Raw genomic sequence first — 107,413 nt, 5'->3', positions numbered from 1 at the left:
ACATGCCTCTGAAAGAGTGGCTCAGCTGCAAGCACTGATGGGTGGTGTGGTCCCTGAAATAGTGTGATCAGTAAAGGCTGAACCTCTCCCTTCAGCAAGAGATAAGAAAGAAGGTGATTTAATGAGACTCTTTCCATGCCAGGGGGCAGAGTGGCCTCCTCCTGGGGTACTGGGGAAGAGGTGAAGCCTCTGATGGGGCTGGAAACTTCCCTAGGGCAGGGAAGCCCAGCTCAGCAGGGATGCTCAGCTTTCCCTGGAGGGTGCTGTTATGGGTACAATACAGTCTGTGGGAACAGGAAGCCTGAACTTCCAGAAATGCTGCTGAGGACCATCTCCTGGTGCTGCGGCTTTGCCTGCTGACATGGTAACAGCCATTGAAATCTTCACAATCACAATCTCCTGTGCATCAGATTCTCATCTTTACCTTAAAAAAGTAATATAATTAAAGACCTCTACATCAGGTATGCAGTAATGTATTTCCATGGAGGATTTCTTCCTAGGAAAAAGAAGAGATCCAGCAGCACTTTGAATGCAGAGCAGAAGCCATGGCTGAAGGAGGAAATGTCTGAGCTCTCACACCAGGACCACGCATGCCATCACCTGTATATCTGCCTGGCAGCTCAGGGCAGACCCTCCAAGCAGGTAAGTCTCCACTCCCTCATGCTGGCTGACAGCTGTGTGTGAATGGTCTCCAAACCCTTCTTGGCCAAGAGAGAAGAGCTGATGTGTCACTGCAGTTGGGCAAAACTAGGTCCAACAATAGCCACTGGGCAGCAGCCTCATCCTACCCTTCCCTGCAGGAAGATCAGTGCCAGCCCTGGCTCTGGGGCTCACAGTGCTCCCTTCCCTCATGCTTGGGTACTCTACACATCCTTCTCCCAAAAAGGGGGATGGAGAGTGACCACTTTGAAAAGCCCCGCCATTGCAGGCCAGACGGAGCTGTTGTGAGGCACAGACATTAAACCAAGGAAAAGCTGGGTTGTGTAATGCACTGTACTGGTGTGACAGCTCAGGCCATGTCCCAGCAGGCAGGTCCTGGGGGCAGCCAGCATGTGAACCTTGTGGGGACAAGGAGCGCTCAGGGAAGGTTTTGCATCTACAGCAAGGCTGTGGGGGAGTGCATCTTCTCACCTGCTGCTGAGCCTGGTGGAAAACGATCTCTGCTTGGTTTAGAGCCTGGACCACTCCTTCTCCTCCAGACCCCTGTGAGTTAAGCTCAGAGCAGTGACCCCCTGCTGTGTTTTCTCCTAGGCCAAGCAGATAAGTGGCACTTGCCACATGCCAGCAAATGTGTCTGTGGGTGCTGGGATGAAGCATGGCTTTGACTGCAGACACTCACTGGGGCTTCCCAGGCTGCAGCTAGATGTAGGGACTCAACCATGACATCCAACTATGTCTGGTGGTCTTTAGCTGCTTCATAGCCCCAAGCAATCACTGCCTGTCTGCCTAGGCTTTTGGTGCTGGACTGACTGTTGTGCCAAGGGTGCATGCCCTCAGATGTGCCCTAGCTTTGACATGCCCTGGTCCCATGAGTAATACATGCTTTGCTAACTCCCCCAGAAGCTTGTGAGTCCCTGATTCCTGTAGCTGAGGGGTTCATCTTTGCAAGGGGCTGTGGGAAATCGAGCCAAAGCAATAGAGTTTCCTTTTGTGCCTGTTGAAGAAGAGGAACCAGCCCAGCAGCCATGGACTGTGCTTGGTCAGGCTCAACCCCAACCGTTTCCACAGGGCAGTTTGTCTCCTGTGTGGTCACTTGTGCCTCACCTGGTGTGCCTGGCTCTGCAGCACAAGGCGCAGCCAGCCATGGCACAGATATGCCAGAGTCCTGCAAGATCTCCCCACGTACATGGGTACAACTGGGAGCCCTGAGCCTGGGATGAGCTGCCTCAGTGCCTCTCGGGTGCCAGTGATTGTACAGGTACAGTATTTACCTCATCTGCTGCTGCCAGCACACAGGTCTCCTGGCAGCAGAGTGTTTCTGAAGCGTTTATTCTGAATTAAGCTGCTGGGTACCAGGGAGAAGCTCTTGGAGAAACGAGAAGCATTTGCCTCTGCAATGGCTCTGGGCACCAGAGACCCCATTTAGCCCCTCCTGGGTCCTTCTAGTCCTCCCTTTTCTGGCCCCTTAGCACTGCTGTCTCCCACCAGCTATGATTGCATGTTACTGGCTAAAAGGTAAGGGGAAAGCAAATGTCAGAGGCATACATGAAGAGGAAAAATTACGCTCACAAATGGTGACATTTGTGCTTGCAACTTCACCCAGTCGGGAGCAGAAACCATGTCACATGAATTATCTGACCACTCAGCCACAACGGGAAACTTTGGAAAGCCCGTTGCTTAACAGTGAATGCATTCAAAGCAGCTGTGGTGTGATCTTGAATAATCTACCTGAAGCCATGTTCATAAATAAAGCACTGCTTTGGAATTAGTCACCCATCTCTGCTGAGTCTCATCAAAGCTGATGCACATTGACACATGATGATGCTTGCTGAGGTGTTTGTTTCTTGCCTCTGGAAGATGGTCATCCTTGAGCTCCTCCAGGAATCCCAACGCTGGGCATCCCTCCTGGGACTGTCTGCTCTCTAACAAGAGACCAGCAAAGGGTTTTTCTGAGGTTCATATTCTGAGCCTAAAAAGAGCTCAAGAAACTGCTGGGGATGATGTGCTGTGGCTGTAATCACCCTGAAGAGGCCAAGGAGGATTGTGTTCATAGCCATTTGCTGTTCTCCACTATTAAATCATTTGTTTTCACTCCTCTCTTACTTGTTGCTGTGCTGCAAGCTTCACACCCTGACCTCCCTTCTTATCCTGTGCCCCCCCACTGACTCCAAATTGGAGTCATTGTGACAGTGTTGTGCCAAAAGCCTCATGGCTAATGGTCTATAGCCACCAGAGATAGTGCAATTTACCTTTTTTCTTTATTTTTCCCCTTTTTCTTTTTCTTTTTTTTTCTTTTCTTCTTTCCTCCACGGTGTCTAGCAGTTGAGCACTTGCTGGGTCTTCATCTATGTGCTACCTCCACCTTTGGGCTCATGGCATGGGAGAGAAGAATCAGTGCTGTCCTGAGGGCTTTGCATGCATAAAGCAGTGAGGCAGTGAATCAGATTGTCTCTGCCTTTTATGAAAAATGGGGAAAGAGGAAGGCTGAGTTTACCAGCACCAAAGGATGCTTTAGACCTCCTCTCCAAGCATTCCGATGCACTCAGTAAATAGATTTCAGTAGAAAGTATTTAACATTAGGAAATACCATAATTAGAACTAGTGCTAGGGATCACCCAAAACACAGGTGTACCAGTACCACTTAGCTGTGTTGCTTCCTGCCCCAGGAGGTTTCATGTGTTCCTCTTGCTGAAGGAGGGAATGAGGAGCTCTTTCCCTTGCCATCACAATTGTAACGAAGTGCTACTTTTCCCAAGGGCTTACCATCAAGGTGGAAAATCTTTCTGGTCACCTCTCCCTGCTGCAGGGTGGCTCCTCTGCCAAGCCAACAACTCACAGCAGAAGATGGTTTTTCTTTTAAAGCAGAAAAAGAATGAGAGAAGAGAAAGCAAAACAAACCAGGCACTGAAGTTTAATAGCAGCCCAGCAGGAAGGGAGAACATATTCAGTCTTGGAGCCAGCACTTCTGGTGGAAGGTGGAAAACACCCTGAAAGTAAACGAAGTGTACCTTCATGAAGTGGGAAGAGAGGTGGAATAGAAGTTTTCCCACCTGGAGTAGCAAACTGCTGCTGTCTCATGCTGCAACTGCATCCAGGACTGAACTCAGCAAACCAGAGAGCCTTCACATTTCCAACTCTAGGTTCCAGCAGGAAAAGTTTTCCCTCAAGCTATCCCATAGGACAAATGCTCCATCAGCAATTACAGGGCCACCTAATCACCTTTGGGTGCTGGCAGGAGAAGACCACAAGTTGCCATCCCCATGTACTTGTGGGGTGACAGCCACCTTGGACAGCAGCTCCTTGAACAGACAGTACCAGCATTTCAGCAACTCCGTGTCTTCTAACTCACTCCTAATGTGTTAGACTGGAAGCCCTCCCTGCTTCAGCACACTATATGCTAAATGTTGTATGTTCCAGAGGAAATATCCCAAAGACATAGTGGATATACAGAGTTGCTCATCTTTTCTCAGTTAAGATCCTTCATCATGTTATAGGATAGCGCAGACTTCTTCAGAGGAAGTGGAAATACTGACCATTCTTAGGAACCATGAATGGGTGATCTGGCCAGCAGAGCTTTGCATGCAGTCATGTACCTCCTCTGTGCCCAAATCTCTTTAACTAGGGGATGGAATGTGTGGAGGGAAGGGAGAAAGGATTGTCTTTGGAGGTGGGTTCATGCACTAGCTCCCATTCTAACCTGTCTTTTAGCTCGTGAGGCTGCAGACACAGTCTAAGTTTGGGCTTCCATCACTTGAAAAATGGTATGGCCAACTGAAGGTCCTTTGATTATGAGGCTGTGGCAGCTGTGGTTGTTGAGAAGATTTAAGTCCCACTTCTCCAATGCGAGAACAGCTTCCCATGCCACAGTCTTCTCCTGCCATGCACAGACAAGCAGCTGAGCTTGTGGCACAGGGACAATCTCCTCCAGCCGTACCTGAAGGCTAGTGATGAGTAAGGCAGGTGAGTTGGGTCTGCAGGGCAGCCTTAAGGCTGACATGCATCCACAGAGGAGCTGTGGTACCCCGGGAGGTGTGAATTTGTTCCTGCATGCATGTTGAGGGATGTAGAGCATTAGTCATACTTGCATGTTTGGCTGTATGTACCCTGGTCACAGACTGACATGGAGATGGGGGTCAACTCCTCCATGGTGTCATCCTGCTGTAATGGTGTGTCATCTACTTACCTGCTTGCACATCTTACCTCAGGGCTGTAAACACAAACTCTTGAGCTGTGGCAAAGGCCTGCTCAGGTTTGAGCTTAGCACATGAAAAGCCCCAAGTTTCTGTTCTGTTCTCATTTCCACAGTGGTGGTTAGGAGCAGCAGTGATGCCCTCTGGGACTGGCATTTCTGATCTATTATGACTGGCGGAGTGAAGGGCACAAGGGAAGGAAAAGGCTCTTCAGCCCCTGCAGACAGTTCTGAAGTGCCAAAAAGCGCCTCCCTGTTCATTATGGCTAACGATGGAGATCTGCACTGACACAGTGTGTCTGTTGAGTCCATGTCTCTTACGAGGCATCCCCATTTCAGAGGGTGTAGCAACTTTTGCTCTTATGGATGCTCCTTCCCTTTATGCCAGCAGAGAAGTACCCTTCTAAGGCAAAGCTCCTTGTTTGCCCAGCTCCAAGGAGATCCAACAAAAAACTGCTCGAAGCAGCAGTGAAATGGATTGCAAGGTCCTAGGTAAAAAATTCCACCACATGGAGGTGAGGATGGTTTCAGCTCCTCTTTCCCCTCTCTCCCTGCAACTTTTCTGCTCTGAGGACGGTCAGGGCTCAACACTGTCACCCAGTTGCTGGCTCCTGCTGGCCATGGGCACAGTGTGTTCCCACAGCAAGTGCCACCTGGGGCTGTGTCCTCCCAAGCACTGCAGCACACAACACCTGCACTGAGGGGCCACAGCCAATGTGACAGAAGAGATTGTTCCTGCACACCCTGGGGCACCTGCACTCTACTGCCCCATCAGCCACAGGGAGGTCAAGCCCACATCTCCTGTGTCCCAGGCACATAGGAGAGGGTGAGTCCTTGTCTGTATTTTATCCCATGGCAAAGCTCATTGTGGTGTCCTCCATGTCTCCCCCTTGGTGGTTGGAGACAGCTGAGGTTCTCTCCCATGACTTTCCTGCTCAGCAGGGCTGGTTGGGTCACCAGTTTGGGTTTGCCATGCCTGGGTCCTGGGAAAGGCTCTGGTTTTGTTCTGAGCTAGAGACCAGTAATGAGTGGTTATTTATGTGGGACTGAAAAACTGGGTGGAAACACTCCCTTGGCATCACCAATCCCAAAGACCGTTTCCTTCAAAGGGACTTACATGGCAGTTGCCCCTCTTGAGGGAAGGCACTTGGGTTCCTGTGTCCCAGTGTCTGCAGAGCATTTAGCACAGTACAGCCCTGTAGGCAGGTCCATGGACACTCCAACAGCAGAAAGTCTTGCACGGCAGCGCTATCAACCTACAGCTTTCCAGTGTCACACCATGCCAGGAAGCCACACTGCTCAGTTCCTGAGCAGCCCAGGACCCTCTAATTATGTGCCGGACCAAGAGGTCCCCACTGGTAGTGCTAGTGCCACATTCCCGGTTAGGATGTCTCTGACTTCCCAGATTTGGTCTCTCTTAGTTTTGACTGGACACATAAGCCTTGTTTCCATGATGGAGCTAGCATACTGAGTCCAGTTTTTAGTGTGGAAGTGTGCTTTCTGAAGGCACATGCTGCTTTGGGAAAGGCAAACGTTTCCTCTAGGACTCTTCCTGCCTGGGACAGGGTATTTGCAGTACGTTCTCGCTGGGAACAGGATGTGTGCTCCTTAACTCAGGATTTTATGTGAGATAATTCGTGTGTGCTTTCCCATGGTGTTTAACCACTGCAGTGTCTGACAGCTCTAAAACAGGTGACTGAGAGCTGAGTGACTTTTACGACCTGAAAAAGGTGATAATTGTGCTGAAATTTGCTCTCAGGAGTGTTATATGGCTGTCATGAAATGCAATTTGTACATTATAAGATGGAAGACAGTGAGATGTGTGTCTTGCTCCTGAAATAGGTCTGACAGTCCATCAGGCTGCTGACAACAAGCAAGCGCAGGTCATGCCTCGTCTTCTGAAGTCATTTTAGTGTTCACTCTTTAGATGTGAAAATCGAACGCCTGTGCAAGTGTGCAGAGTACCAAATGAAAGTCAGCAGACTGCAAGTCCTGTGCAGGCTGAAGGCAGGGTACTTGTTAAACAAATCCTCTTGGGAAACAACGATCATTCCAGTGTTTCCTACTGCTCCCAAATGTCCAGCTTCCAGCCTGTGGGGCTGTGCCCAGAGGAAGCTGCTGCCTTAAAACAAAACTCAGTGTGGGACTTCCCAGGCGCAGAACTGGGAAGGTAAAGGCAGGAGATGTGTGCTAGCTCTGCCTCTGCCTTGGAAGAGAAACCAACTGAGATGACCTCTGTGTTCCCGCTTACACTGGTAAGAAACTGCCTTCAGCATTACAGAAAACACAGTGCTGGTCCTACAGGTTGGCTCAAGTCTTGTTGTCCATCCCCTGTGACTGCAGTGTGGGAGGTAGATGTCAAGAGTGAGCAAGCTGCACAGGAGGGACAAGGAAATCATGGTTGGTCTCAGCTGGCCTTACAGGTTTCTCCTTTCTGCCTTCACCACCCCACTCTGTCCCAACTTTCCTGCTCCAGGCAGAGCAGCACCACAGCAAAGCCAGTAGGGACTGCTGGAGACCCCTCAGCCCTGCCAGTCCCCATGTCTGTGAGGTCCCTCTTTGGAGGAAAAGAAGGAAAATCCCCTGTATATACAGTTTATTTTAGAGCTTAGGAGTGAAATCTATGTGATGCTGTGTTGCCTGGCAACAGGCCGGGAGTGATGGAGCACAGGGCAAGTCTTCTCCAGGGCTGAGCTGGAGAGGATCATCTCCATCCAGAGCCTCTGTGTGTGTGCACTTAGCAGAGAGAAGGGGAGCGTGATCCAGCAGAGAGGGAAGTTTCTTGGAGCAAAGGCACAGGCACTAAAATGTGAGAATAACCAAGAGGGAGATGAAAGACTGAAGGTAGGAGGAGAGAAGTCAGAGACAGAGAGAGGAAAGGAGAGCCCTGGGAAGACATCTGAGCAGCCACTGAGCTGCAAAGGCTCATGGCTCTCATCTCCCAGGGAGAGATGCTGTCTTTCTTCAGATATGTCCAAGCTTTGACCCAAATTGCTGCAGGAAAATGCAGTTTTCCCCTAAGCGCTAGCAGCATTTCTTCACCTGTGAGGGATTCACATGGTCCTGCTGCCCTCACAACCCCTGGAGACCTCAGACAAGTTTTGAAACTAATTACAGTGATTTGGCCTAAGGGAGTTTTTCTGCAAAAGGAGCATCCACAGAAGACTGCAGAGTGAATAACACCACTTGAAAGGATAGCACTCCCAGTTCATCTGTCCCAGGTGGACCACACTCAAGCTGAGGGGTCAGGCATGGTCAGTACAGAGGGAGTCAGTCTAATGTCATTTCCTCTACCTGTAAATATCCCTGCATGTTGTCAGAAGGACATCATCCATCTCTTTGCCCATCTCTGCCTTCCCCTTTTGCTTTTTTAGAGTAACCACACTATCTTGCAGTGTCCTCAGGAGGAGGCATTCATCCATGCTGCCTCTGGGACACATAAAACAAGGTATCTTGTTCACACTCGCACAGTGATGGAGTAGTAGGATTGCGATAGACTGTGGTTTCCCCGTGCTCAGCTCTAGAGTCTTAATTATTAAGGTAAACCTTTTAGCTCAGTTCTTTCCATCTTGATGCTTTTCCACCCAGCCTGACTGAAGACAGTGCTGTAACAGGAATTCTACCTGGCAGAAAACCTCAACTCCAGCAATAGATTTATCCTGATCTGGAAAGATGAGCAAAATTCTTTTCCTAAGTAAGCTGTTACTGAGATGCTGGGATAAAGTTTTGTTTTAGCTGTACCTTTCTTTCCATTTCCAATATGAGGCGATACTAAATTTAAACTGGTAAGGACTGCAGCACTTATGAGAACGAAGTCTATTACAATCTTTTATTGTGAATATTGAGGGAAAAAAACACCCCTCACAGAACATGTCCATTTTGTACTGTGTTTTCTGAGAAAATTAATCTATTGCTTTCTCTTTAAAAATTAAGGTTCAGCACAGCACCTGAGGGCACAAGCAGAGGCAGTGTTCCCTGGGGCTGGTGCAGCTGCGAGACCAGGACTTGCCCTGGTTGCACTGAGTTTGCCTGTGTCAGCTATGCTGATAACCATGGCTGTCCTTGCCATAGCCTGAGCTTTGTAAGGAAAAGAATGTGGGTTTTTTTAAGAGCAATACCCAGCAATCTTTACAGAGAAGAGGGTTACAAGTGTGTTCCCTGTGCAGGATGGAGAGGAGCTCTGAAGTCTCTGAAGCCTTCCTCATCTGTCCTTATGCTGGGCTGCTGTCCCTCTCACTCCACCGCCTTTGTCTTGGGCAGAAGAGTCTTTTCTCAGGAAGAGCTATCTATAATTGAAGCAATAGCGGAAACATCTGATTTTCCACCAGCCAACACCTCCTGCTGCAGCTAGCACCAGCCTAAAGTGACTACAAAGACATAACACTTTGTTAGCACGTTACATTTGCTTTATGCTGGTGCCAGCTGTTGCAGGAGGTAGTAGAAAGTGAGTTGAAGCTAGCACAAGAGCTTCTGCAAAGCTATGGACATAAATTTAGGCTGTATCTCATGTCTACTGTGAACTGAGGCACCGATATAGGGGTGCAAGCTTTCTCAGTTGTCCTGGGTTCAGCAGGATTTAAACCACAACATCAGTGCATGCCCAGTTTTCCTTCACCAAGATGCTTCAACTTGTTTCCATTCAGGTTCCAAACTGATGTTTTCTGTGCTTACCAAATTCATTGAGGGGAAATGTTTCCATCTAAAGTCCACAGGGAAAATTAGCTTTTCCAAGGAAACTGCAGGGAGGCAAGAGAACAAAATGACTGGAAGGGGAAGTATAAAGCATTCCTGCAATGCTGCTCAGAACAAACCTCCTCCAAGAGGGGAAGGCAGTTTCCTTTATGAATGGGAATTTGGATTTTCCAAAGTCAGAGCCTAGGCATGTGGGGCTTGAAGATATCAGTGATGCATTTTGTTTTCTTCTTTAATTGAATAAAACCAAATCCAACTGCTGCATTTCCCTGGGGGACCTGGTGGAAGTTCACAGCAAAGTCTAAATAACCCTCAGCTCAAGCTAAATCCTGACCTTCATATCTTCTTGGGTCTTCTAAAAAGGAGGACATAACGCACCGCTACTCACACTGAAGTGAGGTGACCTGTATTTCTGTTATCACCTTCCTCCAGTCTCTGTTTCCCAGAGCAGGGACCACTTTTCTTCCACAGCTGGAAAGGACAAAGCACTTTGTAGACATAACCATAAGGGACAAGATAAGACATAACCGGGGCAAACCCAGGAGTAGAGACAGAGCTGGATGCCTGTGTCCCTGGGGAACCTGCACCTCAGCCTCAGTCCCTCAGCCAGCAACCTCACAGGAGAAGCAGCAGCTTCTCAGCCTGCTTCCCAGCCTCCTGTCCCAGCTTCTGCCTGTGAGGCTGTTTTCCAGACCACCAGTTTAACAAATCTTTCAGCAACATCTGCTCAGTTCTGCAGAGAAAACGGAACCAACATGTTGGTGATACCCAGAGATTCAAGCATAGAAACACTGCTTGCAAGAGAGCTCTGGACATCACCTGGTCCAACCTTCCCTCACACTGCAAGCCATTTACCCCTTGCAACCAGCAGGCAAAGCAGGGGGCACTCTTGATCCAAGGGGAGTCTTGTTTTCCCAGTCTTAAGTAAGTGTTGGTTGGCACGCCATTGCTTTCTCTCCCAGCACAAGCCCTGTACCCCTTCCCACCACTATAATGACCCCAGGGACAGAAGAGAGTGTCCTCATGTGAGCTTTGGACCAGGCAACAGATCCACTGCTTCCCTGTCCTTGGAGTCAGCCAGCATCCTGGGGGAGGCAGTTATCTCCTGGTGGTGTCACTCACATTTACACCCACAACTCTGACACAAGCATCTTCATCCTGGCAGAAAGAAGCAACGCCCATCAGACTTTCTCTTCTTTGCTTCCTGACCAACCCTGCAGGACATCTCCCTGGGAAGCTGGGGCTTTAAATACACTCTAAAAGAGGCCATGCTGGCATGGGGCTCCTCTGCTGGGCTTTAGCTTCCATAGAGGAAATAAGTGGGCAACATCCCTACAGCCCAGCCTGATCTACGAGCTCCCTCCTGCCCTGCCTGCTCCCCTGCAGCGGCAGCGAGAGCAGCAAGGCAGCCAGGCATCGCAGGGAGTGGAAAAGCTGTTTGCTTTATTATACCTAATTCACAGTGGAAGAGCAGGGGTCAGGAGGCTGTTTTTCATGCCAAGATGTCCTGATTAAGTCAAGCACTGATGATGACATCTTAAAGGGGCTGATGAGGGGTAAATCATCTCCCAGCACTGGAAGCTCTGGGGGAAAATTACCCCAAGCAGTCCTGGGTAGGGGTCAGCATCAGCCAGGCACATGCACATCCCTCCATCGCCAGCCCCCAGGAGAGCGGAGCGCTCCTTGCCAGTACAGTGATGACAGCCGCTGTTGACATGGCAACGCGGGATGCTGCGGCGGGGACGGCCGGGCAGGAGTTTGCAATCGGCAGAATGGGAAACGTTTGATAGATTAAAAAACACCAACAGCACGCACCCTCCCTCTCGCACTCACTCACTCCACCTTGTGCTGCCAAGTTGAATAACGATGTTATTGTGGTGGGAGAAAAACAGTGTAATCTGTGCCTCGGCTGCCAGAGACAAGGGTTACAGAGGGTTTAACCGCTTTGCTTCTTGATATCCCCTCATTTTTTTCCCAACATCTCTCCCTGGGGACGCAAAGACAGGCGGTGAATAGGGATCTGGGGTGCAAACAGGAGACTCAGGCTCTGTGCCATGATATCCCATGAATCTCATCATCATTCTGGACTGCTTCTACCCTCCTCAATACAGGACAGAGAGGATGACTCTGATACAGTTTTTAATGGCTTAAGATCCTGGGCTTGTCAAGTATTAGGTAATTCTTGTTTATTATTAGAAACCTGGCAAAGTGTTCCCTAAGGAGCAAAGGGGAGTGAAGAGATAGAGGGGTTAAAAAAAGCAAACCACAAACAGCACAAAGCAACGTGATGAGAAGCAGAGCCACCTGTGACACCTAAAACCACCCAACCATCAGGACAACCACACTGGAAAGTTCTGCCTTATTATGCTGCAGCTGTGTCAGGCCCCTGAGAGAACCACCAGACCCCAATTGCCCCTACCAGCTCCACCCTGGTCTCCCTACCGACAGCCACACAACCATTGGGCTGTGATTCTATTTAAGCTCAGTCCCACAGTGGTTTGGACTGGCCTGTTCCTAGATCTGTTTCTGAGAGCCTCCTCACACCTGGTTTGGATCTGGACTGCCTGGATCTGGTCTGTTGCTTTGCTTTGTGTGGAAGACTGCTCTACCATGCCCAGGTATAGTGGGGCTGCATCCAGGTTGGTAAGGACACTCTGTGTGCTGTGATTCCTTTTGGCTCCTGGCTTGCTCCCTATCATGGAGCAGCTCTGCTCTTACTTCTTCCCCAGCACTCAACAGGAGCAGCTTTCTGAGGACCCTTCTGTAGCTGATACCCAAGCAGGAAGGCAGATAGCAGTTTTACTCCTGGAAAGAAGGTACTAGCTGAGCTCTCTACGCTGTAGTTTCTATTGCAGTACTTCCTAGCTCGGCAGAGCCTTCTATGGGATTGTGCAGAGCAGGAGCCAGCTCCTGCTCCTAAGCATCTGTTGAAGCAATAGGTGAAGGCCTTTCCTTCGGCAAAAGGAGTGTCCTAAGGTGATTTAGGAGATTTATGTCAGATCAATGCTTTGTCACTAAAATTTACCTTTAACTTAAGGTAGAATTTTAGGCTATAATATCTTGCATTCAGACATGGTTGGGCATGCTCCTAAATAGGTGGGTAGGCAGTTTTGTCCCTTTTTTGCAAATGGCAAAAGAAGATTGTAAGAATGGTCAGTGGGAAGCATCAGCCCAGGTCCCACATCCAGGCTCCCTTGCTTGCCCTTTCTGCACATGTAGGAGCACAACAGCTTTGCAACACCAGGTTGTGTCTGTATCTGTGAGGACAGACAGGACCCCAGCATGGCTTTTGGGGTGCCAGCATCGGATGATGTGTTGCCTCTCACCAGGGACTGAGCTTTTTTGAATCCCTTCTCCAGTGCCCTGCTACTACAACAGCCTTTCCCCCTGGATAGTTGAGCACACCATCCCCTGTGGATAGGTTGAGCACAAACCCAAGGCCTTCCTTGAAGACAGGTTGTGTGGCTTTGTGTGAGTGCTCAGCCCTGGTGCAGAACATCCAGCAATGGCAGAGGAAGGAATCCTGCTGCTCTGAAGGGGGATGGGGCTGCTGTTTTCTTGTATCCCTACCATGTATGCAGGGATGAGACATCCACTCCAGCAGCTCGTCACTGTGCCAGGACCAATAGCGGGTGGTAGAGGGAATCCCTTTGCAGGGGTAAGCACTGCTGAGCCTAGCCAGCTCCTGACAGGGATCCTTTATAGAGCCCCTGTGAGCAGCACCCTACCTCCTCCCTCATCCTCCCCAGAGGAGCCTTTGGAGTTTCCACTCTCCTCTGTTCTTTGTCTCCCCCAGCACAGCCACCTCCCTCTCCTGCATCTCTTCTGCCTCACTCCACACTGCTCTGCAGCTTTCTCTGCTCAAAATAATTTCTGCTAAGGGAATTCCTCTCCCTCCCTCACCACTCTCCTGCAGTATTTCTCCCTGGCCTTTGCCCTAGGAAATGTAGTTGAACATTAGCCCGAGCATCATCTCTCACTGGTGATCTGTAGCAGACTAGATGACTTTAAAACGCTCCTGCAAAAACATCTTGTTGCAAAACTAGGGCATTAGAGAGGAAGACTTTGCTCTCCAGGTGGGATGTTTGCTGAGGAATCATTCTAAGCACTGATTATCTTAGCAGAGTGCTGTGTTCACCAAGGGCACTCCCAGCCTGAGCAGGAGCAAAACCTGAGCCAAGGAGCAGCAGCCTTGGCACTGCTGCCAGCATGCCTCTTCTATCCAGCCACAGGGAGGTGCCAGCCTCCAGCAGCAAACCATTCCCCCTGTGGTGCTGCAGGGAGACCCTGCATCCACCCCACAGACTGCAGGGGAATCCGCAACTCGTCCCCTGCAGATCCCAATATACCGATTGCTGGGGGCTGTGTTCCTGTGGTTGGACTTGGTTCATCCATAGGGCAGAGTGCTCTGGACCTGGTGTCAGCAATGGAACCAGATGTCCTGAGAGAGAGGGGTCTAAGGCACTGCAGAGCTTCCTCTGGTATTTGGTTAGTCCCTGCCCTGTTTAGGTACTGTTTCTTGCTTCTGCCTTTTGTTTTCGCCACCTTCCTTCTGCCCTGAGCTGCTGAGTGTTGTGATTCCTCTGCAAAGCATTGAAGGGACTTGGGCAATTACTGCCCCATAGCAAATGTGTTAGGTTTTGCCTGTTGAGCTGGACCTAATACCTGATGAGCCCTAAAGGCAGAATGATTGCCAGGGTGTTGTACATGCTGTATTGAGTGCTGCAGCTGCTGAGCAGGAATTTAGTGAGGTGAGAGAAAGCTGCATGTACAACCTTTCTTTAAAAATACTATAGCAGTCTAACACAAGCCTGTGATGGGGATAGAGTAGCTATTTTTAGCAAAATGCTTCAGGTGAGTTGAAACATCCCCCTTTGTTGCCTGTGTCTTCAAAGCACTTCTTTCAGCCTGAAGAAACAAGGCTAATAAGTCTTGCTTTTCAGCTTTCCTGGCAGTGAGTCTACAAGTCTTAAATGCTGCTGCAAACTTGGGCATGGTGTTCCAGCTGCAGCCTGCACTGTTCTGTGTTATTGTGCCTAGGTAATAAAATGAAGGGATATAAAATTATCCCAGATATGAGAAAGCTGGCAAACCCTGTGTGTGGGCTTCCCTTGAAAATGGGCTGGGAGGTATCAGCAGCTTCAGAGTTTCTATGGACAATGACCTGGATTAGCTTAACATACTGCAAAGGTGATGCTAAAGCTGTGGCTGCCATGAAGATGCGGGCTGTGGCAAGGGAGTTAGCAGGGTGGTAGCTTTATACCTTTTGTAGTGGTACACCCTCACCCAGCTAGGATAATGTACAGAGGGGGCTGATGGTGCCATCCACCCAGCTCCCAGCTGAGGAGGAAAACTGGGTTGGTAAGGGAAGTAATCTCAAGTGCATTGGGTAATACTGAAGATTGTCTGGTTTTCCCTCTAAAAGATACTCCCCCCCAGGGTGACTGGCAAAGCCAGCTCCCTCAGGAAAGCAGTCCTGTCTAACCCAGTTTTATGCTGTGCACTTAATGCAATGAATCTCTTCACTTTCCTCAAAGATCTTCACTTACAAGAAGGTCCCTTGGCACCCATTTCAAAAAAAGAAGCCTTGCTCACATGCCTTTGTTGGGCTGCTTTTAAACCTAGCACAGACAAGCAGCACAGATAAGAGCTGTTATGTAGTTTGCATTCAGTTAATAAATATTAATGCTGACTTTAAGGTGGGTGGTGTGTTCTTATGTTTCTGGCAGTTAGCTAGTTTGGTGTAAGAAATGGTTTATGGTGCATCAACTTTTGATGAGGGTTTGAGCTCTTGGAGTTTGAGGCCAGAAGGGTTATTTGGTTAGTTGTTCTATCTGGGTTGTCCTGAAGTTTCAGCTGGTTAACACCCCTCAGCCGATGAGCCCAGTAACTTCAGCTGGATGAAGGCAGAGTAGGTGTTTGGCAAGGCCAGCTTCTTGGAAAGTTGGTATTTTGACTTGTAGACCTCCTGTAAATAGAAGCTCCTATGCAACCTAACAGACAAGGAATACAGTTGCAGGGAATGCAATACTTAATTACCCTTGCCATTAAAAGTGTTTGGTTTAACTTCTGGTTAATTTCAAACTCTGAAGGTCATTTTAGAAGCAAGTAGAAGCAAGTCTTATTTCTCACCTACTTCCCCATGGCTAAACTAGGCTCACTGCTGAATTTGGAAGGCTTTGCATTTGAAGCTTCATTTTTGATGATGGTGGGTACCTGCAATCTCCTAATGTGGGTGCAAGGTGTGGGAGCTGCTTAGCTGGGAAAGCAGGTCTATAACTCATGGGAGTGTTTATTTGGCATTTAAGCTCTCCTCAGTGGTAGCTGATAAGGATGTCCTGTGTTGGACTCGAGTCCAGTGGATTACAAATGATCCTGTGGAAGACCGAGAGTGAATGCCAAGTAGTCTGTGCTGTCAGTGTGATGGTGTATTATAAATGCAGCTTATCCTTACTGCAAGACTGCCTGGGACCTAATGGGTCAGGTAAGCACAAAGAGGAGAGGAAATCTGTGGTTAAAGCTCTAAGCGGAGGGCAGATGCTGACTGTTAGCAACCTTGTGTCCTGTTTACTGTGTCTCAGCTTGAGGTTGCCAGGAAGGCTTGCTGACCCCCCTTTGCAGCATACTTCTTTAATTAAGTGATGCATTTGCAGAAACCAGTGTCACTAGGGCCTAATAAAGCTTCATGGAACAAAAAAGCTGGGCTTGGCTGGTGAGACATCGTGTTGTGACACTTCCCATGGAAATATATGTAACAAGGGCAATTTATGTACCTCTCTCATACCTGGTAATGTATATACACATTTAATGCAAGAGAAATCCCCTGCTCCATGGGGACTGAGGGCTGTTTGGCAAAGCAAGCACTCTGTCATCAAATGAAGAGATCAGCTATGTTTCCCGGAGCCAGCAAGCCTCTGTTATATTTAACCCAGCAGTTTTCACACTGGGAGAGTGAGTACACTTTTTATATCTCATTTCTGTGCTGGGTGCCATGCTGCATTGCAATTGTGACAGAGGTGATACGTTCCCCAATAACACCTTTACAGGCTGCTTAGCACATCTGAGGCTCCTGGAGGGTGTGGGAGAGGAGAGGGAGGCAAAGCCAAGTGCAGAGCTTGGAGCCTCTGGTCCTGGTGTCTAATGAAGCTCTCCTCCCTTCCCTGGCTCACTTTCTGACCTCTTTTCAAGCCCCACAGGTAGTAAAGCAAGCAAAGACTTGAGTTAACTCTTGAATGTTAGGAGTGGGTGAAGAGGTGAAGCAAATGGAGGAAGAGGTGGAACATCCCCATCTAAGAAGTCTGGCATAGCTCTGGAGGCTGAGGAAGGGCTGTCCTGCTCCTTTGTAGGGCTCGTTTTGGACCAGGGTGATCCCCACTTTCTCTCAAGGCATCTATTCAGACTAAGACTGAACCAGAGCAAGCTTAGCAAGAAGCTTTAAGCTCTGTGATTGTTCTCATGCCCTCCCTCTCCTCCACCAGCAGTAAGTGCTGCTCCACTGCTGTGGTGCGCTGTGCTTAGAAGGATTGGGGATAGCACTGATTGTCTGGAAACTGTTTGGGCTGTACTCAAAGGCTTTCTCAGGAGCAGGAAGACATAAGGGATGTGATACCTCAGTCTGAAGGAGTTTTCCGTGCCTGGGGCTGAGTGATGGAGCAGGAAAGGGAGAGCAGTTAAGGCATGTGGATGCTGAACCCCTTCTTTCCCCAGGGGTGAGTTGTTGCTTCAAGCAGGGTTGAGGCACACTGCTGTATCTGCATAGGCAAAGGGGATCTCAAATGCTGTGCTGCTTGTTATGTCTGTGAGCCCTGGGGGAAGGTGTAGCACCTGAAGTTTCTAATTAATATTAATCAATATCCCTTCTCATGGGGAGCCAGGAGTGGAAGTTGACAGGGGAGCAGAGCCTCTGATGGAAGCTGCTGTGGCTGCAGGATGGGCACTGAGCTTTGCAGCCCACTCCTGCATCCCTGGGGGAGGAAGACCTGACTTGCAAGATTACTGATGAGCTGTGGACTCTGCTTTTCAGCCCTGGCAGAGTGAAGAGGGTGAAGGCTTCCCTGTCTCTCTTGTCTGTCCAATGGCATGAGCAGCTCAGTTTACAAGTATCCATGGAGAACTAAAAATGCTTTACAGGAGCAGGCTTAGAGCACCAGCCCTTTTTAAAAAGTAGGGGAAACTGAGGCATGCTACTGTACCATCATGAGCAATATGTTAGCATGACAGTCAGGAACATGGACCTTGCAGGCTTTCCCCATCCTAAGCAGAGCTAGGAGGTTACCTGGATCAGGGTTAGGGGAGTACAAGAGGGTTAAAAGTACCACATGTATAGCAAAAGCAGTATGTGTGCCTGCTAAGGGGTGCATATGCAGATGTGGAAAAGAGGCAAGACAGCAGGATCTAGAAATTGCTGTACATAGGCAGCTGGCCAGATGCATGTTGCAGAGGACAGCATGTGTCCTGCCTGACAGAGGATCACCATCTGAGAAATGGGACTTGGGGCATGGGGTAGAAATAAGGGGGATGCTGGCAGTTTCATTTCAGGTTAATGAAAATATGATTAACAGTTGTAATTAACTGATGAAATGGTGGCTAATTCTCTGCCCCCTCCAGATGATGTATGAGATGCAGAGACTGCCTGTGTCCATGGTTTCTGCTTATGGCAGCACTCTGCAGCGCCTCAAACTTTCTGCCTCCAACTCAGGCCCCAGTGGGTATTGCCATGGCTCCTGCTGCTGAGGCTGGTGTGTGGAGCTCCTCTGTACCCCAGGCTTGCTGACCCCAATCCCAAACCTGCCTGGCTGGGAGACTTAATAGCAGCAAAAGGAATGCTGGGAGTGCTGAGGCAGGAATTGAGAAGGAAAGTGCTCAAAGCAAGGCTGAGAGATGAAGCCTTGGCCATGGCTCACCAAGGACTGGGGGCCAAGCTGATCAGGCAGCTGAATGAGATCGCGTTTCCTGATGTGCAGAGCTGCCTATGGGTCTTGAGTGCACCCTAAAACTGAAACGCTTACCAAGCCTCAGAGACCAGAGGGGCTTGGGGTGTGATCACAGTTTGGAGCTGATGTCCCAGGTTCACACTGTGGGGTGGGCTGGCTGAGCTGCTGTGATTGCCTTCTCAGTAGGTATTCCAGTTCTAATTCCTCATTCCCTCAGTTCCAATGTTATATTGTTGGGGGAGGTAAGGGGGGGTGTGTGATCCAGCTTATGCGGGTGGCATCTCACCAGCCATGAAGTGCTGAACTGATGCTGCATCATCTACTGAATTAGTGCCTCTCTTTTTTAGTAGCACATTCATGGCAATGTCAGTACTGCAAAGTACCTTCTCCCTGCCTCTGTCTTGTCTGGGCAATCATTAATAGGCTGTATAAAACAGGAATTGAAGTACTCATGGAGTTGAATTTCCCAATTTAAAAGTCTAGGTAAGCTTGTACAAATGTGTGAGCAATGCTAAAGGAAGGTACAGTATGTACGGAGTCCTAACATGAGTAGGGCAACTGCACGGGTGACAAGGAAACAACTTTCTTTGGTTTATTCCACTATAAGGGTAACATTTGTCCCTGCGATGAAGACAGATGGCACTTCTGGTGCATGTGCCCAGGGCAGATCAGAAACTGGTGCTTTGTCCCATCTAACTAACTATTGCTTTCACTGGAGCAATTGTGAAGGTTGTGCTTTTTGCTCTAAAGGGGAAGAACAAGGCAGGTGAGCTATATTTTGTTTGATTGCATATGCATGATCTAAAAAAAAGTGAGTATCAATTCCTCTAAGGATACCTGATGAGCATTAAAAATACAATTGCAAGAATAATCAGGTCAGACTTCAAACAAATGCAGGGAAGCAGATTTGTTGAAGAAACAGATACGCTGTTATGTCACACTTTGTCTGAACAGTGTCTTAAAAGCTGATCTTCCTCTCAGAGATCAAGCCAAGGTTCTTCAACCTGCTTGCCCACAAGCTGTAACTAGCCAAGAAGTTCTAATCGGAAAGGAAAGCAAACCTCATGGTTTTATGGGGCTTTTCCAGAGCTTATAGCATTGCATGGCAGAGAGGGCTTGTGCCTCTGTGGCTTATGGTGGATGCAAACAGGACCACAGGGGGTTGATGGGGGACTACCCCAAGGGCTGTGAACTGACCTGTCTTGTGATGGGTCTTGCTGGCTGCTTGGCAAGAGGAGTTTGAAGGAGAAGCATGAGCCTGTTGCAGTGAGTCCATTGTATGTCTGCAGTAGCATAAGATGGCAAATGCTTGGTTCCAGGCTATGGCTGGGAGCTGCAGGGATGAAGCTTGTTTGTGCTGAGCCAGGGTGAGAGGTGCTGCCAGCTTGTCCATGGGATGTTAACAGAGATGCAGGGATCCTGAACTCCCAATCCCTCTAAACCAAACCCAGTGATTCCTCATATGTCCAACTGGGACAGTTGTGTAGGCAGGGAGCTCCTGCAGATTGGCACCTGCTGGGTAGCAGTTTAGCCCCATGGCTTTGCTCCTTACCTTGTTGGGTAGGTTTACAGGCTGGGGCTTGTCTGGTGCAGTAAAGCTGTAAATGCAAACCCAAGCTCTACTGAAAAGCAGTGACTCAGTTACTAGCCATAGCTCAACTTAGAAAAAAGCCCTGATACACTAAAATGCCATCTTACAGTCACTTACCTGCAGAAGGGCACTTTTATGCTTCACTGGAATGCAAATGCTTGAATAAGCTTCAGTTTAAAATGGAAATTCATCTGGGAAAGCAGAGGTCTCCCATGGACATGTCCACTTATCAGAAATGCACCGGTTGACTTGAAAGGTTGTGGCACATGTCTGCTAGTGACACTATTGTTGCTTTACAGCTTTTCTTAGCATGTGAGCAGCTTAGCCTAGTGAAGACACTGCGGGAACAATGCATTAAGGGCTGCTACAAGGCTGTGTAAAAGGAGGGAGGGAAGCCTCTGAGAAGGCAGGACTGTGTCCATCTAACTAGAGAGCTGCTTGGATTTTGCTGGGGTCCAGAGAGTGACTTTTGAACCAGTCTCCTTAGGAACCAGGTGCTGGCATACACAGAAATTCCCAGGGAGCTAGCTCCCTGCCTGCTGTTTGATCACTCTTTGCAGGAATAAATATGCATAAACAAAGCAAGCCGTACCTCTGCACCCAGACCGCTGCTGCTTCTGCTCTGCAGTGCTCATCCGGCAACCCGCTACCGCCAGTGGAGGTGCAGAGGTTTCTATCTGAAAACCACATGAGTGCTTGTGGCCGGGCTGAGGTTGGTTCTCTCCAAGCTCCAGCACTGGCAGGAGGGGTGGGAACATGGGTGTCTCCCTGCAGGTGCTGCCCTGAGGGTCCGCTCTGGTTTAGCGGAGGGATGCGTTCCGTGCCCGGTGCCTGAATCCCCAGGGCCCCGGTCCCGGTCCGGCAGCAGCGGCGCTTCCCTGCCGTGGCTGGCAGAGGGCAGCAGAAGCCGCGGAACAGGCTGCGAGCCCGGGTTAGGTGCGGAGGCAGTTGTGCAGCGGCGCTGGGGACAGGGTCAGGCTGGTGCCTTAGCCCGGGCTGGCTCATCCACTGGGCACGTCCAGGCTCCTTCCCTGGGCAAGCCTGCAGGCAGATGTTGCTGCTGCCAGCAATGCCTCTTGCCTTCATCTCTGTGCCTGCTGAACGGGTCTGTGCTGTCTGCAGTGAGCCTTCTGCTGGTATGTAGCCATAGAAAACAGCAGGGTATCAGCTGGATCAAATGCATTTCTGTCCCATGTTGGCAATCAGCAGCATCCATCAGCAGAGGGCTTGGAACTAGATGGACTTGGAAAGTCCCTTCCAACCCAACCATTCTGTGATTCTATAATGGCAGGACTGGCTAACCCTCCTAGCATGGTTTCTGATACAGCTTTCCCTGCACTACAAGTAATCACCCCTTCCAGCTTTTTCCAGGCATGGGAGGGAAGTGGTTGGTTCTGGTAAAACAAATCTCCCAGCCCTTGGTCATTCTGTGCACTGATGCCCAGGAGGAGTTCTGCTGTATCCTTGCTGGCGGCACTGCAGGTTGCTGGCCACAGGCATAGGGATGGGAGTGTGACCAGCACAGGCTGTGGGCAGAGACAGAAAATAAAGTGCAGAAGGGATGTAAACTGAAGGCGGGGGGGCTCAGTGCTGTGGTGAAAAAGAAGGTCTGGGTGCAAGCCTCTGGGCTGCCCTTGGTATGCTGTTCCCTCACCACCAGCCTAGGACCCTGCTTACATCCGGGGATGCTGCCTCTTGGTCGCAGGGCAGTGCAAAGGGCCTGGCCTGGGCTTGGCTCTGGATTGAGCTTTTTCTCTCCAGAGTAGTTGACTCCAGCCTCTCATTGATTTCCATTTGAGTCAGACACTTCTTAAAAGCCCCAGAGGGAGCTTGCACAGCATCTGTATCTCTGCAGTTTCCAGAGCGAGGGTTGTGCCAAATATCTCCATGTGTGAATAGCTGAGGGAATCCCTCTGTAACCTCCTTTTTATGGATGCCTCTTTCTAGGTCTCCCAAACCAGGCTATTTGGGTGCTAGTCATTGCTGAAGAACAACAGTCCCTTTTAGAAACAGTTCCTGATCTGCACAGCCAGCATCACCCCTGTTGTGTCTTTCTTTCCCTCGGTGTTCTAGGAAAAGGTGCAGTTCTTCTCATGCAGGTTATAATCTCCTAATACCTGAGTAACCTTCACGGGTGTTTAATCCCACTGCAAAAGACCTCTTGCACATTGTGGTGGTGTCCCTTGGCCCTGTCCTCATGGCCAGGACCAGGTCTGGGTCTGTTCCTTGCAGCAAGGCAATCAGTGCACAGCACTGCCTGGCTCTGGAGGGTCTGAGGTTGATTTGTGAAGGGTTGAAGGCATCTTTACTGTTTCTCTTTCCTATCTCCTCACAGGGCTTTGTTTTGCAAAATCTCCACTTTGAGAAGTGTTTTAGCACAAGAGTTGAATCTGGTTCAAATGGGTGGTTCCTTGGTGAAGGCCTTCTCTTTCTTTGAATGTTCTCATCCATTTTCATCTAACAAAGCTTTTTTGTTCTGGTTTAATTTTTTTATTTCCTACTGGGAAGACTTATCAGGCCTTTCCACCTCCCTCAAAGTGATGGAAACCCCTCATCGCTTTTCTTGTGGGTAAAATGGAAGTGAAAAAAGGGACTAAGGCATTAGCTACTTGCTCAAATATTCTGATTTCTCTTTCACTCGGGTGAAGATAGAAGGATAAAGAGGAGAAAAGAACTGAGATTGTTCCGTTTCCTCTGAAAAATTCATTTGTCTTGCTGCTGTTCTGGCTGGTAGAGAGCTTAAAGTGGAAATGTAAGACCTTGAATAAAAATGTAGTTTTCCAAAGTTTCATTTTGCATTTTTAAAGTTGGGGTTTTTTTGTTGTTTTTTTTTTTCAAAAAGATAGAAAATTCAGCAGGAGTCACTTTAAAATTAAAAGGCTGCCAACACCATATCCTTGTAACTCTGGTTTTTACTAGCAGAGCAGTGCTGAAGCCTGATGCAGCTGATGTGCAGTGAGGTATGTTTGGTTCTTGGCAGCAGCTCCTCATCTCCATTGTGCCTTTGTACCATGTCTCCTGCTCCCAATTCCCTTCCTCTCCACTTCAAAGGGATTTGGAGCATCCTTACCTGTTGGCCTTGCCTGCATGCCCCAAAAGCATCGGGAGAGCTGCTTCAGTGCCATGCCCCATGGAGGTGCTTTGGAGTGAAGGCAAGATGCAACTTAGACCATCCAAGCTTTGGTGTGGAAACTCAGATTGAGGAGGGGAAACACAAGACAGTTGTACCTCCCCTCTAGCCAGGCAGAAAAAGGCTCTTGTGTGTGCCTTCCCACTGAGAGATGCAGACTTTTCTACCTGCCCACATTCCCTTTCCTGTGACCTCTACAATATAGGTAATTCTTTGTAGCTATGGTTTATGTAGAGTGAATGAAGCACTGGCTCTTGGATCAGCCTTTTCAAGAAGCTGCATTTCCTTGTAAGCAGCCAAGCATTTTTGCAGCCCTGGTATTCTCCACCTTGATTTCATTAGTCTTTTAAGCCAAACTTTTTTCTTCTTTTCTTAGCCTCATTTTAACCTTCTGCTCTGAACCAAGCTTTTATGTGTGCTCATGGTGCTGAAATGTGCTGTCAGTGAAGCCTGATGTTGAGGAGTTGGGATATTGAAACTGAATCTGTCTATTTTTACCTTACCTCACCCCATGCTGTGCGTATGCATCAGTACAGCCCAATTACCTGACCCCCCCGGATCTTCTCTTGAAGCACCTCTGCCTCATTGAGTGCATAGGACACCCAGTGCTTGCGTTCCATGTGGCCTTTAGGTTTTCTCTTTTGCCTATTGTAGGATCTGCTGCTTTGCTGCACAGTAGTACTCATCCCTATTGTATCAGACTGCTTCACACATGGTAATGAATTTAATTTCACACCACCACTACTGGAAGACAGGTTATTTTTATCCTCTCTTTAAATCTGTGAGAATTCACATGCAGAGCTTCAAGCAGAAAAGCAGTGAATGCTTTTGGCTGTCAAACTGAAGATATCTAGGGTCGTGATTTTGGAATGCTTAACCCCAGGGGGCTCTCTGCAGTGCAGCTGCTCCTGACTAACAGTAGTGGGTGCCTGGCACATCTGTAAGGCAGACCCAGGAGATCTCATGTTACTGGGAACCAAAGTGGCTCCCTATGGAAACTTGGGCTTCAGTGGTTCTGTTGGTACTCTGTAAGAGCCAGAGGCAGCACCTGCTCCCACAATGTGCCCTGACAAGATGAGCATCCTCTATCTCTCTGCAGCTTTATTTGTCCCTCATTATGGGCAACAAATAGCAGTTCCCCGTAAACAGGAACTGCTGCTACTTCATTGTGCTAATTCAGTCTGGGATAGATGCATCTGGCTGGCTGAAAGAGCTGGAAGTCCTGTAGTGAAGTAATAGGATTATAAAATTAAACACGGTCATAATTTGCTGCCCTTTCATCTGTATGTAAGGGCATCAGGGCTGCTCTGAATTCTGGTGTTCCTGATTGAGTGCTTGACTATACAACCTTGTGGGTATTGCTTCTGAAGAGGCTTCACAGACTGTTGGCAGCAGACACCTGGGGATACAGCGCTGTTTATGGGCTATGGTTCCCTCCTCACATGCTTTGGCTTCTGGTTATGGTCCAGGGTCTTCTGTCTTCAGTCCAGCATTTGACCAATGTGGCCTTATCTCAGCTGCTCCTACCTGCCCAGCCAGACCCAACATCCCTGACTAGACAGACAGACCTGTCAGCCACTGAATGCTCACTCTTGTCCCTCTTAGTTTGGAATTCCTATTGTACATGTTCAATTTGTGCTCATGCCCTTGCTTTTCAAAGGGCATTAAGAAAGGTTGCTTGGGGGCTGAGTGGAGTCCAGCTCTATGCTGGAGTATGGGAAATATGTATTTCTTTGTCCTTTGCATTTCTGCTTTTGTTAATACTGATGTTGGCCAACATCCTCTCAGGGGTAATGATGGGCAAGGCAAATACAGACTTCAAGAAATGCCATGTTATTATTTTCCTTGTGGATGGATGCTTGGGTTGGCTCAGCAACTCAACTACAGAGCATGTGTGCAAGCCAGAAATGGGAGAGGGAATGCAAGAGAAAAGGAAGGTGGCATTTCCTGCTGGAATACATGACTGATTGCTGTGCTTTGAATTCAGGGGACTTGGGAAGTGCCAAGGACCAGAAGCTGCTGATCCATTAGTGGTGATGTCATCCTGTTAGCTGATGGAGTTGTAATCTTCATTAAAGTTTATAATGTGCAGCAACTTTAAGACAGCCATAGCAGAGCTGGACATGTTGCCACTGTCGGGGCCCTTTTGTTTCGCAACTTGATAGAGGAGTGCGCGTCTGTGCCTCTCTGAGTGCAGTCACTTGGGCTTTCTGAGTGCATCTCTGTCCTGCAGAGGTTGAAGAGTCATCCATATATGCTGCCGCTCAGTACTGAAGCCTTGCCCTGGCTTCCTTGGCACCTGAAAACTGTTTTGCTAAAAGCTTTTTGTAGCTTCTGAACTTCCTGAAGAACCCCCCCCACACAAACACAAAAACCCCAAACCTCCCCATTTTTATCCTTACAAAGGGGTGAAGTTTTGCAAGTACCTTGTGTTGATCTGTGTTTGAGCCTGGATGCTGTGCTTTGTTGCCATGCCCTGCTGCAAGAGACTTGAATTTGGGTGAATCTTTTCAGGTTTCCATAATGGTCTTCTGCTAAAAGTGGGTATGAGTTTCCCATCTTACCTGGGGACAAAGCTTCCATCATTCTCTCCTAATAGTACATGAGAGGACTTGTCTGCTATAGTGATGCACCAAAGCCCTTTCTGCCTGGGGGCTGCTTTGCCTTTGTGGAAAAAGGTAGAGATAAGCAAGGGACTTACGGGGTTATTGGGGTGTGAGGTAGGGCTGGACCTCCCCTTGCCCAGCCTTTCTTTGGTGTCTTTTCCTTATCTGATGGGTTCTTCTGTCTTCACACCTGATTTTTCATCCCTCCTCTTTATATGCTTTTTTCAATTTTGTTATTGGCAGCTCCTGTTTCAGATCCTCTTCAATCTTAATTAATGTGATGCTTATTCCCAGTTCCAGATCAGTAATTATTACATCTAATAAGATCTAGTCCTGACGTGTGTATTACCTCCTGCTCTCTCAACATGTTGTGGCTTCCCGTGATGTTACAGCAACGCAGTAGCACGTCACTTCACGCAAGAAGGTCCCTACCAATCTGGTTTTCAAGCAAAGAACAAAAGTATCAGACCTAGAAAGAGATCTCTGTACGCTGTTGAACAGAAGGAGAAGCTGCTGTAGTGGTACTTTTCCTGCCACAGCTCCTGGCACCTTGGATGGCTCCAGATCTGCAATCCATAGAGAAAGGTTCCCTCTGCTGCTGCTGAGCCTGCTCCCTCTGTGGAAGCTGATTGTGGGCCCTTGGAATTTAGCAAAGCTTTTTTCTCTCTGCCTTCCTAATTATGATCTCTAGGACTGCAAATTGTCAGGTTTCCATCAAAATCCTGGGGGCTTGCACATGGAGAAATTTCCACTTAGGAAAGAAACAAATGTCCTATTGAAAACCTCTGGCTGCGGCCCTTTCAGAACTGCTCCAGAGCATGTGCTCCCCTAAACACTACCTAAACACATTCTAAACACCACCTCCACAGCCTCCCTCCAGACAAGGGAAGCTATCTGGGGGTTGCATATCTGATGCTTCCCACTGATCACTTACCCTTTTGTATAAGAAATATAACAAAGTAGCCTGATTAACTGGGATTGAAGGAATTAATCCTGTGTTTGTGGAGATAATGATCAATGAGGTCTCTTTTACCACACTTGTTACTCTGGGCTTCCTTTGATTGGCATATCAGCAGCTACACACCATAAATTACCTTGATGGATTCCCCTGTGCATCTGAATGTAAAAGAGATGAGGCAGAAGGTTATTTTAGTTAATATTCCAGTGTGTGATTTGCCAGGTGCTGTGCAGCTTCAGTCTTGAGCAGTAATCACTGTTCTTTCACTTCTAACGCCCATGGAAATAGCACTGCAGCTGTCCTTGAACCTGGCTCTGAGCTTTCCATAGCTCCCCTATTCCTTGACCTTTTTGCCTGAACTATTCCTTTAAGCAGTATATGCCTTGAGGAGGGAGCAAATGCTATGAGACTGAGGCAGTTTAATTACTCACACAAGCTCTTGGCAAGACCTAGCAGGTTCTCCCAGGTGGCTGGCATGCATCCTGGTGGGAATGAGCTAAGGAAGTGTTCCTGGGTGCATGTGGGTCCACAGCAGAAACTTTGGTGCTCCCCTTTGCAGCCCATTAGCTGCAATGAGAGTGAGAGGCTGCCTTCCTCAGATTAGAAAGCACTTGAGGATGTCATTTACTCAGACAGATTTCCCAGCTGACTGAGCAGTCTTATTCCACTAATTATAAATCAAGAGGTGGCATGTGCAGTGGCTCCCAGACAGGAGAAGCCCCCCTCCCTAATGGTGGGGCTGGCTGGACTAGGAAAAGAGGAATGGATCCTGCTAATTATTATCCTCTCCCTTCCAATCAGTTGAAATAAAGTAAAGCTTTTTATGGTAAATCTTGTAAAGTTTGGTGCTTGGGTGCTGCAGCTGCTGCCCTCTAACTGGGGCCCAAGTCCAGCCCTACACACGAAGTTTACCAGCACTGGGGGTAACTCACAGTAACAGGGGTTAACACCGGCTCTGACTGGCTACTGCCCAGGACCTGGGACTATGGAGGTATATGAAAGAAATAACTAACCTGAATCTTTGGTGGGTGTTTGACCAAGCCATTGTAGGACTGTCTTGTTCTGCCTGTTTTCAGCTGGCGTGGGAGGGAGAATACTTAGGAAGAGTTGCTCTTTCAAATTTCCCAATTACAGCATCTCTTTTCTCATCTTGAGTGTCCTTTAATTCCCTTGTCTTGTGTTTTCCTATTTGGCTGAGGCTGACTGCATTTCCAGAGGCTCCATGTCCCATTGCCAGACAGCTGATAACAGCAGCAGAACATCTGCCTGTCTCTGCCCTGTGGCTCTTCCTCCTGTGCCTAGCTGCTTTGTTCCGCTGTGTGCCTTTCTATCATCAAATGCACAACTCCTCTTGCTGCTTGTCTCTCAGCTGTTTACACTAAAAACCCCTCCTGAAGCAGACAGGCCCTGGGAGAGCATTGGTGATTGGTGGTGTGTTTGTAGGCACAGCTACAGCTGGATTCTCCAAAGCACTGTGACAGGAAGGAGTCCCAGATGCCTGCCTTGAGTCCCATAGGCTAATGCTTGTTTCAGTGTTGGCTCAGTTCTGGCAGACAGCTGGTGTAGTGGTTTCCAACGCGTGTGTTGGAAGGTGTCTCTGAGAGTGGGGGTCACTGTCAATCCTAATGAAGTTAGGGATGGGCAGGACCTGGACCGATGGATAAGCATGCTTCCATCCCTGGCACTACCTGTGCAGATGCTGTGTGTGTAAGAAGCTGTGTGAGTGACAGGGAGACAGCCCTTGGGCTTTGAACTGCCCCTTTTTTCTGTGCCCAGCCACATGCCAGGACAACACGAACATATGAACCTTTTCTGGGCAGTTCCTCCTTTTATTGACTACTGAGCTTCTGTCTCAGCCTCAGCTTCCCATGAGGCTGCCTCCAGGAGCCAGCGGTTGGAGTGTCCTGTCTCCTGCAGCCACCACTCACCTTAATATCATGAAGAGCTCTTATTACCTGGGTCTCTGCTGTTTTGTTTCAGCTAATTAGAGCTGATGAGATCCACTCAGTGTTAGACACTTGCTTGTCCCTCAGCTTCCTGTGGTCCTTGTAAAGTTTACCAAACATGACACGGTATTAATCCTTTCAGGGACCATAGCACAGTCAACGTGGTGACATTTAAAGCTCCTGTTAAAGTAGCAGGTTCAGCTGAAGCCTATAGGAACTTTCTGCTTTCATGCCGACAGGCTCTATCCACATCCATACTATGTGGCCAACCACCCATCTCGGTCCTAAAATTGCTATTTTGAAGAACGGTCTCTACAGTTAGTCTCCAGCTATGGTAGGTCCCTGAGTGCACCAGGGTTCATACTTCCCTTGGGATTTATTCTCCTCATCACTTTTGCACCTGAAACCATCAACATCTTTGTACCAGGATGCTCGCTGTCATTTGGTGTGCAGATATAAACTGAGCCCAGTTATCAAGGCATGATAAGACCAGGGACATCTTTGGGATGACAAAGAAAGCTGAGGAAGGTATCTAGAGGGGAGGGAAGACCTGGAATAGTATACTCCATGTAATATGAACATGGGGCATTTTCCAAACACTTCAGCAAGTGTTATGAACTCCTGCAACTTCTAATGTGAAACTCATTATATTTGGCCCTGTTTCAAGTTCCAGATTTTGTCTTCATGCCACTGTCCACTTCCTTCTGAAACAAAAAATGAGCTCACAGTTTTGTGGGTGCAGAGGCAAGCTGAGAAGGACCCTGCATCAGAAAATGAATCAAGCAGGACTCTTAAAGCCAGCCTTCCTAAGCACTTGATTTAGATGAGTGTTAGGTACCTAAATTGCTTAAGCATATCTGGACTTGACAAGCATGCGCAATGCTAGAAATAGAAATGCTGAGGCATCCAAAACCTTATGGCTCCACAGGGGCATTTTTGAACTGATGCTGCTATTGTAACTGCAGAAGAGAAAAGAAAGAGTATGTGAACAGGTCTTTCTCTCCAGGTTTATTTCTGCTCTTGCCAAGGGACTGCAGGACAAGTACAGTCTCTTTCAGGCCTATTAGCTTTTATGAATTTGTTCCTCTGCCAGCATATAGTTTTTGAAATTCAAACAGCCATCTCTGCTAAGAGAGCTCTGGTACTTCTCCATGTAGTTGGACGTGGCTTCTGGAGATCCAGATGGACATTTGTCATAGAAGCAAGGCTCCAGCTCTTTGCTTTGTCAGGATGTGCTGACATGCAGACCTTGAGCTCTGCAGTGTCCTGCAGAAAGGGTGATTTAGCTCTTTGAGTTGTTGTGTGAGTATACGTGCTGAACATCTGTGTAAAATGAAGCTATATAGCTATGCCAGTGCCCACTTCTGAATTCCCTTGGGCACGTCCAAGCCACAGGTAAAACCCCAGATACGCTGGAGCCTTTATCTAAAGTGCCAAGCATTACGTGATCTTGTACAGAAACACCACGTTGTGCCTCAAGCATCCCTTGGAGTTATATGCGTATATCAGTACTGCTCAGGGAACGTGGAAAGGTGTGGAAAAAATATCATCTTTTCCACTAGTGCACAATAGGGACATGGTTTAGTTGTGGCTTGACAGCGATGGGTTAACAGTTGGAATCAATGATCTTGAAGGTCTTTTCCAACCTAAGTGGTTCTAGATGGGATACAAAGAAAAAGCTGCCCCTATTTTTTTTAAGTGTTTGAGGTGGGCAGTTTCAGCAGCAAGAACACCTTTTTGCTGTGTATTGGAGAGGGTGAAAAGAACACCATGTCCTGCAGCCCCTTCCCAATGCCACAGGGGAAAAAACATGTGGGGGAAGTCTGCTCTTGTGGGCACCAGCAGATTGTTACCAATCACGTACCTTTAATTCACCAGCACATGGGCAATAGCAGTGGGTTTACTGGTGAGGTGGTGCCCAAACAGCTGTCCTGATAAGAGAACACGTTGAAGGGTAGCCTTGCATTTAAACTGAGCTAGGGGAAAGGTTGCTCTTGAGCTGTTTCTCGATGGCAGGGACAGCACAGCTTTGGAGGTGGCTCTTTGCTCCCTTCTGGCAGGCTTTGAGGGCTTCACCATGGACAAGGATGGGAGGAGGATGCCTTACCACGGGGGAAGGAGGTGTCTGTCTGCCTCAGCTCAGTGCTACCTACCTGCTGGGGGCTGGCCCAGGGCTCTGCTCCCTGCCCAATGAATTAAGAACACAAGCTCACTGCTTCAGGGATGCAAACATGGTGCTGCAGAGGGCAAACAGCAGCTCTCTATGTATATGGGAGGATAGGATGGTGGCAGCAGGGTTCCCAGCATCACGCACCGTGAGCGGTGACCCCCATCTCCAACCCAGGATGCAGGCGGGTGGCTGATTTATGGCCAAGGCGAGATAGGGGTCTCTGAGTTGAGCTGTAGGCGAGTTGCCATGGAGATGGGTTAATAAAGTACCAGGCAGCAGCCAGCTCTGACGCTGCTACGGTTGCAAGGAGCTGATGGGGAGAAGGGGCAGCTGGCCTGGTGGGGATGGAGAGTGAGAACAGGGTAGCACCAGGAAACTGGGACAGGACTTGGGTCTGTAGGGCTGTTGAGGGTGCTTTGAGAAAGGAAGAGATGACGGGAGAAGAGAGTCCCTTCTCTCAGCTCTTTGGAAGGAGGGTGTCAACATGGCGCTCCTTGGTGGTGAGTGGGACCAGCAGCTTTCAGTGAAGTGGTTGGAATCCTGTGCAATCAAAGTGTCTTTTGTCCTGGTCTACTGCCTGTGTCAGCCACCTGTCTGCTTAGTGACTGTAGGCTTGCTGCTTCCCACAGCAGCATGAGAGGGAAAGCAATGTGGATGCCAGCTTCCAGAGGACACTGCTGTGCTTAGTGTTGTCTTATGTGTAGGGAAAACTAGACCTGCTCCCTGCCAAGGCAGGTGCCTGAACACAAGCACTCAGACCCTTTCTAACTGCAAGCCGTGCGCTTACGTGCCTTCAGCCTCAGAGCACGTCTGCACCAGCCCGTGAAGCAGTGTGTTACTGGAGCATGTCTCCCTTGACATACTTCCCTTCTGCCTTTCAGCCCTGGGGAAGGTCACCTCTTCCCTTACTTGGTCCTCCACCCCAGCCATTGCAATGTAACTACAGCCAGCTCTTTTAAATGTATGGGTACTGGGTGGGATGAATGGGAATGGCATGGACTTGCCTCCAAAGAGGTGGTTGTACTGGAGCTATTCTGCACATCCCTAAATTCTTGCTCCAGCTTGCATATTCAGAATGGACCTGCTCTGCTTTGCTAGCAGAGCTTTAATCTGCAATCCCATTCAGTTCAAGGGCACTGTAGCATGGACCTAATACTAAGCCTGCTTTTACTCTGGCTAGTTGGGTAAGGTGATGGGAGGGGAAGACTTAGCTAATTATTAGTGAGATATTCCCAAACTGCTGTACTTTCATTTTGAGAGATTACTCTTCTGTAATATGATGACAGCCATATTTTAACCTTGATCTCCATAAGAAAGGTTTTGCCTGAAAGCCATCAGCTCCTGGAGTGAGAAAGAGTTCAGGCAGGTGTTCCAGCAGGTTAAGGGAGGTGAAAGCTTATGTGTTTTAACAAAGAAATAAAAAGCCTTATGCTGGAGTGATGCATTAAAAGATAATTGCTTACAAGGTTCTCAAGATGTTTTTATGCCTCCTGAATTGATGGATGTATCCACAGAGACTGATGCTCATATTGCAGGGTTCCCTTTCCTCCTGGACAGAGCAGATACCAAAACAGCTCCAGCTAGCTAATGCCAGCTATAGATAACTCTACCCTCCATAGAAAAGGTCGTCTAAAGCTGGACTACTTGAGCTGCCTTCTTCCCTGGCCAAAGCTTCCCCAGCATGACAGCATCCCATGTTGAAAACCATCCTGTGCTGCTGGTGAATAGTCCTTGTGTCTTTAACTCTGTCATCATGCACTATCCAGATGGTAGGTGTACTCTCCTCCCTTATGGGTCAGCTGGCTTTAGGCACTGGCTGGGATGAAGGAGGACTTCCACTGCCTCCCTTGATATCTCTGCAGGGCTATCTGGTGAGGTGAGCCAGCCAGCCCTTACTGCTGCAGCCTAACCATAAGGAGCACAGATCATGCAAGGCTTTGGGGTCTGTCTGGTGTAGCAGCCTCTATAATCCAGGAAGGATTTGACTGGTGGAGATCTTGGTTGTTGCTGTTTGGTAGCTAGAAGCAGGTCCTGCTATGGTGCACAGGTGCCCTGCTCTGCCCAGGATTTGTATGAGCTGATATGGTGTGGATCAGCACATCTATAGGGGTGGGAAGCGTTGCAATGTAAATGTCCACAGACCTCTGCATTTAGGGTGCCTTTTAGGTTCTACACCTCTTGCTCTGCTCTTAACAACACACTGCTCATGTGGCTACATCCTTTTAATTCCTTACCTTGTGCTTTCTTTCCTGTCTGACCCCAATTATGGCCACTTCCCATACTTTTGTAAGGAGAACTTGTGGTGTGGCTAAAAGGGAAGGGATTTCATTTGATATGTATATTCCTGGGAAAGCTTCTCCAATAAAGGGCCTCCTGCCCAAGCCTCTTTCAGACTGCTACCAGTGTCAGAGGAGACCTCTGAGTGGAGGAGGCAGTCTTTTGAGAAGGCATCTCAGAGTAGAGTGAGATGCTCCTGGGGAAGTCTGTATCGCTGTTGCTCATGGATGAACAAGCCTCAGGCAAAGCATGGTTTCCATTGCCTGTGACTATTGTTAGCACTACTTAAATCCGTAAATGTTGGAATGTTCTTCGACATGAACCATTTAAAAATCCTGAGTAATTTCTGTCTCCGGATATGCTTGTGTCTCTGATTCTGTTTCATGCCTCTTATATCCAAGGCAGTTCGTGCCAGAAAGCTGAGTCAGTTTGGAAAGGAGGAAGAGCAAGTATTAGGGCTTCTTCTGCTCTCAGCCTCCAGGCAACCAATGTTCTTCAGTTAGCCAGGTCCTGTATCTCATCCCACGTCTTGGCATGGTCATCTTGGTGATATTCTCCAATGGAGTATTGGCCTCCAGTGAGAAGATGTTGGACCAGATCCTTGGGGCTTTTAGTTAAGTGAATGGCTGTGCCTTGGGACTCCCTGATCTCTTCCCCATTCCCTTGCCAACACTCCTGTGTTCGCAAGCATGTAAAGCAGGAATGGAAGATGTGCTTTGGAGGAACCTTAGGTGTAAGCAGAAATTCAGTGTGAGTATCATAGAATCACAGCATGGTTTTATTGGAAGGAACCTTAAAGCTCATCTAGTTCCAACCCCCTGCCACAGGCAGGGACACCTTCCACTAGACTACGTTGTTTCAAGCCCCATCCAGCTTGGTCTTGAACACTTCCATGGGACATCCACAGTGTCTCTGGGCAGTCTGTGCCAGTGTCTCACCATGGCCAACATGTGTTGCTCATGGCACTTTTCCTTAGCTGACCATGCTTTGTGTAGGAGTTTGGACTCGATGATGTCCTGAAATGTCTTTCAATGTGAATTTTCCAAAGATACTATGATTTTCCCCAGCTGTGGAGACCAGCAAAAGCCCTCCTCTGCTGGCACCCTCCCCCCCCCCACCTTGTCTCGTGTGATGCTTTTGATTACAGCAGAAAGAACTTATACTTCTTAAAGCAGGAACAGCCCAACACCATGTACTGGTTGCTGTTATTCATGTACGAGCAGTCTAAGGGCAACTAAAATTCTAGCTATCCATGTGGGAGCTCAGAAGTAAGGTCCCTGCAGTACAAACAAAAATAGCTTTTGGAGATCAGAAAGTAGTAACTTGAAGACTCAGCTGATGATTTAAAACTATCCTGTGAGTACTTCATCTCCATCAAGTAGGCTTGGATGTGGTCTTGAGGGCTAGAGGGACTTACTTTGATTATTCATGGTTTGTGGTAGTCACAAAGTTCCTGTAAGAGAGCCAAGTCTTGCAGTAACACTAAGGGGTCTTCCTCCTCTGGTCTAAGAGATATCAGGTTTGAGAGAGGGGGCACTGTGTTGGACAAAGCTCAAGTTTTGCTCAAGACATTGGCCTTCAGATCATGTGAGGTCTTGACTATGACCCCTGTCCAGCAGAGGAAAGAAGAACTCTACTGGCATTTGAACAGATACAAGTCTTGATGCCTGTATTAGAGACCACGCTTGGATCATATGGAGCTGAAATTTTGCTCTGGAAGAGAGCTTAAGTTCTCTTCCTATTGTCCAGAAGCAAGTCATGGTGAATACTTCTATCTCACCAAAACTGGGATGAGCTGTGGTCTGTAGGAATAAGGTAGAACAGCGATTACCCTAAACTTCCTCCTGGAAACAAGAACTGGATCATTTTCTGATATCAAAGTGCAGAGAACTTATAGTTAAACTGAATTTAACCACTCATGCCTTGAGGACATTTGCCCTGAAGTATGTTAGCATGTTATGGTAAGTATGCAGGAACAAAAGTATTTTGAAGGGATTTGGGGGTGGTCAATAATGCCTGCAGTTATGATCTTTTATGTCCTCCCGCATCCTCAGGGATGGAGGAATGGTTATGTACCTTGGAGTCAGAGCTGCGGCTGAGTCTTGCAGTGCGTGTGTAATAGGGAGAGCTCTGCAGGGACAATATATTTTGAGTGCGCCTCACTGTCAGCTTTCGCCTTCCCAGCTTCACTGGTGTGTGGCTCTGCAAAGCACCCAAAGCCCAGCCAGCTCTGTCCAGTGCATCTTGCATCACGCTTCCTTGGGATCCCTACACTGCCACGCTGAATCTGTCCTTGTGTTCACTGCCTACTCCTTGCTGCGTTTTAACCTCTCTTCCTTCCACCCCACCCCCCCCCCCTTCTCTGCATTTATTTTCCTCTGTGTGCCATTTTATTGTGATATAAATCTTGGCAATTCCAAGTTGCAGGCCAAACTTCCCTGCCCCGCTGGCAGATCTGGGATTTGGCCAGGCTTTGCAGCAAGGAGGTTGGCAGGAGTTGGGGCATAGGGTACCCCTCGGGCTGCTTGGCATCTCCCTTCAGAGCACCAGCGCCGTGGAGAGCTCCCCCTCCACCCCCTTTCAACAGGTAGACTCTGGAGCAGCCAGCCGTGCTCATCCTCCTGCTCGGAAAGGATGCTGCGTGGCCGGGGGTTTGGCGAAGAGCCGCGGGGCATCGCCTGGGGTGGTGGCCCCAACCTGGGGAGGGGAGGGCGGCAGCGAGCCGCTCTGCGGGGAGGGCAGCTCCGCACAAAGCGGGTGGGTAAACCCTCCTCCGGCGCGCGGGGAGGAGGAGGAAGGCGGGGGGATGCTGCTTCCCTCCCTCCATCGCGCTCTCGCTCTCTCCCTCCCTCGCCGCGGCCGCAGGAGCGCAGGCAGCGGCAGCCCCGCACGGTGGCTTGGGGCACCCAGCCCCGAGGAGCGCAGCGGGCTCCGGCCGGGCCCCGCTGGGGCAGCCGAGGCGGCGGTGAGTGCGGGCGGGGCGGCGGTTCGCGTCCTGGCTTCCCCGGAGTCTCCCCGCGCCGCCTGGGCGGCTGCACCGAGAGGAGGGTACCCGCCCTGCCCGGGGGTAATGGGGAGCGGGGGGCAGCGAGGACCACCCGGCCGGGGATGGGGCTCCCGGGCGCTGCGCTGCCCGCCGGTTATTGTCAAAGGGCCGGTGATCAGTGCGGGGAGCAGCGGCTCGTCCCTGCTCGCATCCCCCAGGGGTGGGGGTTCGGAAGGGTCGGAGCATCTCTGCTCCCGCAGTAACTCCTGACCGTGCCGCTCCGAAGCAAAGCGGCCGCCCGAGCAGGGCAGGGGTCCCCGTGCGCTGGGGACTCTCAGGGCTGCAGCCCACCTGCCTGGTACTGCCGGCTGGAGAGTGGGGATAGGTGTAAGCGGCTGTGATAGAAAATGTCTGTATGAGGATAATACTAGAGCCGGACAGTGAATGCAGGGAAAGGGCTGAGTGGAGAGAGCGGTATAGTAAAGTCAAGTCAAGTTTCCCCCTGAATCCTGCAGCCAGGCCTAATGGGCACTGATGCTGTGTCAGGGGGGCAGGAGAGGGAATAAGGCTCCAGATCTTTCCTCCTCCCCCCAGACTTACTAGGACTGAGGAGTAGCATAATATAAAATTAAGCATTAGAGAGTCCACGCTGCAACATTTAATCCATTGTTCCTCACACTGCCTTCTGCCAGAACAATTCTCATCTGGACAAGAGAAGTATAATTGAACAAATAGTTCATTTCCCTAGCCAATTGCATCCATAGTCTATCCCCTGTATCTGCTGCTGTCTGGCTGCAAACACAGCGGCGTCCTCAGGCAGAAAGGGAGAGCTGGGACCCTCTGGTAAGGCTCTGAACAGCCACCCAGACCCAGCAAGAGCAAGCTCACCTGAGTTGTTCTGAAAGCAGCAGCAGATTTGTTCCCTCATCTGTGGTCCTCTTAGCTTCCTTGTGGGGAGTGTGAAGAAGATAAATAACAGGTGGCAAGACAGGTCCAGCCTACAACTAGAAGATGCTACGTGTGGTTCAGGCAAGTCCTCTCCTTTCTGTAGTGTGTTAACTTTCTCTTTACCCTGGAGGATAAAGGATTTGGGGCTGTTTTGAGGTGGTGATGCTGTTGTGTTTGCCAGCCTGCCCTTCAGCCTGTGCCTGTGGTGGCAGGGTGCCCTGCAGTGCGCTCGCATGCATGCACAGATGGAGGAGTGCATGAGCCGATGCTCCTGCTCTTTTCCAAGAGAGCTTTGGGCAGCTGGCAGGGTTGTGGCTGCACCATGACCTCCTTGGCACATGCTTGGCCGAAGGCTGCATCCTTTCCTCTGGAATCTCCTGTTGGTTTGCAGAGCACAGCAGAGCTCAGTGCATGGGGATACACAGATGTATTGCCCGCACTGCTGCGAGATGGGCTTAGCACTGGGAGGCTACTGCTTTTCCTTGCTTCTGGAGCTTCTCTTTGCAGGTGTGCATCATACAGCTTTCCTCCTTCTATTCTTTCTTGTTTCCTCTTTCTTCTTTGTCTGTAGATTGTCACCTTCCCACTTCACTCTTCAGCTTCTACTTCATCTTTTCCTGCTTAATCCATTCTTTCACCTCAGTTTCTTTCTCCCTAAGTAGACCGTGTCCTCTTCAGCCTGCTCCTCTCAGCACTGGAGAAGCAGCCCAGCCCCTCATCTCAGTAGGAGTATTCCTGCCAACTGTTTACAAAAAGTAGCACAATACTCAGACTGAACACTGACATCATTACATACCCAGCCAGAGAGTAGTAAATAATACTGCCTTTCAAGCTTTTGCCCAGTGGTGAGTCTTTTGAGATCTCTTTTGCCCATGGGCTAAATGTATTATACTTGGCTTGTATTTACTTATATTCTGGAAACACTAAGTCAGTGCACAGATATATGGTATCAAAGGGGATGTATATTGATGTCTTGCACCATGTACACTTACTGTGCCTGTATGCATTCTGTGCCTGAATATGCATCATACAGCTCTGCTCCTGCATTCAGGCTTTGACAGTCATGCTTGGCAAGTGTCAGCGCTGTCAGGGAAGGCACAGTTGCTGAGGTGTGGATATTGTTCCATCAGTGAAGGAAAGATGGCTGTGAGGTGAAGGTCAAGAGCACCAGCAGAAGGCACAGAGCTTGGCTAGCCGTGTCTGGCCTGGTTAGGATGCTAGCTAGTTTTCCAAAGATGAGTGTGATTGATCGCAGACTGTGGGTACTGTCAGCACGGTTGTATTTCCAGTTGTGCTTGTGAGCCTGAGTCTGTCTGCAGTTGCTTTGATTGTGAGTCAGTCTGTCTGCAGTTGCAGTAGCTGTGAATCAGTGTCTGCCTGTAATTACGTGGGTGAATCAGTGTTGGCTTGTTACACTTTGAGTGCAAATGGTTTCCCATAGCAGTTGTGGGTGTGAATCACTCTACAATCCCTCTGGATGTGTTTTTTGAGTAGAGAGATGCAACACTGGGATTAATTTTGTTTTGATGAGGAAAAACTGTCAAGCAGCTTCTCGTTTTGAAAAACTAAAGCTGAGTTGGGAGCTGGGCACAGAGCTTGTTCCTCTGTTACCAGCTTTCTACTGAAGAGATCTGCTTTAAGGCTTGCTCCCAAGGTTTCCATGTTGATCTGAACCTTTAATTCCTTTAACTTGTGCTGCTGGTCCTGGGTGTCCTCTTCTGCTGGCATCTCTTGCAGAGCTGCAGACAATGCATTTGGTAACCATCATGTGTGCCTCATACCTTATGTGCGTGGCACATTCATGGGAAGGTTGTTTATGGCTTGTGCAGTGTGTGTTTATGGGGACAAGCTAGTGTGTGCCCTCGGGTAGGTAAGCAGAAACATTTTCAAGCTTGTGAGTTGAAGACGATGTGGTTCCCTTGCCATATGCCTCTTGCCGTGAGCCAGGGCTATTTCTCTAAGTAGATTGTAAACAGCAAGTTTGATTCAGGTAGGTGGAGGAATTGCTGCCTGTCTCTTGTTCGTGCAAAACACTGTAGTAGCTTCTGGCTTTCAGCAGCATCTGTATGGCATAAAGCAGTGCTAAACTGAGAGGCAAGTCAGGGAAATTTAGGCTACATCAGATGATGGAAGCAGAACACTTGCCTTGGTCCAGGCTAACAAACTAAGCATCCCCTGTGCTGACTAGTGCAGGTGGAGTGTGATGCTGGCACGGCTGGACTGCTTCCAGGAGATGCTGACTTGGGTGTCTCTGCCTGTGTTGTGCAGTGTATGCCTGTACCCCATTTAGCTCATTTCAGAACAAAAGGATGCAAACAACCAGTAGGACAAGGGTCTTGTGAAATACCATTGTAACTTATGCCATTATTTTCAGGCTTCCAGGTGGATCTTGGCTGCCCATTGTCACCCCTGCCCTCTAATAAAAAGAGTTTTATTCTAAAGGACCCTTCTTTAAGCTGAAGAAGTTGAGAACCAAAGCAAAACCTCCTCAATGGAGACACAGGGTAGCATGCACATTGCCTGCATTTACTGCTGCTGCACTGAGGGCTTGCTGGCTGCCTGTATCTGCAGAGAGAGCTTGGAGCTTTACCCAAAGACGTGCTAGAAGAGGCATAGCTGCGATCACCACAAGGCTGGTGTGCTCATGGAGGACTGGTGATGGCTGGGCAGAGCACAGTCTGTGCAGTCTGGATGATTTTGGAATCCCTGAAAGGTGTCAGAGGACCTCTCCTGATGCCTGGGACCTGTTTTACAGAGGCTGTAGTGCAATGAGGAAGGGCTTTAAGGAGCTTCTTGTGCTGTGCAAGTGCGCCTGACTTTGGGAGTAAATATGCAGGTGTTGTGAGGTCACCTACAGTGCTGTGCTCAGATGTGTTCCCGTGCAGGTGGATGGATGTGCTTGTCATCCACAGGGTCAAGATCACCCTCTTATCCCTGCATGGAAGTGCTTGTAGCTGGGCTCTTGCACTGAGGCTGCCTCTAATTTCCAGTTTGTTTTCCAGCTGCTTCCCAGCATCAGCTCCTCATTGCACAGCCCTCTCTGAGATACCTCGCTTGGCAAAGAACTGGAGCAGCTGCAGGGGCTGGGGGCTGAGTGAGAGCTCCGAGAGCTCAGCACTCCTTCAGCTGATGCCACTGGTGTTGGTTCATGGTGTGCGGGCATGCTGACCAACTGACACTGCAGGTACACAGCATCTCTGGGTGCAGTGATGGGGTAAAAATGTCCTTTGGGCTGTTTCACCAATGCTGCCTGCATTATTACACTACTGCTAAGTGAATCAGGTTGTTCCCTTGGCTGTGCATGTTCCAAGGAGGCAATAATTAGAGAGAGGTACTGATGTGGCTCTCACAAGTGAACACGGGTGGGTTTATGTGTCTTTTCTTTCTTCATTCCCTCTCTGATGCTTGCTGTTCTCCCAGGCTTTATTGCAAACTTTACTTTTCTCCACCTCCAGAGCGCTGTCTTTCCCTTGTCAGAAGAAGCTTGTGTTAATCACTCATTCCTAAGAAGGCATTTCAGAATATTTAATCCTTATAGAATAAGGTTTTATGAACATATCAAGCTCATTATGACAAGTCAGGAGGTACCCTAGTAACTGTTAACTTTGGGTACCAGGCTGACCTGGAAGGTGTCATCTCTTTCTTGGTTCCCAAACCCACCTCAGTAGGAGCAGGGGTTGGAGCATGTTAATGTCTTGAGGACAATAAAGGTTTTCCAAGTCCTTGTTCCAAAACTGCAAATGCAACAGGAAGGCTGTATTTCTGGAGAGTGTTGTTATGCTATGATGCTCTGGAGATTGGACAGACTGAATGCGCTGGAGAGGAGTGGGTATGTTTATGATACCTTTAGTATGTGGTTATAAAGACACCTGCCAAATCCAGAGTGCACAGAATTGTAAACCTCAAGTATTGCTGTATTCCAGCTGCAAAGTGTTAGCTGGGCTCCGTAGAAAATCTGCATTGGATTCAGCTGTGGAGGTTACCAGCAACTGCAGAATTAGTGATGAATGCATTCACTAACTGTGCCATTAAGAAATGAGCAATGGACAGATGGAGGAAGGAAGTGCAGAGCTCTTTTGAACACATACAATCCCTATAGGCTCCATCTTGCATAGGCATAGATGAGCACCAGAAGCTAGAAGAGTGATTTTCTTTACCTTATGTGAAAGATGGGTCAGTCCGAGTTGTATCTCTCTTTTCTGAGCATATAAATCTTTGTATTCTGCTTTTTTCTTAACGGATACTGTGGTTGCTTCCTTTCCGCAAGACCTAGTAAGAAATCTTGGATTTTTTTTCTCTTCGAGACTATTGCCATCCAACTAACATTCCTAAACCCTCACTCGTTTACATGCAGTTACATGCATGTTGCCTGCATCCTCCCTCCCCTTCCAAGAGGATCAGGGATCCCTGGAAGTATTCAGATCAAGACATTGTCTGTTTCAGTGCCTTCCTGAGTGGTGGCAGCTGAATAGCATAGAAAGCACTTTCTGCGAGGGCAGCACCAGTTCGTAGTTCAGGCTGGAGTAGCCCCAGTTTTCCTTTCCCTGGCTGTTTCCATTCCTTTCCTTTGCTCAAGATGGTGTTGCACATCAAGGGTCTCCTTTCTCCCTGCAGTAACTGCTGTGGGGCAGACAGACCTCTGCAAGGGTGACTCTTGTGCCGCAATCTAAGGAGCTCCATTACTGGGCTGTTGAAACCAGGACTGGTTTTACAAACCTGGCAGCCCAGAAACCTAACCTTTTTTGTTAGAGAGGCTGTGAGGCCAGTAGCTATTAGGCTTATAAAGCCCTTGCTCTGGCTGGTATTCTGCATGTCCTGTGGCTGGTGCTTGGCCTGGATGAGCAAAAGCCCCAGGAAAGGGGAGAGGTGATGCTGAGAGCTGTTGTGCTATGGGGACGACACTAGGCTCTGGCTATGGGGAGCTTTGGAAGATCCCTTGAACCATATGAAAGGTGAAGCCACTTCCTTTACAAAAGCTTCCTTACATCCTTCTGAGAAATGCTTTCTGCCTGGCAATAGGGTAATGAGCATCAGTGCTGGAAAGGGGTTGTTCCTTCTGGTGCTGCCCCAGCACCCTCTAGCCAGCCCTGGTTCAACGTCACAAGGCTACCTGGGTTCATCACCAACAGTTTAAGCCCCTGTGTTAATCAGGAATGTCAATCACAGTCCTCAGGACCAGGTCTGCTTCTCAAATCAAAGGAGGCAAAACCCACAGAAAATGCTGTGCATTCTCTTGTATCCAGCTCCCTGGGAAAAATACAAGAACCAAAGGAAAATGGTAGGAAACAGTGCCAAGTTATTTTCCATGCTGTATTGTCCTTCCTGAGTCCCTAAATGCAGCCATAGCAAACCAGCCATGCATGTACTCTCACACCCCATTTGGGGGGCATTCTGTGCACCAGTAAACTGAGCCATTGCTGGCAAAGTAATCACTTGGGCAAGTAGTGAAACAAGATGTTTCCTCCCAGTGCAGGTGTACAGAACTGGTTCTGATGCTTGAAATGAGACTTAAGCATGTATTTAACTTTATTCAACCAGCCCTGTTTTCCTTGGCTAGCACCTTCCTCAATAGAACTATCCAAGTAGAAAATTAGCTCTTCATCTCCATATAATATTGAAGGAATTAAAAAAGGGTTTGGCAAGAATGTGGTTGTTTAGAGCTTCTTGGCACAGACAGGCCTATCTTACAAACACTTACATGGAAAGTGTGCTTCTGGCCTTTGTTGCTGTTCCTGACCCTATCTCTTTCTGAATTACCTTGCTGTTCCTTTTTCTGGTCCTCTTTTCTTCAGCTCCTCTGTGCCCCTTTGGTGTGTAATCTCCCCAGTCCCTTGTCTCACCAAATCTAATAAAGATGCTCCAGCACGTTCTAGAGGAGTCAGAAGGGTTCCTGCAGAGCCAGGAGGCACCCGCTGCAAACCCAAAGGGTTCTTATTTGTGTGGGTATCTCTGTTCAAAAGCTGCTGGCAGGGCAAATTCTGCCAAAACAAACTATTTATTGAATTCAGCAATTGAATGGGAAAGTGTTGATTTCAGTGAGGTTTTTCAGTGGTGGTGTGGGCAGGGGAGAGGGAAACAGCAATGGTGGGATTTTGGCTTTTGGCTCATGTTTGAAATTGCCTTAATAAAAAAAAATCAAATCCTATTGTATAATTTGCAAGTATAAGTGAAATGAAAGGGAAATGTTGAAAGGAAATCTGTTGAGGAGCTTCTAATTGAAGGAGGTTTGAATTTGCCTTGTAGAAAACATCAACATTTTAGCTGTCCTTGTTGTGATTTGGAATGAGTCTCCCCAAACTGTTGGAATTTCCCACAGAACAGATGTTCAGCCTCTTAATTTGTGCTTCATCAGCAAATACATGAATTTCCAAGACTGTGTGTCCCTTCTCAGCTGGAGAGTGGCAGGAACCAGAGGAGCCACCCCAAATCAGGGCTTGTCTCACCAGAGGTGTAGGTGAGTCTATGCCAGAAGGCTCCTGCAGCCTCTGGTAAGTGTGTTCTCCTTTGGTGTGAAGGCTGCGCTTCCCTAGATAGCATCCTGATTAAATAAGGCCTGAGAACACCTACAAATGATCTCATGCACAAAATTAATCCATGCACTGATCGTTGCAAGGATTTTCAGTAATGGGGAGGAAGATCAAGGTAACACGTCTGAAGTATAAATGTGCTTTATGCAAGGCAATGTTATTTTTTCCTTCTGTGCTTGCCATAAGTGAGCATATTTCCAGAACAAAAGCTGAGGTGGATAGATAAGGACTTGTAGTGTCTGGCTCTTTCCTGCTGCTTTTGTGGGAGCTTATGTCCTATTAGAGCTGTACTGAGCTAAAAAACAAGGATCAGACACAGCATCCAGAAGACCGTAGGGCCAAAATGATGTGGGTGACCAGGGTTAGCTAGATGCAGAGTCCTGCTTGGGGCTGAGCTCCCAGCAATCTGCATGGGATTTATGCTGCAGGTTCCTGCCTCCAAGTCTATGTGAAGAAGCCCCTGCTCACTGAGAGCACTTGCACTGGGAGCTCAGCTGCCCTCTTCATCCTGAGCACCCTCTAGGAAATGCCTTTCACGTGATGGGGTTTGGCTTTCAACCCAGCATCTCCTTCCTTCATGCTGGAAGTTGCTGCCTGGGGCTCTGCAATATTGGTGCCTATTGAGTAGGGAAATCCAGAAGTCAGCTTTGGCTGGCAGCAACATCATGGCCTTTCTGCAGGCTGTAATCAAAGTGAGCCTTCATTTATGGCTTTGGAGCCTCACACTGGCCATTGGTGCCTGGCTACCAAGGTGCTGAGCTGCTGCTGTGCTAAATCTCCTGTGTGCCAGACATGGTGCTGTGCTGGGGAGACGTCACGACAAGCTGTATTTATACAGGCTGTTGCTTGGCAGTGCTGTTCCAAGGTGCATCAACATAATGAGATACATAAAAGGGGAAGGCAGTTAAATGTGCAGTAACATCACAATAAAAGTAAAACTGAGCATTAATGAAAAATCTGAACACACTAAGTGCAGCACAGCCGAGCACTCCCACTACCTTGGGCCTCAGTGCCCAAACTTAATAATAATTTCTGGCAGTGCCATTACCAGAATTAAATGAGGGCCTAACTGTTCAGAAAAAGATGTTTTGGGAAAAAATGGGTCTTGAGGCTTTGCAAGTGGTTCTGCTGTGTGGGTGTCCCCAAGGCAGCGCAGGTAGCAGGGAGCTGGGAACTGCTGCGAGGTGAGGGCAGTGACTGAGGATATGTGTTGAGAAGGAAGCGATGGGTGGAAGAACCAACAGTGCTGTCGTTTTGGAAGCGGAGCTCTGCGCTTGCTGAAGCAGCTGGGAAGCTGCTGGATCGTGATGAAAATGGGATGACGGTTTGTATGTGTATATACATGCGTGGCTCTGACCCCATGCTCGGACTTCCCCAGGGCCAGCAGCATTGCAGCGGATGCTGCTGCCTTCAGTCCTAGTGGGGTCTCTGGGATTTCATATACAGCACCCCAGCAATACAGACTGCTGGTTAACACGGATAAGCTGCTGGGCAAAAGTCAACTGAGCAGATTGCTTTTCTCCTAATAAATAAAACCTATTTTCTCTTCTCTCCTTCCCGCTGTGCCCACCCTGGCAGGTCTTGGAGGCTTGTGTGACGGTCACTGCGTGCTGATACCATGGCGCTGAAGCTCCTGGGAACGGGCTCACTCTCCTTTGTTAGCCTTGGAGTCCTAGTCCTGGTTTTGGCTCTCCCTGCTGATGCTGGGTAAGGTGGTGAACACTGAGGCTGTTGGGCAAAGCTGAGTCCTCTTGCTATGCTTAAATATCCCAGGTCCAGTACCTATGTGAAGTAGTCCAGGGCAAAGTGCTAAGAAGTGTCTCTGCTGTGTTTGACCCTCCACCACTTGTCCCCATCCCCATGCTTTTCACCCTAGGGACTGTACAGTCCCTCATGGCTGAGCTGACTGATTACATTAGCATTATTTGAGGTCCTCTCACTAAGGACAGTTGTCAGCATTTTTTGCAGCAAAACCAGTTTTCAGATTTGTCCTCTTCACAATTCACTCTGGGCAAGGACTTGGAAGGGAGATTCCCCCCCCCCCCCCCCCCCCCTTTAATTTCTGAATACTTTTAAAGAAAAGAAAATGAAACTGCTTCAGTTGTTGGGCTTTTTGTAGTATAAAGACCTGTGAGCCACACACTTGATGTGCTGCAGCATAGGGCAGGACTCTGGCCAGCCCTGGCTGGGCACTCTGCACTGTGTTGAGGCTATCCTGGTGTAGGGAATACTGCTGCCAGCCTCTGGGAGCTGTCAGGAGAAGACAAAAGCCTGTTAGCCTTTGACAGGTTCTTCAGCTCTCCTCTGCATCCCACTGGAGCCTTGGGGAGCTCAGAGAGCCCTTCAAGGAAGGGAAGCAAAGACACCACCAATGCAGCCACAGGGAGGGATGAGCTTTGCACAGAGGGAGAGAAATGCAAATAACACATGACTCCTATGAAAAACTTAGGAAAACCTTTAGAGCACCAGGTATGGACGTTGAGGTGCTGCTGCTGAGTTACAAGTCCAGCAGCAGCCAGGGATTTCTATGCACGAAATAACATCATTGCTGTCACTTGTACTTCACCCCTCTGCGTGGAGCTGTTTGCTCACATGCATGCTCCTGCCTTGTCCTGCCCACCCCACTTCACCTGCTTGGATCTAACTCTGCATAAGCAAATGTGTCCTGAGCATGCCTTGACATGCCTCTGCCTTCCCCAGTGCTGCCCTTTTGCTTCCCATCACATAGTCGCTGCTGCTGCTGCTCCCTCACTGCCTGCCATGTGGGTATTGCTCTGGTCCACAGGAAGATTTGCTTCCTAAATTCCCTACAAGGGGACCCTTGTTTGGAGCTGGTGTGCTGATGTGGCAGCCAGCTCTCCAGAGAGCCTGTGCACAGGGACGGGTGGTGAGGGAATGACTTTTCCTCAAGCCTATCCTAATTAAATTTGCTGTAAACCTCTGCCTTCCCTGCCTAAAGGCTTTTAATTATCTTAAAACCATGATCCCCATATGTCTTTGGAATTCCTTTACACCTTGCTACAGGGCAGCTTTAGCTTGATGTTACAGTTACAGGTGAGCCAGCCCAGAGCTTGGCTGGACTGGGGAATTAGCTGCAATCAGTGCCAGTCAGAGGTGCTGCCTGCACCCTTACCTCACCCTGCCCTTGCTGCTCTTTCCTGCTCAGTGAATCCCATGCTGCTCACACTGAAGTTGAAACCTCAAATGTCAGGCTAAGTAAAACGACTTTCAAATTTGTAAACTCATTTTTCCCATCACCGCTGAGCCTCCGCCAGGAATTCCTTCACAAAAATCTGTCCTCCCGCTCTTTATATGGCGGGTGATTTTTAAAGATAGCTTATAAAACATTAATGAATGAGCTTTCATGAGCACGGTAGCTATTCATAAGTTATAGATGGTTATATACCCATTAGCAGACACCGGTACAGATTGCTTTTAAGCATGACATCTATTGAAAGCTGTTACAATTGAAAGTCACTAATTACAGCAGGCATTTGTTAAATTCTTCAAAATTCTACTTTTCTGCAGGGAGTTCAGCTCTTTCAAATATTTCAAGTCCAGATGAAAACCAAAACCAGTGTTTTGATTGGAATGCAAAGGCCTGAAGGCTGTGATGCAGTTTGTAATATCAATGGTGGTTTGATGGTTTTGATCTGGCAGGTGGCATTAGGGTTGGAAAGGGTGTTTTCCCTACCATACCTCACTCCCCATCCCCTATGGGAACTGCAGTTTAGGCACTTTATTACCCTCTTAGGCTCTTATAAAGCCAAACTTACCGGCTTGACCTCTTCTCCCATGCTACCAGGGATTGGTTTGCTAAAACCACAGGCTAAGGAGCCTTGTGAGAGATGGGATCCAATCCCTGGAGAAGGAAACCTCAAGCACTTGAAATGCAATTTCCCAGAGTGTTTGGTTATTGATGCCAACGCAAATTAATGTCAAAATTGCCCAAAATGGAATATTTCAATTAGCTGCCACATGCTGTATAGTATTGATTCTGCCTGGCTCTAAAAATACTCATACCCTGCTCTCGATTTTTCCTCTTTTGCTAGAAAACACTTTTTTGCTCTAATTTATTTTAGACAAGTGGGGGTTTCTGCTGTGAGAACATTCTGATAGAGGACTCCAAGCCAGCTCTGCTACTTGTCATGCTACTGACCCTTCACAGGGTATTTACAAATAGACCCATAGTGTCATGGGCGATGAGTCTAACCAGATAGGATGCAGCAGGATTAAGCTTTAAACTCTATAAATGATATTCCTCTTTCTGTTTGGTTTTGTTTGGTTGGTTTTTTTTGTGGGGATTTTTTGCTTTGGGTTGGTTCTTTTTGCCCAATCAATTACTTTCTGGGCATGTTTAAACCAGTGGCTGCACACATCAACTGGAGCAAGAGAAAGGGGCAAGAGAAGGTAAGGGGTAGAAGTGTTAGAAACCAACAATTTATGGGCTTCTCTTGCCCCAGCTGTGGGGACTGTTCCTTCAGTGCATCGTAGGTGCCTTCCCTGGCAATTGCATCTACATCTCACACCACCAGAGTGTCTTTAGTTTGCTGTGTCTGTGGTCTTCATATGGGCAGTGCTCCCCCATCACACATCTGTTTAGTGGCACAGGGCTTATTTGTCAGTCAGGCTACCTGGTGCCATTGCTGAGGATCCCTCTGCTCTGTCAGCCTTTCCTGCCTTGCCTGGCTGGGCTTCCTTAGCCATCCTGCTGCCTGTTTGTGCCTCTTAATCTCTCTTTGGCCTTATTGGTGTCTTTTTTATTTCCTCTTCCATCTTCCTTGCAATCTCCGCATCTCTATAGATTTTTCTTTTGTTTTTCTTTCACTTAATCTCCTGTTTTTCCATTTGTTTTGGTCCTAACAGCTATTTCTGCTGGGGAAAGCTGTGCTTAGAGCCACAGCACTGGTACTCTGTGTAGTCTGAAATTTCTTTCTGAGGAAAGCCAGTTTCGGAAGCATTCTCAGGCTCCTTCTCTGTTGATTGAAAGGGAGATGCAAAATGCAAATTATTTGCAAATATCAAATCAAATGTATTATTTGCGCCCCTTGGGCTTGCAAAACTGCACTGAGGATTTTGCTTAGGAAGATCAGCTTTTCTTGAGAAATTTACTACTTATTTCAGTCCACCTGGGGCAGCAAATGCCCCGAGGAAATCATTTTCCTTGGAGGATTCCAGGCTTCTTGCATTGAGCAGAGTTAGGAACATGAGAATTCATCTGGTTTCATTGCCTTATGAACATGCACGCCCCACTGCAGCACAGGCTGGAGCATGAGCTGACATCCCTTCGTTTCCAGTAACTGCTCAGAGCATGGAAAGAGTAGGTTTCTCTTCTGATGATGTTTTTATCTCCTTTTTTCCCCCCTTTATATGGCAGGCTTTCTCAGAAACATGTTTCAGACGTCGTCGATGACAGCAAAGACAACATCACCATTTTCACCCGCATCCTGGACAGGCTGTTGGATGGATACGACAACCGCCTCAGACCCGGGCTCGGAGGTCAGTTGGGATGGACAGATGATGTTTTCCACAGCTGTGTAGCTTTAGAAATGAGAGCTTGCACAGAAGACTTCTTATGAAAGCTGCTGCGGTCAGGGGAGGTTGGTTCAGTGCCAGAGTCAGTCTGTTGCCAGTTTCCCTATTTTGAGTCTGCGCTACCTTGTTTGATGGTTTATGAGATGAGAGGTACAAGTCTGACTGCTGTGGTCTTCTATGACATTACATTGATAGGCCTGTAGATGGAGCAAATATAATTAAACTTATTTCTGCTTTCATAGGCATTACCACTTCAGAAATGACGAAACTACCAGTTTGCAGGACCTTCAACTCGTGCTGTTGGTTGTTAGTCAGTGGGCTTTGCTGCAGAGCTTCTGTCTTGACGTCTTCTCCGTTATTTCCCATGTAGCTGTCACCTGGCAAGCTCTTCTGTGTGTGCTGGTCTGGACACCAGGTAGTCAGCCAGGCTTTGTTGTCCCCTGAGCTGCTTTTAATACTGCTCCTATCAGAGCTTCTGCTGCTGACTTTGTCTCCAAGCACCTACAGTTGTTTAAGGTGCTTTAGAAAGCAAAATCACAGTAGTCCCCTCCCTTCCCAATGCTTATGGCATACATGTAGTGGGATGTAAGGGGGCAGAAGCAATTGGGAGATGTGTGGGGAAGACAGACATGAGCTTTCTTAGCGAGATGAAGGAGACATGAGCTGAGTGGTTTCTTGGTGTGCTGTTGTCAAGGGGTGTTGCTGTGGCAGAGATGATGACCCCTCTCAGGTGCTGGCAGCCGTGTGCCATGGGGGCTCCTGGTGTGATGTCCCTACCCTGATGTCCCAATCCTGCTCAGCTGCAAAGGTGTGCTGCTGGACCATGATTCCCACCCAAAGCTGCAGTCACTGCATGCTCCACTGTTCTGGAAGGTCCTGCTGCCAAGGGAAGTTGGGAACGAGCTTTCCTGACCTCTTGCATGCTGATGGGGGCTCCGGTGATAGAGTGCTAGCCTGGAATTGCCCCACCATTCCTCTTGATGTCTCTTCCCAGGCCCATGTTCACCTCTGTGCTATGGCCCTCTGCCCTTCCAAAGTCTAGGAGCATTTTGATCCCAAGCAGAAACCATGCAAAATATGGGAAGGAGGGCTTTTCCAGTGAGCACCTCACCGCTGGTGGGCTGCTAGGACCCAAGCAGTAAAGGGTTACTGTGTCTGCATAAGCCACCCATCAGTTTTATTGCTTTTGTTGCTTGTTTCTTTCCCCCAGAATTAACTGCAGTCCTGCTAATAGCTTTGCTTCCTCAAGTCTCCCCAATAGCTGTATTGATTTAACTGAAATGAGTTCTGAAAGGGGACTGAGGGGGCATTTATGTTCACCATAGGCTCGGTTGCAGACAACCCCATGCAAAGTATTAACAAGAGGACTCCCAGGAGCCCCTTGCTGGAGGAGTTAAAACCTTTGTTGGAATATCTCTACTCTGCTGCTTTAGATCCTTTAATAACATGTTTAACATAATAAATTGCCTTTGTCTGAGCCAGACATTGCATGTCTAAAGACTGCTTTCACCTCTGATTCCCCCTCATGGAGCACTCCTCTGGACCCAGGTGGGAAGTTTTAACAAGGGCTACGGGTTTTGGGGGCTCTTGGCTGGTAATGAGTTGTCCTCAGTGTATGTGTATGGGGCAGCCTCGTGAGCCAGGCTTTCCCACCTATAGCTGGACCTGTTTACTGCAAGCCTTTCATTCCTTGGAATAGAAGGGCCATCAGGGCTGCTGTCAGGAAGAACATTAGAGGGAAAGACTTTTCCCCATGCTGCTGGTGGCCAAAGAAGCAGAAATGGTCCTGCTGCAGGCTCCAGACTTAGGGGTTGATCAAATGGCCTGGAGTGATAGACAGCAATTGATGGGTTACATGAGATCTGTGAGAGGGATCACTTTGCTTCAAATCAGCAGCTATGCTGCTGTGTGATTCAGGGTGTATTGGTTTTCCTGAGAGAGCACTTGGCCGTCCCTGTAGATCCAGAGCTGGCTTTCCCCATTTCCATCAAGAATATCTTTCCTTTGCTTTTCTGAAGGTATCAGATGAGAGCATCCATTAGCACCACACAGTCCTACATTGGTGTCTGTGGAAAGGACAGACGTGATGGTATTGCACACACACACACAACAGGGGTCTAAATTATGGATCACCAGGACACGTAGCCCCCCTTCTTGGCCTCACTTTCCTTGCTCTGTATGAGACAGGTCCCCCTAAAACACTGGGTTGGGGTATGGAGGGCTGCACCACCTCTCAGGCTGTGTGTGCCCGGGTGCCTGTCCCCAGCACTTGGCAGAGCCATTTCCTTGTGTACTGGGAACAGAGCAGTGTTTGTTTAGGCTTTGAGAAAAGAGACTGTGTACGCAACAGAGTGTTGATGTGGTGACTTCTCCCCTCAAGATAGCCTCTTTGTATTTATTTTCTTATCCCCTCTGCTTTCACCATCTGCTGCCACCCACTCTAATAGCTCCCATGCCAGAGCTCCTCTTCTTACAAGGATGCTGCAGACACAAACTGAAGCAAACCGGTGACGAGGCTGCTCAGGAGCGCCCAGTGCTGCAGAGCCAGGTCCCAGGCAAGGGTATTCCTGTGCCTTGCTGCTGCTTCTGCCTCCCAGGGCTCTCCAGCAAGGAGTCCTTGTAGTCTTGATGGCAAGTAGAGGTTTGTGAGCATACTCCATAGCTTAGAAAAGGAAAGGTGGGGGGAATGGGGAAGGTGGCTGTCAGACCCCTCATTCTGCGGGTGTGCCACATAGTACAATACCATTGGTGCCATAGAAGTCTTCCGTGGTTGGCAGGAGGCTTCTCCCTGTCTCTGCCAGGTGAGCTAGGAATGGCTTGGGTTTACGGACAGAAGTTAGTCTTTTGTTTGGCCCATACCACTAAAATAGAGTCTGGCCTTAGGGAAGGGGTAGCTGCATAAACATGTTATAGAACTCAGAGAACCATCAGCAGATAACCCATGTTTCCCTTAGGGAAACACAAGACAGATTGGTTATTAAGTCAGAAGAGGAACAGAAATGGACCCCGAGGGGATGGAGACATCTGTTGTCGTGGCCAACTTTGTAAGATAAGAAAATCTCCTATTGAGAGAGCTTTTACGGACAGCACTGGCCTCCACTCCTGATCTGGAGCTCTGCAATTGCACAGATCCTCTGCCCAGCCCTGCAGGGGCTGTGATTAGGGGCATCTATTTATAGCTCTCAAATTCTCTTTGCTGGGGCTTCCTACAGAGCTGGTGTGCGGAGAGGCCTCACTCAGTTTTGAACCTGGAGCTTGTCTTGCTTGCAGAAGTAGGAGAGAGGGGAGATATGGCCAGGAGAAAGAGAGAAAACTGGCTGACAGAGAGAGAGACATCGTATACCCAAAAAGAAGGGATGTTCAAGGAGTGGGATGTGAGTGATGGAGCTGAGTGATCCTCCAAGAACGACTGATGCACAAAAATACCTTGTGTATCCTTGTGCTGCTTACTCTGAAGAGTGAGTGGAGTTCTGCAATCCTCACACAGGCACAGTGATGCCCAGCACACAAGAGGGGTGGGTGGCTGGGTTGTCTGAGGTTCAGTGATGGTCCCTGTGCAGCTGTACCTCCCGCAGCCTTATTTCCTATCTGATGAAGTCTGGGTCCATTGGGCTGCAACCCAAACATAACCACCTCGTGAGTGCCTGGGGAGGGAAAAGCAAGGAGGTTTCCAGGCTTGCCCCAGCCTTTTCATTCCTTACAGCCTCGAGAATCCATTTAACACACTTTGGCAATACAAAGCAACTGGGAGCACCTTGCTGCTCAGGGAGGAGGCACACAGGGCCTTTCTGTAGCTGTTTGAAGAATAGGATAGGGATTTCTTCCTGTTCAGCCAGAGACTGTCTGCATCTTGGGAGATAGGGTGTGTCTGAGGTGCTTTTTAGCTTAAGAATGAGGAACCCAGAAGGCATCTGGAGCAGTGATGGACAAGGTGTCTGTGTTGGGTGTTTGGAGAGACCTGTGCTCCAGAAAGCTGTTGGCCTTTTCCAGGGGGATGCTGAGGAGGAAAAGATTGTTCACCAGGGAAGAGGAGGAGAAAGGAGGCAGCTCAGTTTTCTAAAAGATGGGTTGTGAACTTTCTAGATAAGCCAGTTTCTCTGACTCCAATTAAAAAGCAATTTGTACCATGTTAAGCTGCTAGGCGAGGATCAATCGGTGTTATCCCTCCTGGATGCAGCATCGCTTTGCTTACTATTCACAGTATTTCCTTGAAGCTTCTACCACATGTCTCTGGAGTCCCTAAAAGGCTGACTCGACCCCACTTAGGGCTGGTGAGCATCCTGCTGGTCTGACTGCATGATGTGCTTCTGGACAATTGTGGGTTAGGAGCCTACTGAAGTTTTCAGAGCATGGGGTTTACTGGGACCAGCAAACAGAGTCAGCTGAATTAAAGCAATGCAATTTCCTAGGCAGAATAAGGCACTTGGCCCCTTTGGTTTATTCTTCCTTGGGGACAGGGCATGGTGCCTGATCCTTGTTCTCAGGGTTGGCACTAAGAGGGTCCTATGCAGGCAGAGGGGAAGTTGCTGTTTGTATCTTCGCAACTGGCATATCCAGAAAGTAAAAGCAATCCAAGCTGGTGGCTTCCTCCTCTTCCTCATCTCCACTGGGCTGCTCTTTGTGGCTTAGTGTCAGCATCTCCCTGCCCACACTGGGGTCAAGCATATTTTGGTGCAGTCAGACTCTGCTCGCAATAAGACTCAAATCAGGGGTGCCCAGCATGGACCTATGGTGCCTTTCATCTGGCCTCACTATGTCAGCTTTGCCCTGCTAATGGTTTTGATCTGCTGCCACCTGTTAATATTTATCCTGCTGATGTATTCCTTTTATTCTTTTGTGAGCATTCCTTGGCTGGAGTTTTCCCTCTCTTCTTTCTGTGGCGCAGTGTTTCTTCCTGCTTTTTTAATGATGGTGTAGTTTGGTAGGATGGCTTCTGAGCAAGTGAGAAACATCTGTATCCCTGTCTTGCCATGTGTATATCATTAATGCAAAGGCTGATGGCCAGGAGGTTTTGGATTTAGGTTCAGAGCAGTTCCCTTTAGGTTGAGATGTTCCTGTGAGGTGCTTGATGTATCACACTTCAATGCATCTATCACTTTGTCCTGACCTCCTGCAGGTAAGGGCTTGGCTGTTATCATGTGAACATGAAGGCAGAGGGGCTGAAATAGTTGGAATAATTAAATTATAGAGCTGCCTTCTCTCGAAAGTACATTGCTCTTCAAGCTGAAACAGTGAGAACTTACCTGTCTGGCAAGGAGAAATCTGACTGCAGTGAGAGTAACCTGTAATAGTGGTAGAAATTGTTAAATTCTTCGGATTGAAGAGCTAAAATCTGGACAAAATCTTGAAATTGTCCTTTTCTTCTGCAGATAGGTTGCAAAGCCCTGAGGTAGGGGCCCTCACAAGCCCTTTGAGTGCATGTAAAGCCACAACATGCAGCAGCCCAGCTTTTGGGTGCTCAGTGGAGGCAGGTGGTCACTCAGCAGAACATCAGGTGCTACCTGTTGCTGTGGGGACACCTGAGCAGTGGTGGCAGAGTCCTGCAATGTGTCCTGCTCCCTGCTGCAGCATTGTCACCAGGAATCGATCTGGTCTTGAGCTCTTCTGCAGCTTTGTCACCTGTGCCTGATGAAGCTGCCTGCAGTTTGTCATGTACCTCACCTACGTCTGCTGTTAATGCAAGAGAAACGTTAGATAACAAACCCAGTGGTCCTTTGGGGTGCGTTGTGATTTCCAGGGTTTCAGGACTGTGTTTATTCTCTTTCTATCTTAATGTTCCACCTCTCCTGACTTCTCATCTCTTCCCTCTGATCTGACTTCATGCCTTGTATTGATTACTCCAGGGAGGAATTTGATCCTTTTTTAGAAAAAACAAAATCCATGTCTTATCTCAGACAAAGACAAAAACCTGAGGTTCCTTGATGAGTTTTAATTTGAAGCTTAAGCATTGCCTGAGCAGCACTGTCTTCTATTTACCTTTCTGGGCAACAGGGACCCTGCTCTGTCTCATCGAACTTCTGAAGTTAATATCTATGAACAAATTAAAGGTTGTTTTCCCCTTGGGTGCAACTCTCCAAAGGCAGCTTTGCCATGGATTTGCACAGCCCCACTGCTCTCCTCCTTTCCTCAGGAATCCCAGTTGTGCTGCTGTTTAAACCCACGGTGTACAGGGAGAGGAAACTGTGTGAAAAGGCATGCACACATCAGAAGGCATCTGAGGAGTACGAGCTTGACAGCTATGCCTAAGGGTGAAAGTTTTCTCTTAAATAAGTTATGAATTTGCTTAGGGCAACAAGCCTGTATCAAAGCTTTTGGGATATCACAAACACTCCGGAGGGGTCAGAAACCCATTGTGAAAAGAGAATCATAGCTTTTGGTGTGAAACGGTGCCTGGGCTTCAGGTCAGCACCAGGTCCTCTGGGGGCTGCCTGTTCCCCTGCAGTGCCATGGGAAGGAGTGGGCCATCACCATGGGTCCCTGCCCAACCACCCTTTACATGGGCCAGTCATGTTGCCAGTCACCAGCAATGAGGCTGTGCTCTTCAGAGGGGCTGCAACCAAGTCCCCAGGCTGCCAAGGTTGTGGAGGGGAAGGTGTTCCTTTGGATGCCTTTTTTAGGATGGTGTCTTCGCTCGCTGTATAAGTTTCCAATGAGGAGTCTGCATATCCACACATGTAGGCAAGGAGTAAGGCTTTTCCCAAAGGATGAGATTTTATTTTTTTTTCTAGGAAAGTGAATCCATTTGGAGGAATTTTTTGTATTGGAGTAACATCCCACAGCTTGAATGGTAGATAGGACCTGCAGTGAATCAGTGTGACTGTTAGGCAGGTGATCGCTGCCCAAGGGGAAGCTGTCAGAGGTGAGATGATGTTATTTGTTTATAACAACTTTGGAAGCAGGGAGCTGATGTTTAAGCATGTTGAACATGTGTTAGATGGTTTTAAGAACATTAGTAGATGATGTTAGAGATGGCTATAAACTTCTTGTAAGGATGTCTTTATTGATCTGCTGGACCACAGCAGCTACTCATTAGAATTTCCATTCATTTAGTCCCATGTAAAGGATTTATAGCTTGTCTTTCTGGATTGTGAAATAAGATTTTTAGTATTATTATTGTTATATATTATAGAGCTTAAAACTAACATTAGTTGCTTTATTCTGGGAAGCTGGTGCTAAAACAGCCCTCCAAATATTGAGGAAACAGCAGTTATTTTATTCATTGTGCTAGAGGATAAAATGTTTTCATCAGTTCATGTGCCTATACAGAGGCACTGATTATGTCTGATGAGGTAAAGTCATTGATCATGTTGGTGGTGAATTTTAGCCCTGTTCCATCTGGAAGAAGCAATCAAATCACATCTACCTGGGCCCCCTGTGGTAGAGGGATTAATGCTGCTGATTCAGACCTGTTAGCTTGTTAATGCCGTTTCATTTATTTAAAGGTTATTGTTTGATTAAATAAAAATATTGGAGTGCTCATGAGGCTCTGAGAGATGCATGGGGCTTTGAGGAGTGAGATGCTGCAGGATTATGAGGCTAAATCATGCAGCGTGCCTTAACCAAGTGCTGTTAAAAGTCAGAGTGAAATTCCCACCCTATTGCAGTAAATGGCAAAACTCCCACTGAAGTGGGGCAGGAATTTCATGTCATGATTGCTTTGTCTGTACACACAACCTGCAGCTTTAGGTGTTTGTCCCTCCAAGGCAGAGTTTTAATGTTCATTAAAAAATAAAGTTTTTGTGGAGTGCTGGCAATTTTAAGCATAGAGAAAGTTTGTAATCTGCACTATGCAGTGTGAGAAAAGGACTCCCCATTCACTTTACCTTCTCAAAGAACATCATTCAAACCAAAGTGTGGTGAAAGCAACTGGCATAGAAAAAGCATATGATTTATTTTGCTTCCCCCCCAAACCTGCTGGAAAATCCTGTTGATGACAAAGTTCAGACTGACTTAGACAGAATGATTCATGACTGGAGTAAAATCATGTCTGAAAACTCAGGACACTATTTTCAACATTGCAAAAGTTGTTTCAGATGCCTCGTTTTTGGAAGGGTCAGTTCTGATACAAGAAACTTCAAGGAAAGGATTTGATGACCATAAAAAAATCCCCAAACCAACAAACAAAAACTGATGCAGCAATTTGCAAAAGGGAAGGTGGCAGAGGCTCTGCACAAGGCTTACTGCACCTATCTGGATTCTGGTCAAGCAAGCTGTTTGTATCCATATAGGATACATCAGATTCCCGCAGCCCTGCATTCCTGTTATGCACCTGAAGACATGTCTCCTGGAGAGCTGTGAATGTCACTTTAGCCAGTTAAAGCCCCTGTCTTGCAAAAAAATGAAGATCAGACTTCTTTCCACAAGTTGTGTTTTCTGTAAAGGGTCATGTGGGAATTGAATTAGAGGTTTTTATGCTTGAAAGATTAATGCTCTTCCCTTTGGAGAGATGAACCTGGGCTTGCCTGAGAATTAGAGAAAGCCTTTTCCTAGAAAAGGGCCCCATTTGCTTGTGTGGGGAAGGGTTAAAGAACAAAAGGATGAAATCCCCTTTCTTCTTTCCTGATCAATCTAGCCATCATTATGAGAGAAGCTTTCTGATAGTTTCTCTTTGTCATGTAACATTAATACCATTAAGTCCACTTCGGCAAGGAAAGCGATGTATAATTAATTTGCAAATCAGGGAAGTGGATGTGATTTTTATACAGAAGAGAAGATCTTTAACTGCAGAAGGCATTGTGTGGGCACGGCCATGCTGAAGATGGGACCTCTGCTCTCAGGCTGGGAAGGAATCCTCCTTGAGCATCCCTCTCCCAGAAGTGATGTTGAGACCCGGAGGTCCTCTTTCAGGCTGGTTCCCCTGTGTGCCCCTCTCTGTGTATACACCTTCAGTGGGTCTCAGTTTGCTGCTAGACAGAAAAGAGACTGAATAGAGCAAGAGTGGAGTCAGGTGGGGAAGGGGTGGGGTATGCAAGTGCCTCTGAATACTTGCAAGTTGGTTGAGCCAGATGAAAGCATCTTTAAGGCTCCCTCCATCCACTGCATCTTTTTGGTGTTTTGATTTTATTTTTTTAAGCCTTAGCTCTATTAAAATTATTACTATTTTGATGCAGGATGCATTAAAAAGTGAAAATGAGAAAAGCCCAAACCCTATCTAGACTGATTTGTTCCCAGAAAGATGCTTAATTTTGTATGTATAATTGAAAGGGGCTAAATATAGCTGTATTAATATTTATGGGCCTTATGCTGGAGTCAATACAAGGGTTGCTGTTCAAGGCAATTAAGCTTTACCTTTTCACATCTAGGATTTCAGCATTCGGAGATGACATTAGTTGTGTGACCTGCATCCAAGAGAGAAAAACATAAAAGCATACCATTATCCATCGAATATGATACCCTGTATTTAATGCTGTTTGTGACAGGCAGTTTGTCTCCAGCAAGGATGATCTCTCAGAAGCAGGACTGCTCTCTTCATAGGAGGGAAATCGGTAAGCTCAGAGGCTTTCAAAACTATCCCTGCAGCTGATGCTGTGTTTTGGGAGGAACTGAGTGACTTGGACTATCTCACAGCATCAGAAAGTGGGCATTGCCCACCTCTGCTGCATTGGCAGCTGCTGGGAATGAAGGGGAAATGATTATGGTGGCACCTCATGAACTCCAGTAGTCTTCATATACCCTGGAGCTGCAAGAGTAGGAAACATCACCCTCAGTAGTTCGTGAGCAGGAATGCACGGTGGGGGGGGGGGGAGGCTGTTTGCACCCTATTCCTGGGCTCAGGCTATCTGTGCATGCCCGCAGGGCTAGTCACAACCATCATGTCATTAAAGCACAGGGAAAGCAAATCCTGTCCAGAGATCTGAGCAGCTGTAGGGAGCGTGTTCACGGGGAATTAGGTCGAGGCTGTAAGGATGAAAACAAGTCAGTTTGCGTTAATAACAAAGGCAGAATGATGATGCGCTTGATTTCTAAAGCACTGCCTTTCATGAGAAGGGTATCACCAGGATAATGTGACAAGAGTCCTGGCAGTGCTTGAATTGGCCTGCATTGCCGCTCTTGGAAGCTGCAGCTCCTCACTGCTCCAGTTAACAAAGAGGCTGTTAGGCGCTGTGAAATCTCTCACTGATAAGGACTGTCTGAATCCTGCCTCTCTACTAAATTTGATCAATGTGTCAGATTTTGCCTTTCTTCAGTCTGGACTCTAATAACTGCCTGCGAGAATGAAGATTGCATTGAGGAGCATCCGTGACTGCTCTGCTCTGCAGCCTCCTTTGGGAACAAGGGGTTAACGTGCCAGCCACAGGGCAGATGCTCATGGCCACGGCTGTGGGTGGAGGTTGTCTCAGTGAGGATGAGCTTGGTGCTCATCCCTGCTCCTAGGACTCACGTGCCCCACAAAATCTGAAGCTTTGTGGAGTTGTGTTCCGGTTTCTTTGCTGGTGCGTTGTGTATTTTAGTAGCTGGAAGCCTTTTAACCCCCTTCAGCAAGCAGTAGGGGAATGCGTTTTCTGATGGCTTTCATTAGCTCTTGCTGTTGGAGCAAAACAGGAAGGGAAAAGCAGAAATTGAATGGCACACCAGTGGAGATAGAAATGATGGCCACACTCTTAGTGACTGAGAATGAGATTTCTGCTCCAAATGGCCATTCTGCATCCAGCCTCTGCTCTGGGGATTCACATCCAGTGATGCTGATCCCAGCAGACCAGCGCATTTCCAATTACAGGTGACAGTATCCTTGCCGTGCAGTGCTGGCTTGATAGCAAAGGATTGTTCCTTGCTGTGCCTGAGGGTGGGCCAGTGTGGGGCTGAATCCCACCTCTTCTCTGTTCCTGAACAAGGGCAAGCCAAGCTATATATTAAGGAACAAGGAAATTGCACCAGTTAAATTTAAAAAACTCATTTAGCTAAAGCAGCACAAGCTCCCATGAATATTTATCTGATATTATGGAAGCATGTGGACTCCCACCTACTTTATTAAATTGATTTTCAATAAAAATGCAAGTGGAAGACGTTTGATTAATGGCTGCTGGGATGGTACAATTATTGTGAAGTCTGGAGTCAGCAAGAAGTGTCCCCTGAGCCTCTGTGTCCCTGCTGGAGGCTGTGCTAAGAAAATGTTTCTAAACGTTCTCCGAGAGAGAACAGCAACGTTTGTCCATGCCGTTTCCAAGATGGGGTGAGCAGGAGCTGCTGTTGTGCTGCTGTTGTGCTGGTGCATGGGTTAGCTGAGGGCTGACGTCCTGCCCTTGAGCCTGGTGTGTGGCTTTTGCTCTCAGTGCTCTGCCTTTTCCTCTGCTTTCCACACCCCTCGGAGCAGGCTGCACCTGAGAATTAAGCACAGCAGTGAGCTTCAGCGATCATGTCGGGTTTGAGTGAGGCTCCCTGGGCCTTTGAATTTAAACATGCCTGGGATTAGCTCTGTCAGCCTGTGGATCCGCTCAGCTCCTACCAATTTACCTGGATTTGTCTCCTGAAGGAAGGCAATTTGAGGCTGTAATGTTACAGCTCTATTAAAGAGCTCTAGGATGCTTTCCCACTGGGACACCTGCCATGGCTGGCGCTGCCTCTTTCCAATTAGCTGTCAGGAGCTTGGGTGGGAGATGCTGAGTGCGGTGCAAGTGAGGGTCATGGGTGCTGAGGAACCCGCTGAGCAGGGGAGCGTGGAAATCCCTGTGGTGAGGAGGAATTCTGTGCTCCTAGAAGGCAGCGGGGCTGGGGGCTGCCTGCACAGCCTGAACAGAAACTGTCCTTGGGGGTCTTGCAAAAACTCTTTAGGAGCTGCTGTGGATGGGATGTTACGTGTCACTTTCTCTGCAGGGGTGTTCTGAGCCAGAGATGTAGGGGTTTGGGGTGTGATGCTGAGGTGAGGACTGTGCAGGAGTGAAGGGAGGTGGATGGTGTGCCTTGGTACCATAGGGGAGGCAGAGTGTGAGGCAGGTCCATCTCGGCCTCCCTCAGCTCCACACCCATGGAGCCAAGAAAGGTACCACAACTCTGTGAACCACTGCAACAGCGGTGCCCAAGTGGCACCAGATAAACAAGACCTGGGGCACAAGTCCTTCCTGCAGCCAGTGTGGGAGCCCCATGCACAGGCTTCTGCACTGGGGAGCAGGATCAATGCTCTGAAGTTCTCGCCCTTTCTTAGAGGGCATGTGGTGGCCCAGTGGGCTATAAGCATATGGTACATGGAAAGCAGCTGGGGGCAGAGACAGTGCAAATGCTCTTGATGCTGCCTTTGGAGGCTGAGAGGCTCTCATAGTGGTCTCTATTTTGCAGTATTTCTGACAATTCTCTGCATGCAAATGTATAATGTGTCTTTGCCTGCAAGAGAAGAGGGAGTCTCCATGCAGCACCCATGCCAGCAGGCAGTGAATGGGTGCAGATACTTTCAGCATGTTTTGAACTGGTTGGGCATTCCCCTGCTGCATTACTGGGGAGCTGGGCTGACAATGGGCTGGGAGGGAAAGGGAATAGAACAGAAAGGAATTAGGAACACTAAAAAGGGGAGCGGGTGCTGAGTATTATGTATGTGGCAGAAAAAGAGAGGCAAGTTCTGATTGAAAACAGAAGCTGCGAAAAGGCAGATTGGCAGGCAGCATATTCCTGAAGACAGCTTTCTCCTCTGTAGGCTGAGTCACCTAAGAAACGTGTCAATAAAGCACACTCGCAGGCACTGTCTCTAATAAATATATATTTAAGAGAGACATTTCTTCAAAACTTCTGCTGGGAGATGTCTAATTCTGAAAGGATGGCACAAAAAATGACATCTCCAGTGGAAGCAGGGAGTTGCTATGGGAACTGGAACGCTTTGAACACACGTCGCTAAAACAAGAAAACATTCTCCCCAGCAAAGGAAATTAAAAATTACATCTGGAGACACCTGCCCTCCTCTTGTCCCTGGGATGTTACACAGTGTATCATAAGTCATGTAGTGGGCAGAAGAGAAAATGTGACATTGGTGCTTGGATTTTTGTGAGTAACTGTGATAAAAAGCTTTTCTGTCCACAGGACAGATGATGCTTGTGCCTGAACGGTGCTGGGGAGGGGAAGGTTTAGAGCCATAATGGAATTTCCTCTAAAAGGGTTTTGCTCACCTGGGGATAAAACAACAGCTGCAGTACACAAATAAGCCCATCTCGCTGTGGGTGGATCACCCTGCTGCTCACAGGGTTTGCTGTTCCCATTTGCCAGCCAGGGACTTCCCTGGGAGGCACAGGGAAGCCAGGTGAGAAGGGATGCGATGGAGGGGCATGATGTGTGTACAGGGATTTATCCTATGCTTTGGAGAGTCTCCATTTACCCTTGCAAGTCTGGGACAACAAGCACAGGAGGGATTATTTCTGCACGGCAGAGCTGGACCGCAGTCCATGCTGTCTAATGAGTTTCTCGGTGTATTGGTAGCAAAGGGAGCACAAAGAGCTGGGTGAGCCAGTGGTGAGGAGTTCTTGTGCTGTACAGCAGGACTTCAGCACCAGAGGAAGTGCTAAATTGACCAGCGCATGGCCATGAAAATTAAACATGTTGATTTGTATGATGTATTGGCATTGCTGAGAAGTAAATGAGTAGTGGCCGTGCAGCCCAGTGACCTGTGTATGATGGGGAAGAGACAGCTCAGTGAGGACCTTGGCTCTGCGCACAGCACTCACACAAGCAAGGACCACCTTGTGGTATGTAAGGAAGGGAATGCATTTGTCTGCGTTGCCCTGGGGGTGGTGGTGGTGAAGGATGCCAGCAGAGTCACAGGAGGAACACTGTCACAGGAGCTGATTAAGTTCTCTCACTGAAGGAAATGCCAGCCAGGAGCTAACGAATAAGGGAACCAAAGTGAAAATTACTGCGTTGCTCCCTGCTATGGTTTTCTTGTATCTTTGTCTCAGTACCTGGCATTAGCCTCAAGGGACAGGCTTGTGAATTAAAGGGACCCTTCCTTGCAACTCTAATGCAAACCCTAGTCACCGCTTTTTTTCTCTTTTGCACACTACAGTCCATCATGTGGTCTAGCATTCCTCAGCCTGCAGAGCAGCCTGGAACATAAGATATAGCCAGAGGCATGGGAAGGCAGTGCTAAGGCTAAAAGGCAGATGGGGAAACTCAGGCACAGCAGAAACACATTGCATGCTCATTGCCATAGCGCAGATTAACATCAGTGATGTGTTGGAGCTCGGAGCTCAGCCTGCAAACTTCATGCATTTGATTGAGACATCTTGTTTATTCTTTCTCCTTCCACAATGACATAAAGTTGATGCAATGCAGTGTCTTTCATTTGATTTTTCTTGCATTTCCTTGCTTGCTTCCTGGCTTTCCAATCTTTCCAGATGTTTTCCATGTATCAATGACTAACAGGTTGGCAATTACAGTTCTGTATTGCATCCTTGTGCTTATCTTTTTCCTGGGGATATGCCTTGATCTGTGATGAATTACAGAGCTCAGTAATTGCTTTGTAAATGCTAAGGATTTTACTGTCACTGATCTGAAGTTTCTGCAGCTCTTTTTCAAGCACACGTAGCCTGTTGGGAGGTGATGGTTTCTGTTAAAGAAAGGCTTGCTGAGAATGAGATAACAAAAGGTTCAGTGTTTTTAGGAAATGGAGTAAGCAATAACCTGCTGGGGCCAGTCTGCAGCCTCCCTCATGGAGAAGCGTTAGAGGTGGACCATGTCCATGCAGGTTCTGGTTAAGCCTGGCTGAATGACTGACTCTCGGTTTGCGTTACACACACATGAAGGGATACAGCAAAAGCAGCAGTCTGATGGCTGCTCTGTTCTGGTGCCTTCTCTCTTTTGTATATGTGCATGGTCAGTCACAGTGCTGGAGGACAAGACCTGCTGCAGTCTTTCTCTGAGGGTGCTGTGCACCAAAATCCCTTGCTGCGGTCAATAGGAACATCTTCACTGACCCCTAAAGAGAGAAATGAACTGCAGGTGAGGTCAGGAAGGTAGGTCCAGCACAAAACATGGGTGTTTTGTAGGGAACATGGAGAGGTTTGCCTGATGCTGAAGTACCAGTCTGGCATTTTTGCCCTCATCTCATTGCTCCCTACCATGTGTATAGCCATACAAACACCCTGCAGGACTGTGCTCAGCAAAATTCCCCTGGCTTTGATTTCATTAAGGCCACAGCCCTGTGTATCTGCCAGCAACACGGCGTTGTCTAAATGCTCTTCCCCTGTCCACTGGGAGCAGCAGGGATTCCCTTTCCTCAGTGCTTCTGGCATAGCCACCAAGGACAGCTTTAATACCGAATATGTTAAATTATGCATGCTAATTCATATTCACACATTTTCTCATTGTATTTATAATATATAACAAACATGTTGCATCTCTCTCCCATTACCACAGGGTCTCAAAGCTCTGTAGAATCTCTGAAAGTATGCTCATACATATATATTCCTCCTCTGTCTTCATGGCATCTGAGGGTGTCCTAAGTCCTTAAAATAGTAACTACAGTAGCTTTGTTCATTCTGTCTTTTCTGTCTGTAGTAAAAATAGCACAAGTAATTTGTAGTCTCTGTTTGTAGTCTGTATGTGTGAGAATGAGGGGTGTGTGTAAAGCCTTCATGACTGCAAACCCTCCAACAATTGCTCCTTCTGACTCTCTTCTATCCGACTCTCCTGTTCTGCTTGGACTTTACAATTGCACCACATCCTGATTCTAACCTCTGGATGTGTGTTCTCTGTCACTTAATGCAGTAATAAGAATACATGCATATGCATGCCTGCACGTGGCAATGAGGGAAAGCTAAATTAAACTACATGAGCCAAATGCATAGCTCTTTTGAGTCGTGCAGTAAGGTGTTTTTTTTTTTGCCTGGGCTCCTAATGAAGTAAGGCTTATCATATCTTTCCTTCTGCCTTTTGTCTTCCAAAAGCTTTTGAGCTTGTTGTCTGATCTGAACACAACCTGACAGAAATGTATCTCAGAGATTTTAAGTCCCTGCAAGATTTGAGGAATTATGCAGCTGAGTGGAAAAAGACCCAAAGTAGAGAGAGGTAACTGGATGGGATGAAGCGGTGTTAGGCATCGGCAAAACAGGCAGGAAAAGTTGATCTGTGGGAAAGCAGGGTTTGTTGGGTCCACTACTGTTAAAGCAGCATCTCTCTTAGGCTGTTTTGCTGACCAGAGCTCTAACCTGCATCCCCTACTCTTGATAAATATGAGACAATGCTCCCTTGGAAGCAAGGAGGAACAAGGTGTGCCCGACTCCTCTGCTTTCAGCAGTAATTATGCCTTGATCCCGAGTCCATAGCCAACGTGGTACATAGGCATGGAGAGAGCTCAGACCTGGCTCAGAGCACATGTACAGTGCATTTAGAGACAGTTTAGGGTTTTTTTTAATCCCATGAACTAAGCTGATCTTCCCTCAAGGAGTTTGTGCCTCAGGCGACTTCTGCCTCAGGGCTCACCTAGGAATTAGACATCCATCTAGGCATTACAGTGTGCCATAAATCTTAGACAAGCCATGCTCAAGTGATAATTGGGTCATTTCATGGTCCTGCATCTAGTTTCTGCAGAGGACTCTGGATGCAGCAGCGTTAGAAAGGGATGTATGCGGCATGCTGTGTGAGACAGGGAATAAACCTCTTCATTGCATCAGCTCTCCCATGGCCGTGCTGAGAAAGAGAGCCAGGGAAGCAGGCTGTCTCTTTGAGGGATTTGACAGGCATCATCTCACTTCATCTGGGCTAAGAAATTAAGCACATGTAATTGTAGACCATGCTGATCTCTCTTACCATGTGTGAGTGCTTTTGTTGTCTCTTGAGAGAGACCCTGAAATTCTTTAGGACTTCTTGCTCCGCTATGCTAAAATATCCAATCTGGGGGGGGGAGAAAGGAGAGAGGGCACAGCTGGAAGCCATAACACATGCATATCTGTGTTTACAGATTTGCTGACTTCTCTCTGGTCTGGCTGGAGGACATGCAATTGTAGACACTGATGTACTATCACACTAGAGAGAAGGTAGCGATTAATCACTGTGGCTCACAGAGCAGCAACTTGGGAACTGGCTGTACAGAAAATGCTGGCAGTCCCAGGGGATTTGAGCAGCAGCAGCAGGAATAAGCCAAACCCCGTGAAAAGATGCCTCAGCACCCCAGGACAGGAAGGAAAGGCTGGATGCTTTCATGGAAAGCAGCAGATAACCTTGTTTCCTGTGTAAATGTGATGCCTTTTTGATCGTCACTCTGCAGAAGTCACTGGGAGTGTAACTGAGGTGGTCAGATCTGTTACATGGACTGAGTTATTTCAGTTTTACGAGTAAGACAGGGAGAGCACTTCTGCAAGCAAGCAAATAGCCAAGCAAAGCTGCATTAGACAAATAGCTTTTGACACATAGGCACAGCTAGATAAGGATCTGATCCAAAGGTCTTGCTTACAGCCCCCTGCAGGCTTTTACTCACCCCTGCTTTTGCTGAGATAAGACATTTGTTTCAGACATTTGTATTGTTTCTTTCCTTACTACGTGGTTTATTCTGTGGAGTACAAATTTCCCAGTGTTATGTCCCTGGCTGACCCCACTTTGCAGTGGATGAGCATCCTGTCATCTTTAACCATGTTGTCCCAGGTAGGAGCATGAGGCTGAGGGCAGCCTTCAGCCATGGGTCCCTGGTCACCTTTATCTTCATGCTAGCAAGACAGAGGCAAGTATCATCAGAGTCAGTAAGGGTGGGCTGACCTATCTCTGCAGTTACTCTTCCCCATAGACAAAATAGGGCCAATGAGGTCCGTGCTATGTCTTCATGCTTCTGCCCAAGTGCATTTTCCTGGAGACATGTTGGTGTTTGGGGAATTAAACCTGATGCTTCTCTTTGCTCTGTCTGGCCTGCAAAGGACTGGGCCAGCTGCCAGCCCTCCTGGTGACACCCTTGGCCATCACCACTACCGTTCAGCATTGACTTCTGTGGGCTGTGTAGTGACCTACCAAAAAGCCTTTGCTTCTTACTGATTTGAACTGCTTCAGTTCTATATATGGAGGCCATTACAATTTATTCCTATGTAAGGAAGGCTGCTGACAGGACCAAGAGACCCTGTGCATGTTCTAGTTTATTCTTCTTGTTAAGAAGAACATAGTGTGCTGCTGTCCACTTTTGGGCAAGATGCCTAAGGCTGAACTTGTCAAACATGGGTGAATGTCTGTGATTTGAGACTTGGCTTTTGCTTTTGAACAAATAATCTCATATTCAAGGATCTGAGTCACTGAAAGGCAAGCCAATATGTATTTTCACTTTGGAATGGGAGTTTGAAGAGGTTGACTGTGACCTCTCTGTATGTTGTCTAAGATCCCCAAGTCAAAATCAGTTGAGGAGAGAGAAGGGGTGGTGCTGAGACCTGCACTCCAGCTCTACTCTGCCTTTCACAGATGCTGGAGGAAATGCCAATACCAGCTTGGGTTTCTTTGCTCTCTGTTCCCCAGCCTTCCTCTCCTGACCCATGCACAGCCTCTTCTCCCAGGATACTTGCTGTGGAAGCATCCCAGGTGCAGTAGGGATGTTTGTGGTCCTGACATTAGCAATAGCTCATGCTGCTTTCTTGGCATTTGGGTGGCAGGAGCTCCATCAGTCTATGTCCTTGGAGTCAGCTTTATCCCCTGGCTGGGCCGGGCAAGCCTACAAGGCATTAACTGCACTGCAGTGATGTCAACTGAAATGTTTCCTTCTATTCCTGAGCTCCCTAGCAAAAAAATGCAAGAAAAGCATCATATGTGAGAGCCTTGATGGCCCCACGGCAGGAGAGCAGCAGTGAAGCTACATCAGGGTTTTTTTTGTGTGTGGATGGTGATGTAGAAGATGGTGTGTCTCCATTTCTGCAGCTCTTTCAAGGGAGGTTGTGGGGAGAGGAAAGGTTACCCGCTCCCTGCAGGCACCTACCCCTCTCCCAGTACTGGCATAGCAGTCCCAAGGGCAAAGTCACAGCGGGGGTACTGCGTGCCACCCATCCAGAGATGTGACCTTCATTCTTCAGTGCCTCTGTGCTCACTTAAAGGCGACACAACTAAGCTCCCACTTCCCCAAAAAAGGCAACACCACAGGTTAAAAAGCCATCTGAGAAACCAAGGTAGGAACTTGGCAAGGTAGGGACCAAGGCAAAGGCAGCAGCCCTGATGTGATGGAACTGAAGCTGTCAGAGAGGAGCGAACAGAGGGAGTTTCTGGCTGAGGGCTGCATTGTGCCACCTCCAGAGGGAAAGGCTGCCTTGGGTTGTGGTGCAGCTTGGTTCCGGTGGGCTCATGAGGCATGTAGTAAAGGTCATGGAAACCACTTTTGTTCCAGAGGCTAAAATTGGAAGGAAAATTAAGTCACCTCAGTGAAAGGCTGAGAAACTGAAGAATGAAACACCCAAAAAGCTTCCATTTACAGCCGCAAAAATTGCCTTCTGCTGCTTATTAATAAGCACGGCAGGGATTTGGGAGAAGGCACGAGGTGGCATTTGATAGTACAAACTAATTTCTTGTGTTTCCCTTCTCAGGGATTCTGAGTCAGCTGTAAAGCACCATCCTGTTCAGTGTGTTTGCTTTGTGTTTGGGAAAGAGCTGTGCAACATCCCTGCTCTCTTCACAGTGACACTACCCTCAGTGCAGGCTAGTGGGAGTCCTTCCCAAAGGATATTGTACATTTGATGGGACACTGGATAGGTCCTTGGAAAAGGATCACTGAAATAAGGGGATCTCATCAAACTGAGAAACCCTTGAGCTGAGGTTAAATGCGTTTGTCGTTTAGGAGGGTGTTGAGGGGTATTATCAATCTGTTAATGCACTTTTATTTTGGAGATAGGATATTGGGCTGGCTGGAATCCCAAGCAGGTTATAGGGAGCTGTCCTGGGTTCAGCAGTAGCAGTCATTTTTCTCCTTAGTAGCTGGTGCAGTGCTGTGTTTTTGACTCTCAGCCTGGGAACAGCGCTGATAACACCAATGGTTTTAGTTGCTGCTCAGTGATGTTTACTCTGACCAAGGACTTTGTGAGCCTCATGCTCTGCCAGGGAGGAGGGGAAGCCAGGAGGAAGCAGAGACAGGACACCTGACCCAAATTGACCAAAGAGGTGTTCCATACCACAGCACGTCATGCCCACTATATAAACTGGGGGCAGTTACCTGGAAGGGTGAGAGCACTGCTCGGGTCGGGCTGGGTATCGGTCGGTGGGTGGTGAGCGGTTGTATTCTCGTCCCTCGTTATTTCCCTTATCATTATTATTACTGGTGGCAGCAGCAGTGGTTTGTGTTATACCTTAGATACTGGACTGCTCTTATCTCAACCCGTGGGAGTTACATTCTTTTGGTTCTCCCCATCCCTCCGGGAGCTGGGGGGGGGGGGGGGGGGGGGGGGGGGGGGGGAAGAGGGGGGAATGAGAGACCAGCTACGTTGCTGGGCTTAAACCATGACAGGAGCCCAGTGTGGAAACATCTACCTCTAGGAGCTGGCTTGGGGCAGATTGAGGGTTTGAACCCCTGAGTGCAGAAGAGCCTGAACAGCACTGTCCTCCTTTCTGGTTTCAGCCATGCCATCACACACACAAACACCAGTACAGACGGGCTCATTGCCTCTGAGCAACCTCAGATCCCTGCACATCCCTGAGGCAGAGCTGGAGCACTGCCACGAGGAGCACAGACTCCAGGAGGTCCCCATCCCTTCCCTTATCCAGCTCATCTCCAAGATAAGGCTGTGCAGCCTCTCTGACGTCAGCGCAGCAGCCAGGAATCCCCTGCATGAAGCCGCAGTGGCTTTGCCCCTGTTTTAATAGTGCACATTGTTTGGGAGCCTCCAGCGCTCGGATGCAGGCACATTATTTGTGCCAGCTTGCGGCATAGCCTCTGGGAACCCCTGCCTGGGAAACGTGACTGTGTTCGGCACATCCTCAAACCTCAAGAGCTGAAACACAATCGGCCGAGTCGATTATATTACAGCTGAGATTCTTAAATAAACAGCACTTGATGAGTGCAGCGGGATGTTTTATAAGAGCCTCCTCAGCCCCCAGTGCCCCCCGCCTCACATAATCACTTGTAGAGGCAGCCCTACCATCCGCAGCTGGTGAGGGGAGAGGCAGCGAGGCAGTGTGATTTGTATTCCAGCTCTGCTAATGCTCCTAGTGCTTCCAAGAAGCAAGTAAAAATAGCACTCCGTCATTGTGTAAATAATAGCTATCTCCTCACGGGCGCAGGGAGTCACGAGCGCTTAAAAGGGAGATTGCGGGAAGAGGGGATGTCTGCCTTGAGCCAGGGCCAGGAAGATGGGACATGGGGACTTGGAGTAGGGAAGGGAGGATGAAATGGAAACCCTGAAGCACCTCAGCAGCAACAACTGCTGCTTTACACCTTCTGCATGCACAAGCGAAGCAACTGATGCTGCTGGTGTGGGATCCTGGTGGCAGGATCTGCCCTCTGCAGAGCTAATAAGGATGTTTATCACCTGCTCCAGCAGCTAGATCTGGCATAGTGAATTGTTGGAGGAGAGGGGTAGCTTTTAAAGCGCGGGCAGGTGTAGGGAGTGCCATGGTAACACTGTGGGAAGGGATGTTACAGCTTTTGTTGTACATTTGCATTGCAGATCTGCCCAGCTGTGGGGGATTTCTGCAGGCAGGAGCAAGGCAGCATTGCCTGGCAGGGACTGGGCTTTGGGCTGTGTTGGGAGAGTGGCGGCTCTGATTGACCTGCAGCACCTTGTTCCTGCTCACACGCTTGCTCCAGATGGTTTTAGAAAGAAAGCTGTGCTGAAGCTTGGCGATAAACTGAGCCTATAAATGGGAAAAGGGAATCAGCCTCAGACAAATGGCTTGGGAACATGGCATGCCCTTCAGGTCTCTAAATTCTGCCCATATTTAAACACTGAACCTGAAAATCTCTTCTTTTGTGACAGTCTCCAGGTGGCAGCAACTTGGGGCACGGTGAGACTCAACAATGCACCATTCCCTGGTGGCAGCCAGAGGTGGGCTCTGGTCCTTGCTCCGCTCCAGCTTCCCACCTGAACCAAGTCTCTCCTGTTTTTGCTTCCCCACTTATAAAACAGGACTGGTGGCATCTGCCTTCCACCCCAGCAGGCTTGAATGCTCAACTCACTTGTGCATGTAAAAAAACTTTGAGTCACAGAGAAGGGTGATGCTAGGAGAAGAAGATGCCATTTAATGTTCGTCAGCAGGTCTAGGGAAAGTGCATAATTCTCTACTGTACAGTCTGTAACTATTAAATCTTTAGCAAGAACTGGGCAAGACAAAAAAGCTGCAGTGAGAGTGGCTGTGGATGGAGAAGGATGAGCATTTCCCTGCCATGTCTGTGAGCAGAGGCAGGAGATGCTCCTCTAGCTTGCTCTTGTTGCAGTAGATGCAGTTTCTTCTTGTATAGTCTCCAGGTGTGTAGGTGTGAGGGTAAGGAGAGGGGAGGCTGGCTGGGGAGCTCCTGATTTCTCTGGAGGAGATCACCTCACTAATACAGAGCTGATGAGCTTGGGCAGAGCTGCAAGCTGTGCAGATTGCTCTTTGGCTGTAGGATCACAAAGGAAGCACATCTCTGAGGCTGGAGCTCGCTCTGTTCTGCTGGTGTTTTACTTACCTCTGGATTTCCCAGCTCTGCTGAAACCTCTACTTGTGCAACAACGATTGGATTTCAGGAATCCCTCTGGATCCCAACCCAATCCTGCCCTTAGCAGCACATATTAACAGGGAAAGTTCAGTCTGGCTTTTGCCATGAGAGGTCCTACAAAAGGGTCCCACCGAGTTCAGTGGGTTTGCATTGCCTGGCCCAGGGGGTACATCTGCAGTCTGGAAATGAGGATCCTCTTCAGACCTGGGCTGTAATTAGTAAATTAATTTATTAATGCCACTATCTTTGATTGGATTTGCCAATTGATTGAAGGGATGGTAAAGGGTCTCTCAAGCTCTGTGACAGCAGGATATGGACATAAACGCTCAGGTAAAGTAGCAGCATGATATCAAAAGGTGTTCAAAACTAGTTCTGCCTTTTTAACTCCTCATCATTTCCTGGATCCCTTCCCTTGGATCCCAAGATCGCACTGTGAAGCATGGGTCCTGTCGTGGATCCCTCTGCCCCCTCAGGTGCGCTGGTCAAATCATTCTGCACCTCACAAGGACTGGCTTCACTGGCCATGGACAAGCATTGATCCTCATCTGATAACCATGGCTGTAGATTATTATCTTGGGCAAAATGAATGCCAAGAAGGGAGGAGGGAAAGGGAGAGAGAGTTTGTGTTTTCTCTAAAACATAATTAGCTTTCTCTCACTGCATGTGTTAGCAGAAAGAGCTTCGCTTCACTAAATGTTCTTGTCTGCTGTGTATCTCATTTGGGGACTTGTTTGGAGATGGAGAGAATACCCCGAGTGTTTTAAGTCTTTCAGAAGTAACTAATTTTGTTCAGGATGATGTCTTGTCGGCTTCTGGGTGTTTCAGAAAGTGTACCGCATACATATTTCTCTTTAACCTCCTTTTTATCACATCAAGACAAGATCAAGGGTTACTTATATAGCACAGTAATATCAGCCAAAGGCTGCGTCAGAAGCTTTCCAGCCATAATAACTAAAGGCATGTATATGTATATTTTAGCCATTAAGGAGAAAACCCTGCCAGAATGTGTTATCTTATTTTTGGATACAAAACTTTGAAGCACAAAACTAAGCTTCATAGTACTGCAAAATAACTGTCAGGGGACAGAAGGATTTCCTTAACTGAATTGAGCAATGGGCCATCCAGGCTACTGGCAAAGCTGCTGCAGTGGCTAAAATGAGGTAATGTGCATAAACCATGAATTCTTTGGGGCTCTAAATTGGCTCTTTCATTGGGAAAGCAGCTCTGAGCCAGCTAATGCAATGCAGAAGGAACACAATGGCATGAACTATCCCTAAAGTGGTGAGGATTTATGGTAAAGTCAACGCACCTCATCCATCATTTTTTCAGTACAACCTAGTGGGCAGAGTGTAGGAATCTGGCAACTCACTGTGCCTTGATTTCCCTGCAAAATGGGACAGCAGCAGAGATTTCAATTAGGAAACATGCCAAAATTGTAATGAAGTCAAGAACGAGAGCTGTTTGTGCTGTTCAGCACACACGGTGGTGGCTCTGTTCTGCAAAGCACTTCAGTTTATCTTTACCTGAAGGCCAGTGGTTAAGGTTTCGCCTGGGTTTTAGTGCTTGGGGTAGGATCTGGGGCTCTGCAGTTTGACTGGGGCAGGGAGGCTGCTGTCCAGCATCCAGGAGGGCAGCACATGCTGGGATGCAGGGGAGAGTGTGATGCAGGCGAGCAGCAGCTTTGCAAGAGCAGCCGCTCACCAGAGCAAGGCTTTTAGGAGAGCAGCAAGCACGACAGCAGTGAAAGGCAATCAGAATATTGATTCCTTTTACATACCGATAAGCCTGAAGCTGTAACAAACCCAGGGTTTCCTGAAACCGCTGGTGCATTGCTAGGCTGTTTATCAGGCTGGGAGACACAAAGGCATTTCAGATTAAAAGGCGTTTCAAAGCATCAGGGCTTACCTCTGTATTGAAAATGAGTGGCTCTGTACCATGTTATGTATCATGTAGACACATACAATTTGTAAATATGCATTGTCTGGCTGTGCAGGGCATATTCATCCTCAGTGTAAGCACGGAAGGGAGCAGAGCTACATCGGAGATTAATTTGCCCAATTAGGAGTGATAAAATTGGCCATTGTTCAGGGCACAGCAGAGAGCAGGATGCCAGCTTGCTGAGGGCTCACCAGAGAGGCGCCTGGCAGGAAAACCCACCACATAACACAACCAAACCCTTTCCTTGTACAAGCAAAATCAGTTTTCTAATTGCTTTTTTTCCCTCTTTTCTCTTGTTTTTTGTCCCAGACAGTGTAACCGAAGTCAAGACAGACATTTACGTGACGAGTTTCGGCCCTGTCTCAGACACGGATATGGTAGGTGCCACTGGCTGGTTGCCTCATGGGAGATGATGGTTTCTCCTGCAGCATCAGTGAACATGCCCCATCCTCATCCATGGACAATCTGAGCAAAAGTGGGATTTTCCTAAGTGACAAGAGCACGAGGAAGCATCCCAGCTGTCTGCCCAGGCACAAGTGCTCCTCATCGTCTTCTTGAGGGCTGGAAATGCAGGTGGTAGACGAGGGTTGTTTCTCGATGCTTTTGGTCTTTCACAACCCAACCTTGGAGGGTCAATGCCTTTGTAACACTCGAGCACAAGTTGCAGTTTTGGGTCATCTTCTTTCTTGCAAGTGCAACCTAATGAAATGGGGAGGTCTGCCCACAGGACCAAGATCTGTGTGTAGCATGCACCACCCATTACATGCCTTGACAAACACCTGCACTGTGGCCAGCTTTCCTTGACCTCCCTGTGTAGAGGAAGGAGGATGCTACCTGGGAAGAGGGGGAGATGTCAGGTCCTGGGGTGTTTTGATGGTGGTGCCAGAAGAGAACAGTTCACCATCAAAGTGTCCTTTGTGCTTGAACTAGAAGGGAGGCAAATGAGGGAAAAAAAAGAAAAAGAATGAACTGATTGCAATATTTTGACATGTTTGGGGAAAATTATTAATGAAAAGGCCTGAGGTCTGAATTTAGGCTTGTATTCCCACAACAGTTTGTCTCCTAATTAAAACAGGACTGTGGAGCATAATTAATAGTGAGCTTTCTCGAGAGCATTTCTTGCAGCTTACATTCCACACGCTGCGTGCCCAGGCGCACAGAGTTGGCTGTGCCTTCAGGACTGAGAGCCTCCTGCACATCCAGTCCCAGACATGACCTGGTGCTGGCATAGCCCAGGGCAGCTCTGGGCAGTCCTGGCCTTGGAGGAAGCACGCTTTTGGAAAGGGAGCAGCAGGGTCAGGAAAATGAACTGAATGATCTTCTTTGGAAAGACCACTCCCCGCAGAGTTAGAAGTTCATGTCAGTGTAGCCAAGAGCATTAATCTCATCTCAGTTCCCTCTCCATGTCGTTTGCTTTTCTACTGCAGCAGAGACCCATAATATATTCAGCAATCTTAGCCCTTGGGGAGTATCTGATAATTACTTCCAAGGTGGAGCGTATTTGATTAAGGGAGTGTGTATAATGAACTGTGAAGAAGAAATATGAGGTATTGAAGAGAGGAAGGTATTCTCTGCAATGTGATTTGACAAAATGAATTTGAAATCAGGAAGACAGTTAAAGAATAATAAATTATTTCCCCTTCATGTGCTTTAGTTCCATGTACTTTACAAATGGATAGCAAGTGTGTTTTAGCCTGCCATCCTGGTGCTAAGTACATTCAGAAACATGAGAAAGAGAAACTTCGGGAGGCATGGAGAGAGCCTACTCTTCTTCAGTGGTTCCTTTCATCTGGGAAGTGGGGAAGTTCCTCCTTCCCTGCTCTCCTCTGCCTGGTGATCCTGCTCCCATCCCTCCCACAGCCATTACTCACTGTGATGGAAAGCCGCTCCTGCACATCTTGATGCAGACAGAGACTGTAATTATGATGATGGAGGAAAGGCAGGTAAAGCTGCTGTGGAGAGCGGAGGAGAGCAGCTGGTTTTGAAGCATGGAGGAGGACGTGTAGACCTTCTCCCTGAGATGCTCCAAGTGGCTTCTAATCTCTCTTTCAGTTTGGTTTGAAAAATAGAGCCTGGCAGGACTTGACACATACCTGAATCTTTGGTTCTGAGCTTTTGCAGCTTTGGCTGAGCCCACAGAAAATTGAAAGGGAGAAACAAAGTTCAAGGGAGTTTTATACTTCGGTGCATGGACTCTGGAGACAGACTAGGTCTTGATGTTTCTGATCACTTCTATAAGGTGGAGAAGAGCATAAAGTAGAACAAAATGTGCTTCTTGGAAGAGGTAACTTGGGAATGATGCTCTCATGGAAAGAAGTATAGAGAAGAGAAGAAGAATCTGAACATGATTTCCTACTCCTTAGGAAATAATTCCTTCGCATAAAAGAAGGATAACAGACCCTGGGAAGTTGTCATGCAAGTTTTGCTTCTTTGTTTCTTTAATTGAAACAGGGAGCTCAGAATAAGTTGGCTTTTCTGATAAAGACCTTTCCCAAACCTACTTCCTGGGACTGCACACAAGCTCGTTTCTTTGGTTTCATTCCTTTACTGAGCTTAAAACCACAAAGTGAAGATCACTTCCATGAAGGGCAGAATACCTTATCTAGGGCAGAGCCTGTGGGAATGCAGGATCTTCTCTTTCCTTCCCCCAGCCAGGCTTCAGAAACTCCACATTTGAGCAGCAGTGGCTCTGTGGCCTGGGAGCAGGGATGAATTTCTTCACCAAGATGCTTTCATTCAGCTGCCATCTGCTGCAAAACCTGTAGGAATTCCTCTGACCTGTAGGAAACTGATGCGCAGCTGCTTTTAAACGCTGCTGAGAAGAGCTGCAGGAAAGAAATCACTCACAATGATAAGTTTAGTCGGTCCTGCAGCCTCCAGGAACCCGTAAATAAAGACTATGAGTCTGCAACGGCAGGGGAAGAACAGCTGGGACACACAGATCGGCTGAAACTCCTGTCTCTCCCTGAAAGCCTCATGAGCTAATGAGCTCCTTCATTAGCAAGAGGAGGTGTATGGCGCAGAGATGAGCAGTGCTGCAGCCCGTGCTGACAGGCAAAGACTTTCCTTCAAGTGACACAAAACCTCAAAGGGCACTGGATGGCTCACAGGGAGCAGCAGCTCATTGTGCCAGGCACTGGGCAGATGGGTTTCATTTTGCCCTGGGGTGGCTGTGGAGCTGGTAGTGCCTTTGCTGCTTGGTCAAGTGATTGCTGAGGCTGCGTGCACCGAGCAAGGGGCTGGCCTTGGCCACATCTCAATGAGATGACTTCCAGTTGCCCCAGCTGGAATTTGGCCTGGGAAATGGTTTTCTACACCAGCTGAAAAAAAGAAAAAGGGGAAGAAAAGGAAAGAGGAAAAAGAAAATAAATAAGAAACAGGGGGAAATAGGGAAAAAAGAAAAACCACAGGATCTTGTAATGCAAGTTTGTGAGGTCCTTGATTCGTTGCTTTTCTAGAGGTGGTCTGGGGACCAAAATAACATGAAGACAGTGTCATGGCACTTTCTCTCCTGAAACATCTGAATAAAGGTAGTGGTGCATCAGGGCTACCCCAGGACTGAGTATTGGCCAGTGGAGGATGTACTGTTGCTTGTCTGCCATGGTCAGAAACACTGAAACACAAATGCTGGCATCATCTGTAAGTCATTATACAAAGTGTGGTAAAGGCCCTCTCTCCTCCACAGGTTTCTTTGCTACCACTAAACCCTACTTCTTATTGCAACACATTTCATGTCACCCAGAGTGTTCTAAAACACAGTGTCAATGACCAAACACAAGCTCAGTGACCAAAGAGATGTATCATTTCTTGAAGCAGCTTGTTTGCAGCAAAGAGCTGAATAAAACAAGACTTCTTTTTCCTCTCTTTTCTCCACAAAGGAATACACTATTGACGTCTTTTTCCGGCAATCCTGGAGAGATGAAAGGCTGAAGTTTGATGGTCCCATGAAAATACTCCCCTTGAACAACCTGCTGGCCAGTAAGATCTGGACGCCCGATACCTTCTTCCACAACGGGAAGAAATCTGTTGCTCACAACATGACAACACCCAACAAGCTGCTGCGCCTGGTGGACAACGGCACCCTCCTATACACCATGAGGTAAGTTTGTATCTCCTGGGCCAGGGTCTTCTAGGTCCATATGCACATGCAGGCAAGGATGGGACCTCAGGGTCCCTTCTGCATTACAGCAGGGTTTGTGCAGACTTCCACCGAATCTGTAACACACTTGATTCTCATGCTGCTGCTTTGCTAGCTGTCCTTGCTTCCTACCGATGTAGCATCACTGATCCTCATCTTAAGCATATTTTTACAGGTAGCTTTTTCCTCATTGTTCATGTTGATTTTCCTCTTTCATGTGATGAGGTAGAAGTGTTGGGATTTATAGTTTGTGGAGTTGGTGCACCACCCAGTTTATTTTTGTTCCTGAGCTCTGATGAGATATGAAGTCAGGTTTCCAGTCCTGGTAAGGGAACATTAAGATGGGAGAATCTGTTATTCTGCAGCAGCTAAATTTGTTCAGCATGTTACACCAGAGCTATTTGGAACAACTAATGAGACCAAGCTTGCTTGTTTGAACAATGGGGGGAGGGTGTTTGCTATTTCATGGAATCAAAAATCCAAATCTGTGTCATGAATGCCCATCATTAGGAAAAAATCACTGAGCATTCAGTGGGAACCCAGAACATGAGGTTGCCTTGCAGCATGAGACCCCAGGCAGTGATACAGCCTGTGCAGCCCCACTGTGAGCTCCAGCAACTGGGGCATTCCTTCTAAAACATGAGTCACTTGGGGAACCATGCTTGGGCAGTCATCTTCTCTAGATTTCTCACGAACAGCCCTGGTACATACATCTACCACTAAGCTGCAGTAGATGGAGAACATTAAAAGAAATGCCTTTGGGTTAATTGTATGTTTGTTCTGCAACTATTCAGATACTCCTGTATGCTTGTAAAGTCTTCACCCATGTAAATACCGTTTGCCACCTGGGGTTAATGCACTAATTCGCCTTCCGAGGTAAATGGGCTTATAAATGAAACAGTAAGCTGCTTATAGATGCACAAGAAAGGTACGGAATTGGGTTTTGGGAAGGTGTAAAGCTTTATTTTCATAAATTATTTTCTCTGCCTCGTTCTCCAAGCTGATCCTACTAATAACAGGCTTCACTATGGATTCTGTGTGCTGAGATGCTGCACTTTCACCTCTGTTTTTGGAGGACCAGGCAGAATTTCATCTCTTCATAGTTAAGCTGGCTGTGAATCTACATAGCATCAGCAAGTTTTACAGCCTACATTGATAAACAGTGTTCTGCTTTTGTGCAGCAGTTCTCAAATATGAGCTAATCCTGCCAGTGCCCTGGGGGGTTAGGTCTCCACACATCAGTGATCTCACGTTACTGAGGCAGATGGGGTAAATGAAGGGAGAAGTCCAACTTGACCTTAGGACTCTGTTCTGCTCCCGGCTCTCTGACCTGCATGTGGATGACTAACACTCCCCTGTTTGTATCTTTGTCTGACTGTAAAGTATTATAGGAGCTACTGGCATAAAACAGCAAAAAAAAAGGACTCAATTTCAGGGCTTTCACATCATTTCACTTCTTTATTCAGCAAACAGCCATTAGCTTCAGCAAGCTTTGTGTGACTGAGAAAGAATTGCATTTACTTCTCCGCTTAGGACTGGGCAGGTGCCAGGATGGCAGCAGCATCACAAGGCTCTTGGGAATGAGCTTCCTGAAGAAAATGGAGTCATGGATTTTTTAGATAAATGCAACTCATCCTTCAGTTTCACTGTCTCACAGAGAAGGGGGGGGGGGGGGGGGAGAAGTAGAATCTGAGCTCCCTTTGCAGGTGCACCTTAAATCTACTTCTAAGGCTTTGTAAGAAATTAAAAGCCCACTCAGAGATACCCAAGGGTTGAGGATTGGATATGAGGCCTTTTGTCATGTATGGTGCAGTTCCAGGAGCTCTAGTGCATGGAGATCTGCTCCTTACCCAGCACATGCTGCTGCTGTGCAGATGTGTGCAGAGATCCGAGCAGTATTGGACCGGCCTGACGTATGGAGATGTGGTTAGGGGTGGCCAGATGATCATCTGGAAAGCACTGCTCACTGCACAGGACAGTGTGTTGGGGTAAAGCAAGGCTCCTCTGTGTTTACAGTTCAACACATCCGGGATATCTGTCCTGGTACATCTGATATTTGCCCTTCTCTCTGCTGCTGACGTAAATGCCTGCCCAGGGTCACAAAGGGTCTTTTAATGGGGTGCAGAGAGGAAGATGCAAGGGCACAGACTGCATCATCCAGGACTGTGCCTCAGGCTGAGGCTCAGAGACCACGTCCTGCCTGGCTCTGCCACTCCTAGGCACTCACACCTCAATTCCCCTGCTAAATGATGATGATGACAGAATCACCCTTGCTTGTTAAGTGCTTTGAAAACTCCTCCCAGGAAAGGGCTGAGAGGAGACTCTTGTTTTATGTCCAAGTGGCACATTTGCCATTCTCCCCCATGCCCAGGGACATCTCGTGTCCTTCCCAAAGGATGGAGCAGGACCATGAAGCCAATCTCAGCCCCCCAGAGCTGACATCCAGCGACGAGCAAACCCCAAGGAGGCACAGTCTGTTCTGCTGACTAGGGAGTGAGTTTGGACTGCGCCAGATTTCCCCTGCATTGACTAGGCTGCCCAGGTGATGCTCTGCAGGCTCAGTCTAGACTGGTACACTGCCATGCAGTTTGACTCCTGAGACACATCCTTCTCCTTTACCTTGTACCAGCCAATATCCTTGAGGGATCAGTTCTGCTGATGTGCAATTAGAGGCATGTCTCTTCCTATTTCTCCTGCTGTGAAAGCCAACTTCTCTTAGTCAAGGCTTACATTTATAGATGAAGTTGCTCTGGTGGAACAGCAACTCTGACGTGTGCATCCAGCAGAATTACACCTGTGTGACAATATTTATAGCTCCCTGAGAGAGCCTCTTTATCACTGACCTGAGCTTCAAGGAGTCACACACCAGCTGTAGCTGAGCATCCAGAGATTTCCTTTAGTCACGGCAGGGCTTGGTGCAACATCACGGCGCAAGCATCTGATAACTGGCTCGGGCATTGGCAGCTGGGTAACAAGATGGCCTTTGTGACCGCAGCACAAAATTACATTGCTCTATTCCCATCCTTCTGACTGCTGAGGAATGAACAGGATTACTGATCCCTCTGCCTCTTCCCTGCTGTTCTGGCTGCCTTAGAAGGAATGGGCAACATGGTGTTATCATCTAGCCCTGCCATTGCAGTCTTGTTTGTGGAGCTCAAACAAGACCCAAGTAGTTCACAAAAGCCCAGCCAGGGCATCAAAGATCTGGGGTCATACCTGAATGCAACAAACTGGGAACCGTGTATGGGTTTACATAAGATACAGACAAAAACTCAGCTGCTGCTTCAGTCTCTGGATGTACTCTCTGGCTCCAATTGTGTGGGGCACATAGATAATGTTCTGGCTCTTCCTGGCCTTGAAGCATATGGAAATAGTGAAAGGCTAATGGTATGCTGATGAGATTCAACTCTGAATCCAGGCTTTTAAGAGCTCTCCTGCTCTTCACAGGCACGGTCAGAGTGGCATGTTGAGGATTGGTAGTTATTGTCAGAGCAGTTCCAAGACAATATGTGCTCAAGTTATGCACTTGAAGGATGTTTTCTTTAACTATCAGGCTGACATATTCAGCTGCATACTCAAAGGCTTTGCCTCGGAACCTGTGTTGCTAAAGACAAGTCCTTAGCGGCAGTGCGTGGGCACTTGGGGAGGACGGTGTGTGAACCCCTGGGTGAGGCAGAGGCAGAGCAGGAAGGAAAGCTGAGGCACCCAGGACACATGCAGTCCTTCTGGGGCTGTTGAAGCCCGGATAACAAGTGCTGTACGTACTGCAGTGTGCTCAGGACGTTGAGTTTCCCAGGCTGCTTTTTGAAATCACAGTTTCACAGTGTGTCTCCCAGCGAAGGCTTTGGGTTGTTGTTTCAGTCTTTAACTCCAGGCAACTTGCGAGAGGTGTAAGCTGGAGCTTGCAGAGTTCTTCCACACGATGGAGGTACAGCCGTCATTCTCCTTTCTGCAAGAGCAGCAGCTGGGACATCCCAGCACTAGCTCCTCTGGGTAGAACAGACTGGCAACTATTTGGCTGCATCCCACACCAGTTCTGATCCTAGACAACAAACCTAAGCAGACCAAAACTAAACCGCTAAACATGCAAGCATATGAATAGGCAAGATGAAATTTGCACACGCTGCTTTTCCCTGTCTTACAGGTTCCAGAGTGGATCCAAAGGCAGAAATGCTCTGTGTTTCCAGACTTGCTTTTGTGCAGGCAGACTTTTGTGAGGAAGCTGTCCCAGGAGGGAGAAATCTTCAGAGATCACTTTATCTCACTGCATTTCTGCCATCATGGGCTGAAACCTCCAGGGACTGGGGGAGGATGCAAACTGAATTCAGTGCTTTCAGATCCAGCACAAGGATCTTAGAAGCAATTTGGCTTTCAAGCTCAAACCCCAGCAATTAAACCTAACCTAGATTCATACAGCCTAAACCATAAACACTATCTGGCCTGACTGTGGCTATTAATGAATCTCCTAAAGGAGAAGTCAGGACAAAACTCAATACCCCGGCATAAACAAAGCCGGTTCTGCTGTGCAGGGTGCTGTCATGTTTCTGTACCACACAGACACCAAGGGATTATTACATTTGCGTCCCAGAAATTGGACTGAGATTCTCGCTCATCCTGCAGCACAACGCAGGTAACGACAGGGGCTCTAATGACACATCAAAGGCTTCGCTAAGCTCCTGGTAACCATGAGAACGAAGCTGAAGTGGTTTGTTGTACCGTCAGCCCTGGGAGAGGTATGCTTAGCCTGATTCACGCTTCTTGCCATTGTGTTGAGCAGTTCAAAGGACTTCCTGTGACTTAAAAGAGAAAAACATGGTTTCTCTCCTGGATGTTCCACTTTTGGTGCCATTGTGCCAGCAGAGTGAAGAGAAAACGCAAGGAGTTGGGGTTTGATTTCAAGAGAGTTCTACAGAAGTTATTGCTAGCGCCTGGGACAGATGAGCCAAAGGATACAACAGCTGGATAGTATGATTGCTGGCAGCTTGGCTATTTCACTCATGCTCTTTTAGACTTTAGAATGACGTTTCAGGGCTCAGATGCCTGGACCTGAACCCGTCACCTGAGCAATGAAACAAGCCTTTGTGGCTGTCTGGCCATAAAGCTCCCTTGCCTAGGGTAAGGAGTAAAGGTGAGAATTTCTGCAACAGGCTCTTTACCCCAGTGCTGCAGGGGCAGGGGGCATTGTCTAGAAAGTGAGGTACATTCCCCTTGGTTTGACATTTTGACGTTTCATTAGGCAAAGCATACGGTGCTGAGGAGTCCTGCAGCAGCAGCAGGAGGTGATGAGGAAGGCCAGAGGGGTGGGGGGAACAGAAGGGGATGTGGGTGCTCTCCTGAGTGGTGATTGATTCCACAGCTCACTTAAATATCTGCTAATTAGAGCCAGCACGCTCTGGCACGCACAGGGGCAAAGCAGAGAGGTTTCAGGCAAGGAAGAACACTTTGGGTGGGGAATGTTTGTGTTGCTTCCCCCTTTGGCTGGGAAGCCAGCTCCCTTCATGCGTTACCTGTGAACATGATGACTTCTGGCTGGCTGAAGTTGCAGGGACTTCATGGGCCTGACTTTATTCCACAAGCCCAGTAGCACTGTGGCTCCCTGACTGAATAACCTGCCTGCCCTCGCAACTTCCAGACCACCAGGAAAAGCAGGCCATGTTCCCTGGAAGCCCTTTCCCTCTGCTTTCCAGCATGGTCCATGAGACATCCCATGGCCCCAGGCATTAATGAGCTCTTTGTGCACAGTGCCTGAGCAAACAGAAGAGTTGGGCTTTGGCAGATACTCTGATTGCACTGAGGGGATAAAGATGAACTCAGCCAGTAGGGTTGGGTTTATACACTGGGAAAGATTGCCAGATCTGTGTGCCTGCTGGTCCCTCCAAAGGTGATGGCCTTCTGCCTGGAGACCCAGAGGTGAGTGAACACACCGAGGCCTTTGTCACCTTTGATGGACTCATGTCAAAGACACCGTGGCAGAAGGGCCGGCTGGGAGCCTCCACAGGAGGCTGATGTTTCTGATCATACCCTGTGTTTCGTCTTGTAGGCTGACGATTCATGCAGAGTGCCCCATGCACCTGGAGGACTTCCCAATGGACGTGCATGCTTGCCCGCTGAAATTTGGGAGCTGTAAGTACCCTGATCAGCCTCTGCAAGGAGGTGGGTACAGAGCTAAAGAACAGTCTTTTGAATGGCTGATGTTTTCCTGTATTTAGGTGGCAGTGTTATTAATTATTGCTAATGATAATGTGACAGGAATTTGTTTCTGGTATTCCCTACATGCAATTCCTGCCATGGTCAGAAATGGGCAGCAGCAAATATGTGGTCAGTTCAGGCTCTCAGGGTGGGTTGGATACCTCTGGTTTTGCAGTAAGTTTATTAGGGAAGTGGGAAAACCAGCTTCCCATTGCCTCTGCCTTGGGTGGGCAGTGCTGCCTCTCCTGCACTGCCAGCCTCAGCAAGACTGGAAAATTCATTGGAAAGCTCAGAGATGCTTTCCCTTCATCACAAGGTGATCCTGGGAGGCCAGATTTGGGAAGATAGCAAAGTCTGCTGCTAGGTGTCCTGTCCAGCTTCCCTGCACCACAACTGCCCATCTGGAGAGAGCCTGAAATATCTGGTTGCTCTGGCTCCATGCTCCAATGGAGCTTACAAACCCCTGGCTCCTTTTCTGCCTGTCAAGCAGGCTGGTGTCAAGTAAAAGGCTTGGAAACTCTGGGAATCTCAGTCCCAACACCCAAGGGTCCTGGTTTGCAGAAGATTTGGAGGCTGCTGGTGAGTTGAAAGCATTCCCAGCCTTGCAGGCTTGCAGCTGCTCCTCTGCTTGGGCTTCCCATACCCTGCCTGGAAACAAGTTCCCTTTTCTCTCCCATATGCAAGTTAAATTTCTCTTGGTTTTGTTCCTAAAGTTAGTGGGAATCAAATTCCAAGCCGTTGATTCACAATAATGTAGAAATAAAGTTCCCAGCCCCATTTTGGCTGGAGTTTCCTCCAGGTCCAATGAACTAAGCACCACTCCCAGTCTATGTTAGATGGAAGACTCATCCATCTCTGACTAAAGAATTAGCCCCCAGCAGCAAGCTCCCTTCTGAACCCTAAGGAAACAGAGGTATTACAGCCTTTCTAAGCTGATACTTCCTTCCTGTAGCCATTGGGAGTTAACTAAGGAGCAAGTTGAAAGGTTTGATTGACACCAGAAGAAATCATCTTTATCATGTGCATCTGCCCCTCTGCTTTATGACAAAATGCATCCATGGAACTGGATTACTCAGAAGTACTAAAATAAAGTTATTTCTTAGGCAGCACCTAATTAAATGTAGAAGTCATTGCCACAAGACATCACTAAGGCCAGTAAAATAGCAAGCCTTAGAGAAGAATGTATTATTAATGTTAATTGACCTTGTGAGGAAGGATATAAAGTCTCATACCTCAGGCCTAAATTCTGGGATTATTACAAGACTTGCAGGAAGGCAGATTACTCCACATTTAATTGCTTATAATGTTTCTTGGTGAGCAGAAGAGATTAATGTACATATTTCTGCTACATGACTTGGGGTTCTTCTGAGTTCTTACTGATTTGGCCTCTGAATGATGGGAGTTTTGACACAAACAGCTGAGAGAGCTGCCCCTGATTAACATTAGCATGGCTCTTTTTGAAGTACTCATCCACAGACCATCTGAGCTCACCTCTCCTGTGCTGGAGTAGGATTAAACTAGTGTTTGCACCAAAAATCCATCGGCAGCTGGAAGTGCTCATTTGTAGGAAGCTTAGAGTGAGTCAGATTTGCAAGTAGAAGGACAATGCCAGGGCCAGATGCATGCTGTTCAAAGGATAGACAGATTTGCCTCAGTGACCATCTTCCAGTGATCCCCACAAGCTGAATGGCTCATCAGTTGCCTTCTGTCCCTGTGCCACCATGGTAACCACCCACAATGGCAAAGCAGAGAGGTGCAAGAGAAGTAAGGGCATCAGGCATTTCAGATGCAGCCCAACTGCATCATTCCTTGGACGCAGTGCAGTGAAGGTGATGGCTTACCTATCACATGCTCCCTAGAAGATGGATGTATACAGCAAAAAACAACTGTTTCTAAGCCAGCCATAGGACATTTGTACAGCAGCTGTCTGAGGCCAGGCTAGCAGGAGGTGTTGCTGAAGTTACCAGCTCCCCTAAATGTCAAAGAGCTGTTCTTGTTTGGATTGGACTGGATTGCACTGCAAGAAAGGCACTGAGCTGAATCGAAACAGCTTCATGGAATTCAGTATGTTCCGAGCACCCATGCCATGCCTCCATGCCTCCAGACACACTGTCCCAGCTGACCAGAGACGTAGACAACTGGGTTTTCAGAGATGATGGCAATAAAACTGTGGGCAGGTTTCCTTCATAAATTGAGAGTGGTGGTGGGTGAATCCTTCTGCTAGAGCAGAAGGTGGTGCCCATCAAGGAGGAAGAGCATTGCCAGAGCTGTACAAAGCTAAGCCTGAAGGAGGATGGAGGTCTCCAGGAGCATGCTGAGAGCTGGAAGGAGGGGTTGGAAAAGCAGAATGTTGCACATCGGATGAGAGGAGCCAGCCTGCATCAGAAGCGCTTAGACAGTGGGCTGGCGTGCTGAGAAGCACTGGCTGATCATCAAAGCCACTCCCTGCACTTTGCACAACACCTGCTTGGTATTTAACAGGTTTGCCAGAACCTTCAGTGCAGGGATAACAGGAGTTGTTTTAAAAAGATCAGAGAAATCTGGTCGTCTCAGGACACAATCTTCTACAAAGCAGATGAGACATTTCTGTAGTAGACCTGTTCCATTGCTTGACCTGACCGCAGCCAAAGAATTCCTTAATGTCTAATAGGAGAAGCAGGTGGTAAAAATGAATTAAAACATTGGTTTAGTAAACTTTGTTCTAGCCAAAAAGAGACAGTGCAGAGTGGCTATGGACAGGAAGCTTGGGCATTATGGGGGCAAGGAGCTCCTAGTAGAGCCTGGAGAAACTCTATTTCTGGATACCACAGGACTGGCAAAGCCGAGAGCATGCAGACACTGTTGGGAGAGCTATGAGGACAAGCAGGGGTTTGATCACAACAGCTTGCGAAGGTGATGGTGACGGTGTGAGTTAGAGAGGTGTTTGCATATGGGGAGTTGGGCAGGTAGGATGGGGTAGAGAAGAGAACTCGCAGGCTCCTGGAAGGATGCCCTGGCCCCAAGCCCAGTGCTACCCTAAGCAGCAGTTCCAGCAGCACTCGCCTGCTGTCTCTTTTGTGACAGCCCTGCTCTCCCTCGCTGCCTGGTGGCTTGGCCTGGAGGCTGGCAAACACAGGGTCATGGAGGGGAAAAAGCACCTTGGTGGGAGGGCACGCCACCTCCAAAGCTGAGGGGCTTGCAGGGGGGTTAATTCTGATTTGTAACTTTTTAACCTAAAATTCAACCCCATTTGTGTTTAGTTTTTCTCACCAGCTGCTGCGGGATCCCTGGCACGGCAGGGCTGTGGCTGTCCTGCTGCCCCAGCAGCCTGCTGGTCTGGATGCCTTCCTACCTTGTCTCTGCTTGGAGCCAGCCCTTGCAGAGTCAGCATGACAAGGGGACAGCGCGCCTTTCAGCAACCGTGCTCTGCCCCCTCTTCCAGTTCCCTTCCGAAAACCCAAGCTCCCCTTTGCTCAGTTGATTTAACAGTTGCTGAACAGCCCTGGTTTCTGGCCATGCTTGGCTGTGCTCAGCCGTGTGGCTCTGAGGAATGCACAGCAGGGACTAATTTGGCTACAGGCTAATTTTGGTATATTTCAGGTCAGCAGAAGCACAAACCTCATTCTTCATTCTCCGTAGATGCCTACACAAAGACAGAGGTGATCTACACCTGGACACTGGGGAAGGATAAATCAGTGGAAGTAGCAAAGGGTGGATCTCGCCTGAACCAGTATGACCTGCTGGGCCACGTTGTTGGGACGGAGATGGTTCGATCCAGCACAGGTACTTGTGGGTCCATAATGCAACGCATGGGCCAAGCACACCAGGACCCATGGCCTTTGAACGCCACGATTTGGCATTATTATAGAGGCAGCACCTGTGGGCAGCGAGCACCAAAGTATTTCTCAAACCACATCTGGGAGAATAGGGCTGGGGGACAACTGGAGCAGTCACTAAGAGGCAGTAAAGGGTTTAGCTTTTAGAAAGAGCCTTATTACCCATACCCTCTAGAAAACGGATTTCAAGCACCTGAGAAGGTTGTGTTGTGTGGAAAACCTGCCCACCTTGCCCAGCTGGCTCTTGGTACTGCAGGTTCATTTGTCTTGAATCCCATTCCAGTCCCTCCGGAGAGCACTGCGGGCAGGGGAGGTGAATGCAACATAATATTCAGTGGGATTTTCACCACATCTGCTCACACAAATATTGTCATAGCTAATGGAAGATTATCCCAAACTAATTTTTTCTCTGATTAATGACCAGTATTAATCATCTTTCTCTCCCATCTGCTGCTCCTCCTTTCCCCTCTGAATCCAGGTACTGACAGCCTCTGTTACCTCATGTGTGTCTCTCATCTTTCTTCTTTTATTTTCTTTTATTTTCCCCTATGTATGCGTCAGTAGCTCTTTCATTTGAGGATATTTCCTCTCTGGTGCACGTGATTTTAATAGTGTCTGTCTGTAACAACTCATAGCATCTCCCTTGGGGAAACGTGGGGAGTCCAGGGAACTAAATCTCATAATATCTGGCCGATCTCCCTACTTAAATTGTGGTAAAACGTACAGACAAATAACAAGTGGCAAGAAAGCTGCTAAAGTCTCCTGTGTGTAATGATTTAGCAGAACCACGCTCACAACAAAAAGGCACAATAATCCAGCGAAACATCCAGAGCTGTGAGTGGAAGAGTAGGGCACTGAAAGAAAACAAGGATGGCTGCTTCTTTGATTTACAGCCCAGACCTTTAATAGCAGAGCTTGCCCTGATTTCTGAGATGGTTACAGTTGGGAAAGGTGGAATATTTTCAGAATTGTCAGAGAAAACACAATCCTTTGCTCTGGAATTCTACTGAAGCACTGTTAGGATCTCTCTAGGCTTAAGGGATCTTACCCACAATGTAGCTCCCTGGGCTGGAGCAGAAAAGGGATGGGAACTGGGTTGGGAGAGGCATCTTGTGCCAGGGATAAAACAGGGAAGGCCTCTTGCCATGTTCTTTATTGGCATTGATTTGCCTTTGTCCCATAACCATTTTGTAGTGAATTAAAGACGTCTCCAGAGAAGTGTTTTGAAAGGATAAATGCTGTGTAGTAGTCACTAAGGCTACACTGGGCACACATCTGGTTGTGTATGCAGGATGTGCAGAGTCAGTGCCAACAGCATGCTGCAGCATCCATCCTTCCTTTGCACTGCTGTTAGGGTGGCCTGCAGTACCATAAGATACCAGGGCACGTCAACCAGGAGCAGGACACACACGCTGGCATTTCACCTAAGAACTTGCAAGTTTGTTCAGGGTGGATCTTCAATGGTTTAGAGAAGGATTGGTGGCCAGCTGGCCCCATCCTGGAAAACACCAGTGGCTCAGCATCTCTAACTGGCTGTCTCCGCAGGGGAGTATGTCGTCATGACCACACATTTCCACCTCAAGAGGAAGATCGGGTACTTTGTGATCCAGACCTACCTACCCTGCATTATGACGGTCATCCTGTCCCAGGTCTCCTTCTGGCTTAACAGGGAGTCTGTACCTGCCCGAACGGTTTTTGGTGAGTCCAGGAGCATGGGGCACCCTCTCAGGTTGGAGAGAAAGGCACCACAAGTGATGGCAAATAGAGCGAGCAGCAGAGCTGGTCTTCTCCAGGCCTTGAGCAGCATCAGTGAAACTGCTGCCATGTCCCAGAATAGCTCTCAGTGTCTTCCCAGTGCCCTTGCTTCCACTGAATCACTGCAAAAAATACTCTTGTCCATGTTTCTGCTACAAGCCAAGCCATAAATATTAACAGTAATCAAGGTATTGATCATCTAATTATATGCAATTGGCTGTGTCTGCTTATCTATATTGGCTTCTGAGTTGAGGAGAGGATAAATTCATGGGGAGGCATTTAAAGCTCTACTTCTAAAATTGCTATTATGCCCCTGGTCAGAGCTCCACATAACAAGTTCCTGGTCTGAGGCAGTAGAACTGCTTGGTAAATATATTGTTATTATTTCCTGCTGCTGGTTTCAGATCTTCTCTCCGAGGCAAAGTGTCAGGCTGGCATTGCTCATACATTAATAGCTTTTACAAACATTTAATAACAGAATTGCTCCATGCTTTCCTGCCAAGACCTTTCTCTCAGGATGTACACACACATGTTCACAGACCAGCTGTGATGCTGCAGGTTCGTATTTCCTACAAGTAACACCAACCACCAGATAGCAGATACCACTTAACAGAGAGTATATTGAACAAAAATCACCAGTCAGAGAGGGGATATATGGTACCACCTGCTTCTGGTTCTGAATAAGGCAGAAAGTGGTGGGGCTTCAAAGATCATGAAGCATTTTCTTTGTAGCAAGGGTCATGATAGAAGTACTCCCACAAACCCACAAGGCTACTGTCTTCCTTTCTGGACCCTCTCCACAAGACCTTGTTCCCATGCTGTGGCCTGGTATGTGACGCAGGGAGGGGCACGGGTGGCTCTGCACCCTTCTAAATGAAATAGAAGGGAATCATTATGGTTTTCATGTTTAGTGGGGCTTGTGACATGCAGGTCATGAACAAGCTCTGTAATTTACAGTTGACCCCAGCTTCTCCTGTTAGCACCAGATTGCTTTCCATTCCCTGGTGAGGCAAATCCTACAGCAATCCCCAGGGAGCTAGGCGGTTCGTATGACCAAGCTGGTATGCATGATGCAGAATGCAAGAGCTGCATTGAACAGTAATAACAGTGAAGAAGAGAGCATACAACCCCTTAGCACCTACTTTTTGGTGGTTTTATCCACAGAATGGAAAAGAGGGAAAGTCAGAGAAAAATCATATGGAAAATAGGACCAGCTCAGACACACACAGAGTCATTGATGAACTTTCCTCATTCATCTATCTGTGAATCACTTGCAACTAAACCCCACAGACTGCACACCACAGCCCATGTCTGTCCATGCCCCCAGTGGGCTCTTACATCTGCATTGATTCTGGAGTATCCTGCACTCCCAACACTGGGGGACAGCCCTTCTCTGGGGGTACTTGATTCCCTCCTATGTTTGTCTGAGGTTTGTAATTAGACAGGTTTCCTCAAGCAGCAGCTCAGATTGAGCAATGGCTGAAAAATTAAAACCTACCTTTGTGAAAAATGTCTTTGCTCCCAAATTGCCTTGCTTTCCTATTAAGAGAATAATGAGAACTCCAATTGTTTATTCCTGGGTTTTTGCCTCTCGGAAAGTATTGTCAACAATGTTATTGAAACTCTTCAATTACCAGGAGTATGGCTTAAGGGAAGTGAAAATTAGTCAATATTTTTATAATGTTTTTAATGCATTTTTAATTGAAAAGCACATTATTGGGGAAAATGGATAGCAATGGTTGCTGGCTTTAATGAAAAAAGCTTTAAAAGGCATTTTGCAACAGATCATCTTTTAAAGATAAATCATTGTGACACTGATTCTGGCAGCTTGGACTACTAATGGGGTCCTGGCTGTGCTGGCAGGACCCCTGATCCAGGTGTTCATCCATGCAGGTCAAGAGACACTCTTTCCATAATGTTGAGAGAACCACATTGGATGTGTGGCCGGTTTCTGGTCATCCATGAAGTTCCCAACCATCTAGCTGTTATTGTACTGTATATTATTCTATGAATTGCACCACAGACTTGTGCTGGGTAAGGCTCCCTAAATTACAAGGAGAATATGGGGCACACGGCTTGGGGTTTAGCTCCTGAATGTACATGATGGAAATGCCAGCTGTGCGGTTTGAGAAGAAACCGGGTGGGTACAAGTGCATGGTCTCACACCATCTTTGCCTCCTGGTGTGTTTCCACAGGTGTCACCACAGTCCTCACCATGACCACACTAAGCATCAGCGCAAGAAACTCGTTACCTAAAGTGGCGTACGCGACGGCCATGGACTGGTTCATAGCCGTCTGTTATGCCTTTGTGTTTTCTGCGCTGATCGAATTTGCCACTGTCAACTACTTCACCAAGCGCAGCTGGGCTTGGGATGGCAAGAAGGTGCTGGAGGCCCAAGAGATGAAGGTCAGCCCTGTGGCCAAGGGGAGAAGGGGGCGGTGAAGAAACGCTGCATGAGAGAACTGCGCTGGGGCCAGGAGTGGGTAACATGCAGCACCAAAGCTATTCCGGAGGCTGGATGCTACTTACTGGGGTCCCCAGCTCAGGTCTCAACTGGAGCGGTTCTTGAGGGAGGAGGGGCTTGGAGGACTCTTTGCTGTGCTTAGCTGGAGGAAAACATCCAGGCATGACTGTTCACTTTCCCCTTTGTCCTTCTGCATGACTATTTGTTGGTGGAAACATGAACGTGTGCATGCATTGGTCTTGCTCTGCTGGTGGTCTTCTCCCTTCAACCCATAAATGCCCCGCTCCATGTTGCTAGCCTGCCACACAAACCTAAATATGCCACTCCTCACCAATGGAGATGTTTCCACTCTGCTGTGTCCCCTGTAGCTGGTATCCCTGACTGTAGGTCTCTTCCAACATGGGCAAGCATGGTGCAGTGATGGGGAGGTCTAATGCTTGTGCTGTTGCCCACATCTGCTGCTTTGTAAGCTCGGGCAAAGAGGGTGGGTGGGAAGCAAGCAATCAGAAACAGCAACTGGCAGTAAATTAGTGCCTGGCATCACCCACGTTTTCCCTTCTCACTTGGGATCAGCCTTTTTGGCAGCTTCCTTCCTGACAGCCACTGCTATCCCTGCTCGTGCACCCTCTTTGCTAACTGATTTAGTCCTGGCTGCACAGAGAAATCGCTTACTGTAGCATGCTGTTCCTTGTTTATATTTATTGAATCAATTTGAAAAGCAGCTTTGCCCTTGTTTCTGGTTCTGGAGCCTTTATATTTTTCTCCTTTGCATTTTAATGTGTTGTTAAAAATTGTGGTGGGGCTGTATGCAAATACCTGGCAGAATTGCAGTAACTTTTGAGAAGACGACAACCAACTAGTCATATCTCTGGTATGGAGGTCAAAGCAGGAGAACAGAGGCCTTATGGAGAACCACAGCCATCACAGGGTGCTGAAAGTCTCTCTTGTGTTTCCTGGACTCTCTCTATCTGTTTGCTTTTGCAGCCGTTGTTTGAGAAACAGACTCATGGCAAAAGGCTCCATAGGAGGCCAGTTGATGGTCTTCCACTTCCATTGGGAACAATAATGCTAATCTGGCCTCTAGAGATGAGAAAAGCCAGGTCACTGGCATGAGTGAAGGATCAGAACAGGTCTTCAAAGCAACCATGTTACTTTCAGGGATTGGCAAATCAGCAAAAAGTCAGGATTCACACAGCTTTGGGCAATTATGTGAACTGGGCACAGCTGGAAAAGCAGCAAAGGCTCAAAAGCTTCAGTTTGTCACAGAAGCAGTGTACTCTAATTTATTCAATGACCCAGCACTGCAAGGCTAATAGTGCTGAAGCAATAGGATAAGAGCATGCAGAATGTTTGCTCACATGGTAATCAAACAAGAAAACAAAGCAGGACCAGAAATGTTTCTGTAAGTTTGCTGCAATTGGTGTCAGGCTAGAGGATCAGGAAGGACTCCGAATTCATGGATGCTTGTTCAAGCTAACCCTGATCTTTACCTTAGAAGGCTAACCCACTTCCAGTCTCTGCAGCTCAGAGAGCTCCTTGAAGAGTGGTGGGATTTCAGGGAGCTTGGGAATATGATGTGTCACCATATTTGCTTTTCATCTTTATTCAATTGAATATTTCCAAGCAATGAAATTGCTATGCAATGAAGATGCCTATTGGCTCAGTTTCAGCCTTTAATTAGCTCTTCTTGAAGCGATTGACAAGCCAGGTGGTTGAAACCACAAAAGAAAGAGGAGGCAGAAGAAAAGCTATTGGCATTTTAAAGTGTTTGTACAAGAAGTAAAACTACCAGTGACAAGCCCAGGCTGAGCCCTGGTCTCTGGAAAGCCTTCCTTACAGCCAAAAAGAATGTTCTTCATTGGTGTGATGGCAAGGATCCTCACTCCAGGTTTGATTGTTTCCTTACATGAACATGGAAAAAAAGTAAATCAATAAGCATCAGCCCTTCCCTCACCTCAAATGTAGGCACCAGCAATGCTTCCCATCCCTTCGGAGAGAAATCACTATCTTGCAAAAGCTGCTGGTTTCTACAGGTGCCCCTAGTGTGTTCACTCTCTCAGGTTGGTTCCAATCTTTCCTTCTCCCCTTCAGCCAACCCACTGATTCAGGTGGAACGGAGCATTTTTTCAGGTAGAATCTAACACGATGGGCTGAACTTGATCAGTCATTGATCTCTGCATCATAAATGATCACGATGATGTTCTGGTTATAGCTACAGCTGGGTTCTGGTTCTGGGAGCTACTGAAAGGCAGGCAGATGTCACCATAGATGTCACAAAAAACTCCCACTAGCTTGCACTCTGATGAGATTTTACTGATGTTTCTTGGACCCAAAGATTTTCCTAGCCTTTCCTGTCAGCCATGAGCAATCACTAATTGTGGATGAAGGATTTCCTCTCTCTTTGTGCAGCAGAATGCTGCAACCAACCTGGAGGTGCAGATCAAACTGGGGGAGAGGTTTCTGGATCCTATGTGGAAAACCTGTTAGTAAAGATGGTATTTTTAAAAACATCATCAGGAGGAAGGTGGGAGATGGCAGTAGCTGGGGAAGAGTGAGAGGCCAAAGGCTTTGAGAGGCGTTTCAGTAGCCAGCAAAGCTCCCTATCTCTAATATCCTCAAAATATCCTGTTAAAAAGATCCACATCAGGACAGAAGGGCTGGGTCTGAACAAAGTGAGATCCATCCCACCCATCCCAACCACAGGGAGCCAACAGGGTCACTTTCTGAGTGGCTGTGAGAGTGAGAATCCAGAGAGCCAACTATTAGCATCGTGACTTCGACACTGGGAAACTCATGAAGTCTGCAAGGATGACATTTACCAGGGAATTCCCTGCAAAGAAAAATGTCTGTTCCTCAGGATGGAAGATGCTTTGGATCTTTGGAAGATGCTTACTTAAATCCGCCTCAACTCCATGTCTATGCATAAAATCTGCTTTAGCTCTGTACCTGTGTTTGTATGACATTGCCCTAAATCCTGGGTGGCAAGAAGCAACAAAAGCAAGTAGCTGCAGTCAGACACATGAAAACATTAGGTGGAGGAATAGTCCTGGGTCTTTATCCTTGTCATCCTTAAGACAATAATCCTGTAGTGTGTGGCAAGAAGGTTAGGTCCAGGCTATTCATGTACTTTTCATATGTCTTTTCGCTAAGAGAAAGTCACCACAAAGCATCCTTCAAATGCTTCTGTAGATATTATCATCGTGACGTTCTTCCTTGTATTTTGGAAGTGACAGACATGTTCACCATTTGCACTAGGTGCCTTTTCCACTGACTAAAGCCTAACTTTTTGTCCAACCCACCCTTCAGCAATTACAAAGTTTGCCCTTGGTCCAGAGGATAATTCTTCTTCCTTCTTTGTTTCTTTCCTACTGTGGCATCCTTGATTCAATCCCCTTTGACAACAGAGAGGAACTAGAACCAACCTTGACAGGCCACCATTTTCAACCAGTTTGAAGTCTTACAGACTCATGTTGTTGTTCAGGCTCATCTCTTTTTTTCTGCCTCACTATAGTAAATATGCTTTGGCTGTCACTTTCCCTTGCTGACCATGCTCTGCAGCCCATATATTCTTTCTCCTCCTGCAACTGCAAGCACCTGTAGCCCTCCATAGCACTGTAAGTGATTTATGTTCTCAGCATCTTCTCTAGAATCCATGTATCAACATTTCACCTCCTTCCTCTCAATGCTATCTGTGTGACATGTTGGGCTGATTACTGACTCCATCCAACCTCTGAGTCTTTGTATGGTGATCCAGGGAGCATAAGATCATTGGGCTCAGTCCCACATAATCTGAACAGAGAGATGGGAGGGATGAGTGATGCCAAAGGTTACACCAGCAGCTGACAGCAACCTGGCATTGACAGAGCCTGTTTGTTAATGCAAGACTGCATTGTTTGGAGCCTTTGGCTCTGCTCAGGGTACAGGCATCACAGTGTAAAACACTTTGCTGCTGTGCTCTGATAGGATCAAGTCTCTGGCACACTGCAGAGGGGAACTTTGGCTGGCATGAGGAAGGAGTGACATGCTTGCTGGAACAGCAACTGCAGTTGCTGGGCTTTGAATTATAGGATTCAAGTATGTCAGAAACTAGAGCTGTTTGGAGGTCATTAAAGTGACTTTTCTCTAGAATGGTAAGTTGTAGATACCTTGCATTTCTCAAGTACTGCACATATTAGTGATGGTGACCTTCAGAGTGGCCTGTCAGAGGAACAGTGCTTCCATGCCAAATTTCTTGTCAAGGAGCAGTGCAGAGAGCTGATTCTCCAGCAGATCATAGGCAGAACCTGTAGTTCCCCTAATGTAGAGATTCAGTTATCAGCTCCTCAATAGAGAGGCTTGAAGACAAGAATATTTAACAAAAATGTCATTCGTTTCCAGTATATGTGCTGTGGGAGAACTTGTCAGACTGCAAGATCCATGGAACATATTGATCTCTAGACCAGCTTTTCCCACAGGAGAGCAGTGCAGGGACAGCTTTGTGCAGCAATTCAATTTCCCTGTGCCCAAACTGGGCAATAAACACAGGCATTGCTTTGCAACATCGATGTTTTAAATAGGAGGAGTCTTCAAAGCAAGTGTGGGGTTTCCTCCTGTTCCTCCACTCTTCCCTTCTGTTTCAATAAGACGTGATGCTCCTCAAAGATGAAGGTGCAGGGGGAAGTCTGGGGGCTACTTCACAACTGATAGCAATAAGCACGTTTTGCTCTGTTTCATTGTCAGAATCTTGCCTGAAACACTTATTTGTAAAGCACAGTAAACTTCAGGCTGAACCCATTTCTCCTGACATGTCAGGGGCAGAGCACATCCAGAGCACACACACGTGCCTTGGTGTAGGAGTGAGTGCTCTGGTTGTTTCCCAAAGTCTTCCCAGGCTCCCAGCTCTGACCAGGGCAGAAGACTCCACAGGCAGGTGGAGAAAAGGCCCTGGCTGTAGGCTCCCAAGCCTCTGCACTACCTGAACAGCCTGATCTGAGGTCCAGAGAAGCCCAGGTTGATGCTTGAGGGCTCTGGATCACACTAATAGGAGTAGCAGCTTGCTATCACCACCCACAGCATTCATATTCATCTGAATTTACTCTGTTTCAGCCTGCTGTTTCCTAATGCCTTTGATCAGGCAAGACAGATCCACTTTCCACGCTCTGGGGCAGAAAAGCTAGCCAGGTTGAAAATGCCATGTCACTTGTAGGAATCGTATTCCTGTAACAAGTAACGTGGCTGATTAATACTAAAATAATCACAGAGCACTTCAGATTGCATTCTAGAACAACAATTTTTTCATTTCATTACTGATTATCAATTGCTTTATTACCTCCCGTAGCTGTGTTAATAAGTAATCATACTTAGGCATATTTAAATATTTCATAAGGTGAAACCTCTTTAGCCCTTTATTTGCTTCTTGTCAGCTCTTTAGCAGGAAAAGTTCACCTGCTGTGCAGGGGGTACAAGTTAACATGTCTCTAATGATTGCAGAAATCAGTCACTCAGTTAATCATCAAAGATCATAACACCCTCTCCCATAAAAGACCGTGAATATGGTCTGATCAGTGGCTCAGTCTGGTCTGCAGTCTGAAGATATTTAGACCTCCTTCTAACAGCAAGTTAATTTCTGTAATTGCTGGCATTATTACAAGGCTGCGGGCCTGGTTATATTATTGGAGAAGGGTTTAAAGATTGCACAGAAGTCTGGTTTTAGCGTCCCTCTGAAAATCACTGTAGAAAATTCATTTCCTAAGGTAACTAGAAATATCCATGGTGATTGTGGGCACCTTAAAAATGGAAGTACCAAATGAAAGCTAAAGCCCTTGGAGTATCTCTGCAGAGCAGGCTGGGCAGATCTGTACCAGTAGCTACCCAGTGGTGCTGCCTGCTACCTAATGCAGACTTGGGTAGGGAGATGGACAGGTCCTGCTGGCTGCACGCTCTTCCATTCTCCTGCTGATCACTTTGTACACGATTCCCTCACATGTACATGCAAGACCATGCCAAGTACCCCTGGGAAGTGCCTGATGAGTCTTACCTTGTGTCTCAGTTGCTTTTGAATAAAAAATGAGATCCAAAGTCACACCTTGTTCTGAGCTTAGATATTTGATTCCCACCGTGAGTCATTACTGTGTCTCACAGTGGCACTTGGTATAATTACAGTGGACACACGATTCCACAATTATGGAATACCTAAGTGCTAGGATGAGTAGGGTGCCTGGTGGCTGCTTATTAACAGATTTCATTCAGTGAGCTTCTCCCGATGGACCTGGATTGCTTTATATGATATGATATGAAATCACCTATCGTGATTGCCTAGCTTCACCTTCCTGACTACTTATCTTCGTTAACATCTGAGCTGTCCAGCATCTTCCATCATCCTTCGGTACATCATGTCTGACACGTGACATTCGCTATGCATGCTTTCCTCCCTTCAGCATGGACAGCATGGCTGTCCCTGGAGCCCTGTGGGAGGTGTGCACTTATCTCCTTTGATTTGCAGCAGCCCCTAGGTACAAAGACAAGATGAAAGGCTTCCCTCTGCCCGACAGTACCGTGTTGAGCAATCCTGAAATCCAGGGCTAGTGAAAATGCCTTCCATCTGTTCTGTATCTTACTTGGGTAGGTCATGAGGTGTTCTAAAGAGTCCCAGAGGCATTTTGGACATCATGATATTGAATTATGAAGTATTCCTGTGAGGCATTCAGGGGCACTGAGGCAGTGTCTTATATGGCCTTGTAATATGGTGCAAAATATTCCAATGCTGTCACCCAAATTCTTAAAGCCACTGGATTTCTGCAACAAAACCCCCAAGAACTATGATCTTCTGTGATGTCTCCTCCTCTCACCTGGCCCAGGAAGCAGGCCAGCAAAGCAGAAAATCAAGCTCTTCCCTCAGGATGGCCAGACAGGGTGCTGTTCTTTGCTAAAGACTACATTCCTGCATTGTCTCTCCATGGCTGAACCTTGCATGCAGCAGAAAACATTGCCCAACTGAGAGAGAAAACAAAGAGTCTGTATAGTTCGAGCCTGCATTCACTTGCACTGACCTGGCAATACACAAAATGGACCTGGTAGCACTCTGCCAGTCAAGGAGTGACCTGTCTGGGGCAGCTACTACTCAAATGCAGCTGTACACACCTTTTTATAGCACTGCAAGAAAGCAACAAACCCAGTTATGTGGCTTCAGTTATTTGGCTTGCAGCAGAACATAGCTGTGAGGCCAGGATCTCTTTGATGTATGCTGGGCTTACATGGAGTAGCTGGTCCACCGTAGTCCAGCACATCTGTATGCTGCAGCAGCCCTCAAGTGCAGATGTCATGGGTTCTGGCCATCTTCTCACCACATCTTCCCTCCCCTCCACAATGCCGCCTTCTTCGTCTCTTGCTTCTCGCACCCTTTTTCATCTCCTCATCTGGACAAGCAGGTAAATTCAGAGGACAAAATGTTCTCCATGCAGTTCTACAGTTACTTCATCTCTATTATGTTTTTTCTTCCACCTACCCTAGAAAAAAGAGCCAGTGGCACTAGCGAAGAAAACCAACAACACCTACAACATTGTTGGCACCACATATGCCCTCAACATTGCCAAGGACCCTGGCCTGCCCACCATCTCCAAGAGTGCTGGTGCCACTGCTACTGCCACCAACATACCCCCCAAGATGCCCCGCACAGAGGAGAAGCTCCCAGAGAGTAAGAAGACGTACAACAGCGTCAGCAAGGTAGACAAGATGTCCCGCATCGTCTTTCCAGTCCTCTTTGCCATCTTCAACTTAGTCTACTGGGCCACGTACGTAAACCGGGAGTCAGCTATCAAGGGAATGATCCCCAAACAATAAAACCGGTCACACAAACCTTCCATCAGTGAGCACCATCCAGGCAGGAATTCTCCAGGGCTTTCTTCTTTCCTGTTTTGCTTAATTATTATTATTTGATATTATTATTATTATTCCTATTAGATTGTTCTTTTATAATGTAAACAAAACTGTGATTTTAATTTCACCCCCTCTTATGCTTTAATTTCCTTTTACTTTGTCTCTAATGATGAAAGGAAAAAAAAAGGATCATAACAAGTTGTGCCTCTAACATCGTGAGTCTGATGTTCCCCATCTGCCCGAGTCACCCTGTGCTTTCCTCTCCCTGTCTCCATCCCCTGCCACTCCCACAGTCTGCATGCCACTACCGTTCCACACTCCACTCTGCTGGCGGCTGCTGCCATGGTCCACTCCTTTCTTTTCTGCAATGGACTGCCCTAGCATGACAGATGGCCTGGGCTCAGGGATGTGGAGGCCTCCAGCATCAGTCAGATCTTCAGTGCCTGGTGCTTTGTGCTCAGTGGTATTCCCTGGGCTGTGGATGAAGGTGAGCAGTGCAGCAGGGGCCAGCTTGTAGCCCAATGTTGATGGTGAACCCACCACTGCTGTGGTCTGTGGAACCACTGCAGGGGTGGAACAGAGTGGCCACATCCTGTAGGTATCTACAGGGCTTCTTCCTCTGTGTTCACCCAACCCAGCTGCTGGTTTTCTCCATGTCTCTCCCCAGACAAAAGCAGGTGAGAAAGGCCTGTCTGCCACCCTGCACTCTTGGGGCAATTTGTGTTAGAGAGTGGGATGGTTCCTACCAGAGAAATAGTTTTTCTCAGGGTCAGTCAGAAAGTCAAGACAGGAACCTTGGAGGAGATAGTGGCTGTAAGGCTACATGCATTTAGCATCAGGACTGGAAGCCATAGAGTTCATGTTCAAACAAGTTCAGATCACTTTCTCTTGGCCTCATCCACTTACCTACCCTTCCTGACATCTCTTCTCTCTCACAGCACCTTCTTCCAGCTCCCCATTCATCTTCGTTTGGCTACTCAGCAGCCCCCAGTAATATCTCACTGCTCACTGGCCCATGTAATCAGAGAAGCCCCTACCTCTCAAGCAAGGCACACTGACAAGGAGGAGCACAGCCTGGGCAGGTCCAGCTCGTGGTGCATCCCTGCTCCAGTGCATTAGAGCAGCAGTGATGCTGGTTCCTGTGGGACACGCCAGAGGCCACTCTGACAGCTATGGGGGTGAGCCAGGGGATGGCCAGTCCCCAAGCACCTCCCTGCCCCTGTTGAGCCTTGCTGAGCATCCTCAGCACCAAGGGAGAACAGCAGAAGGGGCTTTTTGAAACAGCAGGGTGGTACTGCTGTCCCACAGAGCCATGTGAGCCAGGTGCCAGCCCACAAAGCCATTGAGGTAACAACCAATCCTTAACTGTTCCAAGGAAAGCCCTCCAGTGCCTTGGAGAGAGGCTTTTTCTCCTTTCCTGGCCACCATAGTCAAGGACCCAAAACAATGGTTGTCCCCTTCTCAGCTGCAGCACAAGATGGTGGTATCCAAGCCATTTGTCTTCCCTTTCTGGTGCCTGGATCCATGGACACACTGTCCTGCTACAAGGAAGGACATCCTGTGCCTGGTAAGTTCTCTTTCCCAGCCCATGGTGAGCACTGATCCTGCCCGCAGCACTGCTTCCAGGATGGGATGCATCCCCTTGTTTCTGAACCTCCCTCTCACACTCCGGCTGAGCTACCCCAGCATGTTTTGGGTGCACGCAGCCAGGCCAAAGTGATGCCTTCATCACCCTAAAGGTGACGTCTTCAGCATTGCTTTGAGCAGCTGTGACAAGCTTAGTTACCCCCTGCCCATGCAGGAGCAGGGTTGAGCACAAGGCATAGGATTTGCCCCACCTGGAATATCCATGGGGACAACAGGACAGAGCAGGGAAGGCCAGAGCACTTTATCCTGCAATATGGGTGGCATTGGTGCATGTCCTGCCTGTCCCTTACCAAACTTGCTGGCTCAACAGCAGTGCAGTCACTCCCCCTGCCTACAGCTGCAATAGGAGCAGAGCTCAGAGACATTTGTCTCAGCCCCCAGTGCATTCAGTCCATAAGCACATCCACACCAGCAGGCAGCATTAGGCATGCCCCTCAAGCTGATGCTAAAGAAACTGGTTCTCTCCCCATCCTCCCCCATAACATCAACACCCCAAAACATTCCAACAGTGCCTTTCATCCCTGAGGGCTCCCTGCTGGGTGGCAAGGAGAGGAAAGCTTGGGAGCTCTCCCCTTTGCACCCAGCATCAGGTTGGAGGAGCAGAGGGAGAGGTCACCATCCCCAGCCCTTCTGCTGGGCAAGGGGGACATCCTTGCTGCTTTCGCACCCCCTGGCACTGGCCTGCTGCTGCTGCAGCCACTGTGTTCTGACAGCCTGGCCTCCCCGCAGAGCCCACTGTGTCCCCAGACCCCTCGCCACCGAGACCCCTGTAGTGAGTGCTATTGTGTTGCCCTTCTGCTCCTTGGGCTTTCCATTGGGAAGTGCCACACTGACCGACCATGAGCCTGTTTTGGAAACTACTCGGGTGTCATTTTCTTAAATAAGGTAGATGAAGCATATCTCATAAAACATTCATGTCTCTATAACACTCAGGCCTAAGTGAATGGAATAGAGACACTTAAAAAGCAAACCAAACACAATAAAACGGTAACAAAGAGTATATTGCATTTACAAACAGAATTACATCAAAGGCAAGTTCAAATAGAGGATCAGTGACTTGGCTGACTTGAGCTGGCCCTGGCGCACAGGTGGTTTCCTGCTAGCCTGGGCATTCCCCAAAGTCCCCTTCACCCCAAAGGCCACATCCTACCATGCATCACCCTGGTCTCTTGGTGCCAGCTTCTCAGAGCTCTTCATGAAGTCAAGTCTTACCATTGTTCCTCAGCAGCCGCTGCCTTTGTGCTGCAGGGTGATGCTCAAGGTGCTGGGGCTGGATCTCTCTGTGGTGCTGGGCACAGCATCAGGACAGCATCTGAGCTTCCTCCCTCTTGTGGGTGATCCGATCTGTCATGGTGCATCTCCTGCCTCTATCTTCCCCAGTCTTTCCCTCCCTGTGATACCAAGGTTGTTGTCCCTCCCCAGGACACATCCCATCAATCTGGCTTGCTGCTGACACCCGTCTGCTGGCTCATCTTTGCTCTTCCTGACTCCAAAAACTTTGCTCTCTGCCTGATAAAAGGCTGCCTTCCTGGATCTGCGTTAACACGCCTTGAAAGCCAAGTCTATTCCCACCAAAGCCTGGCACTGACTCCGGATCTTTTTGCCAGCTGGAAGCAGAAGTACCAGCATCCTTTGGTTAAAGACAACAAACCAAACAGGATTTGTAGTTTGGCTCCCAAGCAGGGAAGCATTTTGAGAAGATGGTTATAAATAAGTGGTTTAACATCTCCTGCCAGCAGACATCACAGAGAAGATAATGTTCTTTTTTTTATGAATCTGTCAGCGGCTCAAATTGGGACATTTCCTTCCCAGCTAACACGAGGCTGCTGGTGGAGGAAGCTTCCTCTAAGAGTACACCAGAACTAACCTACTACCAGTCACTGGCGTTCTCTGCTTGCTGTGATAGTGCCTAAGGGCTCCGTTTTTATAATTAGCCAGGTATAGGAATAGATCTTTATGTGGCCACTGGTAGTCTCATCCATACTTGTGCACAGCATGGGCGCTTCATTTCGCTGTGAACCTTAATACTACAATATTCTTAGTCTTCTGGCAAGGTCTGAAGCCTCCCTGACTTGATGAGAGTCTCCTAGGTAGGAATTACAAGTCTTTGAGAGTGATAAAAGTGACCTGTTTGGTCTGTGGTCCTGTTCTGTAGCTTGCACCACCTGGGACAAACACTGCAGCCCAAGCCTGCAGTGGCATTCCTCCTGAAAATATCAGAGGGACATTTTGGCACTTGAAGTTAGCCCATTGTCTCCTCTGACAACACAAATGGGCAAAGCCCTGGGGAGGTGAGGGCTGGTGTCCTGGGTTCAGCAGTAGAGGCAGAACATGGTCCCTGCAAGTGCCACGTCAGTGTTGTGACATTTCTGTGGGGTGACATGCAAGGGAGAGGGGAGATGTGATCCCTTGGTGCCACACATTCCAAAGGGCTGATGGAGTTACCCCCATATAACATCTCAAGAACTTCTTGAACATCATCCAGCAGGACTGACACACTCAAGATGGAGCTTCCCAGTTCTCCTCTGTACACTAAACTCAACATAAGCAAACCTGGCTTTGTATTCCCTAGGTTTTACAGGCAAGTGCTGTGGCCAGCACAGCTCGCCTGCATCTTGATCTCTGCGAGCTCGGGGGCACTGGCAGGGGTCTACCTAGCTCATTTGCTGTAGGACATCCCCTGTCCAAGCAGACCCTATGCTTGCTGTTCCCAGACACAAGCTGTGCATGCAAACAAGGTCACAACCAGCCTGTTTCTGCAAATCTATCCTATGGACACAGGGTGCATTCTTTCCTCACCCACTGCCTCGAGTTCTGTCCATATCTGGGATTCCCTTCAGCCATGCCCTGGGGAGGATTATAGGGCTGCATCACATAGCAGGAAGGGATTTCTCTTGCTCCAGATCACTTTGCATGGGAAGACCCTTTGCTCCTCTATGACCTGGTGGAGACCTTCAGAAACCTGGAGCTGTTGCCTCTCCCGGAGGGTGCAGCAGAAGCACCTCTTAGCAGCTGCTGAAGGAACAGGGCAGTTAAACACACACTGCTGTTAAAGGAAGGATCACGGTCAAATGCGAGCGGCTATGAGAACAGCTACTGTGGTCTCCCAGCTTGCCATGAGCAGGAGAGGACCAGGCAGTCTCAATGGTCTCACATGAGGGACATGCTAGTACCCCTCCTACCACAAGTTGGGGTGGTGGAGAGCCAGTGTGGGTCTGTGGGACTGGGTTGTTGCACCACACAGCATCAGGCCAGCCCTTACCCCAAGGCTTCTCCCACAAACAGTATGCTTCTGGGGCCACACTTTAACCCACACTATCAAATATCCATGTGGATATTGCAGACTGAAGAGAAATACCACTTCCCTGGTGGCTGCTGGGGCTGGGGAGGGCTCAGCCAGGGTGAGAGGCACGTTCATGAGAATCTAAATGCTCTATTAATGTCAAAGCAGGGAGAAAAAACCCTCAAACAATTCACCAATCCTCTCTCCATATCAAGCTAAACTGCTCCTGAAGGCATTTTTGGCAAGAGGCCACAGCACAGATGAGATTGATGGCTTCCAGGTATAAATATTTACTGTTTGACCTTGTTATTGTTCAGTCAGCCAAAGGTTTTTACATATATATGCGCGCGTGTGTATATTTATGCTCACAACCTCTTTGTATCTAAAAGTCAAACCTCTTTCTCTTTGAAGGAGAAAATGGCCACCTTCAATTGTTTTACTTCCCTCTCATTGTCTTTGCTAAATCTTCTGGAAGGATGTGCATCCCTCTCTGCTGGTCCTCAGATGGCTTTGAGAGGCACAGGAAACAAAGGAAGCAAGGGAGAAGAGCCTTGCTCTGCCCTGGGGTCTCAATGTGGGATTGCCTGGACCAAGGTCACTGCTGGCAGCACTGCCCACCACCGACCAGGAAAAGTTAATCCCAGGTACCACAACTTCTCCAGGCAGCCTTTGTCCTGTTCCAGACTCTAGGATGTGTTAAAGGCAGCATGGCTCTTTAACAGCTGAATGCTGTAAGCAATTAGTCCTCACTCCATAGCACAACTAGGGAAGGTATAGCTGAGCTTTGCAAAGGGATGTGAGGTTTCCACCCTAAATCTGCTTCAGGAGGGAGCACAAAGCCTGGTGGGATCCATTACAGATGTGCCTGGCCAGAGGAACACTGCAGGTAGCGGCTATGCTTCAGCTTGGCCTCCTCTGCAAAGGGAAGTGCTGGCACTTGTCCACTGCTTGCTGCTCACCCAGGTGGGATATGCTGATATGTGATTATGTGCTAATTGTGGGAGGGGTCAGCAAAACATAGGCTTTTGCTGCTGCTGTATCCTGGACCTGCATCTGATCTCACCCCAGCACAAGCAGGACCAAAGACGGATGCTGGGCAGCCCCTCGGAGTGGTACCCAGCATCAGCTTCCCTCAGTGTCAGCCTTTTGTCTCCCCCTGTCTTAGAAGAAACGTTTAGGCAGTGATCCTGCAACAGCATTTGTAGCTCCTATATTCCTTCCTCTGCTGCTGGAGAAAGGCTGTGGTTAGTGGCACCACTGCATTTTAGTGTCCCAGCCACAAGAATGAAGGATGTTAGCACCCATAAGCAAACAAAGCTGGTTCTTTCTGCATCTATGCCTGCTTCCCACCATGAGGATCTGTGCTCCTTCAAACAGCAGAGAGCCTTGGGCTTCGATTAGTCCTAACATTTGACCTGCCATCCTTCATCACAAGTGGGGTTATGCTGGTTTTTGCTCTTGAAGCTCTAGGACAAAATATGATGTTCTAGCAACTCTTTGCTCATCCTCCTTGTCCTGGTCCACACCAGTGCAGATCTCTTCTGCTTTAATGCTTCCATCTGCCTAAAGAGGGAAGCCTGTTCCCAGGTTTGCTATGTAAGCTATGTAAGCCAGAATGCTCCCACAGTCTTCGAGGGCTCTTGGCTTTTCTCTTCACGGCAGCTTGAAATTCCTGTCAACTTCTTAAGTCCATTGGCCTCTGTTATACTGCAAGCAGCTCTCTGCTTCCCCTGGTAAATCTATGGATTTCTTCTATCTTTTTGCAGGGAACCCAGCAAAAGTAACAGCAATCATACATTGAGAGGTGGGAAAGCTGGGTCTTTGTCACATTGCCTTTGCCAGCCTGTGGTTAGAGTTGAAGGGCTCCTCTCAGTTGTCATAAGGGAATTTCAGAGCTAAATCTAGTCAGGTGGCCACAAGTATCCTTCATCAACTTGATTTCCACTGTTGACTGACCTGGGGATGGCCACAGGCAAACGTCCTGTCTGAAGGTGACAGTACCTGCTGCTTCATTAGCTGCAGCCCTAGTGCCCTAGTGCTTAGGAAAAGTTATATTAGCATCATGCTAGGGCAGCCCATCATGGGAAAGAGCACACTACAACAGATCACCAGAGAACACGCTCATTTTCACTGCCTCAGGTTCACCCTGTACCCCAGTACGTCTTCTGATTTGTTTCCCATCTTGTGAGACTTTCTTTACTCCACTATGGGAAAAAATCTAGCTGGCAGCATTTTAATGCATGACAATCCTGTTATTACAGCTGTAAATAATTAACAACTAGAGAAAATGCTTTTTTTTTAATTATTATTTTTGTCAGTTTTATTTTCTCTAGTGACTAGCTGGTAGCCACTTTCTTAAGGAATTTCTCATGGAAACTGTGACCTTTCTTCTCTCTCTCTTTCTCTTTCTCTCTCTTTCTCTTTCTGATATTTGTGTTTCAAATGCTTTTTGGTGCAATGTTCAATGCCTGTTTGTATTTTTGAACCGTATTTTTCAACCCTTGCCAGAAAAGTTAAAAAAAAGAAAACTTGCCCATTCTAATTGGCAGGATTTTGGGTCCTGCAGTTTTTTTTCAGCTTTGAGCTTTTTCAGTAAGTTAAAGCAACAGAAAAGTATCTCCAAAAA

General features: G+C 48.0%; 1 protein-coding gene across 6 annotated transcripts; it reads left to right on the top strand.

The window, feature by feature from the left end:
• The first annotated feature begins 12,138 nt into the window (after window positions 1-12,138).
• GABRA3 (gamma-aminobutyric acid type A receptor subunit alpha3) lies at window positions 12,139-99,984 on the top strand. Of its 6 annotated transcripts, XM_062640434.1 has the most exons (11): window positions 35,948-36,117; window positions 43,330-43,540; window positions 45,192-45,320; window positions 48,991-49,112; window positions 73,951-74,018; window positions 77,520-77,740; window positions 83,820-83,902; window positions 87,587-87,730; window positions 89,329-89,481; window positions 91,734-91,945; window positions 99,492-99,984. In XM_062640434.1, exons 3-11 carry the CDS (start codon window positions 45,232-45,234, stop codon window positions 99,819-99,821), a joined length of 1,422 nt encoding a protein of 473 aa, XP_062496418.1. In that variant the 5' UTR covers window positions 35,948-36,117; window positions 43,330-43,540; window positions 45,192-45,231; the 3' UTR covers window positions 99,822-99,984. The 6 variants fall into 6 exon arrangements, with proteins under 6 accessions (XP_062496419.1, XP_062496418.1, XP_062496417.1 ...); XM_062640435.1 differs by lacking the exons at window positions 35,948-36,117; window positions 43,330-43,540 and adding an exon at window positions 12,139-12,159; XM_062640433.1 differs by lacking the exon at window positions 43,330-43,540.
• Window positions 99,985-107,413: the final 7,429 nt, after the last annotated feature.

Source organism: Pezoporus occidentalis, unplaced genomic scaffold (genome assembly GCF_034315485.1).
Source record: "Pezoporus occidentalis ecotype Australia unplaced genomic scaffold, CSIRO_AGI_Poc_V1 ctg65, whole genome shotgun sequence".
Classification (NCBI taxonomy): Eukaryota; Metazoa; Chordata; class Aves; order Psittaciformes; family Psittacidae; genus Pezoporus; species Pezoporus occidentalis.
Note: the sequence above shows the minus strand (reverse complement) of the source record. Positions and strands in the feature narration are given on the sequence as shown.

What these genes read in the sequence shown, in the direction of transcription:
- GABRA3 (XM_062640435.1), top strand. Translation starts at nt 45,232, where the DNA reads ATGGCGCTGAAGCTCCTGGGAACGGGCTCACTCTCCTTTGTTAGCCTT. An exon ending in ACCCTCCTATACACCATGAG is followed by an intron (nt 77,741 to 83,819) that starts GTAAGTTTGTAT and finishes TTCGTCTTGTAG; the next exon opens with GCTGACGATTCATGCAGAGT. An exon ending in TGGAGGCCCAAGAGATGAAG is followed by an intron (nt 91,946 to 99,491) that starts GTCAGCCCTGTG and finishes CACCTACCCTAG; the next exon opens with AAAAAAGAGCCAGTGGCACT.